The sequence below is a fragment of the Musa acuminata genome, chromosome BXJ2-6 (assembly GCF_036884655.1).
Source record: "Musa acuminata AAA Group cultivar baxijiao chromosome BXJ2-6, Cavendish_Baxijiao_AAA, whole genome shotgun sequence".
In the NCBI taxonomy this organism is placed as follows: domain Eukaryota; kingdom Viridiplantae; phylum Streptophyta; class Magnoliopsida; order Zingiberales; family Musaceae; genus Musa; species Musa acuminata.
In genome coordinates, this window is record NC_088343.1 from 2,443,966 (window position 1) to 2,550,000 (window position 106,035).

Below are 106,035 nucleotides of genomic sequence, written 5' to 3' on the forward strand. Positions count from 1 at the left end.
TACATGGACACAAATAAAGAGATTGACAGTGAACATAACATACTGTATGAGCTTCCATGCCTCTCATGTAAGTGCACATATATGAACATGACTCTTGAGGTGAAGTGGATCTCCACTGAGTGCTCATCCTTTATTTTAATATGAACTTGGATTAGAGAAAACCAATCCACATGTATGCACATATCAAATCCAAAATGGCTTGCAACACCATATGCACAATTTGATGTTTGGTTGGCCAGTGATAGATTGGATCTCAGGGTGTACTTGATCAGCACTAGGAAAAGGTTTCTTCACAAAGGAAGAGACAAGAGGAGGCAAACAAGACTGCAGAGAATAATTCTTCCTTTATCCTTTTGGAAACACAGCAATGGTCTTAAATAAGGTCCACCCACACCCCCCCCTCCCACACCCATCTCAAAAGGACTGGATTCTTGTGTTCTTTTGGGGGTTTTATATGTTGTCTTCCCAAGATTTCTACTGACAGAAGCTCTTCTTTTATGCCATGGAGTAGGCTAATTCCAGGATCTAAGCATACACCAGTCAGTGATATGGCAGTATGATGGCAGACATTACAGACACAACAAACAATTTTGTGAGTAGGTATTGAACCTTTTTTTGAGAAAATTCACTTCTCCTTTTCTCTAACTTTCTATTCTTTTTCTTCTTCTTTTCCTTTTGTCTGGGTGGTCACTTTTGATCCTTAAAGGAACTTGTTTCCTGGTTTCTGCACTTTATTCTCTCCAGCAGCATCTTTCTCCAAAGAGATTGTCCATCTCCCCTCGTTTCTCTCTTAGAATTTTCATGATTTAGAAGATGGTGGCTGCTCCATCACATCTATTGCAAGAGCAACTGATTGCTTGCTTGTATTTATTCCTTTTTCTCAGGTCATTTTTTGGTTTTTTGGAAGAACTCCACAACACACAAAAAATCCTCCTTGACCAAACCAAAATGGTTGCTTGAGAGAAAGCCTAAACCTCACTGGGAGAAAGGAGCACACACAAGAACTCCTTCATGGCAATGTCATCTGCTTACTTTCCTCTTCTTGCAAGCTGGAGAGGTCTGAAGACTTGCATCATCACTCTTGTAGCTCAGGCAAGCAACATCCAACACCCCTAGTGGGCTTTGTGGCACAGAGGACACTGATGAGCTGACATCTTCAATTGACTGCTGCCTAATTAAAACTTTGTTTTGAAGCACTTCATGACATCCTAAGACATCGTCCTGCAACCACCAAAGTTATGACAAAATGAAAAACCATCAAATCATGAAAACCACCTCAAAGGTAAATCTCAAGTGAAGCACACACTTGGCAATAGTCTTCTTCAACTTGGAGATGATTACCAATTGGTGGTAATCATGCAGAAAAAATTTGATACAATGAAGAACTAGCAGTGCCAGAACCATTTTTACCTTCATTACATGAGTGCAACAAGACAACTTCTTTTCAACATCCACCATTTGGGTTTCTCTCAAAACCAACAATGCAATGGCTGCAGCAATTACAGACGGTCTGAATGCTAGGAAATCAGTATCTGCATCCAATTGCATCATTCTTAGTCACACAACTCGATTGTCCTGATATGCATGAAATTATTGCTTTCATGGAGAAATCTACCTTTAACCGTGCTCGAGATGAGTTCTGCAGATCGAGAGACCGATAGCTTGGTTGGTGAATTGCCATCACCGAACTTGTGAAGGAAGAAATCTATGTAAGAGAAAGGAGTCACAGCTTGCATCTTCCATCTGAGGGTGCTCAGCACCAGAAGCTCCATCGTCTGAATAGTCTTAGCTTCAAAGACATACTTTGCCTCACCAACCTATCCAAAACAATTCAGAGAGAATCTCAATAGAAATATTTGTGAAGATCATGTCAGATAACTGCGCATTCTTCATGTCTGCTCACCTGTAAATCCATGGACAGAGGAACATCAGTTTCCTCCATCTTGGCCGCCAAAGAGAGACAGGCCACAGCCAGTAGCTGCGTCATCCAAGTCTTGCCTTGCTACAATTATAGATGATAGTAAAGATTTGAATCAGTGAATTATATTAAGTCGACATGACATTACAGGAATGAGCTTGTAAAATAAGATTATGATCGACAGAAACGAATATGAGCAGTGTATGTTCTTACTGGAAGCTCATAGGCAGAGAGGAACCGATCCAAGTAATTGACAGATACATAGGCAGTTAATGGTCCAAAATTGTAATGGGCATGAACCTGTTCAGTGAACCACAAATGTCATCAATCCACGACTCAGGAGAGAAGAAAAGCTGGAAGCAAAGGCAGGAGTAAAATAAGAAATCATTTCCATTATCATAAATTGAAGCCTAATACACAAAGATTATCAAGCCAAATAAATAAGAACACTGTGATTTTGTCAATATGAACACAAATTCATAGAAGCAAACTCATAAAATTAATCGCAAACACAGAAGAAGAAGAAGAAGACATTAAATGACACATAAATGTGGTTAGCAACAGCAGCAGTCTTATAACTATCGACACGTTTCGAGAAAATGAACATAAACTCAAAAGATACTATTCAGCAAATCCAGCAAAAGAGACTAAGAACAACAAAAGGAAAAATAATATGAAAAACCCGCCTGCCACATCCAATCAATGGCGTCCCGCCTGAAGGACAGGTCTAAATCCCCCGAACGCAGCCTCTCGCCATAGTCCTCCCTCGGCAGATGCTTCTGTTCTCTCTCGACCAACAAACTCAAGCAGTCATCCGACTGCAGGGGGAAATCCACATAAAAATCACACCTTTCTGGTTCAGAAACACGACTAGGCCTATCCCCACGCTGCTGCTCCTCATCACCGAAGCCCAGAATGCTGTCGTTGTCCTCGGCGCAGAGGAGGCCGGAGGAAGCACAGTCATAGCTTGGACTCATTGCTCACTAAGAGAGAGAGAGAGAGAGAGAGAGAGAGAGAGGAGAAAGAGATGCAGATAAGGGAACTGTGAGAGCTTTATTCTATAGAAAGGGTCCCTGTTCTTCCTCGCCTCCTCTCCTCCTTCAAAGATGACTCCTTCTCATACCGAAAGTGAGTTTTATGTTGATACAATTCCAATGCGAGATCAGAGACAGCGGAGAGGAAGAGGAGGAAGGCTCACTGTTGTATAGAGAACAAGGCGAAGATTTTGTAGCGGGAGGAAGAGAATCTGAAAGGGAAAGATAGGCGGAAATAATTAAAAGCTCCTTTGAGGGTGTGGGATTTGTGGTGGGTTTTAAGGTGACGAAGACGACGACGATGATGATGATGATGATGTGATAATTGATTGCTTGGTGACAGGATTGGCATGATATGGTCTAACAAAATCTCTGAAGACAAGGATTAAAGAGGAGGTTTCATGGGACTGTAAAAGCTTGGAGATGCACTCCTATGAAATTAGTATATACTAAATTTATGTTAGATGAATTGTTATTTTTTCTATATATTCTCTCTATAAAATGCCATTCTGTGTGAATTAGTTTACCTAAGTAGTAGGAACAAAAAGTAAAGCTCCACTTACCAAATGGCAATTGCTAAAATGGCACTTATAAGATTAATATTCTCCTCACCCTTGTTGAGTTATTCATGTACTTAATATAAAGAACTTAGAAATGGCATGAATCCAAAAGTTGAAAGCATTGTTAAGTAAGTTCCTAAAAAATGTGCAGCATAAACAAGTAACAAAGTATAAAAGAATCTCTCTCTCTCTCTCTCTCTCATACCTCACAGCTTCTACCACTCTCCATGACAGTGCTCCCATTTCAAGATCCTTCAGAATTCTCACTGTCCTTTGTTTCCTCTGGCCTTTTCTCCCACCTGACAATGGAAATTTAATTCCAAAATAAATTAATATAATAATATCAGAGATAACTTCATAAACTACAAATCCATACTGTCTGTGTTCTGTTTCATTACAACAACAAAAGGTTAAGGACACTTTGTACCATGACAGAATCTACTATATATTGATCAACTGACTCCAAACTTCAGCTTGATATATCAAATATTGATATTGATTAGAGTGGTGGTTGTCCTGCATAAAGACTAGCACATAATTATCATTTCTTTCAGAGAGAATTTATAAGATGAAATCCTAACATATATGCCATGAGAGTGAAAAGGTGTGGCTAGAGAAAATGAATGTAGGCAATTGAAGAACCACATCACCAAAAGGAATATGGCAGAAGTTAAAACAGTACATCAGCTTGATCTTCTCTTTTGGAATCTGTGGACTTTACTATTCGGATGTCATGCAGAAACAACATGGAAGGTACTCAAAGCTTTACTAAGATGCTTGCAAGCACTACTTTTTTTAGAGTTCCAAAAAAATGAGTTTCTCTGCTTCACCACTTTGAGATGCTCTTTTGTTTCACACATTCCCTACTAAATCTCTCTCTGTTTCCGTGACTCTTTCCATGCTGGGTCAAATGAAGAAGCTTTAACCATACTGTGAGCAATCCATCCTTTCTTTCGGCTGCAGTCCTGGCCTTTGATGTCCTGGCCTTAGATCAACTTGAGATATTTTTCTCATTGACCAAGAGGAATGTTATTTAACCACATACAAACTTTCTAAAGCATCAATAAGAAGACTTACTCTAGATTATAATCTGAAAAATGAGCAACTATAAGGAAATTGCAGAGGAGAAAAATATTGTTTCACTATAAATAAAAATGCTGAAATCTACATATCTGATACCCCACAGAAGAAAGATATTGCTATAAGATCTTTAGAGATTTTATGGCAATTGATAAGAGCTTGGGACATGTTTGAACAAGTGCAGTGCAACTTCTAACAACAAGACAACATTGAAGGAATTTGTTTTCTTTGAACAACCCATGAACAGGAAGTGAAAGCAATCAGTGGCAAGGACACTTTAGGAAGCTGCTTGGCAGGAGACTGGCAACCTGCAGATAGATACAAACTTAATTGAGCCATCAATTAACAGCTCATGTGTTTTGCAACCTGCAGATACAAACTTAAAAAAAGAAGTAATCTTCTAAATTTGAGGTCAGAAACAGATATTTTAATTTACTCTCAAGTGCTTCATGTCAGGTTTCATTTTTAGTTGCTGATCAATTATACAACCTTCAAAGTGTCTCTAATCAAATATTTACCATCTCCAGATGCGATATACATCTCCATTGGCTAGTAAAGTTTATATAAACAGATCAAATGGCATATGGAGTTGCAAGTTGTCCATACTACTGATTCTTAGACTGTCATCCAAGTCATGCAAAACAAGTTGTTCCTCGTTTTAAGGTTGATCTGCTGAGCAACTTCTGATAGAAAGATTTTGGTATCCATTTGTATGTTCATCTGCAACTGGCACTGTGAACATTTAGATCTCTCATGAAAATCTCTTAATTATGAGAATCTAATACATAGAAAAAAAGAATTTATTGCATGGAAAAGACTTATTATGTATATCTCCAGGTCAACGTCACTTAGCAAACATACCAACTTGATTTGAGAGTGCTTGTTCAGCAGTGACCCACCCCTTGGGGCTCTCCTTACCTTGTCGATACCTGAAACCTATTAAGTAATGGCCTGAAATGTACAGGTGCAACATTTGTGCAAGGACAGAGAAGGCATGCTATGGCATTTGAAGAGCATAGGTTAGATCACTATCCTAATAGAAATAGTCTAAACATATAATACACCTGGAAAATTCTTTACAAAAGCTTTTAGGTGCCCAGTACAATGCGCTACTCTTCAATGCATCCTGCTTTGTCATCAATAATTCCCCTATTGCTCAATCCTTCCAAAAAAAAATGAATGAAAAAAGAAATGACATAGAGGTGAACCCATATTTGACATGTCATTGCAGAACACCAATATCAAATCAGAATCAGGCTGATCTCACATGAACAAACTTTTTCTTCCTTCTTAATCATCTGCATATATTAGCCCGTCAGCTGGCAATCATCCTACTGAACTAAATAATCCCTCCTTATCTACATATCGTATACACTACTTTATAAGCAACTGGTCTGTTGAGTAATTATCAAAAGGTAAACAAGTGACAGACCTCACAAAAGCTGCATAAGGTGGGGCTCTTCTACTTTTGAGTAGAGATCCTATGCATGAGGTAGTAAACCTTTTAAATTAGATATCTGATGCTGGTTTTAAATTTATGAATTAATGAACACAAATGTGGAAAAGTCATAACCACATAATGATTCTCATTTCTCATCTTATCATTTTCATCAAAATAGACCTGAATTCATTAAAATAACTTAGTATGGCTCTGAACTGTTGACAGACTCAAAATTGCAAGTCAAGGACAGATTTCCATTCACCTATAATCTCCTTTTGTATCCACAGCATCAAATACTTATTTAAAGCACAATTAAGGCCCTAACATGTTATTTTACAGAAAGATGTAGCAGATAATAAGATACTAAAACTCTTCCTAAAGCACAAGCTCATTTCATCAATGTGATGACTTGTAAAGCAAACTTATTTTGCACCATATATGTTGAATTGTCCCCCATCAATCTACTTATTTAGATTATCCTAGCCTCAGTGGAATAGCATACATCACCCAGAGCTCCAATGAGGCAGAAGTAACTGGGTGGTCAAAATGGAGGCTAACAAAGTCTTTAAATAATAGGACCATAGGAGCTCCTGCAGAGGAATCCTTGGTGCTCATGTGCTTTTATGGTGCTCAGGAGCAGGGTAAAGGAGTAGTTTAGTTGCAGCACATATCAAGGACTTCTGAGAGGTTGCTTTCATGGTTTCTCTTCAGTAGCTGTATGCAGCTTTCTGCATCAGCACACTGGAAGGCAAAGCTACTCAGTTCATGGCATTGCAGATGCCCATACTTCCATGAGAGGCAGAAATTTTATATTTCCAGTCATGTGGGATCAAGGAGTGCAGTCCAAGTGTAGTTTCTGGGAATGTACTAAAAAAATTGACAAGCTGGAGATTGATTGTTTCTAATTGGGTGAGCTGAATCTAGTAATGGTTTCAGGGTATGCTTTGGTTGTTTTCTTGTAGGTAACTTGGTGAAATAGCAAGCCTATGGATTCTCTTTAAGCACACCAAACCAGGGGTTAACATGTGCAAGGTTGTCATTGCAGTATAACTCAATGACAATGCCCTGAATAATTTCATATTGTATGCAGGCTATGGCTTTGATCACTACAACATACAATTTCACAAAAAATGAGGTATATATGGGTAATCACAGGACCAATTCTAGACCTTGATTGAGCAAGAAAACCAATAAGAGCTTTTTGCAAGAAACAAAATGCCCTGAGGACATTCCCATGTCAACAGTTATGAGAATCTGTATTGTGAATCATATGGAAACTGCCATGCTTACAATCTTCTCGCCCTTTCTTATTTAGCATTTGTATCATTTCCTTCAGTTATTAGTTGTTGCAGTTCTAAGGTGGTTGATTGTGGAGGTATCCTCTAGTCACTTGTTACAAGCATTTGACCCATGTTTTCTAAACACTTAATTGCATAGGGTTTGGCAAGTTGATTGTATCATGGTGTTCTAAATTGATGTCTGTTTAACTACAACTTGTATGATGAAGAGCAAAACAAATGGGGTCATGTTTGACATTTGGCTAAGCAGCTCACTCTTTTACACACATGCAACCACATAATGCTGAATTCCAACAAAATGAATCAAAGGAAAGACACTGAACTAAATAACTTCTAGTATAATTAATAGCAAATGATACACAAATGTTCATCAAATATGCCCTTTACATGAAGATCCTTAGAATACCAAACAGAAATTTCGTCCCATAACAACAACACAATCCTGTGAAACACACTGAAGGGAGACAAATTCCAGTCTTTCAGAAAGAGACCCCACAAATTTTAGTACCATGGAAGCAAACAAAGGAACCATCAAACGGAATAAGATACAACAAACAAGCACACACAGGGAAATATATTCACTTCAGGATGAACCTTTTATTACAACAACTGGGCAGTTGGCATGGTTGATGCAGTAGTTGCTTACACTTCCCAAGAACATCCTGCAATAAAAGGTTATGATAAATTGATGCAAGTCGGACTCAAAAGAGAAACTAATTTTTAGTTGTAGCTCATGGCAGTATAATCACATAGGCAAATATGCATCAACTGAAGATAAACATCATGTACCATCCCCCATACAAAAGAATTGCATAATAAGAATCACCGCATGCTAATTTGAAGCAAGCAAATAAACAAACAAAAGAACATGGTCTACGTGTATTCAAATTGCTAAGAAAAACTCTCTTTAAATGATAACTTACAAGTGGAACTTGATTTGGGTTTTATTTATCAATATTATTAATTTATTGTATTATCACGGTTTTAAGCACCGGCAGCACACAGGGTTTAGCATAGTATGCGCCAGTGGCATGCAACTGTGAACTGCAGTGTGAACAAGGTGATGTCTTGTGCCAACAGCGGCAAAAGGAAATAAGAAAACTGATAATAGCCAAAATACTTTCCTCGTCTGGCCTTGACTCCAAATTCTCTTACATCCCTTCCTCTTCCCTGACCTCCTTGTTGATGATCTATAGTGAGAAGCGGCAGCGAAGCCGCAACCCTTTATATCTCTTATCTCAAAACTGTTGCACCCAATTTATAATAATCATTCCAGTCTGGTTCACTATCAGATAATTAATTTGATCCATTAGGTTCAACAATCTCAAGATATCCAGTTTGAGGGCGAGCCTTGGTACGATGATGAGACGAGGTGATCCCTTGCAACTGAGATCAGGAGACAAATTTTGGAAATAGTCTTTCTAAAATTAAAGTAGGACTATGTACATTGACCCTCTGCAGACCCACATTCCGCATTAGCTGGAGCCTCATGCACTCAGTTTACCCTTTAATCTCAAGACCCCCAGTTCAAGTCTCAGTACCACATCAGCATTTGACCTTTTGAATAACAGTTGAAAAATTGCAATACCTCAAATTTGTTGGTAAGTCATACTATTAGAGACTTTAGGATGCAGAATTCAAGGTAGAAAAGCAACAAAATAACTGTCACTTTCCAGATCATCATCCTTGAGACGTTAGAACTCCCACTAGATTAAACTGCCTATGTGACTTGTGCCTATGTATAAAAAGAAGTTTAAACAAGATTCAGATTTGGCAGAAACTTCATGATGCTTGAACGACAAATTATTGTGGAGAGACCACTACAACAGAAGGCAGACCTTTATCCTTTGCTAGAACTACTAGCACCTATGTTTATATGTAGGACACTGGAACTGGTATATCACCCAACCGTGAAGCAACAATAAAGGAACTCAAAAAAATTACAGTAATCCGACACACCACCCCTCATACCAGAGTTCATAGACGTGTCTGACAGGCCTAACTCTAGATCTTGGTTGAGACTCATATATGGTATATAGTTTGCAATAAGTATATTCCATATCGATCATTATTTATCTTCTAGTTATTTATAAAAAAAAGGAAACTAAGTTAACCTAGAGATTTCAGAATATTCGAGGACATCCTCAACATATTGAAATTATACCTCAAAATTTGTCTGTAACAAAACAGTGTTAGTATTTTTTTTTTTCCTGCACCACCTTCGAGAGCATCCTTGCCTCCCAAGAACATCTTTCAATAATCTCATGGATGTTTCCTCAGATTTCTGTTTCAGTTAATTTCAACAAGAATATCAAATAGCTTTTAAGAATCTACAAATACATATATAGAGCCTTCACAACATCCTAACACAGTTATACGTATCAAACTCCTTTTAAAGTTGTATGTATCAAGAATATGAAACTCCTTTCCAAGAGGGACAAGAAATGTTTTCTAACAGCTTCCTTCTTCCACCACCTCAAAAAAAAGACACAAACCCCTTAGGTTTCCATAAGACTTCTCTTGGCCTTCAAGAAAATAAAGCAAGAAGACAGCTTATCAAACACAAGCAAATATTTCCGAAACCATTCCCCAAGTCCAGATGCTAAGGAAGCTTGAATCCAATATGATCATTCTTTTTATGTGAATCCATTGCAACATGGGACCACAACAACACAATTGACTCAACCTGTGTGTATGGTGCCAAAAGAAGAATTCCAAAGCTTATCCCAATTAAAAACTTTGTGAACTATTCCCAGCATGAGTTAAGAGATATAACCACTTTTCTGGGCGGAACTAAGTAACCTACCAAAGCAAAGAAACTCTCTACAGATGCTACAAATTGATATCATCCGCAATTAGACAATATATAACAGACAAATAATGGTAACATCAAATTCAGAACATCATCTTGCAACAAATGTTGGGACCGTCGACCTCAATTTCCCTTTAAAAGTTTCAGATGCCCTGTTGTTTGGCTCACTGGCATGTTACTTTTTTCAGTCATTTAAGAACTCACTGCTGTTTGACCAGAACTGATACCGATGTTTGATGGTCATACAATAATTTACTATATGGTTTATCTGTTTCCTCTTCTTGCAGTAATCATGCTATAACTGAAGTTTAATGCTGAAAAAAGTTAAGCTCTTGACTTTTTTCTTTTTTTGCAGGGATCAAAGTTTGTAAAGCTGGAAAGGAATAATATAATAAAGCAACTTAAGATCTGCAAGTTTTACGGTACTAAACAAACAGTCATTCCCATACTGAAGGGGGAAAAAAATGTAAAGAGAGAATTACCTCTTGATGGGCCCGAAAGCACGGCAACCCATCACAAGTAGATCCGCGTGCAAGTTGGTGACCACCTCACATATCATCTCCTTCGGATCACCCACCACCACTTGCGTCTTGACATTCACCTTCATATTTGCAGCAGCATTTTCCAATCAAATTGACGGCAATCCTCAAGAAAACTGCCCTGAGCAGCAAACAAGATCATGCGGGACAGTAAAAACAAAGCGATCTCACATCTTTCCCAGCGCAAATCTGGAGGGCGTGCGTCATGATCGCCTCCGTGATCCGCCTCTGGTGCGCCTCGATTGCCGCCGTGAAGGCTGGCACCTCGATGTAATCTGAAGATGGAAACTCCAATCAGGGAACAAGAATCGGAGGACACGAGTGGAAGGTTCGGGATCGAAGAGGATGAGGAGGAGTCAGGCTTTGGCAACAGACCGGGGCCGCCGAAGGGGACGGATCCGGGGTTCAGGCCGGCGGCGATGGAGGGCGGAGACTGGACGTGGAGGACGACGAGCGCACCGGCCTCCTCCGCGGCTCCGTCGGCGCCCTCGCCGGCGGGACGGAGGCGGAGGTTATCGATGGCCCAGCGGAGGCCATTCATACTCTCCTCGCTGCCGTCGACCGCCACCACCACGCAGCCGAGGTTGCCGGTCGCCATCTGCGACGCGAAAGAGCGGATGGAGAGAAGAGAGAAGAGCCGTGACGGCGATCACATTGTATCTTCTTTTAAGGCATTAATAATGCGAATTGTTCTGGACGTCCATTCCACCTCAAGAGGCGTGCAGACACTTGATCCGAAGCTTTGAGTGCTGTGCCAGAACCCATGCTACCCATATGATCAAGGTTTATAACTTCCTTCTAAAATTCTTCTCACATAAAATTAAGATTAATCAATAATTATCATTAAAATCAACTAATAGTTTGAAATTTTTAAATGAAAAAAATAAAATATAAAATATATAAAACATCCATTATGGATCTGAAAATAATAAGGCGATTTAGTTTGTAAATACTCATATTTTGAGTATTTTCCAAAAGTATCATTTTTTTTTCAAATAATACTCTCTAATGTGAAAATATTTAAAATATCCTTTATTTTTTTAAAAAAAATTATTCTTTTTTAAAATCTATTTTCAGCTGTTACATATTTTCATTTAGCTCATTGTTTTTCAATAGCATTTATAATATTTTTATGTATTAAAAATACTATAAATATTATTGAAAAGAACTATAAGTGATATCATATCATGTAATTTTGATTATCATCATTTATAGATTATTATAATATTATATTTTTACACTTCTAATTAATTTGGTTAAGGCTAGAAATCTATTTAGATTATTTACGATATTTTTAAATATATTTTATAGTATTTTTATTGTAGTAGTAAAAATACTATAATAGATTAAAAAAATACCGTAATAAGCGATAAAATTTTTAAAGAGTAATTTGGATTTTTTTTTAAATTAAGGGTATAATTGGAGAAAAAAATAAAATAAAGAATATCGATTGAAAAATACCTGAAAACATGAGTATTTTTTTTTTAAGTATCCAAAAGAGTACGATAGGATATTATTATTTATAAGGGCTTACACCAAGTCATTAAAATAATATGTCTAAAAAAATATAAAATTTTAAATTAAATAATAAGCACTTTCTGAGATTGATTTTCAATGAACGAATATTTTACAAAATCGATAATTTTTGTTACTGCACTAATTCACCCCCCCTCCTAGTGTCGTTCTTGATCTTAATAATATGGAAAGAGTTTAATCCCATGAACTTTCAGTTTACACACTAGAAACTAATTCTTAATACAAATGTGTTGTTGATATCATATTATTAAGATAAGGGGAATGTGCCACGTACAAATAGGCATTGATTATTAATACATTTGGGTTGGACCTGTGTTTATTTGACATTGGATTTGGGCTTGAACCCTCAATTAGAGTTTAGATCCATTAGAATTTGGGTAGGGAGGTTGGAAAATTGTATTTGGGTTTTGGAATTTGCTTCCACTAGGATGAATCTAAATAAGCTTTCTTTAGATTATCAAAATGGTTCAAGATTCAACAAGTTGACTATATTATATTTATTTGATCTGCTTAAATGTAGAGGGTAAGTTTACTATAACTTTCTCTTTTTTTTTGTCACTAAGAATATAAAAATAGGATTATATAAGTCGATCTTTTCTAAATCTTATATCGGTAGTAGTTTGGGACATTAGATTTATCTTTTTGATATGCTTAAATTAGATTATGATTCTAATAATATCAAATTTTGATCATTAATTTGATTTGATAAAATTGATTCGTTCTTTTCCATGTTTTGAATATTTTTTCGAGGATATAACTTGTGTGTTATGTCTCTTGTTATATTTCAATTTGAAAGCGAAAGATGTAGTTATTCGCTTTTCCAAATAATATAAAAAAATATGTCTTTTATATGCTGATGTATATTGCCTAATAATTTTTTTATAATCTTTGATAATTATTGTGACATACTCGATAAAAAATAATGATCAGATATCATGAAATTTTCTTTGTAATCTTTGAATCAGTTGGGGCATGATGAAATTTACATGTCCTCCTTCTGATCTTCCTAAGCTTTAGAATTGTTTCAAATATATTCAAACAACATCATCAGAAGACCCACACAAAGAAAATTGTGTCACAGAAAACCCACTCATTGAGTTGCAATCCTCAAGAGGGCCTTAGTCTTCAGGATCATGCCAGCGCACCCACCACACCAACTCACTTTGATCATGTCAATTGTCCTTTCAGAAATGTAATGTGGTTGAGCTAAAAAACAACAACAAAAAAAAACAAAAACCACATGAACTTGTTTGTTCTAATTGGAAGTGTAGTTTGTTGCTAAGAGAAATCTTGGCAAGGTAGTCTTGATGATTGATTAATTCAAAACACTATTTTGTATTGTTTTTTGTGGTTCTCAGTGTCATCAATTTTAATCTAGTTTGTCATAAATTTTGCTTCTTTTTTTCTGTGTGGAGATACAACATGATTCATAAGCTTATTCCTTCACAGATATTTCAGAGATTGTCTATGTTTTAGCTTATAGTAGTACCATATAAAATTCTGAAATTCCTAATGAAATTTTCAATTCACTATGAACATGATGATCATAAGCAAGTTGTCTTTTTCAAATTGGAAATTATAAGGCATCAAGGATGAAAAGAATATCTTGTCATCTTTATTCTGTCATGCATCAACCATTGAATGATTGATTGTGAACCAAACCAACAAATCTCAATCATTTGACAGTATTTTACCTCAGGAAATATGCTTTTTGATGCATAAGTCTGACCACTAAATTCCTGACACTGAATTGGCATGGAAAGGATCAGACTGGTTCTCTTTCTTCAAAGGGTGGAAAAAAAAAAAACACAAATATATGTCTCATTTTATATCTCAGATTTGTCTATGATGATACCATGATATCAAATCTAACCTAATATTGATTATGATGAATGATCCGAGTAAAAAAAAGATTCCTCTCATAAGATTAGAGATAAGGTTAAGATTTTAAAATTATTATTGGGTTGAACTTCATGTGCATCATATTAGAACTTAATTTAAATGCTCTAATTTAGAAATGAAACAATGATCGAATGTATTTAAAAAGGGAATCATAATATTTTATTTATGTTTCTATGGTTGCTGTCACAAAGATAATGGTGTTGGATGATAACCAAACACCTATAAGAACTTATCCTATTTCATGGTGGTACAAATGGGGCATGTGCATTTGCCTGCCTTTGATGTCAACAAAAATGAGAGTAAAGATAAGTAGTACATCACTGGTGTTGCAATAATGGGCTGTCTAATTCACAGATCGATAGTGGCCATTACCAACCATCAATGAAGACCTTGTCCTTATGTGAACATGTAGAACTCATGCCTCAGCTGTTAGCTATTATAGCAGATATATATCTGCTATAATAATATTTTTCTGCTTTGCAAGAATAAATACCCTCTTAGGAGTAAGATTTGTGAGGTCACATGTCCTTGTAGCTTATTCCTTGCTAGTTATCATGTATCATCTGTTATAAGATGAGATATTTAATTATTTAAGATCATCTACATCAATAAATATATATTATTATTATTATTGGTCTAAGTAAAGTGGATAAGATTCCAAGCTAAATTTTTCTTCCTTAATTTTTTATATCAAATAATTATTGTCTATAATATGATGATAGAATACGAAAGAAGAAAAAGAATGTAAAATAAAACACTCCTAATGAAACACAAAAGAGAATACATTCACAATAGTTAAGGGAGAATGAGGCCTAATAATGTGGTTTCGATGTAGATAGAATTAATCGCGACGAGGCGGAGAAGAGGAGAAAAAAGAAAGAAAAAAAATTATGTGCATACGAGAAAGAAAATTGTAGGAAAATAAGGGAAAAACCCCCAAAAAATAATCTATCTATTATTTAGTTAATATATTTTTTGAAAATACAATTCAATATATGAATTAAAGCTCGACACTGATTAGTTCGATCCTAATAAACATAAAAATCTTTTCTTATATATTTAATTATAATTATAATCAGCTAAATCAACAGAGGGTATCAGAAAAGCAAAAAAACAAATATATATATTGTCATCTAAAGAAATCCATTCTTGAATTCGATTAACTCGAAGCATATACAGCAGTAGGGGAAGTCAATTCCAACACAACCTTTTGCACTTGCGGATCCCTATCACTACTGATCACCTAAATGGGCCCCACACCAACTTTTGATCACATAATTCGAGTTCATGCGATAATGCATCGTTGTCTCACTGAGAGTATATGACAGATAGATATTTGGGCGAGTAATGGGATGGGATTTGAGTTTGGTCATTTTGTCATATCACCACTGCCTTTGCCTTCTTCTGTGCGTGCTGGAAAGAGCTTAATTCGCACGTTCTTTTTTGTCTGAGGGCAACGAGGCATGAAGTCAATTCAGCACTTACACCACAGTCGTTGCAAATGTCACCTCCATGCTCATCTTCTTACTGCCTTTTCTCGATAAATGGTACATATTTTTCACTATATATATCTAGAGAGAGAGAGAGAGAGAGAGAGAGAGATGAAGCATTAACAAAGTCAGTTTACATGCACGCAGGAAACGAGGCTATATATACAGAGATATATATTAGAGAGTTTGATAAAGAACATTAACAAAGTCAAATTACATGCGTTTTCCACATGCAAAAGGAAAAGGAGAGGAAATGGTATTGTCCTTGGACACATTCCAAGAACTTTCTTCTCCTCTTCGATTCATCCGACCCAAACTTATCATCTTTACTTTTGGATTCTTTTGTGTAAAGAACTGAACAGCTACATTATTTTGCGGCTGACGCACGTGTTTTTGCTGTTTTGCATGCATGCATTCATTACTGTTGGGCTGCCAGTCTTCTTCTTCTTTTCTTCCTCCTCCTCCTCCTCCTCCTCCTCCTCTATTTAATGACACCCATGCGAGAGAACTGATGAATGTGTAGGGTAACAAACACAGCCTTTCTTCGATCCGGTTCTTTGTTCTCAGCTCCCTGCTTGCCCGCTCCTCTTTCTTCTCCCACACCTTTCAGAGATCCAAACACCAATGGCCGAGACCCAAACAAGCGGCCGCCATCATCACAGGCACAACGCGCATCACCTGCACAGGCCGCCGCCCTGCAAGGGGAAGCTGATCACGGTGCTGAGCATAGATGGAGGAGGTGTGAGAGGCATCATCCCGGGAACCATCATCAACTTTCTCGAGACGAAGCTCCAGGTGGGAAACCAATCCATCGTAGCCTTAGGGATGAACCAGTCAGGTGTGGTCAACGACGAACTGTTCTGTGAGTGCAGGAACTCGACGGACCGGATGCCAGGGTGGCAGATTACTTCGACGTGGTTACAGGGACGAGCACAGGAGGACTGCTCACGGCCATGATCACCGCTCCTGATGAGAAGCAGCGCCCGCTCTTCTCAGCCAAGGACATCATTGACTTCTACCTCCAGAATTGCCCGAAGATCTTTCCTCAAGGGTCGGTCCACGGCTCATGCGTGCCCTTGTTCTGACGCACAGTTCCGATTCTACCTCCGCTAACATATCAAACTCTCTATCTCCTTGCAGATCTGGATTTCTCAGCTCGGTAAGGAAGTTGGCAGGTGCAATTATGGGGCCTAAATACGACGGCAAGTACCTGCACTCCAAAGTCAAGGACCTGCTCAAAGACATCAAGCTCAGTCAGACCTTAACGAACGTCATAATCCCAGCCTTTGACATCAAGCTTCTCCAGCCCATCATCTTTTCATCCTTTGAGGTGCCTCTGAGTAGTCTTAATCTTCAACAATGGAGATCTGATGTCTGTAGATCTGGTCATATTCATGCCTTGTTACTCTCAGGCGAGATTGGAGCCTCTGAAGGACGCGCATGTAGCTGACATTTGCATCAGTACATCGGCGGCGCCGACCTTCCTTCCGGCGCACTACTTCGAGACCCAAGATTCCAATGGAAACACTCGTAGCTACAATCTCATCGATGGAGGTGTTGCAGCGAACAATCCAGTAAGCAAGAATCTATGAGTAGCTTCCGATTGCTTCCTTCTTTCGCTTGATCTGCTTGCCGGTGACTGACTTGCCACCGTTTCTTGCGATCCAGACCTTGGTGGCGATGAGCCAGATCAAGAAGGAGATGTTCCTGATGAACCAGGATTTCCACTCCTACAAGCCGATCGACTACCACAACTTCATAATCATCTCCATCGGCACCGGCGCCGCCAAGGTGGAGAAGAAGTTTAGTGCACATCTCGCGTCCAAGTGGGGCATTCTTCAGTGGCTGTACCATGGTGGTTCCACCCCTCTGATCGATAGCTTCAGCCATGCTAGCGCCGACATAGTCGACGTCCACATGTCCTCTGTTTTCCAGTCACTGCACTGTGAGCAGAATTATCTGCGCATACAGGTAAAGTCATGCTGAGGTTCCTCAGATCCATCTTGTTCTAAGTTCTTGGATGATCGAAGGACTGATCCAACCGGATTGCAGGATGAGACCTTGATGGGCCAAGCATCATCTGTTGATGTCTCGACAAAGGAGAACCTGCTTGAGCTGGTGAAGATCGGTGAAAGTCTTCTGAAGAAACCAGTCTCCAGGGTCAACCTTGAGACAGGAGACTTCGAGGAGGTCAAGGGAGAAGGAACCAACGCCGAAGCACTCACTCGCTTGGCTAAGATACTCTCCGAGGAAAGGCACCGTCGGAAAGGCGTAATGGCCTTAAACTGAGCGAATAATGGCTGGAATACTTCCGTCTCTCTTTCTCTACATCGATCTCTATCTCTACTGTTCGAGTGTGTTATTATGAGTCTAAACGGGCTTCTGTTGTACCCTCTCCTCAATAAAAGCTTCTCTTTTGGTCTTTAATACCTCCATGGATCAATCACTTGCAAGTTCTGAGACAAAATCCTCACTCTAAATCTACAAGAAAATCTTCAACCACCATTGTCATTGATACAATGGAATTCCATAGAACTGGAAGCACTCTTAAGATTAGCAAATTGTTCACCAAACATCTCATACAGAAATAACATCATAAGATGTTGAAGCCATTCCTGCAAAGGGTAAGACATACAGATTCAATTCAATTTAGTGATGATAATTAAAGATGATTATATATTTTTGTGTAAACATCAAAGTTTTATCCCAATCAAAGTTTGCCTGTGATCAAACATTACACAAAAAATCAAGGAAAAGTCTCTCAAATCAACAGAGGAGGGCCAGTCCAGCAATAATGGAGAAGAATCAGTGACCACTTGATGTTGACATGCTTATAATAAATACTATATACCCTTGGCTTAATTATTTAGGTTCTTCTGTCGACATATGAGATTTGATCTCCCTATGCAAATTTTCTATATTCCCTGATATGTACCAGCATTTGTTTTCTTATATTAATTCATGATGCATGACCACATCAAGGTCCTTTCACTACAGCCAATAAAGATTAGAATGATAGAAACCATTATGATTGTTGCGTTGCAATTAGAGAGAACATAACGTGAAGAGAGAGAGAGAGAGAGAGAGAGAGCTTATAATACTATTTCTTCCCATGCACGAGGAAGGCGAGGCTCTTTGTTTTCTTCTCAAAGCGCAAGAGTGTCGAATGGATAAGCTCAAGGCTGAAGTCAATCGATGAGCCATTGAATGAGATTGATGGCTACGTGAAGCGTGTTGTGGGTTGCCTCACATTGATTTGGATTGGCATCTGGCAGCGTAAATGATAGCCCCAAATGTTGAGAAAGAGAGTATCCGCTATCGCTAAATACCAGTGTTTCCTACCTCATCTGCAATGCAAATGAGAGATACCCCTCAACGAGGACGAAGAAAGACACCTCAAGAAGGTAGAAATGCCCAATTGTTTGGCTAAAATTATTTGATTCAGAACAAATAAAAGATAAAAAGTAAAAAAAAAAAAGAAGAAGCTTTTGTTCATCAGTTGCATTCAGAAAAGAATAAATGCATTCAAAGAGTCCCAATTACACTACGCAACAGTGATCCTGAAAACAGCCCTCATGCTATGCAGGTTCCTTCGTTCACCAGCTACTGCTAAAAGCATACACACATGAGCTCATGTGGCTCTTCACATGGAGAGGAACCTATGCATGTCCAAAGAACATTAAACTCTGCATGTGTCTTCGCCATTGAATTCGATCACTGTGTTGATCTGTCAACCAGGGCAATGGTGGGACTGCAGGTCGACAGACTCTTCTGCTACTCACAGTGCGTTGTGTCGTCCACATGGGCAGCTGAAGGCGTCGGTGGTTGTGGTCTTCTGTCTTGATTGGAGTAGGACGAAGCTGTCGCCATCGGGATTCCAAAGGACAGCAAGCTTATCATAGAGTAGTAATAATAATAATAATAATAATGTATACTACTACAGTTGATATCTCTTATTTTTCTGTAATTTAAATTTAAGCAGCCTTCAATCTCTCATGGCTTGGAGTGTATGTGTCTATCCGTTGACTGAACCACAGCTGGTCCAGAAGCGGTCGCCAGCAGCCCACTCGAGTGAACCGGTCTTCGTCCGGCCCATTGACGAGAGGATTATAATGGACCGGGTCGGAAAGTATTGGGTCCTATGGCCTGCTATTAAACGGGCCGATTGCCATGGTCTTCGTCTCCAAAGTCGTGCTAGAGCGGGCTGCACACGGAAGCGGCCATTCGCTCATTCTTCATTCTCGCGCGAGGTCGCAGGTTGCTCTCCCTCGCTGCCGCGCGTTGCCCTCTTACCTCTTCGTTCATGTGCAAACTACTCCTCACCCACCTCAAGAAACCGCCCCGAACCCCCTCGGGACGCTGTTCCCCCCACCCCTGGGTCCGCAAGCTCGCCGACTCCGTCGTCCGGGTTCTGCTCACCCGCAAGGCCGACCCCCGATGGGAGCAAACCCTCGAAGAGATGTTGTCCAGCCACGCCGAGGAGGAATACATGGCCCCGATCATCGCTCGCATCCGCGACCCCGACGCCGCCCTCGACTTCTTCGACTGGGCTCGCCGCCGCCGCCCCAGCTGGGCCGACCCCCCAGACTCCCTCTCTTACTCGGAGCTCCTGCGCCTCCTCGCATGGCCCGGTCGCCTTCCCGAGGCCGGTCTCGTGCTCGACGCGATGAGGAGCGACGGGCGCACACCGACCCGCGAAGCCTCCAGCGCTCTCCTCGTCGCTTATGCCGATTCCGGCGCAGAGGAGAAGGCTTTGGATGTCTACGCGAGTATGAGGGATCAAGACGGATGTTTTCCTGATGTTTCTGGTTGCAACAGTTTGTTGGAGTTGCTCGTGAGACAGCGGCATTATGGATTGGCTCGTAAAGTGTACGACGAAATGGTTGAAAGAGAGGGCGGGGCTGATAACTACAGCACTGGTATAGTGGTGAGGGGTTTGTGCTCGGAAGGGAGGATGAATGAGGCCAAGAGGTTGATTGAGGATAGATGGGGTGCAGGGTGCATTCCGAATGTTGTATTCTACAACATGCTTGTTGATGGATATTGCAGGAAAGGCGACATCAGGAGAGGATATGCACTATTTGAAGAGATGAAGTTGAGAGGATTCTTGCCCACAGTAGTGTCATACGGCATTGTTATTCATGGATTATGCATGAAAGGGAACATTGCTGAGATAAATAGGTTGATTTCGGAAATGAAAGCCCGTGGATTGCAACCAAATGTGCAAATTTACAATGATGTGATTGATTCTCGGTGTAAGCATGGTTCTATTGTTGAAGCAAAAGCGGCGCTGAGGCAAATGATTGGAAGTGGATGTGAACCTGATATCATTACATATAACATTTTGATAGCTGGTTTTTGTCGAGATGGGAAAGTGCCAGGAGCTCAGCAGCTACTGAGGGAGGCTATTAGCAGGCGGTTGAGTCCAAATAAATTTAGCTACACGCCCATCATACATGGATATTGCCAAATAGGAGATGTTGTTACTGCATCAAATTTGCTTGTCGAGATGATAGAGAGAGGTCATAGTCCTGACTTGGTAACTTATGGAGCTCTGATTCATGGGCTTGTTGTCTTGGGCGAGGTAAATGATGCCTTAGAAATTAGAAAGAAAATGATGGAGAAGGGAGTGCTCCCAGATGCAGCAATATATAATGTCCTAATCAGTGGCCTTTGCAAGAAAGGGATGCTTCCCTCTGCAAAGAAGCTAGTTGCTGAGATGCTTGATCAAAATGTCATCCTGGATGAATTTGTTTATGCCACGCTTGTTGATGGATTTATCAGAAATGAGGATCTCAATGAGGCAAAGAAGGTTTTTGAATTCATGGATCAGAAAGGCATTAAACGTGGGATTGTTGGTTATAATGCCATGATCAAAGGTTACTGCAAATTTGGTATGATTCATGATGCAATTTTATGCATCAGTAGAATGAGGAAGGATGGTTACCCCCCTGATGAATTCACATACACAACAGTTATTAATGGTTATGCGAGACAAGGTGACTTAGATGGGGCTATGAGAGTATTCATTGATATGATGAAGCATAGATGCAAGCCCAATGTTGTCACGTATTCTGCTCTAATCAATGGATATTGTCAGATCGGAGACACAGATACAGCAGAGGTCCTTTTCAAATATATGCAGCGTAATGAGATCACCCCTAATGTTGTTACATATAGCATTCTTATAGGAGGCTGTTGTAAAAGTCATAGAATGGCTAGAGCTATTATATACTTTGAAGAAATGCTGCAATATAAGTGCCTACCTAATGACTTCACATACCGTTACTTAATTAAAGGGCTAACAGATAGTATTTCCAATTGCGAGATAATTAATAGCAATGATCTTCAACATCGACACGAGTATGCAACTTTAAATATCTACAAAATTATGGTTCTTGAAGGTTGGGATCACAAGACTGCAGCATATAATGCTATCATATTTTGCCTTTGCAAACATCGAATGCTTAAAAGTGCATTGGAGCTGAGAGATAAAATGATTGAAAAAGGTTGTTTGCCTGATCATATCACAGTTGTTTTCCTTCTCCATGGAGCCTGTGCAGAAGGGAAGCTAGAAGATTTGAAGAGCACTCTTTCTTGTCATTTTCAGCAGAATGAATTTGAGGTGGCTCTTAAGTATGCAAGACTTGTAGACGAGTACTTGTATCAAGGAGAAAGATCTGAAGCCTCCTTGATCTTGGAGACATTACTTGAAGACGGGGCACAATCACCTGAATTGGGCCACCGTGTGGCTCTTTCATATCAGTGAGTAGTTACTACTGAGATCTACCAGTGCTTATGAGGTGATAATTGAAGTGGAGTTGTTGCCAATTAAAGACTTATTGGATATTGTGCAGAAGATATCCTTGACCTTGGTCAAATAGGGTGGTCACAGTGAACTTTTTGCCATTAAGAGTTTCGAGGTATATTTCAAATGATGAAAAGAATGTGAACGAAAAAGGGTAATTGTTATTGAAAATCATCTCAAAGTAGAAAAAAAAAGACTACCATGGCTTTACACTACTTACCAAGGTCACTAGTCAACCAGTTGGAGATGAGGTAACATAGTTTTGCTTCAGTGCATAATACATGTTACTTTTGGTGCCAAGCTTATGTTGATATTCTATGGCTAATTTCTGATTTTCAGGTTGGATTTCTGCCTTGTATAGAAGAGAGAGATATCAGTTTGCTGATCCAAAGAAAAAGAAGCTGCATGTGAATGGCCGGAATCTGGATACCACTAGGTTCCTTAGTGGAATTTGGTGGAAGTTCGTTTCATGGTAAAGAACTTATTTATTGTCAACATTGTTGTCACTATATTGGAGTCTGCTGTTACACAAAGATGCTATTTATCATGTGAATTCACTTAGCTTTTTATTCTTTCAGTCGGTTGGTATTCAGCTTTTAGGTGGAAAATGTATGCATAGTCCATTTTTGAATAGTGGTGGCTACCAGTTCATCTTCTTGTGTGTGTGTGTATTAAGAATCCAGTCTGGTATATCTAGTATGAGAATCTTAATTTGGAACTCTATATGCTTTATATTGTGTTAGTGTGCATTGAGAGTTTCAAGGAAGATGACTTTGTGGTAACATTAATCAACAGTATGAAAGTCAAATACAATTATCTAATTTTAGTGCTCAAAATTTTCTTTCGACTGTAAATAAATTACATTAACTCCTTGATCAGAGTATTGTTTCCATATGTCATATATCTGAGCATAGGAAGGTGCAAAAAAATTTTCACTGCTATTGACGGAAAAAGTTAGTTGTGGAACTCACTCCTACAGATTCATTGTTTGGAATTTAGGGCCTGTTTGGCAACAAACACATACTAGGAAGTTAAGTTACTGCTGTACTCAGGTGTTGCTTCTTAAGAATCTCACATACTATTACTTCTATTATTATTGTTATTTGCTTTTGTTGCTTAGGTGATTTATAGTACTTCAGTGAAAAGAGGGAAAAACAGTCCCTTCTTAAGAGTTAAGACCATATATTGCTATACCTGACGTTGCCAACTAACATCATTCATTCAATCTTTTACTATATCCCAATTGTACGGATTGTTGTGATCTTCAGATGAGTCCCTTTCTGTCGCCCATTTCGCCATAAAATGGATAGGAAAAATCAAAATACTGCTGCTTCATTAACAATTTCTGCTGACAAATGCGTAAGGAGGGAAACCCTGTTTATGACCATATATTGCTACACTTTACATTTCCAACCAACATATTCCCTTCAGTAATATTTATCTATATCCCAATTATTCTGAGTGCTATAATATTCACAACAATCCTTCCTCTTCTGTTTCACCATAGATTGGATGAGCAAAATCATGTCTGGTTTTTCAATAATTACCGCTGCTATAATATTCACAACAATCCTTCCTCTTCTGTTTCACCATAGATTGGATGAGCAAAATCATGTCTGCTTTATCAATAATTACCGCTGACAGTTGCTTCTAGAAGTATCAAAGACAAAAGTAAGGTTACTGCCATTTGCTTTTGAACCACAATCAGAGTATCAGTAACAAGATTGCTTGAGGTTCCATTAGGGGTTCATTCTTTATTCCTTGTCATTTGGAGCTGAGTTCAATCTGACAAAGATTAGGTGATGACTGGAGCACTTTTTTCCTGTAAACTATACCACTTTTATACCTCTCCTTCCACCTTTTCCCTTCTCCAAATGAACTATTACTCAGAAATGGTTCCTTCACTATGGTTCAGAGACTGTCTAGGACACTGGACATTTTGTGTGATTACCCAGTTATTCATGCATGGTTTATGAGATGTTTTATGGATATTACAAATCCTCGAAAAGAACCTTTTTGGTACTCTTGCTGGGGCAAGACCCATATGGTTCTTCTGAACCTGGGTTACAAAAGTAGTCTGAAGTGGCCAAATAATAAGAGGAACACATTTTAAATTGCTTGTTACTGTAGGTGTTTAGCATTATCTTGCAAGTAGAAGATAAGTGAGTTAGGGGTCTGAGGTATTCCCATCAAATGAAACACTTGTTAAACCTATGCTTTTCTCATTTTCTTTTTCTTTTTATTTGGTGTATATGTTTGATTCAGGAACCCATGACCAAAGAGCTGTTGTTTCCTTGATCACACAGTCTAATAGTTGCAACTCATGACCTGTATACTCTGAAGCTCCCCTCCTGACTATTAAACGGATTCTTGGGATAATCACATGGCAGCTTCATTCAAGTCATTTACCAAACTGTAAAACTTCAAATTCATTTATGGTGATTGAAAGGGGGTTCTAACATCCTAAGTCTCAGTTAAATCACCAAGAGTTGCTGATGACTACAGGAAAGTTTGATCAGTACATCAGTACACAATAGTTATGCTTTTATCTAGCAATTGATACGAAATAGCATGTGTAACTTGATAATTTACAAAGATACAAAGGAAAGGAAAAAAAATGCAAGTCTTTTGGCATTGATAATTCTGGCACACTGTATTACAGGAACATTCTATTACATTCTCTCCAAGCCATGACCAAGTTGCTAAGTGTGTTGTGTTGGATTGAGCCGACAAGGTGAGCCTGCGATTTTTCTAAAGAAGTGGAATTACTCGATGCTCTAGTTGATTATATTGGAGGCCTTCAAGCATTCTGAAAGGTACTTCCTAGACATTAGCAACGTATCTTTATATTTGTATTTAGTTGAATTTTGTATCTTCGATCATGGATGCATGTTCCGTTTGGTGCAATAGATGTGACTTTGCTCAAGTAATAGCTATAGCCATTTTTTATGCTTTAATATTCATAATTTTATGATGACCCATGCCAATGGCTTCTACAACAATGATTTCTCACTACTCTGCAAATCCTGTGTCAAACAGGGTGAAAACCATGGATTAGTCTAAAGTCACTACGATAACTCTGATTAGTTGAATTCTCACCTCTTTCCCAAATTCTCTCTCTCAAGTAGAACACCTTTTGTCATTCCTCCTCCCAAATATATGCCACCATCAATCCGGATCTGCCACATCTGTCTATCTTGATGTCCACTGCTGATCTTGCTCTCAACCACATAAGCAATGTCATCTCCACCTTCTCTGTCTGCACTAACTGGCATCTTGGAATTCTTGTAGCGTAGCTTTATTTTTTCTTATAGTACCAACAAATAGATGATGATGTTGATTGATTTGCATCTATCTATAACATCGATAAGGCCATGATAATTTGATTACTTGTTTGGTTTGAGCTTAGATTTATTGACATGGTGTGTGGAGTCTCAGATTTGATGTTGAAGACTCTAAACCCCCTCAAGTTCCTATGATCCCAGTGGCGATGCAAGAGAACCCTCCCTTCTCATGAAGTATATAAAAAAAAAAGGTATCATTTCTTTTGTGATTAACAAAATATCAATTTAAACAATCTCCTCCTCATCTTTTATATTTATTTTATTTTCCCTTTAATCTGTGCGGGATTTCTGTACTGATGAACATAAACTTCCACCTGTGAGTACGATCTAAGCAATAATGAAGCTGACCCAGACATGCATGCATGCAGTAGCTTCTGCTCAGTAGACCCACCTGTTTAAAAGACTAGCATATGACAGTAAAACCCGTTCAGCCATTCAATGATCAGTGATGCTGCAGGGATTCAGACAACCAACCAAAGTAGCAAAAACAATGTTGGTGAGTGGGACTGCACAAGAGATGCCAGAAGGTGATTCTGAAAACAAAAGCAATGCCTCAACATATGCAAGACATTATATTCATAGTGAACAGGTAAATAACTCTCTCTCTCTCTCTCTCTCTCTACATTAAACATGCTAGAGAGCAGGATTTATTTTCAGCACTGGTAATATATCAACTGATGCAGACACACCATCACTCCATATAACCACATATACACGCATGGAAGAAGCAAGAAAGCACAGAGCTCTCTCTCACTCACTCTTTCTCTCTTAGGGGCACTTGGGCCTCCTCCTCTTGCCGACCCCTGTGTACTTGTCCCTATAACAAGGGCACTCATCCTTGTTCCCGTAGGTGCCGGACGGCACACATCGGCACGTCTCACAGCACAAGCCACAAAACTTCAAGCACCGGTCCTGTAAGCTAGCCTTGGAGCACCTCACCTTGCACTTGGAGTCACAGAACGCTGAAACCAACCGAAGATATTACTGCTAACACGTCATTGCAGGCATGTATTTTGCCAAGTTCTGAGTGTTTACCTGACCTTGCCATGGCGAGTTGGGCACAGGAGGAGGTGAAGAGGATGAGTAGAATTACTAACGAGGGATGTAGGAGCTTCATCGTGACACACTACTCAGTCCGGGTGATGAGTGAGTGTCGGGTGTGTTGATATTTATAGCAAAGTAGTGGTGGGGTGGGAGATGGTTGGTGAGAGCTCCAGGAGCTGTGAGCTGGATTCCAGTCGATGGCCGCATGCTTGCACTTGTACGGCCTTCATCATGCCATCCATGTATGATGAGGTTGTCCTGTAGCGTTCATCCTCCTTGTCACGTGGGCCTACGCAGTCATGTTGATGCATCATAATACCTTCGCAAAGGTGCAAGACCCACCGGGAGATCCTAACCGTTGATCGTATCCTCTGGGGCGAGATCTACGGATTGATGGTTAGGATCAGACGCAGGCTTTGTGCTCACGGCACCTCAATATTGCGTCAAAGGATGTGGACGTTAAATGGACCACTTCGGGGTTTTCCAGCTGTGAGTGGGGTCACGTTACCTTGCATGGCTGTGTCGTCGATCGGTATTCAGTGTCTTTGCACCTCGAGGTGGAATCTCCATGATGCCTTGTTGCTTCTCTCTCTCTCTCTCCTATTGCAAACTCCCACGCCTTTTGCTGGTGGCTGATGTCCTCGTCAAATGGCGTTGGGATCGAAGTACGTCTTGTGAATGGGTCGGGTCAGATGTCAAGATGTGTCGGTGATGGATCCAACTTGACCCGATCCGTTTCCGGCTGGAAAAATAACTTTCGTTACCCCGCTGGAACTTACCTTACCCTCACTCTCTCTCGGTCTCTCGGTTAGAGGTTGCGGTGGCCTCGGGAGGTGGGCCGCACGGCCGACCCGGTTGAGTACTCTTGTGATGCAGCAAAACCATGAATAGTGTTTGGTCTTGTGCTTTTTTTAGACGGGCATCAAATGAGGGTTTATATGAATTCTGTTGTTTATTTTGCTGGTTTTAGAATAATAAAATAGAAGTAAATGAGGATTTTTTTTTCCCTTCCGGAGATGAACATTCCTTCTCTCTTTTTAGCATTAATCAAGTTGCATAACATTTTATTTATTCTTGATGCACAGATTAAAATATTAATTTGGCTATAAGGGTTTGATGATTAATATTAACTTTCAGTTTAAGTATTTTAAGTCAATGGTTCATGCTCAACAAAATTAGCAGATAAATTATCTTATCATGTCATATCGTGACAGCCCAAGTCCCATTCAATGAATATTTTGTGTTTCACTGATTATAATGGCAACAACTTTGTTAGTCTGAAGCCCATAAGAAGAAATAAAAAAAACCAGTAGTGCTTCTGTGAATCCACCAACAATTCCTCATAGTTTTTAGAACTTTAATTGCTTTATTATGCATGAGTTAAAGTTTTTTATCTCAATGTGATTGATATAACTGAGTTGCTCATATAACGTGCTGGTTTAATCCCATGTCAAAAGTATATCAAATCTAAGATTGACTTATAAGGATATGATGGATGTACTATTGTTAATTTCAGTTTAAACATTTTGAACCAATCAGGTTGGATCGTGATAACGAGTCTCATTCAATGAGCAAATATGTTCTGCTTCATCGATTAGAATAGCAACAAGTTGTTAGTCTCAAGCCCATAAGAAGACATAAAAAACCCTTAAAGTGCTTCCATGAATCTACCAACAATTCCTGCTAGTTTTTAGAACATTATTTGCACTATGCTCTTCTTAGCAATGAGTTAAAGTTTTTCATTAATTTATCACAAGCATCCTTGATATTTTTCTGTCAGTCATACCAAGCAATCAATCCATACGCTCTCTTGCCATTCATGAAGTGTGCTATAGATTCATCTCACTTTCTTGACTCTGTTCAAAGTTGGAATGATGTTGTTGCTGTGTCCTCCTCTGCAATTATTTGTCTTTGTTTTGAGTTGACCAGTTGTGGATCCAACTGTTTTCTCTGACTCTGGAGAAGGCTGTCAAAGAGATCAGCTGAGAGTCTCAATTGTTTTCTCTTCCTCAAAGACTCACTTGGGCACACTTATCTACTTCAATCGTCCTTCTTAAATCAATCTTCTTGTTCTTTAGTGTCTTCCATCATGCCCAACCACCCACTAATATGAAGCTGACATGTCCACCCACTGTAGAAAATGGTCAACAAAGTAGACTGTGGACAACATCAAGTGTTTATTTTCTCTTTCTTATTCCTTGTGAACCATTTAAGCTTAAATTTTTCCTTGAGCTATGTGTCTGACACCTCAAATGCAAGAGTTAAATAGATTTTTCATGCATATTCTCAGGTGATTGTGATGAAGATAAAGGAATCAAGACAGTGATGGGATCCATTGTGTTACAAAGAACTAGAGCTGTTCTTTCAGATGTCTCTTCCTGATACTTAACCATTAAACCATCATCAACCTCACTGCTACATGGAGTCAGTAGATAAAAGTAGTAGTAGCAGCAGTCAAAGCTCCTAATAGAAGGATGATCCTTGATGCAGTTCACTATGATCATGAAAGCCTGAGAAAGCTAATAAGCCTCTTTTTCCTAGGGAAGGGTCACAGAGTCAACTTTCTAAGTCAAACTTTAGACCAAAATGGCCCACACCAAGACTACTAAACAATACTGTGGTCCTTCAGTTCCCTAGTCTTTTGCCATCAACATCATAACATAACCTCATAGCACAGTCCCATTACATTGTTAGAGTTGTGAACACTACATGCCATTGCATCAGTCCCTGTTGAAGTCTTTATCAGCCAAGCTAACTGATATCTTCAATCAAAGAGATAGATGATGAGAAATATTTTTTTAAGTTTGTTATATCAATTTAACGTTTTTAGGGTTTAAGATGTAGATATATAAAGATGGCATTTCATAAGTTTCTACAATAACCATTGTTGGCAGCTATAAAAACATCAGTCTAACTTTTGCTGTCCAATTGCAGCTTCATAAGTTCCACTGTGCCACCTTGCTGTCTCTTTGGTTTGGCAATCTCTTCATGCAAACTATGAGGTCTGTTCCACTTTATTATCCGACTCTGAACCAAATTGGAGCAGAGTTGTTGTGACAATGGAATTTACTGATGATGTAAAGGAATGTTCACTGAGACTTTACAGTAGCACACAGTGCAGCAGACACAGAAGGCTTTCGCCTTCTTCAGCTCTTATGATCAGTGAGAGCTGACAGGGAAAACAACAGCCAAATATAAAGCATGGAAGCCAGAGATGATGTCAAACATGGCTATTCTTTCATTACAGAATGAAGCAAAAAGGAAAAGAAGTTGACCACAAAGCATACAGATTGAATGCAAGACGACAATGAAAACAATAACCAGAGTGGTTCTCGTCGCCGTCACCGGCGGCGGCCGAACGAGTGGCTACCGAATCCTTTGGAAATGCTGAGCACAGCCGGGTTGAAGCGCAGGCAGCCGAAGAGGCCCTGCCGATACGGCAGGGGTGTCTCGGTCGATCTGAAGCTCGAGTGCTTGGCGTCCTCGGCGACTACTTTCTTGCTCGATGTTGATGACAGCAAGGTGTACTTGCGGAGAGGGTCCTTGCTCCGGTTGCCGGTGGCGCGTCCTTCTGACGCGCTCCGGAACAGAAGCAAGTCCCGCAGCCGCCACTTCTTGCTTCCACCGCCGCCGCTCTTCAGGGTGGGGCTTGTGGAAGAAGAAACAGGGGGAGGCGTTGGTGTCCTCTCCCTCCGTCTATCCTTCGTCGCTTCCACCATCGCCGCGGTGAAGGGGTCGAACTCTTCTCCCCCGGCGCTCCTACCGCGATGGCGGGGAGACCACAGCCCCCTCGGCCTCGGCGAGGAGGCCACGCTGCTTCTGTCACCCGCAGCTGGATACTGCAGGCGAGGAGGTGGCTTAAGTGGCCGAATCTTCCCTTCTTCGAAGAGCTCGTCGGCGGTGGTGAGCATCGGTAGGCCTTCTTTGTCACCGAAGTCGAAGGCGAAGTCGAACACGTCGCCCTTCTCATCCTTGGCGGGGCTGCCGCGGGACTTGGGCGTGCCGGGCGTCTCCTCCCACTCGAAGGGGACGCCGCCAGCCGAGGGCGGGGGAGGGAGAGGATCCATGGCGTTGAAGTGGGAGTAGATGGCGGAGGCGCGCGAAGGACTGGTGGGCGCGCTGGTGTAGTGGTGGAAGAAGTCGAAGTGGTGGCCGACGCGCTTCGGGCTCGACGGTGCGCTCACGGAGGGGCTGGTGTATGTGCTGGCGAAGTGCAAGTCTCTCACCGGCGCCACCACCTCCATCGCTCTCCCTCTCTCTCTCTCTCTCTCTCCTCTTCCTTCCTTCCTCCTATGAGAACATATGAAACAGTGCGATGGAAGCCTTAAATGGAGATGGTTGCGGAGAAGGTGAGAGGAAAAGGACGGAGAGTGTCATCCTTTGACCGACCAAAGAGGGAAGACCAAAGCAAGAATCTAATAGTAGATTTAGAATACAGCCGCCTTTTATTACGTACACAGGTATGATTTAGACAACATTAATTGACATTGACATTTTGTGTCTTTTGTCCATTTTTTAAGGTCTTCCCACCCATATTTTCCCAACCATCCAAAACACACCTTTTTTTTCTTTTGTTTGAATCTCTGTCTTTTTATTTATTCATAGATAAAAATCTCACATATCAATATCAAAATTCTTATTTCAGTGATATAATTTTGTAATGCACCTATATATATATATATATATATATATATATATATATATATATATATATATATATATATATATATATATATATATATATATAGAGTGGAAAATGATGAGGCTTGGTGGGACAAGAATGGTCAAAGAACACTAAAAAAAATGAAGGATGCTTGTCGGTTTAGAATACAAGTTGCATGCGAGGGAATGGTCCAATGGAGGAGGGAGAATTGGTGGCTGATATTGGATTGAAAATGATATCAAAAACATTATTGAAGAATATTATACCAAGAAAATGATATCAACAACATTATCAAAGAATGCTTTGTCAAGTAAGGTTGGCGAGGGCTAAGGAGTCTACCCACCAAAGTTCTATTGAAAGACATCGTAATTAGAAGATGTGTGGAGAAATCAAGTGAAAATAAAATATTGTTTTTTTTTCTTATTGACAATCCTTTACTTAACACAATCATAAAAAATAATAATAATAATTTTACTAAATATAACCCCTTAATTATCAATAATATCTTTATTTCTCATAACTCTTTAATTGGCTCAAGATATTATATCTTATGTAAATTAATTTAGAAGATGACGTCGATATAATAAATATAAAAAACTATTTCTCATCTCATTCTTTTTTATTTTTGATAGTCTGATTTGATTATTTGCCTTTTTTTCCCATCGTTTTATGTCATCTTCTGATGATTAAGAGAAGAAAAATAAATTGTATGGAATGAATTGGAAGAGTCTGTTGAAATTAAATAAAGTTAAAATTATTTACGTTGAGAGGTATCTTAAGAATATTTTTTTAAAAATAAAAATAAAATTATAAATAGTAAAAATAAGGTTATAAAATAGAATTTTGATAAAAGAATGATACCAAGATTTTGATGGAGGATGATCACTCGCGGCTCCTCCGCGAACCCCATCGGCCACCAGCTTATGAACCCCCACGAGCTCTCAAGCTTCTCCCTAAGCCATGGCTCCGTCGCGTCCCCGCCCACTGCGTCCTGGCCCCAGAAGTACGGCTGGATGAACACCAGCGCCTCGACGCTCGCGCCGCTGGCTATGCCGTCCGCGCCCGCCTGCAACAGGATGTCGTGGGCGATGTTGGCCCCCGGGCTATCGCCCGCCAGGCAGATCCGCCTCCGGGTCCCCGCCGGCGTGCGCAGCCACCCATCTGAGGGCCGCCATGGAGTCGTCGTCGTCTGCGGGGAGCGGGTGCTCAGCCGCGAGGCGATAGTCCACCATCACGGCAAGCACGCCGGCGCGGGCCACGAGGGAGTGGACAAAGTCGTGGTAGGTGGAGAAGGGCGAGCCGATGACGAAGCCGCCGCCATGCATGTAGATGAATGAGGATGGGCAGCTTCTGCTTCTCCTTTTTCATGTACGTCCCAGCAAAGCTCGGGACGACGAGGCAGGTGGCGAGGTCGATGATGACGTCCTTGGAGGTGACGCCGAAGAAGCAGGCGTTTGACGCAGGCCACCCTTGCTGAGGTAGAGGAAAGGGGAGAAGCCGTTGCCCGTACCCATCGGAAAACGAGGGCGTGGCGTCGTCTCATACCTTCGGCCCTTATCAATGTGAGAGTGAGAGTGAGAGAGCACACAGTACATGATTTTATTAACAGATTCTAACTGACAACGATAATAATCCATTACTACAATGGAATTAAATCCTCATGAAAGCACATAATATCGTTGGATAACACATCTTACAGGAGAAATTAACATTGATATAACTCAAATATGACATATACATTGAAGGAAGGAGGGAAGGAACATGAGCCGGCTTAGGTGGGGAATACAGCTAGACCAAGCTCGGGTCTAGAAATCTAAATAAGATTCGCATATCAGAAGACCTACAGCTCCTCAATAAGGAGTGAATCAGCACATTGACCAGGGCAACATAACTATATTTATGGAGCCTATCAAGCAGGAAGATGCAATATAAATCAAGTTTAACCCATGCCAAGTTGTCAATATACAAATAATGAGCAGAGGATACGTCTAAGCATTTAAACTTGTCATCATCACATGCTAATTTCTAATGTTAATCAACCGATGTATGACGGCAACAGTGAATCCAAATGTTTTGCAACCTAAACTTGGAAAGGAATTTGATGCCTCTGACAATTTACAAGGGCATAAAGAATGCATGAAAGAAAACCTTACTGTCATATTGAAAAATTGCCGGCAACAGGATGAAACAACAGCCAGATAATATTAATGCCGTTGTAAATGGATGGAGGCAGGCAGTCTGTTTATCATGTGATGTGGCTCTGAACCCTTTTCTGGAAGTTCTGCCGAAGCATTTAGGAGAACGTAATGTTTATGCACCCACAACACCTGAAATCCATGGCACAACCACAGGGGCATTGGAATGATCGGTCCTGTATGACTCTGAATACTTGTCTTTAAAGTTCACCCGAGGTTCTACAGCCTGCATTTGACAAAATAAGTAGCTTGCTCATTAGGGGAAAAGTAAAAGGAAGGTGCAAATGTCAGCTGAAGGATCTTTCGCAAAACATGCATCATAAATAGGCATGTTAAATGAAAAAGCCAGACAAACTCAGATATTTGATTTCGTCTTATCCAGATCGATTGGTTTGATTAGGTTCAGAAAATTAGGAACCGAACAACTTCAAGTTCAGTTTGGTTCTTAGTTAAAATATATTATCCTAAACCAAATTAAAATGACAATTTAAAGAAAGTGAAAAGTGGGAGTCTTGGATCAGAGTTCAAGTTATGGAATAACAGCCTCTGTATTCACACTATAAGAATACAGACACCGGTCTCTCCCTAGAACACGTAGTGCAGGAGCCTATATATATAGAGCTCATAGAAAAATATATTTTATTCTCATAAATATATCACGATACCCTTTATTCTTATGAATCTTATGCACATATGATAGAATAGATGAACCTCACTCCTGACTTGACTCAACCCTTCCATTTTGTATTGATATTGTTCAACCATATTAAAGTACTTGACAAATTTAAACATTGTTCAATGATATCAATTTCAACATCCTAATCTCCATGATGCTAGCTTTTGCACATGTTTTCTAACTGTCCAATATTTGAAAATATGAAACAAGTTTGAAGTTCTAAACTATAACATAATAGTTAACAATATTTAAAACAGAAACAAACCAGTGAAATACGGTTGACTTTGAGTTGACTGCTTCGGTTTGGAAAATGCACCATGTACATTAATAAAAAATAGGTCAACTAAATAAGAACAATCTCAAATCTTCAATCAAATTGTAGGTTATTCTTACCTGCGGTGACCTGTACTACAAACTATGACACCTAAATTTTACCAGACTTAAACCAATCGTTTGTTTTGTGTTTGGAAAAGAGATTGGCCTCAAGCCTTCTCTTATTTCTTGCATGCTGATATTCAGAGCACAGAGTGTATCTATTCTCTATCCTTTTTCTTTTGGAAAAAAAAAAAAAATCATCCTTGACAGTATGGTTGGTTCAGCTTAAGTTGTTGTGAAGAGTCCAATATTAGTGAAAAGGCAGGTCTTCCAAAGCAAAACGAAAGATTTGATGTAAAACGTATGAGAAGTCTGGTTAAAAGATGAAAACTAGAATAAAAAGTGGCTCAAGTATTAATTTACTCAGTTGCACATTTACTGTATACTAAAGAAAAACAGAAGTAAAGAAGATTATGGTCTTGAGGTTTTTACAAAACCATATGATAGAAGACTTATCTCCACAAAGATAATATGCAAATTAGTAATAGTATGTATATTCTACTGAGAGAAAAAAAGTTGAAAGAAAATTTTTGTGATACCATTGACTCGTCTTGTGAGGGATATCAGTGATAATGTGTATAGTGTACAAGTCATTACCCATCCCACAAGAACTTGACAAATATGGTATTAAAACATTAAGAACCCCTCATGTATTGCCTACATTTGGGACCTAAAAAAATGACAGAGAACTCTGGATGGTGCAAGGAGTGCAGATCTGAAGGAGATTGTGATATAAACTAGTTAGTCACATGTCATGGAAATTTATTGGTTGGTTAGAAGTAGAAACCAATGTAGATTCTTAGATATCAAATCTTGACAAAGATATTAATCTTTGACTGGAGGGGATTATGACAATAGTCTCACGTCAAGAGGATAAGAATGATTAAAGTGGCAGAGAGTAAGCAATTGGCTTATTACAATATACTTGGACTAAGCATTTGAATACATGGTTAAACATAGTTATTTTATGGAAGTAACTAGAGTAGCAAGGACATTCAATGAATACTACTTGGCTCAATCATGTTTCATGTGACGTCCAGTGTAAGCGTAATAAGTAAATGACCATCAGTAACGTACTGCATATATAACATTCTAATATGAATTTACAGGTTATACAGGTGCATAAACTCTCCATGACATTAGGGGGTCTAAAGCATGGAAAAACACTAATCATCAATGAACAATAGGCATGGGTTGTTTTACAAAAGTTGCGTAAAAAAAATCCAATAAGCATGCAATAGTAAATAGCCAATGACATCTTACATCTCAGATATAGACAAAATTCCCAATTTTTTTATTTCCCAAACCTTAAAAAGCTTTGTAATGTTGAACTACATTCCTATCTGGTGTATACCATGGCATAACTTTGGTATTTATTTTATCTTATATCCTTAAGAAATGATTCCTCTTCGGATTCAACTGTTGAACTAACTCAAAACAGCAAGAAGTGAGACAAGTTTACATTTCAGTGGAGGAGGAAAAATATGAAGTTCTTCAACAAATTACAGTGGCTAATACAGTAGAAACTAATCATGCTTTACCTGCTTTAGCCAGCACTCTTGATGTTTGTGTTCGTATATATCAGGTGAATAGCACCCATACTCTGATGGACAGTAAACCCATATGTTGCACTTCATTTGCCCTGGCTTTGCACGATTGGCCTGGTCTAAGCAAGCCTGGCAACAATCAGCAGCACTTTCTTTATGGTGGGTAAGACCCCATCTAACAGCAGTCCCATCATAATCAGTATGAGGCTCAGCATGGCATTCCGGAGGCAGTGGTCGACCAGGGATAATCTCTTCTGCAGGAAGGAGCATCTCAAATTAGATGCACTTAAATGCAATATGAAACAATAGTCTATACAGCAAAACTTGAAAGCAGTGTATGACTACTATCAGCTCATCAAATTTTGCAGAATTTACTACAGAATAGCACAAGCAGATGACCAACAAAGCTGAAGATAACTGCAAAGGGAAACAAAATTACAAATGATTTTAGGAAGCAATCAATATTACCAGGATCCTGCTCATTTTCAGGTTTATCATTGTGTTCACTGTTGACAACATCAGCTGGCGTCCAGAGTCCAATCTCTTCCATTAATATTGGCCATTTAGACTCCAATGCTCGTTTCAACATCTCTACAAACAGCAATTCTATAATTTATAAACAATTATATGAAGTGCATTGGCATCCAAAAGAGACAACATACTTGCTTCTTGATAAGGGATACTTGAATTTGATCTTGTACGTGTTGCCCGTTTAACCTCTTCAAGTTTCTCAACACGCCATAATTCTGCTGCATCTGCTTATAGTGTCTGTGTTAAACTAAAATCATGTGTGAAACATAGACTAGCATTATTTAAAAGTCTCCGAGCTAAATTGTATATTCGGATATATCACTAGTGGTCATGCATAGTTCTTCAACAAGCTAGTCTAACCTAGGCAGTACAAGAAACTAACATTTAGGATAATCTTTGACATTCTTCCATTCTCAGGTCCTATGGTCGAATATGTTTCCTTTATAGAAAAGTTCATGTCTCATGTAGGAAGAAATTAAGAATATTTAGAAGATGCAAACAATCAGATTAAGTGTAGCACAGCCACAATTCCCCAATGATTAGTTGAATGAGGAGATGCCAGTGAGAGCACAATGAAGGAAAACAAGTGCATATTTGATTCTAATCAAATATGACTAGATCTGCATTATTATGCTACACAGACAAGAAAATCTCTCACAAAATTCAAATTTTTAGACCCATATCACTGTGTGTTTCTACACGAGCAATATCAGATTTAATTCTGGTAGTCTTCTAAGGGCAATCATGTGATTTCCATTCAAATAACACATCTTGTATTCATTTACAAACGGGTTAGGGATCTTGGGTTTATTATTCAAGGAAAGGGGAAAATAAAGGAGATGTAACTTAAACACCTAATGCACATCGAAAGGGCCATCCAGGCATTGTGTAAATTTTGTAACCTTTAAGATCAAAAGAAAAATCATAAAACACGGATATATGTCCAGCTATATATTATGTGACAATGCTAGATAGTAAAGAAACAACATACTCAAAAACGCAATATGTTACCAAGATAAGGATGTTAACATCGAGGTATAGAGTCACAAGGAAAACTTATAACAAAAACACATGATGTGCAATTACTGGTGGTGAAAGGGAAAATTAGTTCAGGCATCTACATGAGTTAACAATAGTTAGTGGTGCTAGGAAAGGTAAATGAAGACACAAGAAGATTATACTATAACAATTAGAAACAAATTTTATGGCCCCTCATTTTGAGCAGCAATGTATCCATCAGCAAGCTCAAAGGGATAAAATGATTCATATAATCAAATCCCAATTAGTTGCAATCTACAACTTGTTATTATAGTTGTAGTTTAAAGTCTAAACTTTTAAATACAGTGTGCATGTCCTGAGTATCCACAAGTGAACAAATAGAGAATAATGGAACCAAAGCCTGGTATCACCATTACCACAATATACAATGGAAACAATTAGCTATTCTAAACAAAATAGACATCTTGTAAGCAAACATTTAGAAAAACAAATAGATTCCTAGAGGTATATCGGAATGCATATATTCAACAAGACAAGTGTTGCATTTGCAAGCAAATAAAGCAGCCAATTAGATAAGGTACTTTTGATTAAGTCATCAATGCCTTCCCAAAACAAAACCTTCATTCCAGCATCCTCAGCATAAATAGAATGGAAAAGGGAACAACTGTCCCTTCGGTAAGGTCCAATGATTTTACTAGATTAAGAACTGTGATGTGGCACCTTACCATGTGATGTTAAACCCTAATCGAACTGAGGACTGGAACAAAATTCTGTCAGAAACTTAAGATACTTTAAGATGCAAAAACAATCAGTTTTTTTAAGCTCTTTATTTACTTTTCATTTTTTTCTTTTCATAGCTGACAGAACGATCAAGTAAGCTCTCTGTTCCAGTGAACAAGTGAATTAATCAACAATCATCAATCAAGAGTTGATCAACAACATTTAACAAACAAAAAGGATGACCACCTCGTTGTTCTGTCACGTTGGTATTATTAACACTTTGCAAGCTATGCAGAATCTCATAGACCAGCTTTTGCTTCAGCGATCGTGGCAACTTCAATCCCCTCTTCGCTTCTCTGGAGAACTCCTTCGTCAGTTTTCTCACCTATTCTTATCCAGAAAGAACAGAGACGTTTCATCCATCAAAGCCGTAATCCAAAACATATAGAAGACAACTTGAACTTACGAGCTTACCGCTTTAACGAGCTCCACAGGCTCCGCTTCTCTTCGAATCTGAATCGACTCTTCTATTCTCTTGGTCTGATCCACTAGAAATTCCAGAAAACAAAAATCCGCAATAAAACGAAAGGAACCCCCAAAAATAGGTCAGAATTTAGAATCTAAACGAGAAAGGGTCCATCTATGCACCAGAGAACGGATCACTGATGACCCTAGAGGAAGAAGCAAAGAAGAAAGAGCTGTAGAACGATCGAAGCACGAGGAGCGCTGCGACGATGTTGACGCAGCAAACCATGACGGTAATCCGCTTGAAGGAGCAAAAGCGTTTGCTGCCGCCCCTCCCCCACTCCACCGCGGCCCTGGCCATCCCTCCACCTTCGCCTCCTCCGCTTCCGCCGTCGCCGCCCTCATGACATCGTCGCTCCCCCCTCTTCGACAGGCTTCGGGGGTCAGGCGATTCGGTTCTTGCTTAGTGTTCACGCAAAGAGAGGGAGATGGAGATTGGCGATCGGTGGAGCGGCAATGGGGGCGGGACCGAAGTGGGTACTAATCCGTCCCCGCCGAAGAATCTCGCCGTCCAGCGACGGGATCGCGCCTTGCTTCCAGTGGTGCGAAGAGAAAAAGCGAGAACGGTGAATGGAACCCCAAATAAGAAAAGCTGCGACGAGAGCCAGAGACGAATTAATTAGGCAGGTATAAGATAAAATAAACAAAAAGAAAGTGTTTTTTTTAGAATAAGCAAAAAAGAAAGTGTTTCGGAATTAAATAGGCAGGTAATAAAATAAAATAAACAAAAAGAAAGTGTTTTATGGAATAAGCAACCGAGAAAGTGTTTCGGAATTAGATCTTATTCTTCCTGACGAGGTGGGATAATGTAATAAATAAAAGCGAAGGTATCTGCGTGGTCATATGTACGGTCGTACACAGGGTTCACCATTTCTACGGGGAAGAACAAGAGCAAGTGGAACAGGGAGTGTTTTCTTCCTCGTGTCTCCATAGGAGAGGTGTTCTCTGTAGAAGATGTACAGGAAATCATCACCCATGTGAGCCGTATTCTCACCCCAGAGTTCCACGATCGGCGGGACCCGCAGCTACCTGGGCCCCGTGATCTCAATCCCAAGCCCAATCGCGGTGCAGGAAACTAGGCGGGGTCGGGAGAGCGTGTACTTGATGGGTATAAAAAGGTGTGTGGCGGTTCAGGAGAGGGTTCGTGGTCGTCGACATGTGCGACGCGGAACAAGTTACGAACATGTCTTAACTAAGTAGTGAAAGCTTTTGCGTTCCATGAGACACGAGTCGGGCGCCGAAAGTGGATCATTCAAAAGGGCCGTTCTACAGCGTTACCCAAACAATTACTTGCCTCGTAATTGGAGCCGAGATGGCCTCACGTGTTAGGCCATGTGGGCCCTTTCACTGCCTGCAGTCACATGGCAAAAGAACCTTTACGACTGTCTCTCATTACTCCGCTTTACCTACCTGCCTCGTAGTTGGAGGCACTGCCAGTCCCACATGTGGGGCCCTTCTCTGTAGATGGAAGCCCTCTCTTTCTTGGATGATTTTTGTTTTTATCGATCTAAACAATCCAAAGGAAATTATGTGAAATAACAATAATTCGATCTATATAATTATCACAATGTTTCTACGGCTTCATCATATTTTATTTCACATATGCTGGATATGTTATCATTTCTTTTGTTCCCACTTGGGGTTGCTTCATGAATCAATTTCCTAAAGAGTAATTGCAGTGTCATCGTCACATCGACAGCCACGTTTTAGCTTAAACACCAACTCTCTCTTTACTTTTACGAGCAGATGACGAGGCCTTCCTTAGTTGCAGTAATCTATTCGAGTCTTGTTTCTAAAGAAATATAGAAGCAACACCAAAACTTACTCATGCTTTCGAACTTCCATGTATTCCAACTACTGCTTAGTTGTTGTTCCTTTGTATAATATGAAGAGCTCAGAGCTGTTTCCAAAGCGCACCTTCTTCCACACCAAGCTGTACCTCCTTATTCAAAGGGATTTAGATCTCCGAGATCGAAAAAAGAAGAACAGGAAAGCCATTTCAAACTGGGTCGAACTTCCACAGGAAGTTTCATGTAGAGGTTGGCCAGTAATGAGCTGTTTGTATTCTGATTCCAGAATAAATGTTTACCCGTCAATGAAAGCTTGGAAAGAAGTGCACAGAATAGGTGATGGGTACCGGAAACCAATAAGGTAATGGGGTTTGAGCGCTTCCATCAGAGCGCCCATGTGCTTGCTTCTGGGTGCAAGAGTACTTAGAAGCTGTTCCCAGCTCTCTCAGCCTCTCCAAGATCGAGCTACGAGATGTATCCCTCGCACTCCCCTCATCTCCATGACAAATATGGCATGACGATCCCCGTGCCGGTGCCACCGGAAAGCCACAGCTCCCCTTACACCCCTGCAGCCATGCCCGGCCGAGCCCGCGGCAGCATCACTCCATGGTCGACCGGTCTCTGCCACTGCATGGATGATCCAGGCAACTGTAAGAATACATATCCATCTTGTATCTGTTTGCTTCGGGTTCCATCTTTCGAGTTCCTCACTGCGGTCTCTTTCTTCTGTGTCTTCTCCAGGTCTGGTCACATGCTTATGCCCTTGCATCACTTTCGGACAGATAGCTGATATTGTTGATGAAGGCACTTGCTGTAAGATCTCATTCTTTCTACACTACTCCCTCTAGTTTGAGCCTCTAAACGAAGAAGAAACGAGAGAGAATGAAAACGTTGATGCTGCTCTGCTCTCTGCCTGCACAGCTTGTGTAGCGAGTGGGGCGGTGTACGGGCTGCTCTGCCTCACCGGCATGGCGTGCTTGTACTCCTGCTTCTACCGTTCCAGAATGAGAGGACAACACGACCTGGAGGAGGGTCCTGTTCCCGACTGCCTCATCCATTGCTGCTGTGAGCCCTGTGCTCTGTGCCAGGAGTACCGCGAGCTCAGGAACAGGGGCTTCGACATGGGTATCGGTGAGTGTTGCCTGCCCCTTCGCACCGCAGTCTTCTCTGCAGCATCGTCGATCGACTAACTCGTGTGTTTGTGTGCTGTGTGTGAAGGATGGAGAGCGAACATGGAGAGGCAGAGGCGTGGAGTCATGCTTGCTCCTGTCATGGGAGCTCCTGCAATTGGTGGCATGAGAAGATGAATGCAAACGTCAACGTTTTGAGTTTATTGCTATGTATCTCTTTTTCTTATGATATGTATGAGGTTTACGAAGCAATAAGTACGCGGAACATTGGCGAATATGGTGATGGATGTTCTTCTCTGATCATACAACAACATAAATCAATCGACGTAGTAGCAGAATATAACATCAGATGAAATATACACACATAATTATTTCCTAACGCAGATAGGGTTATCGAACATGTAAAGGATGATGCTGCACTCTATACGTAATATGAATTATTGGGGATTGAATGTGGTTTGTATGTCACTTATCACAACATAGCCAAAAATAGAGATCGTCAATCGACATGGTTGGCATGTGTGAACGATACATAAAAATAGTAACTAATCCGATCCGAAAATGTTCGAGTTCGATCCGATTTCCCCCAATTCTTACCCGACCCGACGTGGATTGGACTAAGGGGAACATTTCTTGATCGGACCACGTCGGACGAAACATCACCGCTCCTGTTGCTTGTGTGACTTAACGAACGATTGAGATGCGGGAGCGGAGTGACTATTTCTAAGTACCTTTGGAGAGGATCCTTCAGTACAATAGACTTCGAGTCCAAACCCGCTCGAGCCCTCTTTTGTACTACTATTACTCTGCTCCGATGGCTAAGCCCATTGTTGCGTGAGTCGAAATCCACAAGCGAGAGCAAGGAGGAGGAGGAGGAGGAAGAGGAGGAGAATGGCTCCTCTCGCACCCAAGACCGGGGACGCAGTCTTTGCCAGCGTCGATCGCGTGGTAAGGTCGATTCAACCCTCAAGAAATTGCGGTCAAATTGAAAACCCTAATCGGCGATTATTGTTGCCCTAATTCTTCTGTGCCTGTTCCGTTGATGTGGTGTCGACGATGATCTTGGCAGAATGCGGAGCTGTTCACCCTGACGTACGGGGCGATGGTGCGGCAGCTCCTCACGGATCTGGAGGAGGTCGATGAGGTCAACAAGCAGCTCGATCAGATGTATGAGAATGTCTTCCCCTTCCTTCCACCCTCGTCTTGATCTTGTTTGCTTTGCCTTCCGTCTTCATGAGGGAAATCTGCGAATGAACTTGGCGATCTTGTGAACTTTAATCTTCGATCACAAGATCTACCTTTGGTTGTTATAGGTATTCGTTGGTAGGTGGAAAGCTCGACTCAAGAATCGATGTCTCGTGCGTCGGTTGTTGATTCTTGTTCGCTGCATTAACGTGCAGTGTAGCTTGGTGGGTCAATTTTTCTGTCGGTTCCTCCCTCTTCTTCGTTCGTCTCTCTACTGTCCTCCACCATCGTCATCTCTCTTCAATCGTTATTCTTCTCCCTCTTCTGTTAATGCAGTGGCCTTATCTGAAACCAATAGCTTTAGGGCATATAAGTGGTATGAAATAATTTTAATTGGAAGCTGCAATAGTCGCTTAGAGGTCATCGATCTTGATGATCTATGATCATTTGTAGCAAAACTAAAATTTAATATGTTACACAAACACAAGTTATGACCCGAAAAGAGCATCTAATTAAGATACCAAAGACGAGGAGGGGAAAAATTGAATAGAATTTGGGAAATGATGTTTGAGCCTATGAGGTACAAGGAATTAACCTATTAGAAGAGGTAGAGAGAACCAAAATTTGCTGTGTACTAAGACCAAACTTTGTCGTGTAATTTGTTTCTTTTTTAGAAGATAGCTCATGTACACAACCGTTCTTGCGTCATACTGCCCCATTAGTGGGCAGACCAACTGATTTGCTTAACAGATATGATCTATAATCTGTCAGTGATTGTCCAGCCTGATATTCTCTGACTCCCAAATGAATTTATGCTAGTTCTGGTTCTAAACTAAATCCTCTTTAAATTTTTCTTTATTGGAATCAAGTCATATTTATCTTAACCTCCTATTTGTTAATATTGTATTTGATGCATTTCTCATGTCTCAAATTATTGCATGTTGTGCAGGGGATACAACATTGGAGTCCGGTTGATTGATGAATTCCTAGCCAAGTCCAATGTATCTAGATGTGTTGACTTCAAGGAGACAGCTGATGTAATTGCAAAGGTGCTTCTTTTAGTTTTATTCTTACTTTTTGTACATGCTTCAATATTTAAATGACAGCTATAACCCATAGATCAATCAATGATGCAGATTATGTCAGCTCTTAAAATTCTGATTTTTTTTGTTAATGATCAATAGATATTCAATATCTAATGTACCCGAGCTTCAACTTGATGCAACCACAGTTGATTGCTGAAGTAATATATCAGTCTTTCGACAATTCCACTCTAGAGTTTTGCCACCCCTGGCTGCTTCAGAATATATTTATCACCAATTCTTTTGACAAGGGTAAATCATTCTTGCACAAAGTCATTTTAGATGTACATTAAATGCTTACATGACCTAAGTTGTCAAGTTATTAAAAGATCAGTCCAAGGCACACACTGTTAACATTCTCAAAGGATATTTACTTACTTCCTTTCTCCTTCTGTATTTTCATCTTTCCCAGCACTGTCAATGGATTTTTATATCAATTTTCTGTCTTCAAGTCAGTACCCTTTTGAAATATCTGATATCTGTCTAACTATTCCAAAAATTATTTGGATTAGATGACCTGTCGTGATGATTTCATACTAAAAAGTAGTAATCTGTCCATGCATGTATGCATCCACATAAGCCCATGAATGTGTATATATTCCGTATGTACATGTTAACATATATAAACAGGAGTGAGTAATAGATGTTGGTCTGTATGCATAGCCAAGCATGGGTATCTTGTTTCTCTTGTGTGAAAGTTATGCTTATAGGGCCTTTCATGAATCTGCATTTACTTCTTGTCCCTTTAGCTGAAAATGTAGTTCTTATTGGTCTATAGGATGTTATTACAACTTCTCTTATTGTTGCAGATGAAGAAAATCAACAATTTCTTAGATTTTGTTTTGTTGAAGTTTTGATCATTTGCCTAACAATTTCTTGGATTTGGAACAAAATAATGTTTAGTGACACCTTTTTCGACACCCAACTTGACACAATCACTGAAACCGTAGAGAAACACATAAGAAATGAGTTATAGGTTACTATGTCCCTCTAAACCATGAAAATTGAAAATTAGCAAATATGTCCACACAATTGGCTCTGTTAGTACACATCTTGTCAAATCATGGTTAAATAGACTTGAATTAAGCTCAAATGGGATAATTAAAAATGGTAAAATAAAGTTGCCCTTGGACGTATGACAGTGTATCTAAAAAGGTAACAAACTTCCACATGGAGGGAACAACGCCAACGACAGCTAACTGGTTTTCAGGAGCATTTGTGAAAGATCCATACCACCCAATTGGAGGAGAGATCTCAAACAAACCAGGAAAATTTTTGAAATGATTTTGACCATTTTGATCACATACTTCCCCATCACTGATTGATCATTTCTGTTACATGTAATTGAATCTAAAACCAAGTTGAGAGAGCACTACGATTTGCAATCATACATAAAGAAAAACCATCAGATGTTGGGTAAAGATTCGTACATACTCTCGTAAAAGAATTTATTAGCTACTTAAAGTGCTTATATGTAGCATCTCTCTCAAAAACCTCTAATCTATCATAAATACCTCTTTTAGGGGCATTGTGAAAATATATGTTTGTTTCTTCAGATATATTGCTGAAATTTGTTTTTAGTTTATCTTTTGTTGGGTTCCATATGTATGTAATGAATATGGCACTGGGTTCCAAAAGAAATGAACTTATTTTGTTTCATGAAGAAATGTCATTGAGCTATTAGTTACATCAAGAATGAGAGTACTTAGTAATCAACTTTAGATGAAACTGTATGCCATCCATTGTACTCGGTGCTATTTTACTAAATAGTTAATAAATAATAACTTGGCTTACCTAACAAGCAACCTAGAGTGACTGAGCTTGAGTCCCAATGTGGTTAACACACATATGCAGATAAAACATAATGACTATGTTAAAAGATTTACTTAGTTATTTGTAAGTATTTGCATTTTTGCAGTCCTAAGGTGCATTTTTGTTTGTGTAAAGTTCATCTTTTGCCACAAGCAAAACTATTGTCAACAATTCATTGTTTCCGAGTACTTGAGTCGGCTACATGGATTCTTCTCCACCTTTATTTCTGATAGAAGTAATATCATTCTTTGATTCGAGAGTTATCAAATCCTTTTTCTTGTTTCTTACAAAAACTTCTTTAACTGTGCTCCTGTTGGCCCCACTTTTTTTTTTTTATCGGGTTAGCTTGCTTTGTGAGCACATTTTTTGAGAGGTTATATTTTGCCACGTTGCATAGTCACTTCTTTGTTTAGTTGTTTGTTCCTTTTCCAGCATATCCACCTTTACTAATATGATCTGCAACATTTCATGAGTTATCTGATTTAGATTTAAATTTTCCTGAACCAGGTTGGTTTCAAAATGTTCTTAGGGATCACTGCATCAGTTACCAGTTGGGATGCTGAAGGAACAAGTTTCAGCCTTGTTCTGGAGGATAATCCCTTGGTAGACTTTGTTGAGCTTCCGGATACTTGCCAAGGTCTTCATTACTGCAATATCTTGAGTGGAGTTTTACGAGGAGCACTGGAGATGGTTGGTTGTCCCTTTCTTATTCACTTCTCTTGTTGCAACTCCTTTTAATTAGATATTACTTGATCGTGACCCACAGGAAACTTCCTTATTAGCATGATCCTAGATATTCTTTCGTAGGGACGTACACAAAACTGATTTTGCATCCCCACAAAATATCTTTCTACTAGATACATCATGCTACATAAATAGTTTTCCACCATCAAGTATTGGCCACAAGTAATTTTGCTATGTGGTAAGATGAGTTTTATCATCCTGTTCCTTCTTATTTACTTCTCTTGTTTTAAACTTCTTTTAATTAGATATTATATGATCATGACCCACATGCAACTTCCTCATTAACATGATCCTCGAAATTCTTTCACAGGGCTGCACGCATAAAACTGATTTTGCATTTGGCATAAAGTATCTTTGACTCCTAAGTAGTATTCCGCCATCAGCTATCAACTGCAAACAATTTGCTATATGGTAAAAGTGAGTTTTTGCTTGTTTCAGGTGTCGATGAAGACTGAAGTCACTTGGGTTCGGGATATGCTGCATGGGGACGATGCATATGAGCTCAGGGTGAAACTTTTGAAACAAGTGCCTGAGGAGTACCCTTATAAAGATGACGAGTAAAATGGATATGCTACGGCAATGATTGGAGTAAAGACCTTCTGTTTTGTTTTGCTCTCGTGAGATTATCTTGCTTTACTGAAAGAGCCATGTTACTCTATATACCAACATATTGCTTAGTCTCTTTGACTTATTTTAAGTTTCCTCCATCCTAAAAATTAACCGTCCATTTGGAAAGATGAACGGTTGACATATTTTGCAGGCTTTTGATCTGTTTATTGCCTCTCCAATAGAAATGCTATTTTAGGGATGTGCGAATGAGGTCGTCAAATAAAGTATCCGAACCGAATGGAACGTAATATAGTCACTTACTCTGTGTGTGTAATATATATATATATATATCACGTGTTGTATGTGTTGTATAGTTGTAAATGTGATAGGCGTATATAAGATGTAATATGTGTCTGGCGTATTAATTCCGTGAGAGATCGAATCATACCTATACAGCTGTGTAGAAACGAAGAGGTTTCTCATCCTTTGCTGCTGCCAGTATATGTTCGGCCCCGGCGGGTTTCATAGTGAGGTGGTACTCTTGTAAATAGCGAAGCAATTTTCCGTTGCCAGCTGGTGGGTCTCATGGAGTCGATCATCCATCCACTCCATCCGAGTGGATCTCTAAGATATGTGTACCAACTAATTGTTATTTAGAACGTATGAGTCTTATATTTTAAAAATTATATTGATATCTTTATAATTATAAAAATAAAATATCTAAGTTCATTTATCCTAACGATATTAGTTTTATCGATTGAAATACAAAAATAAATATTAAAAAAATAATTTTAACGTTTGGTGACAGACGACATCGCTAGCATCACTACCAATATAGTTGTCTAACCACATTTGATAATGATAAGATCCACTCTCATCACAATACCACACACCTCCACGAGGAGTGCGTTGTCGACCTCATTGACACTTGCCCCACATTGCTCTGCATTTGCATCAAAGTTGTTATAGTGGCAACTGCGTTGATGTTGATGCAAATGGTGGTGGTCGCTATGACATCTACAGTGAAGATGGTGATCACCTCGTCGCTAACCCCTTAGGTAGATTCCAGCCTCGACTCGTACATGAGGTTGTTGGAGCTCTTTTTGCTCCCCCACAGCTGCGTTAGTTCCGACATCACCTCTCGTTAAGCAACTCTCTCAACGCTCTGCATTTGCGTCGACATCAACACAGATGCAACATCGACACAGATGCAGAGCGATGTTGCTTTACATTTGTGTTGACGCTGATGTCGAGTGGCACTACTCTATATCTGCATCGACATTGATGCAAATACCAAGATGTTCTTTCACTGCTCGATAATTACATTAACACCAATGTAGATGCAAAGCGATAAAAGGGCAACTTGGTAAGTGGTGGTGCCGAAACTAACGTGACAACGAGGGGAGCAACAAGAGCTCTAGCAACCATAATATTGGGTCGAGGTTGGAATCCAGCAGCGAGGCAACTACCATCTTCACCATAGATGCCACGACGACCACCACCATATTTGTTGATGCCAACATAGTTATCGCTTAGTAACTGCATTAGCATCAACGCAGATACAAAGCGCGTGCAGGGGTAGGTGGCGATTAGGTCGGTGGTATGCTCCTCGTAAAGGCAAGTGGCGTCACGATAAGATCGAACCTTATCGTCATTAGAGGTGACCATACAACTACATCGACACTAGCGATGCTACCATCCTTCACCACCGATATCGTCTGTCATCGAATATTAAAATAATATTTTTACTTTCTATTTTCATATTTTCATCAATAAAATTAATATCATTAAAATAAATAAAACTAAATATTTCACTTTCATATAATGTCAATAGAAAGTATAGATACTAACTACAATAGTATCTAATTAGCCCTCGTCATCACCATCCATATATTAGTGACGCTTGGCGCCGCTCACTGACGCGGCCAAACTCCGAGTCAGACTCAACGCGAATGAAACTCACCCGCCATCCCCTTATCCGCCCTGCCTAAAACAATCCCACGATTCTATTACATGTAACGAAAAGACAAGAAATTGCTTCGAACAACAGAACAATATATTTGCACAGCTCATAACTAAAAACCAAAGCTGAGCTCCCCATCATCCTGTAGCTCGGCCCACAAATCCATCAACTCCTGCCCCAAATGTTGGTCCGTTTCGTCCTCTTCCCATTGCATTCCAAACTGCTGTTCCTGTAGGTGAATCGTGGAACACAGCGAGATGGGTTGGGTAGTCACCAGAGGTTGCTCCTCCTGGATGGGGAAATTGAGCTTCGCCCGCGGCCCGCGGAACTCGATGGCGGCCGCATCGTAGGCCCGCGCCGCCGCCTCCGCCGTGTCGAACGTCCCCAGCCACTTACGCACCGCCCGCCTCGGGTCCCGGATCTCCGCCGCCCACTTTCCCCACGGTCGCTGCCGCACGCCCCGGTACTTGTTCTCCTTCTTCTCCCCCCTCCTCTCCCTCCTCACCACCTTCCTCTTGCCATCGCCGCTGCCCTCCGACACCACCGGAGCCGGCGGACCCGCATCTCCATCCGCAGCGAAGACGAAGGAGTCGCAGCCCAGGCATCCGCCGATGCCGCAGATCCCACAGGCGGCTGCCTGCGGGAGCTCGGGTGGGTTGCCGCCAACGACGCGGAGCAATGCGGCGACCATCGTGTAATGCTCCTGCTCGCGGGAGACGGGGCAATAGGATGAAAGGAAGGACGGCTTACGTTCATTACGACTCCGCAGGTTTGCGACCATCGTAGTGCGTTGATGGAGATCGGGGTGCAGCTGCTATGGGAGTGTAATATGTAGTTGTTGAGGAGTTGCAGGAAGACGAGGCTTGGGTAGGCGCGATGTGGGCGATATATAAAGGATCTGTGGAACGTGGGGTGGCGCCAGCTGAGGATCACGCGGGGTCGATACGGTGGCGGGTATTGACGTGGGTAAATCGTTTGTTTGGCGGCATTCACCACGTGGAGGACGCGACTGAGACGCAGGTGCCAGCGTCAGAAAAATGGATGGATGACGTCATTAGGATGCGGGAAACACCCACGACCGAGTCGGAACTCGGGAGGCTTCACAGTTGGACTCGGTCAGACACAGCAAGGATGACACGGTTTCGGGTCGGACTTGGTTTTGATATCAAATCTATAACCCGTTATCTACGGATTTCGGACTCGTACAGATCTAAATAAGCCCCAAAATTCCAGATTGGGTTTCGGATTCGATACCTTTCCTTGGGACATGTACTACTTACTCTAAGAACACAAGCGGGACAATTGAATGCCACGATGACATGTTTACATTATAGATTTAGATAAATTAATTATCATTAAATTATAGTTTAATTATCACTAATTGTGTGATTTTTTATCGATGGGTACGAGATTGACCAATTAATAACGGCTGACATGGACTTTGACTGGTATACTACGGTTGACATGGCAGCCACGCGAGAATCCTGCGGTTTCCACGCTTTTCCGAGGACAAAAGTCGCCGCCTGTGTGAATACCCCACTAGAAGCGACCCGATTCGTCGTCGGCTACGAGTCAAAGCCGCAAATCTATTATTGCCAGCTCAGCTTTGAAAAGGGCAGATTGACCAACCAAATGGAATCTGGCCAGAATCATTCATGGATCCGATCCAGTCTTAAAAGCGAGCACCGATATCAGTCGATCTGATTCCCTATAAGTTGTGTTCTAACCTGCAAATCTAAGTAATAAATTGCAAGAAGCTTAAGTTCAATCCAGATGTTGGATGCCACATTTTCCATGTAGACAACCTCATGTTAACATTTCATACTGTCGGAAAAAGATGAACTACTCGAAATGTTGTCACTTTGCTGCAAAACTAAGTTGTAATCCATATTAGACAGCATTGTTTGAAGTCCATCCATATCTTGATAAGAATTGCAGAGTAAGAGTACACAAACATAACCTAGATAAGTTTCTTTTTCTGGAAGTAACTCTTCAGGTGCCACAACTGCAAGATAGAGACTACAATGCAAACCCCAAGGGACATGATACTAAACCATGCAACCCTTGCGTTGGTCCGCTCGCTCACCTCCCTCATCTCAGCTTCCCTGAAAGAAAGAAAGAAAAAGGAACAAAATCACAAATTATCTGAGCAGATTGTAATCCATAGTTTGCATGGAACCACAGCTTTTTTAAGTACCTGGACTTGAGATAAAGCAAATTCTCATGGATTGCCTGCACAGCTGCTTCTAATTTTGTCAGCTCTAGCTCGACACCCTAAATTTAGCAAATTTTTGTCACAAAGATAATGCATCTTGACTTGGAATTGAACATAATCGAATCAGGTGGATGAGGTAATTTATATTTACAAGTGCTCACCTCAATCTTTTCTTTTTTCGCAACAGAATCCCAGTCCTTTGCTGCAATTCCAACCTTCCAGTCAAGGCTAACACTCGTGTCTACTCCTTTGTCACCGCTATCTATCCAGAAACAAGCCAGGTAGTTGCCAGCCTCAGTAGTTGTGAACGCAAACTGACCTGCTGTAACATGTTCTTTGTGATGAAGCGTATTTCCATAAGGTGATGTGACCTGCACAAGAGCAACTCACTCAACAACGGTCCAAATATACGTCAGACTACCAGTATTACGGGTAATATATACAATTTCTGAGGCCTCCCTTGATCCCAACTTCTTGGTTGTGTTAATCAAGGACAAAATAAGGAGGGTTGATAAGCTCCGATCTACAAGGAATAGCAGCAAGTGGGATCATGTGAGAATAATATTGGTCCTTGGATATGAACTCCTTTTCCATTGTTTCAGTTTTGCTTGAATCTGAGAAGAAGACAGAAGTCAAAGGATTCTTGGAATGTGAATCCTTTTCAATGTGTTTCTATTGCTTGAATCTGAATAGAAGACAGAAGCCTACCTCCTAATTCTTAACATCCCATATTCCCATGTCATCCCCTCCCCATGACAATTAATGTGGGCCCCATGGTTTCACATAAAAAATTAATAGCTCCAAACATTCGAACAACCATTTCATCTACAATTCAGAGCTTTGAGTCTCAGACAGTGAAGTTAGCTTATCATGCCATGATGGTGGATACCATGAGATAGATCACCGAATAAGTGCATATTCATCAAAAGAGAATAGCAATGATGTATGGATACTTCAACTGCTTGCAGTGACTATATCTGCTGACGCAAGATACAAAACATGTGACTATATCATCTCAAATATGACGCAAGATACTTCTTGGGTACACAATGAATAATTCCTTGCTGCAACCAACTTCTATTAAATAACCATAGGGGAAAATGGGATAGTTCTACTAAGATTGGTATATCTCAGCCCCCCCAAATAAAAGACCATTATTCTGATCCATATATACCCTCTAGATATTTGAATGGTGACTGAACTAATCACAATCGCATCTATCCTTTGGGTACTTAGGTATTCTTAAGTAACTTTTCTGCATCTTTAAAGGATCTTTATTACAGAAAAGGATACGTAATGCAAACAAAGAATGGTAACAAATGTAAAGATACTGCTAACAGAAGATAACACTGCTCTAAGTTCAATATTCAACTTCAGTTGAAATTTACAGCTTGCCAACAATGATAAAAGGCAATAATATCTACAAATATACTGTCAACCAACAAGGATATTAAGTGCTCTAGGGAGATTATTTTCTGGCTAAAGAAAATATCTTCATGCAGGTGAGCATATCGACTCCAATGAGTCTAACCACATTAGCATAGCCTCAGTAATAGAATGAAGCTAGCTATTCATAATGCAAAAAAGAGGAACCTTAGGTTCAATGAAGTATATCTTAGCAAACTTCTTAAGGTTCAATCTATTTAACAAATGAAGAAACTCATTATTCTGTGTGCAACACATAATAGGAATGGAATTATAGGAGTGTTATAAGATGCAGTGTGTTAGAGATAGCTCCAATTGCATATGAGCGAAGCGAAGACCATCTGTGGGGCTGGGACATATGCCACAAAAACATTTTAGTCGCTAGTTCGAAAAGGTTAGTGGATGAGAGAAGGGAAGATCATCTATGGACCTAAGACATGCCACAGAAACCTTGTAGTCAACAAATAAGTAAAGGTAAGCAGATTAAACTTCAAGATTTCAGGGGGAAGAGGGAAGAGAGAGAGAGAGAGAGAGAGAGAGAGAGAGTACAACCCAAAAAACAAAGGTAGATATAATAAGCATGTAGGCCTTGATAAAGATAAACTAAGGGAAAGATCATGTAGCCAACTCAAGTAGTTGGAAACAAAATCTTTTGCCATAGTTGGAAGATATCTATGAAAAGATTCCTAACTAAACTCTAACCACTTTCTAAAACTATACATATCATTTATGGAGTTATATTTTTGTGCTTAAGCTTGGAAGGTGACAACACCAAAGTACTTCTGTAATGGATGATAACATCGAGTAGTATTATAGGTTAATCAACTAGGGGCGATGCATGAATGTTTGAATCAAGCAAAAAAGTCAGTTGCTGTGAGTGTTTAAGACTGCCTTCATCTAGTTCTCCCACCCTGTATGCACGATAAAGGCTACATATATATATCTAACCCTCCTTTTTTTTCTAAATGCAAAGTGAAAAGGTCACTCTCTGTATATATGAACAGCCCTAAGATATTCATTTTTGGGAACCTTGTCCATTGGGCTGTGCTCGGCTTCATCCATGCCCAGGTGCACCAAGTGCATATATCTTCTTCGAACCCTAACCACACATTCTTATATCTTCAAGCAAATTAAAAATGTAATTTTCCAAAAAGTAGACAAGAAATACTTTATGATTCATTATAAGTTAAATTCTACTAATTTGGCATACATGTTAGCCTATGAAATTTTCCTCAATGAAACATTTAATGAACCCAGCATGTGCACCAACATTGCTATCGAACAATTTACAGGTTGCAGCCATAATTTGATGTTTTATTCCAGTATTCCTGAGCCGAACCCAAAAGTTGATGCAAAGAAGGGCTCAGCATACTCCAGCTATTCTCCTTCACACATTACATGCTCACAGTTTCCACGACTGTAACAAGTTCAACCAAACCCTAGAAACTCAAAATCTAAACTTTAAGAGCTCAAAAGTCAAATCTTCTGGATCTGTTTCGAGAGATCTAAAAGCCATTTCCATCTCCTTCATTCTGGTATTCTAATAAGACCTCAATCATCTCATATATCATTCCTTATTGATGAGAAAGAAACTCCAATCTAACAGATCAAAAAGATCAACCTCGATAGAAACCTAAGTTTCAAGTCGAATCCCAAGCTCTTATTCCCAATCAAGAACCAAACAGAACAATAGATCTGAAGTATTAGAGGAGCGGACCTTGGCGGCGATGGTGGGGAGGCCACCCTCGGCGTGGCCCTCATGGACGACGGCGTAGTCGGCGAGCACCACCACGTTGGGTTGTATCTCCTCCGAGACGCACTTGGTGCCGGAAGCCGGCAGGTTCAGCCACACCCCGGCCGCCCCCGGCGCCACCGTCAGCAGTAGCAGCGGCAGCAGCACGGCGAGCCGCAGGAGCACCGCGCTGCGCCGCCTCATCTCGACCTCCCTTCTCCCCCAACTCAGCTTCTCCCCTTTCTTGTCTTAAAAGCAGAGTATTATTATATGACGACTCATTCAAGTGCTGTCGGACCAAAACACCAGTGTTCGAATCACTACATAAATATTGTAATAAATAAAAATGGCAAAAACTAAAGAAATTAACGCCCCAAAAAAGAGGAATTTGTTCGGATAAGAAATGTGATCAGGGCAAAAATTTATTTTCCCCTTCAACTTGGCATGCAGATAATTAAAAAAATATTTTTTTTAATTATTTCACAGGTAGAAAACCTCTGCTAGTATAATTTTTTTCTCTCTCTTTTATCTCGACTCTTATATTATGCTTGAATGAAGAGATCAATATCAAAACTTTGAGAGTTCAAAGATCTTAGTCGGTTGAAAGTTTTATTTCGATACATCAAGAGCTTTATTTTGACACCTTAAGAGCTTCACCTTGATACTTCAATGCTACTTCGATAATTTAGCTCCAATTCGACTTTTTGACACCATAAGTCGGATCAACATACTTCCCTTTCGGGCATAGACCTAATTGTGTCGCTCCTAACAACTAGTTTAACGACTAACTTTGGAGATGATAAATAAAAATTATTTTTATAAAATTTGATAAAATAATTTTATTTTATAGAATCTTATTTTAATTAATAAAAAAATAATATCTAGATCTGATTATTTTTCATATAAAATGTATGTAAGATTCAAATAGTATATAAATCAATATTCTCTTCGCTAATATATATAAAACCTTTATTTGATGGTAGTGTACCTGATTCACTTATTTTAGCTTAAAAAGTTGAATTTTAATTCTGCAAGTTAACACTTAAGCCACCAACTCACTCATCGAAAATTTAGAACTATAAATCAACAGTGACATCTTGCAAGTTGTAACCATTTAATTATTTTGTTTAAGTAGAAATGTTGAGCAAGAATGACTCATTCTGAGCCTCAATCTTTTAGGTGGTCATAATCCAAGAAAGAGTACACAACTGGATATCCTCCTGTAAGAAACAAAATTTATTGGCTGAACATTCCCTAGTAAGAACAACTTAAGGAAGAAACTATCAAACAAAGATATGTGAGATTCAACTCATATTACTATAGAAGACACTGTTGGCCTTCTAAATGTTATCCCTAATTATAGTTTTATGTCTCCAAGGAGAGGCTCCCAATCATTACATATACATTTATGTATGTATGTTGGAGGTTGCTTTGGCAACTCTTATTCTATACTTCTGCATGAGTTTGATGGTGGGAAGAGAATGGAGGTTGGCGGTCTTGTTGTTGACAGTTTCCAGGCTGATCTCGGAAGCTATATATTCTGTTATAAGTTTCATTCCAATGCCTCCTAAACAAAGATCAGCTATGTGTTCTTCAAGCTTGCAAGGCATTGACCACAGTTTAGGGTGTGTAACATCTGCAATATGTATTGAGCAAGTTGATACTTTCCATTACAAAGCCCTAACCATGCACGTAGAGACAGGTCATAGGTCTTGCACGGACCACGAGGAATACCCAAGTCAATGAAGAGGAATATGTTTTGGGTGATTGTTAAACCCCCAACTTGATGTTAACCATGCAACAGACCATTCATGTCTTGGTTGACCTGAAATGGAGCCATTAAACATTGCAACGATAAGAAGTTCTCATGTTGTGGTGAGTTAAAGCAACTAAGCGTGATGTATCCTTAGGAATACTCATGTTGTGGTGGTGACAAGGACAGCAGCCTCAGAATTCCATGGCGTTGACTGAGGATACTTGAGTCTTTGGCAGCTGGATGGATCGATGTTTGTCTCCTATAACTCCCCATTGGTTTTGTTTTGATAGATGGAAAATTAGGCTATGGTCATTGACTTCATTGTCTTGGTGGCATCAGAGAGACCGAAAGACAGGGAGGAATAGAGTCTGGGCATCGATTAGAAGAAGAGCATGTCAGTGAAGAGGAAGAGGGAGGAGAGGATGATGCAGATAGATCTGTCCCTGGAGGCAGCAGAAGATGAGGAAAGAGCAGTAGAAGAGGGTGAAGATGGTGGTCGTCTGGTGGAAGAAGAAGAAGAAGAAGACAAGGAGGAAGATAGCCATCGGGAGGAGAACCAGAAGCCCGTAGATATGATCAAACATGAGGTTATCTCTCTTGATTTGTGTTCTTCCCTTCTGTTACGTGTTATGATTTGGCTTTTGGAGTTGATGCAGCTGTGCATGTTACAATCTGAGTTGGATCGCGTCAAGGAAGAGAACAAGATGCTGCGAGAGGTGGTCGATCGCAGCCGGAAGAGCTATTACGAGCTACGGATGAGATTTAGAGACATCCTGCAACAGGAACAGCTAAAAGTAATCATTCCCTCCCCTTCACATTCCTCCAATATCCATAGTTCAACTCTCCTGTGAATTCCAGGTTTCTCTTTCGCTTGGAGCAGAGAGTTCTCAAGATCCGAAGATGGTGGGGGCCGATCGAGGCATTGACTCAGACGACGCTACGGAGTTGAGCTTGTCTTTGAGTCTGCAAACACATGCAGATCCACATGAAGGAGTGGATGCGAGGGCGGAGAAAGGTAAGGGTTCGAAAAGCTCGGCACCACTCCAAGATGCGGCCATGATCACGAGTCACAGCATCAATCCAACCACCAGAAGAACTAGGGTTTCAGTGAGAGCAAGATGCCAAGGGCCTACCGTAAGCTCCTTTTTTACATGCTACCCCAAGTTCATCTTATGGATCCGAGCTAATCCTCTTCCTCCGAGAGATCTTACAGATGAACGATGGATGCCAATGGAGAAAGTATGGGCAAAAGGTTGCGAAGGGGAATCCATGTCCGAGAGCCTACTATCGGTGCACGGTCACACCAGCATGCCCGGTCAGGAAGCAGGTTAGTAGAACTGTTCTTCACGAAGGAGTTCCAGAATTGGTGTGAATCAATCACACTATATGATCTTCCATCGAGCAGGTGCAGCGATGCCTGGAGGACATGTCGATACTGGTGACCACCTACGAAGGAACACACGACCATCCCCTCCCTGTTGCTGCAACTGCACTGGCTTCCACAGCAGCAGCAACAGCAGCAAATCATATGCCAATGAACTTGGCAGATTCCTCATCTTCCATTGTAGACAACATTCCTAACCGTGTGCCATCAGCTTCCTTCAGCTCTTACCTGGCGAACTCATCTCCACATCTACCAACCATGGACGGCTTGGCAACTTCTCCCAGCTATTCCTCCAGCATCTTCGGTGGAGGCATCAGCCATGGCTACCCACACTGGAGCAACTTTGGATCAAAAGAATGGGGGAAGTACCAGTAGAAGTAGCAACAAGGTCTGGGTTTAAGATAAGACATGTCATGACCATGTCAGTGTCATGCTACTTGATTCAAGTTCTTTGCTTTGTCATCATGTTTGGCATAGTTCATGAATATTCTGTAATTAGATCTGTCACTATAAAGAAGTTTCTGCAGATTGGAGTTTTGGATTTGAGAAGCACATAAAAAGGCCAGCAAAGTGTTGATAGTGAAGAACTGTAGGTGTTTAGATTAAGAAAATGATTGTAAATATTAGTTGATAAACACTTTTAAGCTTCTATTTGTCAGCTCAAAAGTTTGAGTCAGTTTTCTCCACTGAGTTCGAAATGAAAATACAGTATTAGCATGTTGGACAAAACCCTAAACATATATAAAATCATGTTTACAGGACAAGATTGTATAATCTAGTGGTTAATCAACTTAGTTTCCCTGTTCTAATGCAATTTGAAGTTTCATAATTAGTAGTCCCAACATCAAAATATTTTTAGGATTTATAAAGCAATGACCACAGTTTGATCCTATAAATCATATGACATCATGTATCATGTGTGATATAATAATTGCATTTTTTATTTGGAATGCATAATGGATCCCAATATGAAAGATTCATTACTCTCATACCAAATTATCATGTCATATATAAGATAAAAAATCACATACTAAACCCCCATTCACATCACAAGCCTTAGCCATTGACATAACTTCCTCATTTCCTTTGTATTCTTCTTACAATTAACTCCATCGTTGAAACATAAATATTAATATTTCATGTACGATCAACAAGAATGTTTTGAGCTTCATGTTAGGTCATGTCAACGAATCATGTCTATTGCATTGACCATCCAATTATGCTTCAATTATGTGTGACAACTGTTAAGGATGTGTCGTGAGTAACTTGGTTCTTGTGTTCATATTCATTCGAGCTATTAAGGTTTCCTTATGTCATGCATCTTTTTGACTTTGGGGGATATCCGTAGAAAATTAGTCATTGATTGATAATACAAACAAATAAGAAATGATGTTTTTGGTCAAAACATACTGTGTTTTGTTCTTATAAGGCTCGATTGACTTAGACCTAATGTTATGGTCGGTCTCGTGGACTCATCACATGGAGTTGGATGACTCTTTGAACTCTCCAAATTAGGGGTCCAAGTCTTCGTTATGTTGTTTCAAAGTAGGTATTGTGAAATCATCAAAAAATGCACCTAAGATTGTACATTTTATCCAAGAATTATGGAAAGAAAATTCTAAATGAAATCACAAGGATAGATTATGCGCCGACAGAAAATTTGAACAAGAAATGTGAAGATCCGAGTTGTGTATTTAAAATAGATTAATATCGATTTGTATAATCAAAAGGGCGAGAAGGTCAAAGGTAGACACTTAAAATGAATTAATATGTGTGAAAGATATGTAAGGATTAACATAGAAAATACTAGAGAGGTTAGTACATACATACCATAAGTTAACATAGAAAATAGTAAATTATGTAGTATAGTCTTGAACTATAATACTACCCAAGTGGATAAGGATAGATTAATTTTCGACGATATGATAGGTATATTCCTTTTCATTTGGGTTTAATTAAATTAAAAATTATTGGCTTTAGTCAATTTAATTCCATTACCACTTAGTTTTTTTGTCATATTTAATATTATGTTCGCTCTGATATCAATTTTTACAATATGATCTTCGCCCTCGGAAGCCTCCGATACCCATCGTCATAATTGAATCTCTTTTTCCTAGCTATGTTAGTTTTGATACCGATGATCATAATATGATTCGATATGATAGTTGATATAATAACTTGATTGATATACAGTGGCTCTCTTAATCGTATGTAATAATAAAAAATGCCGTATATGGTATCTGCACTTGTGTACATACACATATTTGATATACATGTTCATGCATCCTGTTGTAAATGATTGCATGATTGCCCCATCATTGATTTCCACTAATGAATTTAAATTAATCTTTGTATGGATGCATGTATAGCAGTCCATTGACAGTTTCCCTCAGAAGAAGAATCACACTTGCAATTGAGCTTAATTGAAACATATGATATGATCATCTGAAAGCATATGTAATACTTAAGGTTATGCCACTAATAACATCATATAATATGAAAATACATAGTATGCCTTTCGAAAAAAACACAGTATAAACTATTGTTTCCATCGAATAAGTAGAAAATAACTCTGCATCAAAATTATTTTTTGAGTGAGATCACAAGAGTTCTCAGCTTGATTTCTGCAATATACAAAACATGATCCATAGGGAACCTTTAGAAAAGAAGTGAAAAGAAGAAAATAACAATACTAAATCAAATCTACGAAGCTAAAATGTATCTGACCTATAGGTGACTGCTTCCATGGATATTATGCTGCAGGAAAGCAAACGAGAGATCTTCACACTGCGCACTGCCCATCTCTCTCTCTCTCTCTCTCTCTCTCGCTTCCATTATATCTTTGATCTGTCTACATGTTCTATGTAACATGACATGACGTTCCATCAAAACTGCACTACGAAATGTATAAAGAGAGCGGAATCTGTCTTATCTCTCACTTCCTTTCGTCTTCCTTCTCCCAGCATATGACATGTTTACGTGCTTCTTATGTAATCTGATATGGACGTTGGCCAGCATCTGGAATTCTTGGCCACACGATTGACTTCGTCAGCTTTCAGAAAGGAAAAATGCAAGTATAATCGTTTTTCGAATAGTAGGAAGTAAAAAAAATAAAATAAAATAATTTTTTGAAAAATATTTATAAGATTTTAAATTACTCTTGAAATTCATCCAACACTTCAACTTGGATGATTATATATATATATATATATATATATATATAATAATAATAATAATAATAATTAAAATCAAGAGAACTTTTTCTTTACAATTTTATCTGATCGACTTATTTAAAAGATAAGATAAAATATAATAATTTAAAATCTTTCAAAAAATATACTTTAAATTTTAATATTTTTCTTCAATATACTTTTGGATATAAATCCCAATTTGATTTGAAGATCTTCAAATGATTTTATGGTGAGAGATTTGGTTTGAAAATAGAAGTATATTTGGATGATTGTTTTATATGAATGTCCTTGTCAATTTTATCAAAGACATTCCTCACATCAAGTTGTTAAAGATTCACCATCCTAATAGATGTCACCCATATAACTAAAGATTTTCTCATAATCTTCTCTATATTTTTAAGGAAACCTTTGTGCAACAAGTCTTAGTCTTATCTTTTAACGATCTATACTTCTATTTTACTTACGTTTCACCTTATGACTCATTGTTTGAAGAAGACTTTGGTTGACTATTAGCATCATCCTTCTTCTCTTTAACTTTATCATTATTTTTTTTTATAAAAAAATATCTTCATCTCCCCGATGAATTAGATTCTCTCACCATTTAATGAGTTAAGGATTCATAACAAGTAAGAAGATATTTTAATCATACTAAGGATGATTGTTAACATCTCTAAATAGATATGACATAAATAATATATTCTTTTCTATCATCATAAATAATATAAAAAAATTTTCGTGCATCAAAAAATATATTTATTTGGATCTAAGAGTGGTATTTCTAAACATAAATTTTTAATCTTCAAAAAATGCTAAAAATTTGAGAGATCACCTAGATAGTATTTGTCAAATTATTCTCTAAATAGAGCTATATTCTTTTGTTGAGCAATGCAACAAGAGTGATTCAAATCTCTTAGGTTGATTTGTAATCAATAATATGTTAAAAGAGATAATAAAAAATATATATCTTTAATATAAATTTAGTTTTTATATTTAATATCTTCAATCTATTTATGACATCTGATGGTGTTGTTTTGAGTCCTATCTATTTATGACATCAAATCTTTTTAATAAAACATATATATCACGTCTATAGATATTCCTTTATTAGATAGGACTCAAAACAAATCTTTCAAATTTTATAGTTAGACTGATTAAAAAGTTTAATACGTCTGAAAAAATTATCTTCTTCACTAAGTAGATTTTAAAATACTTATTACTCTAATAATATATCAAGTAACAATAACAAAGTACTATTAACCAAGATGAAACCAAATAAAGGAAAAAAAAATGAAGACAACAATTTTAAAAATTATATATTAATTTTTTTTTAAAAAAAATTAAAAGATAAAAAAAATAATAATAATTTAGAATCTTCCAAAGATATTCTTTAAAATTCAACATCAGCTTCCTCATCCTTGTGTTTGAGAAACTCCATGGCACACTTGTCGATGCATTACATCCAACTATCTGCAGCAGCCACGTGAACGAATACGAACGAGTTAAAGTGAAGCTTGAGTGAGTCCTTTATATCACCGTCGAATTGTTGTAATGAGAACATGATAAGTTAATTAAAATCGTAGATATAAGATGGGGAAGAGATAAGAAGAAGATGCTTAGATAATGAATGAGTAGAGGACTCGACCATTGACACATCCATACAAGAATTTCCTCATCCTTTTAGCATATTCTATGGATCTTCTACATGCATCTCCTCCCATCGCATGCATCTCTCCCTTCCTCCTCCCCACCACCTTCTCCTTTTGTCCCCAAGCATTCTTTCTACGGATGTCAGATAGAGAAACAAGGCTTTTAAATGCAAGAGGAGATCGAATGGACTGCGTAAGAGAAGAGGTCCCGAGACTTGTTTCCGGTTGTGACGGAGCAAATTGACATGGAGGGGGAGTGCACGAGGAGAGGAGAGGGACAGGTGGAGACGTCGGAGGCGGTGCACAGGGTGGCCGAGCCGCCACCACAGAGCACGGTGGACAAGATGAAGGTGAGGATGAAGGAGACCTTCTTCCCCGACGACCCGTTCCGCCGGTTCAAAGGGCAGCCACTCAAGAGGAAGTGGGTGCTCGCGGCTCAGTACCTCTTTCCGGTCCTTGACTGGGCTCCAAGCTACAGCTTCTCCCTCTTCAAGTCCGACCTCGTCGCCGGGCTCACCATCGCTAGCTTAGCCATCCCACAGGCAACCATCTACCTTTTCCTTCTCTTTTGCTGTGTTCTTGATGGATCTTGCTGCGTTAGGAGGTGACGTGAGTTGCTGCGCGCTCTATAGGGAATCAGCTATGCCAAGCTCGCGAGTCTGCCTCCTGTAGTCGGCCTCTGTAAGTCTCTCGAGCAGTAGGGTTGGGGTTTTGTGCCATGCATGCATGCATGTATGTATGTTACACGTTGCGACGGTGGTGGTAGATACGAGCTTCGTGCCGCCGCTGGTGTACTCGGTGCTGGGGAGCTCGAGGGATCTCGCGGTCGGGCCGGTGTCCATCACGTCGCTCGTAATGGGGTCGATGCTGCGGCAGGTGGCGAACCCCATCACCGATCCCTACCTCTTCCTTCAGCTGGCCTTCACCGCCACCTTCTTCGCCGGCCTCTTCCAAGCGTCTGTCGGGATATTAAGGTCAGGGTTCGTTGCATGGCGAATTCTGTGGTCATAACAGAGAATGTTGGATTCATGTCTGTGGTGTCGGTAAGGTTGGGATTCATCATCGACTTCCTGTCCAAAGCTACGTTGGTCGGGTTCATGGCCGGATCTGCCATCATAGTCTCTCTCCAGCAGCTCAGAAACCTCCTGGGGATCGTCCATTTCACCAAGAAGATGGGCGTGGTTCCGGTGATGAGCTCTGTCTTCCACAACACCAATGAGGTCCATCTCTTGCTTCCATTAGCATCCCCCCCTCCTTCTCCTCCTCCTTAGATGTTGCTTTGTTTGGGTGCAGTGGTCATGGCAAACGGCAGCGATGGGGATCTGCTTCCTGGCCTTCCTGCTTCTGGCGAGACACGTGGTATGATCTCTCTAGATCTTGTCCTGCTTGCTTTTGGCTACACGTACATGTACAACATGTTCCGTACCTTATCATCTGAATCTCACTCATCCATGGCCATAAATCCATGGATGAAGTAATGATGATCACAGCGGGAGATATAGATATAGTCAACCTCCTTAACCAACGTGCAGTGGATGATCTGATGCAGGGCATGAGAAGGCCAAAGCTGTACTGGATCTCAGTTGGAGCTCCACTGGCTTCCGTCATCGTCTCCACACTCGTAGTCTTCCTGCTCAAAGCTCAGAATCATGGAATCAGCACTGTCAGTCCCATATCCCATGTCCCTTCTCTCTCATTGGTGAGCCCTGCTTCCAATCTTCCTTTCATTACTGTACAGATCGGGAAGCTGAGATGTGGCCTGAATCGTCCATCGTGGGACAAATTACTGTTCGACGGTACCCACTTGAGCGCCACCATGAAAACTGGGCTCGTTACAGGGATCATCTCCCTCGCTGTGAGTTCTTCTAGCCATCAAGAAAGAACATGTTGGAACAAGCATGCTGATCCATGTGCTGCCACAGGAAGGAATCGCGAGTGGAAGAACCTTTGCTTCGTTGAGGAGCTACAAGGTCGACGGGAACAAGGAGATGATGGCCATCGGACTGATGAACGTCGTGGGTTCTTGCACCTCCTGCTACGTCTCCACGGGTAATCGATCACGGCACTAGCATGCGGTCCGGTACGAGATCACCCAGAGGAGGCTGATCTACAAATGGATCTATCTCAGGCGCCTTCTCCCGCTCGGCTGTGAACCACAACGCAGGGTGCAAGACGGCCATGTCGAACGTGGTGATGGCGACGACGGTGATGGTGACGCTCCTCCTCCTCATGCCCCTGTTCGCCTACACCCCAAACGTCGTGCTCGCCGCCATCATAATCGCAGCAGTCGTCGGCCTGGTCGACGTCCCCGCCGCATGCAACATATGGAAGCTGGATAAGGTCGACTTCCTTGTCTGCTTGTCTTCGTTCCTCGGCGTCGTCTTCGTCTCGGTGCAACAGGGCCTTGCGATCGCGGTAATAATGGCATGTTAATTGCATCTCATCGTCCAACATTGTTGCCGATATTTCTCTTGAATCGTTGTGAGTGTAGATTGGTTTGTCGACATTTAGGATCCTTCTCCAGATCACAAGACCAAAGATGATTGCCGTAGGTAACATTCCAGGGACGAGTATCTACAGAGACATGCATCAGTACGAGGAAGCTAAAGGAGTCCCTGGGTTCCTCATTCTTGCCATTGAAGCCCCCATTAACTTCTCCAACACCACTTATCTGAACGAAAGGCATGTTGCAGTGACTCCTAATTCTGTGTGTCGAAGAACATAAAAGTTAGGCTTAAACTCGAATGTGAGTTGCTTGTTGTTTGCAGGATAACAAGGTGGATAGAGAATGAAACCAATGAAACCACCATGGAAGATAAAGAAGCTAGTCTTCGGTTTCTAATCCTAGATTTGTCAGGTATGATCCAATGTCAACATTCTAAATCTACTCTACCTTCTTTTCATCCACCACAAATTAGTGAAGCTGATGAATTTATTAGGTAATTTTATATATATGAAAAAAGTTAGTCTTGTTAAAAGTAAATGTAGCATGTATCCATAACACCTACCAATGCTACAGTGTTAATTTGCATATTTCCATCTCTAGAAAATATTAACAAAAGAACTTCTATTCTATGCATCATAATCTTAATCAAAGTAATGAAGTTGTGTTTTATGCATCATAATCTTATTCACAAAGTATTGGAGATAAAGAAAGAAAACTGTGTTTTATTTATACTTGGAAAAATGTAGCCTTAAAACAAAAAAAGTATTTATCAATGTTATATTAACATCTTAGGAATAAATTTCAGCTGTGCCAACAGTGGATACCAGTGGAATCACATTTCTAAATGAGTTAAAGAAGTCAACAGAGAAAGATGGCCTTGAGGTACTCACAAATGGAGCTATTTTGAGCTGGTTCTGCATCACATTCTTGAATCTTGACTCCTGAAGCCAGTATCATCTGATTGCAGGTTATCTTTGTGAATCCAATGGGAGAAGTCATGGAGAAACTTCAAAGAGCAAATAAAATACATGAGTTTCTTGGAGTGGGTTCCCTTTACCTGACAATACGGGAGGCAGTGATCTCACTTTCTCCATTCATCAAGGAGTCTGCTTAAGACAAACTGGAGCATGAAGTTTTATCCAACACTATGCATCCAAGAGCATTACAATTTGAGCTTCTTTGAGCTGATGAATTTGTGATGTTGACATATTTCATCAGTCAAATATTTCATAGAACTTGTCATTTCTTTATGTGGGTGGCCTTGATGTTTTCAGTAACGGAAGTCTCTGCTCTGCTTTTTTACAAGCATCCATAAGATGAAGCCATTTTGCTACAACACCAATTTGCTATTGGTATCCAAATTAGGTTTTTGGAGAGTGCAGTGCAAGTCTATCCCCAACATGTCATAAGCCATTAGTAGTCTGCTTGATGATTGCTGCAGTATTTGGCACACTGATTACATTGGTTAGTTGTGATGGGTGTAGTGGTTATCTGTATTTTATTCTTTTTGTATTAATCTAACACCTGCTTATTATTTTTCTTTTTGCTATTTATTTCTTAACATCTTATTTTGTATTTCATAGTATTGTTGGTCATTTAGATAATTTCTTACCTAGCAGTATATTGTCCTATATAGATATATGAAACAACAAGGAGTAATGTGATCTCACTTTCTCCATTCATCAAGGAGGAGTGCAACAGCCATTTAGATGTTAGCTCAAAATGTATGCACCAAAATATTTCTCACCACCAGCCATGCATTACCACCATCATCTTTTCACTGCAATCATTAATGTAAAAAGAGAAAAAAAAAAAATCGAAGTCCTCATAGGAGATAGTGAAGTATCTATCTGATATATTTTTATCAAAAATTGTTGAATCAAAACCTTCAATTACAAATACTTGATCTGGAGACAATGAATCCTTGAAAACAAGGAAAATAAGAAAAAACATTAACAAACATGAGCAAACCTATCACATTGACAAACCCTCTGATTCCACTGATGCCACACCAGAGCTAAAGAAAAAGTCAATGACAACATAACTTGTTACATACTGGTGATTTCCCTGATTAACAAAGGGATCTAGAAATGTTTAACACACACTCCCAACATAGGTTATGCAGCTACATCCTTGTTAAGCTATATAAGATTCAAAACCCCAGAGGATTTTCCAAAGATCCTTGCTCGCTTTGTGCACATTCCACATGCCCGGTTGATCATGGAACCAAAAAATCAGGTCTCCTTTACTTTAACTCCACTAGATGAACTATACACGCACAAAATTTACATGTCCAAAGCAGACAAACTAGGAAGCACTTCCACCTCAAACTTCTCCACCATCATCAAACACTTGGTTCATGTTCCGGATAAAAGGAATCCAGGATGCCTGATTGTCGGCGTTGGATGAGGCACTACTGAATCTGCCTATGATGCACAGGTCTAATGCAGAAACTTCCATTGATGAAGTTTCCGGAGGGAAGTGGTTAAGTTCCAATGGAACTTGAGGAAAGAGAGCAATCTCTCAGCTGCTGTAGTGCTACTTGCAATGTCCTCTGCAGTGCATCAGCAACCAACCGCAACCGCCCCTGACTGGCATCACCTGCCGAGTTCCCATTGGCATATTCTGCTGCTCTGGTCATCCTCTGCTTGCATTTCTCCCAGTCTTCATGTCGCGACCAGCATGCTCTTCCTCCATGGCTTCCTTCCATTGCAAGAAAAGAAACATGGGCATTCTCACCAAATGAATATCTTAGTCTTACAGACACACAGTATGGTAGCCAAGCAGCTCCACCAGCAACATTCATGTGAGGGATATGGGCAGGGTCAAGGACAAAGGTAAGAGCAAAATCTACTAGATTATGGACTCGATCATGATGTATATTACTTTTTGAACAAGACGTGGTCTCTGAGTTCTCTAAAACAGAGCCCGAGTGATTCTCTAAGCATAATTCAATACGGGACCTTTGAGCAGTTGCTATGTCTCCACCATGTGCCAGTGACAATCCTTTCTTCCAAGAGATCAGCTTCAGAAACTCTCGAAGGACTGAAATGGGTAGGGTAAGAAGTGTAATAAAGGATGCAACCCTAGAAGCATCATAGGGCTCAGATGCGACACGCCTGCTGAAGTAGTCACATATCTCATTAATTTCTCCAGGGGCTAGTTCTTCCTGAGTGGCACTTTGGTTTTGCTGCTGCTGCTGTTGTTGCTGATGGTGAAACCGTCTGAGACTCAAAACTTGCAGAAGAAGTTGAACTCTGTGAACGCTCACAGCAAACACGTAGCTTCTACAGAACAAAACAAAGCAAATACATTCAGTCAGTCATATCAACTGTAGGGAATCCCAACTGAGGTAGCAAAAGACGAAACAAAAATCAACGTAACTATGATGGTATGATTTCTTGTTCTTGTTGTATTTGTTGCCCCAAAAACTTATGCAATGGCTTTGAAAACTTGAATAGAAGTTGACTATAAAGTCTAATCAATGTAGCTAGTGTGAAAGACGAATAATTATAAAACAGAAGTTTCATCCCTTAGCATCACAAATGGTTGCAATATAAATACAATATAAATACATGGGCAATAAATCTCTCACCCGACAAAAAAGCGCAAGGCAGGTTGCTCCTGATCCAAATTCAGAAGTCCCCCTTCATTATCCCTTAAAATTCCTAGAATTTCTTTTATAAGATCAGGCAACTGTGCAAACAACCACAATACACCAAGATATTTGAGAATGCCACGCAACACCTTCTTGAGGGCTGCAAGGGGAACCCAACCACCACCATATCCTCCATCATCTCCAAGCCCAATAAAAGCTGTGTTAAGCTCTCCTTTCACATGAACTGGAAAACAAGTACCTGGAGATATACGTAATGGTAACCCAGAGATCCCAGAAGCCAACCCTGAAGAGGCTAGCATGGCACTGCCAGCTCGACCTATGGTACCACCCACCGGATTTCCAAGAACAGAATTTGATCTTGATGTTCCAGTACCAGTTGCAGCATTCACACGGTTGGTATTAGGTGCTAGCGGTTGAGAGACTGAATTCACATTGGCATTGCTTGAACCAAGCTGCACACCAGCATGTGATGCACCAGAAAAATTAGGCTCTAAAGCATTCAAGCCCTGAGCAACATGCTCCATAATAAATGGCCGAAATTGTGGACATGGCAACGATCCACCAGCTGCAGGTCCTCGTTTAGGAGGTGTTGCAGGCTGTAGCCAAACTTGATCACCAGCAAAGCAGCGCATATCCACGGCAAACTTCTTACGATATATTATGCGTATCCAGTATGGACCTCTCAGGACGACTGAGACATCAAAAGGTAATAAAGAGCTAGGAACAAGTCCTGGCCCACCTCTTCCAGTGGCCGATAAAACTGCGGCGGCTTGAAGACTGTTACTGCCAAGCTGGGTCATAAGTGTAGTAGTTGCAGCAGCACTAGATGAAACTTGGATTGCAGTTGCAGAAGGATTTGCCATTAATCCGTGAGATGACATGAAATTGTTCTGCTTTTGTACAAGAGAATGACCAGCAGAAACAGGAACAGGTATACGTGCAGGACGTATTGCGCCACAAAGAGCAAGTAAAGGACCAGCAGTAAGACGGATACAGTCCAAGAAAGATGCAACTTCACCTCCATTAATGAAATCTTCCAAAAACTGCACAGATAAATTAAAATGAAATTAAACTTTCAAAACAAACATCAAATGTCATGCAATAAACAATCAAATATATAACCATAACAAGTGTGATATGCAATCATCTAATTAACATGTAAAGGAAAAGTTCAACTGCAAACCAAATTTATCTCATGGCTGCCTAAAAATTCTGCATCAAGATCAGACTGATACATGAGCAATGCATCAAAATCAGTATAGGTTATGTGAATAAAACTGTCAACAAAGCAAACAGATTTAATATGAAACAGAATATTTTTGCATGACCACGAAAAAGGAGCACATCTGATGCTGGACACTTTTCAAGATATTGTTTATTTACTTGAATTCTGCACATTGCCTGTAATATAATGGAAGAACCTGAAAAAGGCTGCATCTAAATTTTACGGTAACAAAGGTCATCTCAGGTTAATAAAAATGCAGAAATGAAATCGTTTAATCATTAATGTATCGTGGTACCATCAACCACTTTCAACCTGCAAATTTAATATAAACCTAAAGAAAATTGAAGCAGTATTGTATACTTCAATAACTCCTATAATACATTCGTACTCTTGTGCCAGTCTGGAGTGAGATGTTATCAAAGAAAAAAAAATGCAGTAGTAATGTTTTTTAGAGGAAAAAGGATGTACCTTTGTATGTGGCCAAAGTTGATCAAGGGAAACATGCATCGTACAACAATCCTTATCAGCTTCCCATTCAACAACAAAATGAACTATCACGGGCATTGAGCCATAGCTAAACCACAAACTCATCAAACCAACTGCTTCAATTTTAAAGGCTTTTCTCATCTGTTCGGATAACTTATCTACCAAGTCACCAGTACCTTTAGTTTGTACCTTCAAGTCCAAGTTTGTTATATGATCACTACTATCATCAGTGCCCAAACCAATTAGTTTTCGCATCCCATGAGCAAATAATCGTGCATTTGAAAGCCTACGTAAATCTGATACAAGCCTCTGAATACTATCATCTTCAACACTCTTATAACTCAAGACAACACCTTCTGGGTCAAAACAGATGTGTGAATCAATCTCGGATGTATTGGCAATACGTACACCAGAGCCCCACAATGTAGTGGTACTTCCTTTATGAAGTTCCCATAATTCCCTGAAATAAGGGTCATTGATTTTTACATCCCAGCACATGGTTCCAGGTTTACCAAGGCGCAAGCAAATACGCTGCCAAGAATCATCCCTGGCAAATGGCAACTTCAACCACAAGTTTGAGGATGGAATTTGCAGACCAATTTCTTCAACATAAGAAATGTCTTGTGAATCCATTTGGCTGGTTAGCCGAGCATGCTTAATACAGAGTGAACAATGCCTGACAACATGTAGTAGGACAGAAACATACAAATTTGAAGGTGTAATGCCATGATTTGCTTCAGCAAGAAGATCCCCATATGTACATCCACCAGTTCTGCATGACACTATTGAAGGAAGGGATGGAGAAGCTGCAGAACTAGAGTCAGCTAATTTTAATATTTTTCGCCTTTTATGCTGTGTAAAACTTGCTTCTGATCCTTGAAATGAAGGAAGCAATTTAACAAAATCCAATAGAGACTGCTTCCTTCCTTTTCTTACATGCTTATGAGCAACATTATCATCTAAGGTGGGAGCTCCAATTTCTGGTGTTTGGCCTATAAAAAATGCATTAACAATGAAAAAAGGCTTTAAAACTAAAGAGAGCAAATACATCATGATCATCAAAGAACTTCGAACTTATAAGGCATTAAGTCTTACATGGTTTAGCCAAAGGCGATGAGTTAGATCTAGGAACATTCAATGATGAGCTTTCTATGATATTTGGTGTCATGCTAGGGGCAGAAACTGGTGAACAAGATGTCCGAAGTGGAGGCAATAGTTGACCTAGCCCACTCCCTTCAATCATATTAAACTCTTTCGGAGGTTCATCCACAGGAGGGCGTTGACCAACGTCAGCCGAATATGGAGGCTTAAGAGAGCTAATGTCTTGATCAGACCTCAAGGTTGACAATTTATGAATTGGTGATATCCTCACTGGGCTTGAAGAGGAAAGGGAACCAGTAGCACTATTCTGAATTAAGCCTTTTAAGTTGTTTGCTTCATCAAACAGAGATGAACTTGTAAGACTAGAAGAAACCTTTTTAACTTTATGAACTTGAGATTGTTGTAACTCCCCTTCAAAATTAGATGAGCTCACTCCAGCATTTAATCCTTGATAACCACTAGAAGGAGTACCTAAATGAGAAAAAGGAGGCATCCTATAAGATGAGGCAAGATGGTTTGTCGTGGGAAAAGGACCTTTTCCAAACTCAAACACTTCATCAACAACAGATGAGAAGGCTGATTGTGAAAATCCAGGACGCTGGAGAGCAGCATCTACTCCAATATTATGTTCTCCAACCTGGTTAAAAGTGCCGATGTTTGGTAAAGAATGTAGCTTCTCCCAATCAAAGAGGCTCACATTCAATTCATCATCAACTATTTTCATCTGACCAATATCAATTCTACTAAAACGTATGATTTGATTGGCATCACCAAATGAACTAGATTTTCCATCTTGGTCAGATTGTGATTCTAGCAAATTGAACACCAGTTTAAAATTCTTGTCGACCTGCATCAGTAAATAATAACAATTTGCACACTGAGGAAAACCCATTACAAGTAAATCAGAGACTTGCAATATGGAATTGGGGATCTTCAGACTAGTCAAAGACTGATCATAAACCTGCAGACGACAAAAAAACATCATTTAGAAGAAAATACTAGACATAAAAGTCAATAACATCTCTCTATAAACAAACCAACAACCTAAGTGTGTGCAGCTGCTGAAATCATAATGTTAGTTCATGAAAATCAAAAAATATTGACAGAACAGACTATACTATGCCTACAAGTCTAAAGAGAATCAGTAACATAGACTTTGAAGAGGATCTGGATCTACCCTTGTGGAGTTGCTAGTGAAAGGACAGGGTTCCAGATGAGTTTTCTAAAAGTTAGAGTCAGATGTTCTTGTTTCATGTATGCATGTCTCCTTAACTTTGTTAGTCGGGTTGGATTGCTTTGTCAATATCCATTAAGGTGCTTTAGCTCAATATTTGCTGCCATGAGCCAGACTCAATGTCCGAGTGTTTAGTCCATGACTCTGAAGTGCTATGATCTCATCCAACACAAACTTCGTTGAAGGAAATTATAGAGCTAAACTCCACAAGTACATATAAAAATTCTATATGTTTCACTTGGTTCAAGAAAATATGAACATGTTTATCTAGAAAGAGTAGGACATGGGGCATTATCCTAGACATCCTCATCTAAGAAATAGATTTTGTCTTCATTCTTCTCAAGGCAATCATGTACCAGCTTTCATCTATTTATCCTTCTTTTACCGAGCCTGTCCTTTATTTCATGCAAAATACTTTGAAAAATATATATATTCTAAAGTAACCAAACTGGCAAACAAAAAAAGGTTGAACTAGCCAACCAGTATGTTGGAGACCAGGTGACGATGCTGAATTACTTCAAACCCAAATGTCCTCTGTCTAAAATGACATAAAGCCAAAAAAAACTCAAAATTCCATATACAGCTATTTGCTGTAAAATCAGGGATAGCACATAAAAACCAAAACCACAACACAGAATCATCCTTATAGTTCAGAAATCAGGAAATGTTATAGTTTTAAAGGAGGCAACACTATAAATTTATTCCTACATCAGTTGCTAAATGATTATAAATGTAATCCCATAAATGGAAATTGCATAAGATGAGACCTAGGTACATCCTCCAACTTTTGCAATCCACTATGCACACTACCTTATTTCAGCTCTCCCCCAGACATGTTTCTGATGACTGAAACTTGACAGGTGAAACTGTCAAACAGGCTAGAACATGTCAATCCTTACGGTTATGCATACTGACAATCTAAAAGATAGCAGTAATATAATTCCTGAAAAGTCTCCTGACATCACTGTAGGAGATATTTACATAAATTAGATTTGATTATGCAGATGAACCACTAGGTCTAGGACAAGCCCAACAATAATTAATGAAGAGAAAGAAGCACAGATTTCAAGCACAGAGATGACTGTGATGTTCATTCAATTTTAAATTAGAACTTCAAATATTGATCTCTTGGATTATACTGCATTTTTTTTTATTTCCTTTCCCTAAGTGGACACGCCAGTATCCCAACAAACTTTAAAATCTCAAACTATCACATAAGCCATGTTGTCAGTCAATGCAATAAGAAAATGATTTTATGTGAAAACCCCTGGAAAAATTACCTCCAGGCCTAAAAATCTCCCAGTTGATGCAAATATATTGAGAATACTCTTGCTTCTTAAGCTTGTAAATACCTCCGTCGCACTAAAGCTTCCTTGGTTTAAAGCCTCTTCACAATCAACTAGGGTAGATGGTAAAAGGATATTCTTGGAAGATTGAAGGAGGAATCGTCCATTCCTGTGCTTTGAACAAATAATTTAACCAATTGAGGATACATAAGAAAACTGCAGAATTCTGTAAGAGTTGCTAGAGATCTAAATCAGAAGAATGAAGAAGCTTGGCCAAAATATTAGACATGATTTCTGGCTGAATGTAAAAAATCATTCAACAGCTTAAAGAATATACATTTCAAAAACACCATGAGTTCAAATCAAGATTTAATCTTTGCTGGGACATGATACAAAAAGAACAAGATGTCTGACACAAATCCATCATGGATCAAGCCAAAGATATACAAAGGATGAGTCGACATAACCTCATCATAGCATAGATCACCATTTCAATACCCCCTTAGCATGATAAACTACTGCTGAAATTCACTAAAACTCTTTAAAATACAAATCCTATTTGAAATATAATAACACCTAACCATATAATAACTTTTGGAAGCATATTTACTAAAGATATGATATTCCTGTCATTATATTCATAGCTTCCAATAGATCTCATACAGCATATTGTTTCCTTGATATAACTTCCGAATTGTTGATATTGACTGAAACCACATTCTTACTACAGATTATAACGATATCACTCCAGTATAAATTCACAGAAAGTGTGCTGCTTTGAAGGCAGCTTTTAATTTAGAAGCAAAAACGTCAAATCACAAATGCTAGGTTGGAGTTGTAACTAATAAGATAAGGTTCGTCAAGAGGCTTGAAAAGGAAAGGTGTAACATAAAATATTCTGAGATAAATTTGGAAAGGTTAATATTGTGACAGTTAGAGATTATGCCCATAAGGATGTGATCAAGCATAAACTTTCAGTTAATATATGTAAAATTAGTCTTCAGATTTCCAGTTCCTCAAACCTACCTGGTACCACTTCAGAAATAGAGTGCCAAAGCTCTTTCTAAACTTGCTAATTCCAGGAAAAAAATTATCTAACTCAACTTGGTAATTCCTGAAGGAATTTATCACAAAAAAATTTAGAAATCAATGGTCTTTTGACTGAGGTTGAAAGATTTACATGACTCAATTGAATGCATTAACTCTTCAGCTCCAAGCGAAAAATATTAAGAGGAAAGCATTTGCCATACTGATGTTCGCATTCCGGAAAAATGAATGTCAGTTATGGAAGGGGCATCATAAAGCATGGGAGACATGACCACAATAATTAAGCAGCTTAGTCCTTTAATAAGTCCTTCGTCTATGCACTTGTACCAGTACAATATTCAAAAGCTGAAGATTTCATGTCGAAGGCAATTAAATTGAAAACAAAGCATCATTTTGGCCTAAATCTCCCTTAATGTTAGATGCAAGAGAAAATTGAATCAAGGTTTGAGTGATAGATGAAGGCAACAGGTGCAAAGCAATAAAGGAAGTCGTCCCCTAAAAGTTTGAAGAAAGAAGGCTTGTGTCAGCAGCGGAGAAAAGTCAAAATATAAGGTAGAGAAAAAAATGAAAATGAAAGATATAGTGATAAACTAAAATACTTAATGTAGATTAAGAAAAAAATTGATTGAAGGTTTGAACAACAGGAACAACATTACAAAGCAATAAAGAAAGATTAGGTGCTCTGAAGATTTCTAAATCCAAAGAAAGAAGGCTTGTGCCAACAGCAGGAGAAAAATCAAGAAAGGAAGTTCACATAAGAGGCAGAGAGAAAAAATGAAATAGAAAGAAACAGCTGTTGACCATAGTCATAAGGTCAAATCATCATGATGTAATGAAGTCTTTGCTAGGTTCAACACTCAACTCAATATAAGAACATCTGGTTGGGAGGAGGGAGAGGAGGCAGAGGAGCAGGAAGAGATAAGAAGGGGTCTGAGGTGATGGAGTAGTCGTGGAAACAGAGACAAAAAGTGAGAGAGAGGGGAGTGGAAGAAGAAGAGTTAAAACAAAGAGATGTCAACATAAATAAAAAAGAAACAGCTACCCATACACATAAAAGAAACAAGTGAAAAGAAGAGAGAGAGAGAGAGAGAGAGAGAGAGAGAGAGAGAAGGATGCAAACAACTATCATGGGGTTTAAAACAAAGAGGGAAACAACAGTACCAGGTGGTAGTACAGTTCGGTACTGATTACTGTACTGAGCAGTATGCTCGGTATCAAATTGGACAGGATGAAACCATCTGGTCCACATACCATTGGCCATCAAACCTAAATATCGACCAGTACAGAACAACTGGCTTCAACCTTGCTTCTTATACTATATATCTGAACTTTCTTGGCATGCCTATGTCATAGAGTTAACATAGAATTGCCACTGTCCCCTTTCGTTTTATTGGGCATCGAAGTAGTTGTTTACACTGAAGTAATGGATTATGGAAAAGAACCATGGGCACCTGCACCATAAAAAAGAACAAGCCTGATGCATAAGGCTCTCCCAAATGCAGGGTCGAAGGGTCAAATGCACCCTCATTATACCATAATAGTTATATAAGTGCAAAGTATGATTTTGAGCACTTATGTACCACAATTGATTCCCTGTACATATGATACTTTTAGTAATTGTGCAACTTGCATGACAGTTCATGGACTATAAGATAACAGCATGTGGGGACTAGCACAAGACACCATAGTAAAGCAACATATCATGTTAACCTATTACATGCATGTCCCACTCCATGCAACTAATAAATCTTTTATTGAAGTACATAATGATTGTTTTAAATCTTCATATATTAAATATTTTACTTGATAAAAACAAAATCAATCTATGAGGATCTCTGATCCTAGATATCTGTAAACAATTTACTAAACATAGTTATCAAGAAGCATGCCGATGTGAAATTGTGCACTCAAGAAAGCACCTCAATTGTGGGATCTTCCTTTAAACTATGAAATTACCTACCTGCTTGTTACATACTGTGCTTTATATTAGGAACAACGCTAGATTTACAAGTGAGCTAAAACATAATATGTCAATCTTCTGTCCCAAGAAATTTACATACAACAATATTGAAGCCAACACGTTGTCAGAAGAAATTTAGGATCAATTATGATGCTAAGAATTTAAGGGAGTCATTTACCATATTTGGTTATTCTAGAACATATCTACTTTTGTAGAAGGTTGAAACCATGAAAACCGAATTTCCTATAACATCACATGATTCTTGTTGTGGTTGACACTAAGAAGCGATGCTCTAAAACTAAACACCACAAAAAATAAAGCAACATTTACTGATGTCACAAGTTAAAAAGATTAACTAACCGGATATTTATTCCAAGTGTAATAAATGACATCCCACAAGCTCGCACTTTTAGTACTTCATCCCCAAAATAATCCTCAATACTAGAGTTTTCATCCTTCTGCAAAATACTTAGAAAAGTTAAAAAGCTACTTAGAATATTCATGTTGTCATGAAAGAACAAGTATAGAACTATCAAGTCAAAAACAAGAAACTAAGAAAGAATGTTCAACGTCATTTGACTCAACTTTTAAAAATGCTAGGGTTCATCAAATCAAACAAACATCACCTAGATACTTATTATGGAATCTCAATCTAGCATATTATATATTGGTTAAAAGACAACTACCAAGAAATTTATGACATAATACTTCCAATTCACTGACTAATTTCTCAGAGATTTCAGCTTAATTAGCCTTTTGTGCTTATAAAAAAGATAGCTTGGTAAAACTTGAATCATCATTTACAAGCAAATATGATCACCAGTGGAACTGTCAAGTCAGCAATTAAAATTATTGTATGGAAAAACCCCTGGAAGATGCATAAGTTTAGAGACTAGTCTGCCTTTAAAAGTCACAAATAAAACTAAGCCATCTCTCACAAATTTGGACAGAAAACACGAAGCAAAACTATATAAATTATAATATCACACAAGGTTCGCCATACCGATGTGTACCGCCTGGTACGGGCGGTACGTACCGGTCCGAGAGGCGACCGGTACGCGGACCACCCTCTACCGGGCGGTACACCAAAAAAAGCCTATATCGGGCGGTAACGGTCGAAATTTTGACCGTTACCGCCCGATACCACTCGGTAACGATCGAAATCGACCGTTACCACACTGTAGCAGTGCTCCTATTTAAACTAATCTTCTCTCCCCTATTTCATTATACTCTCTTAAACTCTCTCTCAAACATTTCTTTTCTCTCATAAACTCTATAAAACAACGATTTGTGAATTCAATCGAGATAAATTTGGGAAGATTAAGAGGAAGAACTTTCTAATCAAGAGGTATGTATTCGTTGGAAAGAATCGAGTCGGGCGACAAGACACCTTCACAATCACATTCTCTTTCTCGTTCGGTCCAGAGACATGACAACAACACGGACAGCAGTGCCTCAACAGATGATGGCGGTGATACCGGGCAGTCGTTGGTCTCGTCTGCACAACTTGAGGGTGGTGAATGGACTGAGGAGCAATATTTTACACATACCACTCAAGATTCAGATCATGGAACTCGACAAGGTACTGGTCAAGTTTATGCGCGGAAGGGGAAGGAGAAGGGGAAGGGGAAGGGGAAGGCAGTGGATGAATATGAACAAATGCGACAGAGCATACATGATATAGACACAGAAAGAGACTCATCGTATTCACGGCCATCGTATTATGAAGAATCATATGGCAACAACAGTATGGTGATAGTTGGTCATCCTTCTCTGAGCAACAGTATGATACAGAACAACACCAATATATGCCTCAAGAGCTGCCTCGGACAAATATGATTTATGACGATCAATCTACGATCAGTACCACATTGATGCATCAATGGCATACGGTGTATCAATACACTATATCATGGGATCAATTTCATGATTGGGTCCAACAAACGTATCATATTGATATGTATCGGATCGAGGACCCCGATCCACCACCCGTGGAGGCCCGTCGTTCGTTTTGGTGATAGAATTAACAATCAGGTATATCTAGATATATGATTATTTAATTCATTTGAATTTTAGAGTTTATATTGTAACAAAATAGTCTAACAATTCAACTGATTTTTCTATAGATATTTCAATCTATAACGAGCTGAAATACGAACCTCGAACAAGACTACCTCAAAGCCCGAAAAAGATATGTGATGCTATTTTTACCTAATTTACATTGATTTTGCTAAACTTATACTATTACTATATTTATTTGTAACTTGAAAACTCTATCCTAACTTTTTTTTTAATTTTCAGGTATTTTCGAAGGGATAAATCGGTGAAATCAGGTGTACCGCTCGGTACACCTCGGTATACCGCTCGGTACGCCGTACCGTACCGTACCGAGCCAGCGTCGAAACGCCGGTACGGTACGGTTTGGCGAACCTATTCACAAACATGCAAAGAGAGGTAGTTGACCAGGATCCTATGTAAACCACTAAGATCTTTAAGGCAAAAAGGACACCTACCAAACTTCTTCAATATAACCTGTATCTAATCAGAAACCTTAGCCAGTAGGCAAGATAATCATAATATCCCAATAGAGAAGCTTCAATAAGTGGCATATAACTTTTCATTTATCGGTTGGAACAAAAACTAAAAATTACTTCAGATCACTACATTAATTTTGCCTTTCAACACAAAAAGAAGATTATCACTGAATCCAATATAGAATGGTTTTTCTCTTTCTTTGTTTTATTCTTAATCAACTAGTTTAAAGGAGCAGATATAAACTGACATGTGATTTTATGGTCAAGGCATTGAGTCAATCAACTAATGATTTTTTTCCACCAAAACCAATGAATATTTTCAACACCCTCCTCATGGGAATCCAAGGACTTGAAAGGAGTCCAAGTTGATGAAGCTAGTTGCTAACAGTATGCTACTCTGAACAAAAAGTTACATCCATGATAAAGTAGCTAGGCTTATACACAAGCAAATAAAGAATGATATTTATGATAGACGATCATTATAGCACTGAAAATCAAAATTAATGACCAAAAGAGACCATCTAATCTGGATCATTCAGGATGCACATATTAAGATAAAAAAAAGATGTCATTCATGCTAGATACATCAAAGAACTCACAGGCATCCAGTTCAAAATTGACAATATGAATAAAAAGCCAACCTTTATGTTCATGGGACTAAGGATTGAAATTTCGTACCGTACCGAATTTTGAGATTTGCTCGGTATGATACTGTGTACTGAGCGGCATATTTCGGTATATCGTTCGGTATATATATATATATATATAAGAGGTAAACCGCTCAGTATATCTCTCTTCTCCCCACACGGGGCCACATCGCCTCTCGAGCGACATCACAGAAAAAAAAAAAAAAAAAAAAAATTGCGACGTCGCCCGAAGAAAAAAAATTCTGCCTTCTCCCAATGCGGCGACGTCGCCTTTATATATATATATATATATATAATTTCGCTGAGGCGTTGTCTCTCTTCGCCCCACGACGCCGATGACTCTTCCCCCCGTGCGCGGATGAGAAGTCACCGACAAACGAGGAGAGCGGCACCGATTTGCAGGTTCTTTTCTTTTCTCATTTCTTTCTTCCTCTTCTCCCTCTTCTTTCTTCTCCCTCGATCACCGTCGACAATAACGACCTCAATCAACGATACCGCTTGGTAGCGGGCGGTCTGTGTACTGGTCTGCTGATGGACTGATATGTACCGCCCGTACCAGGTGGTATCATTCGGTATTGCAAACCTTGCATGGGACAACAAAGAGCATGAGATGACTGTATTAAATTAATTCAATGGCGCTAGACATAGTTAGACCTCTTCACAGAACAGGACAGTTTGAATTAACATCTTCCCACCTCGCGCCACCAAAATGCCTTAGATAAGCATGATCAACTCAAGTCTACATTAGCACTGATCTAATGTTGAAAACCCCTGGAACGCTGCCAAGGAGGCTTTTCTAATATTTTTCCCAAGCAAATACATGATGACCAGATCTAGCCACAGCCTGCAGCTCAAAAGTCTACCCACATGAACATTCCCCGCTTCAACTTAACTTCCTTACCCTCAGAATCCATTTTCTCCTATGGATCCATTCTACAATATTCTGTAAGCCAAAGAACATTTCCTTGCATCATGATTTGTGACGCTATGGGAGTATTTGCAAATATTAATTGCATTTCTTTATGGAATTAGAGTTTGTATGAATATTAATGAAATACAAATAGATGAGCTAATTGTTTTGGGTCAATCATGTGGGGACTTTGTAATTGAATTTGAATACAGATGAACAAAATGGAAGAAGTATAACCAAGAAAATCTAGCCAATATGAATGAAACCATGTAATCAACAGTGATATAGGCCAGCACCTTAAAAATCTTTTTACTAGAACCATTTAAACATTTATTGATCCTAAAGACCCCAATCATGAAATCTACACATGTATCTTAGAAACAGATAACTCATATGACAAATGAAGAATAAATTTATTCATTACTAACCTTTCTTAGATCTGCTACCATACTTCCATCATTCTTCAGTACAACATCACCTGTACCTCGACAAATGTTAACACTTTTACTCAACTCCCTCTGGATTTCAAGCAGACGGGTGTGTATATTGCATGCAATAGCTTTTAGCAGGAGTTTCTCAACATCAATGCAACTTTGATCGAGTGAAAAAATAGCTTCCTTGCCAGTAAGTGGGTCTAATACAAAGGAATTATGTAGACACTTAATCTGTGTATCTTGCCCTGGTTCAAGTTTGAGAAATGGACGTGAACTAAAATCAGATCCCCCGGCATTTTTGTCAGCATCTAACCAATAAATGATTTTCAAACCAGGAGTTTTTAGGCCAGTTGAATCGAGTTCACCGTCTTGGGCCAGTTGCAAAGCACTAGTATTTGCTCCTTGTGCTGCAGTGCCATCAGAGATAAGCTCAAAGCGTATTGCATCCTTCCACCTACATTGACGTAGTACCTGAACTTGCCTTAGTACAGTGTCCATAACAAGGGCAACACACAGTTCATGGAGAACTGTGTATAAAATTAAAAAAGGATTTTCTGTTGCAGCCATTCGGCGCTCGAGATCATCCCCAAGGGCATATCTTCGTGTCTCTTCAAGTTTAATAGTTCCACTCTTCTCCCCAACAAGCAACTCTATGTGAAGTATCCTCCACAATGACAGATGACCACGGTAACCCAAGGTAAGGAAAACCTTAAACTCCCCATCCACACGAAGAACAGCAATACCATCAGAAATAGTTACCTCACTAATTTCTTTAGGAAGTACAACCTCCAAAAGTTTGGATCGGAGGATTGTATCCAACTTCTTTAAAGTGGGCTTTTGTTCATCCTCAGATAGTGTACTCTGAATAACCAAATCTTCTATACATTTTGGCAGCCGTTTATATCCTCCTGAGAGGAGTATTTCAATAGCAGATGGAACATCAAATATAGGAGCACGTGCATGCTGCAGTCCTTCATGCATGTAAAATAATGAATCTGCTGTTTGGGTAAAACAAGTATCATGGCTGGAAAGTGTTGCTGCAAGTTGTTGGCAATACTGAATCAATGGTACCTGCACAAGTCAAAATGTAAGTTATGTATCACAAGAATGGGCCACCAATAGGCTGCTTAAGAGCTTAAATTCCAGAATTCCAAAGAGACAAAAATAGTCTATTTTTTGTAAAACTTTGAAACTCGAATATCAATGCAAATAATCTATTTAAACAACAAAACTTATTCATCATATTTCCCTCCAAACCAAAGTAAATAACTGAGCAAGTTGTGTTTAGTGTTTAGTATGTACTCATAGTCAGGCAACTAAATTTGACAAAAAGTGTTTCTAAAGAACATGTAGCAAAAAAGCCTCCAATAAAAGTTCATTTGTGTGTGCAATGGAAGGATGTTGTCTGTAGCAGCAGAGCATGTCACAACCTTTGTAGCACACGAAGCCTTTGCAATGAAAAAGAACCTAAGCCAACCTCCACATGTGAAGAGTTGCTTGAGTGTGACTCAGCCTAGCATGCATGGGAACCTTTATGGAAAGCAACACGTCAACACATGCCAACTAGTGCATCAATCGTAGGCTCCATTTGAGCAAATCGGACAATGTAAAAGGCAACCTCGGAATCGACCACTAAAAGTTGTAAACATGTGCATGATAAAGTTTTCAACACTAGACTAGATAACTATATCTTAATTGTCCTCCAAAACTTCTACCAAGAGAACTGCCATTATACTTTTACCCTTCACCTAAATTCTTAAAGATTTCCTGGAAGATCATCTTCAAGGTTAAGCTATCTCTAAATTAGGCTATGTCACACAGTCAAATTGGGAGATTGCAAAAAGATGAGATCGACAAATACATTAGAATCTTTTATGTAAATTCTTTCCCAGCCCTCCATCTCCATGTTATTAAAATTTTGAAGTTCTCTCCATGAAGGAGCCCAATTTGAGTATATCGACAATCATGTGCATAAGTTGCCATTTCAGTAATATGAGAATGGAAACTAGGACACAGACCAAACTATAATTAGGAACACTATCTTGTATCAGACAAAACAAATGACATTCATAAAGCTCATGAGTTGTAATGACTGTTACAGAACAATCATTTTGCTAATTCAAGACTCTTTATGCTTTCACTTGAATGTTTGTCCAGGCTTAAGATTATAGTTCTCTGGCAAGGTGTTATAAATGCCATACGTGAACTTCACCTAAACCATGCCAGTTCAAGATCAAATCAGTCATCTAATGTGATACACAACGTGAGCCAACAATTTAATTATATAATAAGGCATCTCAAAAGTTTACAAGACTACTTTGACATTGATCATCAAACAAATGAATAAATGCACAGACCACCATCTTCAAGTCAGATTCTGAGCTTAATTTAAAGAAAATGCTGGATGTAAAACAAGTGACAAAGTGAATAAAAAAGACTCCAAAAAATCAAGAAGCATAATGTCACAAAGGATTTTATAATAAGGTTACCAGTGAAGACTCCAAAAAAAATCATTCAAACATAAAAAGTGTGCAACCTTTCTGGAAAGTTGTACATTTAGATAATGACAATTAAAAGCACAACATGCTTTGTCAATCAACATTTACAAATTGAATGCAGTGGCTTACTTCTTTTTCTGACATAAATACCTTGAGAATCAATTTGATTCCACCTCGAATTAGGTACATGTTTATCATGCTAATTCAGAAATTAAATTGGGTTCATCATGCGGTGAGGGTGTTCACCTTTGGTCAAAAAACGTTTTACCTCTAATAAACTCAAACTGCCCAACTTACAGCCTTAATCTGTGCTTTATGGAATATTTCTCCTAACATGTCTAGACAACAAAGATTTAATATGTTGTGAATCATGATAAATATTTTCTGCACCATATAAAAACGACTCACTTGGTTCCTAAAGTTGTAGAGCATCTAACTAACTTAGGATACAATCAGTCTCAAATAAAAAATTGTCAAAGATTGAGAATAGTATATAGAACACCAATGAGAAAATTCTCAAAATAATGGTTCCAATAAATTTATCTAATTTTACAATTCACCTTCAAGGATTTAGCTACATCTTAAATTGCATCAAAACATAATCTGCTATTTTTTAACTATTAATACATACAAATAGACTAAGGATTTAATGATGTTTTAGCATTTGGGGTTAGTAGAAAAAAATTGTTAGAGCACAAAGCGTGTTGTACTGCATCACAAACTAATAAATTTCATATTGTTGCTAAAATGCATTAAAAGGGAGGGGGGAAAAACACTCCAGAAAACTGAAATAAGCTGCACTTATTGTAACCTAAAGCATATCCAAAACGCCAAATTCACCAAGACTGACTACCAGTTTGGAACTAGGTTTCCAGGATCATCCCCAGATAAACTACTAATCCAGACACTAGAATAAATCCGTACCATGGATTAAGAAATGAAGCGGCTTTCCATCTACCGGAGCCTAGAGGCACTCAAGAAGGAACACATTCAGAAACCCTAGGCAAAAAACCAGTTCACAGCGAGCAATAAAGAAGCCAAAAAAAAAAAAAAGACGACGACGAGAATCACCTGTTGGCACCACTTGGCGAGCACATGGAGGCGGAGCATCCGCTGCCGAGTCTTGGCGATGAACTTGAGGAGGTCTATCTTCTTCTCGGAGTCGGATCGCTGGTCCTCCGGCGCCCGGGACCGCTCCACCAGCTCTTTGAGGGCGAGGTAGGAATCCTCCGCGGCTCGTCGCACAAGGGCGGAGAACTCCACCGTCTGCTGCCCCAGTTCCGCCGCCATCGCCCTCCGCTCCGGCGCCCAAAGTGTGGGGGGGGGGGGGGGGGGGGGGGCGCGCTAGGGTTTCGACGTCCCGGCTCGAATCCGGGCGCCGCGGGTGCAAAGCGAAGGAAGGCGAGATCGAATTAGCAGCGCCAATTGATGTTTTCTGGCGTTCGAGGGCGGAGGAAGCGACCAAATACAGTGTGCAAAGACCGGAGAGAGAGAGAGAGAGAGGATCCGCGACCCGCACAGAGAGAAAGGCAGGCTCTTTGGAGCGTGCGGGTTTGGGCTTAAGACAAACAGGAATGGGGGAAAGGGTTGGTTGGTCCACATGTGATCTATGTGGCCGCCACTTCATCATAAAAATCTTTTTCTTACATCTGATTAGCTACTCGCAAAACATACCTGCTATGTAATTGGAGGAAATCGGTGGGCCCGTAAGAAGCTCAGTATAACCTCCAACGATAACGAGGGCAGACTTCTTGTCTCAAACTAACCGGTGGGGAAATCATTTCTTTTATTTTGCCTCCAGATAAATATTTCTTGTCTAATACACGTCGCACTACGTGACTCACCCTCGCACCCATCTCTCCCATGGGCTCCACGTCTCATCTCCAGTTATGTTCGGCCAAGCGTGGCTCCGAAAAAGTTGGGTGCGTGAAATATTTTGACTCGACTGATCGGGCATGAGGTGATATTTTGTAGAGTACGTTTCACCCTGAAACATTTGAGGCGTAATTTATCGATTTGGAAATGAATACAAAAATATCCATTTTCAATATAAAATTTCTAAAAGAAAAGAAAAGAATGTGTCGCATGGTAAAAATAAATTTATAAAATTTGATTTTACTTAATTTGAAATTTATCATCTAAGATGAAAAATATATATATTTAATAAAAATATATAGAAAGTTGGCTCAACATAACATGTATGTGATCAAGAGAAAGTTGTTAGAGATTTTATATTGACATGGTTGATGGTTCGAATAACAATATCCGATAGCTTGACATAAACTATTGATATGATAATTATATGACTATTATTACTCATATCAATACTAATATAATAATATTTGATTTAAGAAAAAATAGGAAGGTTAATCAAGTGATAGGTTTTCACTTATTTTAACAACTACATAGTTAATTTGAGATTTTACATAGTTTCATACATAAAATAAAGATTTGTAAGGGCTATATTATTTGTTTTCCACTCTTTGATTGATATGTAAGTAAAAGCATTTGTTGGAGCATATTTTAGTTATTTGATACATGGTCGTGAAGCAAATCACAGTTTGATTTTAAGTCTATTGTACGTATGATGAAATAGATAAAAGCGGATTTAGCATGAGTTAGTACAAAACTAAGGGGGTGCATGAATGTTTTAAGCTAGTAAGTCTAGAGAATAGTAATGTAGAGTTCAGTAGCTTCATGAAACCGTCAATGAGCTAATGTACTTAAAAGAGTTCTACAACCCTTAATTGATGTGAGTAGTTTCATATATTATTAGACATTAATTACTCTAATACAACGGGTTGTCCAAACCGTCCAATGTGATTGTATCGTTGTGTATCATATTAGCCACATGTTATTAAATCCTTTAATTTAAGTATAATTATGTATTTTTGTTAATAAAATTTTTAACATTTCATGTTGAATGATATTACTTTTATCAATACATTAAATAAAACAAAAGTTAAATAAATAAAATATTATTGAGTTCATCTCGTTTGTTTCTCAAAAAGTAAAGCCTAATAGTAGTAGGAACAAAGAGCTATATCCTGGTTCCATATTTTTTGAAGAAAAAAAAATATATATATATATATATATATGTAAACTATATATATACATCTCATCTTCTTTTTCAATTAAGATGGAATGATCCGTGAATGAAAAAATAATTAAACGGTAAATCATACCAATCAAATTACTTCTTTCTAATATTTAATATTAAAATAATATTAATCAAAATTAAAATAAAAAATATTAGTCAAAATCAAAATAAAAAATATTAGTCAAAATCAAAATAAAAAAATATTAATCAAAATCAAAACATTAAAGATTCCGTTAAAATAGAATTTTAAAACATAAATAGGATAACCACGACACATGTTCCTTGTCCAGGTTCGATCAACTTTCTTACTTCACAGCAGCCCTCGACCTCAAGAAAAAAGTTGATATTCTCTCGAGCCTAAACGTAAAAAATATTATTCCTAATAACCTCAAGTATCAATCAAAGCTTATCTTTCAATTCCTCGTAAAAAAAATAATGTATAAACCAACAATCCAGTGCAACACAAAATAGGGGAAGCAACAGTTGTCTCAGGTTTATATCTACATCAACAAATTAGGAAACCAAATTATCAAATGTAATGATCCATTATTGACATCCAGAACAATTGAAATCATGTATCAATTTGGTGTAAGTTCATCCCACTAAATAGCATCGTTACAACTTCATTATCTCCAAGCATTACTATGTGAAGGTCTTATTGTCGTTATGAGATGATAGAAAGTTGTAATTGATACAACCTAAGAACATGAAAATGTTGAAATGCTTATTATGTCTAATAATTTCATTAGCTTTTTAACTGATAATTAATTAAACTTCATCTATCATGGCATCATTGATAACAAAACAAAGGCCAAATTTACAAATGCATTAGTCGTTGATGTTACATACAAGTAGGAAACTCCACACATGTCTCGAGTAACAATAGCATGGAGACCTTTCACTGAACCAGCCATACCCATATGGAGAACAAGAGGCATGGAAAGTGTGCTGATTCGATTATATCATGTCAAGTATATATCCAGTAACCATTGAGTTTGTCAATAACTATCAAAGCTCCTCTTCTCATGGAGTAGCTGACTATCAAAGCTTCTCTTCTCATGGAGTAGCTCCCGTAGGAGTTCCATCTTTGATGATTCATAGTTAAATAAATAATTATGCATCTGTTTTATAAATAAATAATTAAACCCACCTATGGCATGCTTATCAGTAATGTTTACGCGATCTTGTGATGATTATATATAGAAAAGGAGAAGCCCTCCGACGTGCCCAAAAGCCTAACTCACCAAAGCATGACACCTCTTGTCCTTCCTTTCTTGTTGATTTTCTCCACCACTATTGCGTTCAATTATGATTATTTCCACTTGGTTCTTTAGCTAAGTCTAATTTTTTTCTATCTTATTCTTCTTTATATTGATCGCTCTGATTTAAAACATCTAGTGGCCGGGATCATATTACAACGTCAACCTTTGCTGTCCTATGAGTACAGGGTATTCGGAAATTTTTTTTACCATCCATGGCCTTTGGCCCGCTTTCAACAATGTAACATTTCCATCTTGTGACAAGAATATGTCGTCAGCTTCTAACTACAACCGAAGTCATACGTGTTCGGCTTTAACACAGATTACTCTATCGTAAAGGTACTTTGCGAAATGAGAGTGTGAGTCATTCATCATATTTTTATCTTGGTATTTGATTGCATATGAAAGGCGAGATAATTCAATACTGGCACAGTTTTCGTTTTCTGAGCAGTGATGGCCACTCGTTCTGGCAACATTAATGAGATAAACACGACATGTGTTCCTTGTCTAGGTTCGATCAACTTCCTTACTTTACAACAGCTCTCGACTTTAAGAAAAAAACTGATATTCACTCAAGCAACAACACAAAATGTATTATTCCTAATAATCGCAAGTATCAATTGAAGTTTATCTTCGAATTCCTTACAAAAGAAATAGCGTATAAACTAGTAATCCAGTATAACTATAGATAAATTTTAAAAACACTATATATGATCTTTTATCATATGAATTTATAAATTATGAGGATAGTCACAACTCATACATATTAAAACTTGAATCGTTTTATGTATTGCTAAATATGAATATTGATGATTACCAAAAAAATAATATTTTATTGATACCCATAAAAATCTAGATAGAAAATATTTGAATTATAGAATTCTTCATTTTTACCTTGGAAACAATAGTGATATTATGGACTAATATATATACCAATATCAAAATGAATAAAAACAATAAGACTTATCAAAAAAAAATTTTGATTGCATGGAATCAAAATTATACTATCATATCAAATCTAGAACCTTCATTCTTCCTAAAATTTGTATTACATTTTGATGCATATAAGATTAAACAGTGGATCACACTAATAAAATTACTTTTTTTTTCTAATATTTAATATGGAAATAATTAGTAAAAATAAAAATAAAAATAATATTAGTCAAAATCAAAATAAAAAATATTAGTCAAAATCAAAAATCAAAGATTTCGTTAAAATAGAATTTTAAAATTCCAACCAAGAAAAAGTGGTTAATCAAATCTTGTGTTAGATATACAAAAACAAAACTAAAAGGGATATCTTGAAGATGATTACATTGGATCAAACATTAAAAAAAAAAGCAAAAAAAATTAATCCAAGAAAAATATGGAAAGAAAACTAGATTTATTTCTTAAAAAATATTTTCTTTTTCAACTAAGATGGGATGACCCCTCGAATGAAAAAAATGATTAAATCATGGATCATACCAATCAAATTACTTCTTTCTAATATTTAATATTAAACTAATATTATTCAAAATTAAAATAAAAATAATATTAGTCAAAATCAAAATAAAAACAATATTAGTCAAAATGAAAATAAAAAATATTAGTCAAAATCAAAATATAAATATTAGTCAAAATCAAAATAAAGAAATATTAATCAAAATCAAAACATCAAAGATTATGTTAAAATAGAATTTTAAAATTCTAATAAAAAAGGGTTAATCAAATCTTATGTGAGATCTACAAAAACAAAACTAAAAGAGATATCTTGAAGATGATTGCATCAGATCAAACATTAAAAAAAGTAAAAAATAATAATCCAAGAAAAATAAGAAAATAAAACTAGATTTGTTCGTGAAAAAATATCTTCTTTTTAAATTAAGATTGGATGACTCATTGAATGAAAAAATGATTAAAATGCCAATCAAATTACTTCTTTCTAATATTTCATATGAAAATAATATTAGTCAAAATTAAAATAAAAATAATATTAGTCAAAATCAAAATAAAAACAATATTAGTCAAAATAAAAATAAAAACAATATTAATCAAAATTAAAATAAAAATATTAGTGAAAATTAAAATAAAAAATATTAGTCAAAATAAAAATAAAAAATATTAATTAAAATCAAAATAAAAATTAGTAAACAAAATCAAAATAAAAAAATATTAATCAAAATCAAAAAATAAAGATTCCGTTAAAATAGAATTTTAAAATTCCAACAAAAAAAAACATGGTTAATCAAATCTTGTGTCAAATCTGCAAAAACAAAACTAAAAGGGATATCTTAAAAATGATTGCATCGGATCAAACATTAAAAAATGTAAAAAAAATAATCCAAGAAAAATAAGGAAAGAAAACTAGATTTGTTTCTCAAAAAACATCTTCTTTTTCAATTAAGATTGGATGATCCCTTAAATGAAAAAAATGATTAAACCGTATATCATACCAATCAATTTACTTCTTTCTAATATTTAATATAAAAATAATATTAGTCAAAATAAAAATAAAAATAATATTAGTCAAAATAAAAATAAAAACAATATTAGTCAAAATCAAAATAAAAATAATATTAGTCAAAATTAAAATAAAAATATTAGTAAAAATTAAAATAAAAAATATTAGTTAAAATCAAAATAAAAAATATAAATCAAAATCAAAACATAAAGATTTCGTTAAAATAGAATTTTAAAATTCTAAAAAAAAAGAGGGTTAATTAAATCTTTTGTCAGATCTACAAAAACAAAACTAAAAAAGATATCATTGCATCATATCAAACATAAAAAAAAGTAAAAAAAATAAATCAAGAAAAATAAGGGAAGAAAACTAGATTTGTTCCAGAAAAAACATCTTCTTTTTCAATTAAGATGGGATGACCCATTTGAAAAAAATGATTAAACCGTGGATCATACCAATCAAATTACTTCTTTCTAATATTTAATATGAAAATAATATTAGTCAAAATTAAAATAAAAATAATATTAATCAAAATCAAATTAAAAATAATATTAGTCAAAATAAAAATAAAAAAAAATTAGTCAAAATCAAAATAAAAAATATTAACCAGAATCGAAACATCAAATATTTCGTTAAAATAGAATTTTAAAATATGAATGGTTTAACCATGACACGTGTTATTTGTTCAGGTTCGATCAAATTTTTTACTTCACAACAGTAGCTCTCGACCTAAAGAAAAAAGTTATATTCTCTCGAGCCTAAACACTAAAAGTATAGTTATATCAGCACGGCGACGGAGTACCTCCGATGGAAGTGACAACGTCTTCTTCCCCTCTCTCTCCTCTACTCTTCCTCCTTCACCTCCTCGGCCCCATTCCTGAAATCCCTCACCCTACTCGTCCTTCCCATCCTCCGCCTCCTCTCCGACTCCCTCCACCGCGCCCTTACTTTTCCTCCTCCACTCCCCTCAACCTTTGCTGCCCCTCTGCCTCCTCTCTCTCCCCTCCCTTTCTTCCTCCGCCTCTCCGACTCTCTCCCCTTTGACCTCTCGCCCTTCTCCCTCTCCCCTCCTCTTCCTCCTTCACTCCCTCCCCCCTCACCTCCTCAGCTACATCCCCAAAACAACCCCATCGCGCTCACACCCCCAACCCCCCACCCCCAATCTAGGCATAGTTTACATGCAAAATCAATAAAAATATTTTAGAAACTTTAAAACAAAAATAATGATCATCTATATATTTTAAATATATTTTTGAAGATTTTTAACTACTTAAAAATTATATAGATTATTTTTTATTTTTATAATATATGAATATTACCAGTATATTATTTGTTATTTCTAATTATGATTTATATTTTTTAATTATGAATAGAAACCCGATCTATGGGGTTGGACGGGCGACTTTCTCGGCCCAAGCGCTGGGTAGGCCGGAAAACCCCTCGGTTCTAACTCAGATCTGATGGTTCACTGAAAAAGAGGAGTCTATTATTTAGATGACATTGAAAACACTAATCAAGAATCAAAATTTACAAGAAAATCTGATAAACCAAACTCGAGAAAGAATGAAAAGAATTCAATTGATAGGAAAACTACAAAGAGGAGGAGAAGAGAGAGATCGACGTACCTCTAAAGGGTAGAAGATTGCACAAGGAGGAGAAGAGAGAGATCGGCGTTCCTCCACGGTTGCTATTAGAATGGATGAGGTAATTGTTATAGAGCTCGTATATAAGGTTTGATTGCAGAAAGGTTACCACCCATTATTGTCTTATTATTATATAACCAGAACAAATAACTATTAAACAAGCAACGTTCTCAAAGGGAAAAGGGCTTGAAACCATTATTTCTCATCGTTTAAGGGACAGTTCACTCTTATTATGGAAAATTATTCCCCATTAAGCTCTAGAAAGTGTCTTTAAATGAATTTTAGCCTAATAACATATACCTTACCGGTAGTCTAATTGTTTATTAAGTTATAAGGCCATGGTGAAAGGAGTTACCAGGTATTCAATGATAGAATAGACATTAGCTCCGCTTCACCTATGTTCAACGACTCGTTAATCACTCATACGTAAGTGCTAAATAACTTGCTAAGCACAGCACCCGCTCTCCATTCCATACTAAAATTTCTACTTTAGACGAGACTTTCCACTGCTTGACTTGTAGCTGCAAGAATTGGATAGACAACTAATATGTCATCTCGTAATCGAACCTTATTTCTTACTCACTTATGCAATGGAATCGTAATATCCTAACATATACCTTCGCAAACACACAAATATTGCCACACGTGTTATGGTAGCATGGAACATGGCAACCAGCCACACCCAGATGGAGAACAAGAGGCATGGAAAGTGTGCTGATTCGATTATATCATGTCAAGTATATATCCAGTAACCATTGAGTTTGTCGATGACTATCAAACCTCCTCTTCGCATGGAGTAGCTCCCGTAGGAGTTCCATCTTTGATGATTCATAGCTAAATAAATAATTATGCATCTGTTTTATAAATAATTAATTAAACACACCTATGGCATGCTTATCAGTAATGTTTACGCGATCTTGTGATGATTATATATAGAAAAGGAGAAGCCCTCCGACGTGCCCAAAAGCCTAACTCACCAAAGCATGACACCTCTTGTCCTTCCTTTCTTGTTGATTTTCTCCACCACTATTGCGTTCAATTATGATTATTTCCACTTGGTTCTTTAGCTAAGTCTAATTTTTTTCTATCTTATTCTTCTTTATATTGATCGCTCTGATTTAAAACATCTAGTGGCCAGGATCATATTACAACGTCAACCGTTGCTGTCCTATGAGTACAGGGTATTCGGAAATTTTTTTTACCATCCATGGCCTTTGGCCCGCTTTCAACAATGGAACGTTTCCATCTTGTGACAAGAATATGTCGTCAGCTTCTAACTACAACCGAAGTCATACGTGTTCGGCTCTAACACAGACTACTCTATCGTAAAGGTACTTTGCAAAATGAGAGTGTGAGTCATTCATCATGTTTTTATCTTGGTATTGGATTGCATATGAAAGGCGAGATAATTCAATACTGGCACAGTTTTCGTTGTCTCAGTAGTGATGGCCACTCGTTCTGGCAACATGAATGAGATAAGCACGACATGTGTTCCTTGTCTAGGTTTGATCAACTTCCTTACTTTACAACAGCTCTCGACTTTAAGAAAAAAACTGCTATTCACTCAAGCCTCAACACAAAATGTATTATTCCTAATAATCGCAAGTATCAATCGAAGTTTATCTTCGAATTCCTTACAAAAGAAATAGCGTATAAACTAGTAATCTAGTATAACTATAGATAAATTTTAAAAACACTATATATGATCTTTTATCATATGAATTTATAAATTATGAGGATAGTCACAACTCATACATATTAAAACTTGAATCGTTTTATGTATTGCTAAATATGAATATTGATGATTACCAAAAAAATAATATTTTATTGATACCCATAAAAATCTAGATAGAAAATATTTGAATTATAGAATTCTGCATTTTTACCTTAAAAACAATAGTGATATTAAGGACTGGACTAATATATATACCAATATCAAAATGAATAAAAACACTAAGACTTATCAAATTTTTTTTTTTTGATTACATGGGAATGAATCAAAATTATACTATCATATCAAATCTAGAACCTTCGTTCTTCCTAGAATTTGTATTACATTTTGATGTATATAAGATTAAACATTGGATCACACTAATAAAATTACTTTTTTTTTCTAATATTTAATATGGAAATAATTAGTAAAAAAAAAATATTAGTCAAAATCAAAATAAAAAATATTAGTCAAAATAAAAAAAAAATATTAGTCAAAATAAAAAATCAAAGATTTCGTTAAAGTAGAATTTTAAAATTCCAACCAAGAAAAAGTGGTTAATCAAATCTTGTGTTAGATATACAAAAAGAAAACTAAAAGGGATATCTTGAAGATGATTACATTGGATCAAACATTAAAAAAAAGGAAAAAAATTAATCCAAGAAAAATAAGGAAAGTAAACTAGATTTATTCCTTAAAAAATATTTTCTTTTCCAATTAAGATGTGATGACCCCTTGAATGAAAAAAATGATTAAATCATGGATCGTACCAATCAAATTACTTCTTTCTAATATTTAATATTAAACTAATATTAGTCAAAATGAAAATAAAAAATATTAGTCAAAATCAAAATAAAAATATTAGTCAAAATAAAAATAAAGAAATATTAATCAAAATCAAAACATCAAAGATTATGTTAAAATCGAATTTTAAAATTCCAAGAAAAAAAAGGTTAATCAAATCTTATGTCAGATCTACAAAAACAAAACTAAAAGGGATATCTTGAATATGAATGAATCAGATCAAACATTAAAAAAAGTAAAAAATAATAATCCAAGAAAAATAAGAAAATAAAACTAGATTTGTTCGTGAAAAAATATCTTCTTTTTCAATTAAGATGGGATGACTCATTGAATGAAAAAATGATTAAAATACCAATCAAATTACTTCTTTCTAATATTTCATATGAAAATAATATTAATCAAAATTAAAATTAAAATAATATTAGTCAAAATAAAAATAAAAACAATATTAGTTAAAATAAAAATAAAAACAATATTAGTAAAAAAAAAATATTAGTCGAAATTAAAATAAAAAAATATTAGTCAAAATAAAAAAAAATATTAATCAAAATCAAAATAAAAATTAGTAATCAAAATCAAAATAAAAAATATTAATCAAAATCAAAACATAAAGATTCCGTTAAAATAGAATTTTAAAATTCTAACAAAAAAAAAGATGGATAATCAAATCTTGTGTCAGATCTGCAAAAACAAAACTAAAAGGGATATCTTGAAAATGATTGCAGCGGATCAAACATTAAAAAATATAAAAAAAATAATACAAGAAAAATAAGGAAAGAAAACTAGATTTGTTTCTCAAAAAACATCTTCGTTTTCAATTAAGATTGGATGATCTCTTAAATGAAAAAATGATTAAACCGTATATCATACCAATCAATTTACTTATGTCTAATATTTAATATGAAAATAATATTAGTCAAAATTAAAATAAAATAATATTAGTCAAAATAAAAATAAAAACAATATTAGTCAAAATCAAAATAAAATAATATTAGTCAAAATTAAAATAAAATTATTAGTCAAAATTAAAATAAAAAATATTAGTCAAAATCTAAATAAAAAATATAAATCAAAATCAAAACATAAAGATTTCGTTAAAATAGAATTTTAAAATTCTAAAAAAAAAGAGGGTTAATTAAATCTTGTGTCAGATCTATAAAAACAAAACTAAAAAGGATATCTTGAAATGATTGCACCATATCAAACATAAAAAAGTAAAAAAAAATAAATCAAGAAAAATAAGGAAACAAAACTAGATTTGTTCCAGAAAAAACATCTTCTTTTTCAATTAAGATGGGATGACCCCTTGAATGAAAAAATGATTAAACCGTGGATCATACCAATCAAATTACTTCTTTCTAATATTTAATACGAAATTAATATTAGTCAAAATTAAAATTAAAATAATATTAATCAAAATCAAATTAAAAATAATATTAGTCAAAATAAAAATAAAAAATATTAGTCAAAATCAAAATAAAAAATATTAACCAGAATCAAAACATCAAATATTTCGTTAAAATAGAATTTTAAAATATGAATGGTTTAACCATGACACGTGTTCCTTGTTCAGGTTCGATCAACTTTTTTACTTCACAACAGCAGCTCTCGACCTAAAGAAAAAAGTTGATATTCTCTCGAGCCTAATAAAAGTATAATTTCTAATAACCACAAGTATCAACAATCCAATTCAAAAATCCCTCTTTGCCACTGCGTTTTCGCACGGCGACGGAGTACCTCCGATGGAAGTGACGACGTCTTCTTCCCCTCTCTCTCCTCTACTCTTCCTCCTTCACTTCTTCGGCCCCATTCCCGAAATCCCTCACCCTACTCGTCCTTCCCATCCTCCGCCTCTCCGACTCCCTCCACCGCGCCCTTACTTTTCCTCCTCCACTCCCCTCAACGTTTGCTGCCCCTCTGCCTCCTCTCCCTCCCCTCCCTTTCTTCCTCCGCCTCTCCGACTCTCTCCCCTTTGACCTCTCGCCCTTCTCCCACTCCCCTCCTCTTCCTCCTTCACTCCCTCCCCTCTCACCTCCTCAGCTACATCCCCAAAACAACCCCACCGCGCACACACCCCCAACCCCCCACCCCCAATCTAGGCATAGTTTACATGCAAAATCAATAAAAATATTTTAGAAACTTTAAAACAAAGATAATGATCATCTATATATTTTAAATATATTTTTGAAGATTTTTAATTACTTAAAAATTATATATATTATTTTTTATTTTTATAATATATGAATATTACCAGTATATTATTTGTTATTTCTAATTATGATTTATATTTTTTAATTATGAATAGAAACCCGATCTATGGGGTTGGACGGGCGACTTTCTCGGCCCAAGCGCTGGGTAGGCCAGAAACCCCCTCGGTTCTAACTCAGATCTGATGGTTCACTGAAGAAGAGGAGTCTATTATTTAGATGACATTGAAAACACTAATCAAGAATCAAAATTTACAAGCAAATCTGATAAACCAAACTCGAGAAAGAATGAAAAGAATTCAATTGACAGGGAAACTACAAAGAGGAGGAGAAGAGAGAGATCGACGTACCTCTAAAGGGTAGAAGATTGCACAAGGAGGAAAAGAGAGAGATCGGCGTTCCTCCATGGTTGCTATCATAATGGATGAGGTAATTGTTATAGAGCTCGTATATAAGGCTTGATTGCAGAAAGGTTACCACCCATTATTGTCTTATTATTATATAACCAGAACAAATAACTATTAAACAAGCAATGTTCTCAAAGGGAAAAGGGCTTGAAACCATTATTTCTCATCGTTTAAGGTAGGGTTCACTCTTATTATGGAAAATTATTCCCTATTAAGCTTTGGAAAGTGTCTTTAAATGAATTTTAGCCTAATAACATATACCTTACCGGTAGTCTAATTGTTTATTAATTTATAAGGCCATGGTGAAAGGAGTTACTGGGTATTCAATGATATAATAGACATTAGCTCTGCTTCACCTATGTTCAACGACTCGTTAATCACTCATACGTAAGTGCTAAATAACTTGCTAAGCACAGCATCCGCTCTCCATTCCATACTAAAATTTCTACTTTAGACGAGACTTTCCACTGCTTGACTTGTAGCTGCAAGAATTGGATAGACAACTAATATGTCATATCGTAATCGAACCTTATTGCTTACTCACTTATGGAATGGAATCGTAACCTCCTAACATATACCTTAGCAGACACACCAATATTGCCACACGTGTTATGGTAGCATGGAACGTGGCAACCAGAGATAAAATTTGTATATATCCAGTAACCACTGAGTTTGTCAATGGCTATCAAAGCTCCTCTTCTCATGGAAAAGCTCCTGCAGGAGTTCCATCTTTGATGATTCGGAGCTAAATGTCCTCTCTATTTGTAGGAGAGATGACCATTTTCTCTCTATAAAAGAATATCTCTATGCATAGAAAGAAAATGGTGCTTCAGAGCTATCATCTTCTCTCTGCACCACATGCATCTGACCTATAGATAATTATAAATAATTAAACCAAACCTGAGTTATTTTCTTTCTTCTTTCTCCTTCAATTATGCATGTCTTATAAATAATTAATTAAACCCACCTCAGGCATGCTAACCATTAATGTTTACGTGATCTTGTGATGGTCATATATAGAAGAGGAGAAGCCCTCCGACGTGCCCAGAAGCCTAACTCGCCAAAGCATGACACCTCTCGTCCTCCATTTCTTGTTGGTTTTCTCCACCACTGTTGCGTCCAATTATGATTATTTCCACTTGGTTCTTTAGGTAAGTCTAATTTTTTTTCTATCTTGTTCTTTTCAATATTGATCGTTCTGATTTAAAACATCTAGTGGCCCGGATCATATTGTAACGTCAACCATTGCTATCCTATGAGTACGGGGAATCCGGAAATTTTTTTTACCATCTATGGCCTTTGGCCTGCTTTCAGCAATGTAACATTTCCATCTTGCGATAAGAATATGTCGTCAGCTTCTAACTATAACCGAAGTCATGTGTGTTCGGTTCTAACGCAAACTACTATATTCTAAAGGTAATTTGCAAAATGAGAGTGTGAGTCATTCATTATATTTTTATCTTAGCCTTGGATTGCATATGAAACCCCTGATAGCTGAGATAATTCAATACTGGCATAGTTTTCGTTGTCCCAGTGGTGATGGCCACTCGTTTTGACAACATGAAGGAGATAAGCATGACACGTGTTCCTTATATAGGTTCGATCAACTTTCTTACTTCACAACAATTCTTGATCTTAAGAAAAAAGTTGATATTCTCTTGAGCCTAAACACAAAATGTATTATTCCTAAAAACCGCAAGTATCAATCGAAGCTTATCTTCTAATTCCTCAGAAGAGAAATAACGTATAAACCTGTAATCCAGTGCAACTATAGATAAATTTTAAAAATACTATATATGATCTTTTATCATATGTATATATAAATTATGGGGATAGTCAGGACTCATACACATTAAAACTTGAATCGTTTTATATATTGCTAAATATGAATATTGATAATTACCAAAAAATGATATTTTATTGATACCCATACAAATCTGGATAGAAAATATTTGAATTATAGAATTCTTCATTTTTCCCTTAGAAACAATAGTGATATTGAGGATTGGACTAATATGTATACCGATATCGAAATTAATAAAAACACTAAGACTTATCAATTTTTTTTTTTGATTGGATGGGAATGAATCAAAATTATTCTATCATATCAAATCTAGAACCTTCGTTCTTTCTAGAATCTATGTTACCTTTTGATGCATATAAGATTAAACAATTAATCACACTAATAAAATTACTTCTTTCTAATATTTAATATGAAAATAATATTAGTCAAAATAAAAATAAAAATAATATTAGTCAAAATAAAAATAAAAATAATATTAGTCAAAATAAAAATTAAAAATATTATTAAAAATTAAAAAAAAAATTAGTCAACATCAAAACATCAAATATTTTGTTAAAATAGAATTTTAAAATTCCAACAAAGAAAAAGAGGGATAATCAAAATCTTGTGTCAGATTTACAAAAACAAAACTAAAAGGGATATCTTGAAGACGATTACATTGGATCAAACATTAAAAAAGTAAAAAAAAATAATCTAAGAAAAATAAGGAAAGAAAACTAGATTTATTCTTGAAAAAATATCTTATTTTTCAATTAAGATGGGATGACCCTTTGAATGAAAAAATGATTAAACCATGGATTATACCAATCAAATTACTTCTTTCTAATATTTAATATGAAAATAATATTAGTTAAAATTAAAATTAAAATAATATTAGTCAAAATTAAAATAAAAACAATATTAATCAAAACTAAATTAAAAAATATTAGTCAAAATCAAAATAAAAATAAAAAATATTAGTCAAAATAAAAAAAAAATTAATCAAAATCAAAACATCAAATATTCTATTAAAATATAATTTTAAAACATGAATAGGATAACCATGACCTCAAGAAAAAAGTTGATATTCTCTCGAGCCTAAACGCAAAAGGTATAATTCCTAATGACCGCAAGTATCAATCGAAGCTTATCTTCCAATTCCTCGTAAGAGAAATAGCGTATAAATCAACAAACCAATACAACACAAAATCAGGGAAGCAGTAGTTGTATCAGGTTCATATCTACGTCAACAAATTAGGAAACCAAGTTATCAACTATAATGTTTATATTAAAAGAAAATGTACTTCCTCTTCCATTATATTCCCTACCTTCTGAAATTTCTGATATGCCAAATATCTATGGTTTACATCCAAAACAATTGAAATCCGGTGTCAATTTGGTGTAAGTTCATCCCACTGGAAATAGCATCATTACAACTTCACTATCTCCAAACATTACTATGTAAAGGTCTTATTATCGTTATGAGATGATAGAAAATTATAATTGATACAACCTAAGAACATTAAAATGTTAAAATGCTTATTGATGTCTAATAATTTCATTAGCTTTTTAACTGATAATTAATTAAACTTCATCTATCATGACATTATGAGAATTACTCTTAAGATTTCTGATTTATTAAGCATCATTGACAACAAAACAAAGGCCAAAATGACAAATGCATTAGTCGTTGATGTTACATACAAGTAGGGAACTCCCCACATGTCTCGAGTAACAATAGCAATGTGGAGACCTTTCACTGCACTAGCCACACCCAGATGGAGAACAAGAGGCATGGAAAGTATGTTGATTCGATTATATCATGTCAAGTATATATCCAGTAACCACTGAATTTGTCAATGACAATCAAAGCTCCTCTTCTCATGGAATAGCTCCTACAGGAGTTCAATCTTTGATGATTCATAGCTAAATAAATAATTATGCATCTGTTTTATAATTAATTAATTAAACCCACCTCAGGCATGCTAACCAGTAATGTTTACGCGATCTTGTGATGATCATATATAGAAGAGGAGAAGCCCTCCGACGTGCCCAAAAGCCTAACTCGCCAAAGCATGACACCTCTCGTCCTCCCTTTCTTGTTGATTTTCTCCACCACTATTGCGTCCAATTATGATTATTTCCACTTAGTTCTTTAGGTAAGTCTAATTTTTTTTTTTCTATCTTGTTCTTCTTTATATCAATCACTCTGATTTAAAACATCTAGTGGCTGGGATCATATTACAACATCAACCGTTGATGTCCTATGAGTACAGGGTATCCGAAATTTTTTTTTACCATCCATGGCCTTTGGCTCGCTTTCAGCAATGGAACGTTTCCATCTTGTGACAAGAATATGTCGTCAGCTTCTAACTACAACCGAAGCCATGCGTGTTCGGCTTTAATACAGACTACTCTATCGTAAAGGTATTTTGCGAAATGAGAGTGTGATTCATTCATCATATTTTTATCTTGGTCTTGGACTCATTCATGAAAATATTAATTTTCATTGTCCCAGCAGTGATGGCCACTCGTTCTAGCAACATGAATAAGATAAGCACGACATGTGTTCCTTGTCTAGGTTCGATCAACTTCCTTACTTTACAACAACTCTCGACTTTAAGAAAAAAACTGATATTCACTCAAGCTTAAACACAAAATGTATTATTCCTAATAACCGCAAGTGTCAATCGAAGTTTATCTTCGAATTCCTTAGAAGAGAAATAGCGTATAAACTAGTAATCTAGTACAACTATAGATAAATTTTAAAAACACTATATATGATCTTTTATCATATAAATTTATAAATTATGGGGATAGTCAGGACTTATACACATTAAAACTTGAATCGTTTTATGTATCGCTAAATATGAATATTGATGATTATAAAAAAAAAAAAAATTTATTGATACCCATAAAAATCTAGATAGAAAATATTTGAATTATAGAATTCTTCATTTTTGCCTTAGAAACAATAGTGATATTGAGGACTCGACTAATATATATACCAATATCAAAATTAATAAAAACACTAAGACTTATCAAAAATTTATTTATTTTTGATTGTATGGGAATGAATTAAAATTATACTATAATATCAAATCTAGAACCTTCGTTCTTCCTAGAATTTGTTTTACATTTTGATGCATATAAGATTAAACAATGGATCACACTAATAAAATTACATCTTTTTCTTCTAATATTTAATATGAAAATAATTAGTAAAAATAAAAATAAAAATAATATTAGTCAAAATCAAAATAAAAAATATTAGTCAAAATAAAAATAAAAAATATTAGTCAAAATCAAAAATAAAAGATTTCGTTAAAATAGAATTTTAAAATTCCAACCAAGAAAAAGAGGTTAATCAAATCTTATGTACAAAAACAAAACTAAAAGGGATATCTTGAAGATGATTAGATCAAACATTAAAAAAAGATAAAAATATTAATCCAAGAAAAATAAGGAAAGAAAACTAGATTTATTCCTTAAAAAATATCTTCTTTTTAAATTAAGATGGGATGACCCCTTGAATGAAAAAATGATTAAATTGTGGATCATACCAATCAAATTACTTCTTTCTAATATTTAATATGAAAATAATATTAGTCAAAATTAAAATAAAAATAATATTAGTCAAAATCAAAATAAAAACAATATTAGTCAAAATGAAAATAAAAAAAATATTAGTCAAAATCAAAATAAAAAATATTAGTCAAAATCAAAATATAAATATTAGTCAAAATCAAAATAAAAAATATTAATCAAAATAAAAACATCAAAGATTTTAAAATTTTAATATAAAAAGGGTTAATCAAATCTTATGTAAGATCTACAAAAACAAAACTAAAAGGGATATCTTGAAGATGATTGCATCAGATCAAACATTAAAAAAAGTAACAAATAATAATCCAAGAAAAATAAGAAAATAAAACTAGATTTGTTCGTGAAAAAATATCTTCTTTTTCAATTAAGATGGGATGACTCCTTGAATGAAAAAATGATTAAACTGTGGATGATACCAATCAAATTACTTCTTTCTAATATTTAATATTAAAATAATATTAGTCAAAATTAAAATAAAATAATATTAGTCAAAATAAAAATAAAAATAATATTAGTCAAAATCAAAATAAAAATAATATTAGTCAAAATCAAAATAAAAATAATATTAGTCAAAATCAAAATAAAAATAATATTAGTCAAAATTAAAATAAAAAAAATATTAGTTAAAATTAAAATTAAAATAAAAGATAATTCAATACTGGCATAGTTTTTAAGTAGTGATGGCCACTCTTTTTTACAACATGAAGGAGATAAGTATCACATGTGTTCGTTGTCTAGGTTCGATCAATTTTCTTACTTCACAATAGTCCTCGACCTTAAGAAAAAAGTTGATATTCTCTCGAGCCTAAACGCAGAAGGTATTATTCCTAATAACCGCAAGTATCAATCGAAGCTTATCTTCCAATTCCTCAGAAGAAAAATAGCATATAAATCAGTAATCTAGGGCAACTATAGATAAATTTTAAAAATCATATATATGATCTTTTATCAAATGAATATATAAATTAGGGGATAGTAAGAACTCATACACATTAAAACTTGAATCGTTTTATATATTGTTAAATATGAATATTGATGATTACAAAAAAAAATAATATTTTATTAATACTCATAAAAATCTAGATATAAAATATTTAAATTATAGAATTCTTCATTTTTACTATGGAAACAATAGTGATATTGTGAACTGGACTGATATGTATATCGATATCGAAATTAATAAAAACACTAAGACTCATCAAAAAAAAAATTTTAGTTGAATGGGAATGAATCAAAATTATTCTATCATATTAAATTTAAAACCTTCATTCTTCCTAGAATTTGTGTTATCTTTTGATGCGTAAAAGATTAAACAATGGATTACACTAATAAAATTATTTCATTCTAATATTTAATATTAAAATAATATTAGTCAAAATTAAAAAAAATTATTAGTCAAAAATATTAGTCAAAATTAAAATAAAAAAATATTAGTTAAAATCAAAATATTAAAGATTCTGTTAAAATAGAATTTTAAAATTTCAACCAAGAAAAAGAGGATTAATCAAATATTGTGTTAGATCTATAAAAACAAAACTAAAAGGGGTATCTTGAAGATGATTATATCGGATCAAATATTAAAAAAAGTAAAAAATTAATCTAAGAAAAATAAGGAAAGAAAACTAGATTTGTTCCTGAAAAAATATCTTCTTTTTCAATTAAGATAAGATGACCTCTTGAATGAAAAAAAATGATTAAACCATGGATCATACCAATCAAATTACTTCTTTCTAATATTTAATATTAATATAATACTAGTCAAAATAAAAATAAAAATAATATTAGTCAAAATTAAAATAAAAATAATATTACTCAAAATTAAAATAAAAATAGTAGTCAAAATCAAAATAAAAAATATTAGTCAAAATCAAAATAAAAAATATTAATCAAAATTAAAATATTAAAGATTCTGTTAAAATATAATTCTAAAACATGAATGGGATAACCATGACACGTGTTCCTTATCCAGGTTTGATTAACTTTCTTACTTCACAACAGCCCTCGATCTCAAGAAAAAAGTCGATATTCTCTCGAGCCTAAACACAAAAAATATTATTACAAATAATCATAAATATCAATCGAAGCATCTTCCAATTTCTCAGAATAAAAATAATGTATAAACCAACCATTCTTGAAGAGAAATGTTGAATCAGTGATAGATGAACGCAAAGGTGCAAAGCAATAAAGTAAGCCGTCCCTAAATGTTTGAAGAAAGAAGCAGTAAGAGAAAAGTCAAAATATAAGGCAGAGAAAAAAATGAAAATGAAAGATGTAGTGATAAACCAAAATACTTAATGTAGATTAAGAAAATAATTGATTGAAGGTTTGAACAACGGGAACAACATTGCAAAGCAATAAATAAAGGTTAGGTGCTCTGAAGATTTCTAAATCCAAAGGAAGTAGCTTGTTGCAATAGTAAAAGAAAAATCAAGAAAAGAAGTTCATATAAGAGGTAGAGAAAAAAAAAGAAAAAGAAAGAAACAGTTGTTAACCATAGTCATAAGGTCAAATCATCATGATGTAATGAAGTATAGGTGCAACACTCAACTCAATATAAGAACATCTGGTTGGGAGGAGGAGAGAGTGGAGGCATAAGAGTAGGAAGATATCAGAAGGGGGCTAAGGTGATGGAGTAGTCATGGAGACAAAAGATAAAAAGTAAGAGAGAGGGGAGTGGAATAAAATGAGTTAAAACAAAGAGAAATCAACATAAATAAAAAAGAAACAGCTATCCATACACATAAAAGAAACTAAGTGAAAAGAAGAGAGAAAGAGAGAGAGATAAAAACAACTATCATGAGTTTAAAACAAAAGGAGAGAAACAACACTACCAGGTAGTAGTACAGTTCAGTATTGATTACTGTATCGAGCAATATGCTCTGTATCAAATTAGACATGATGAAACCATATGATCCACGTACCATTGGCCATCAAATCTAAATACTGGTCGATACAAACTTCAACCTTGCTTCTTATGTTATACATCTAAACTTTCTTGGCATTG

At 37.4% G+C, this 106,035-nt stretch overlaps 14 protein-coding genes across 21 annotated transcripts in view; 6 read left to right on the forward strand and 8 right to left on the reverse strand.

Annotated features, from left to right (window-relative positions):
- Positions 1 to 3,417, reverse strand: part of LOC135614238 (cyclin-D4-1-like) — a 3,450-nt gene extending 33 nt beyond the window's left edge. Inside the window, exons 1-6 of the mRNA XM_065111379.1 lie at positions 2,605 to 3,417; positions 2,132 to 2,218; positions 1,904 to 2,002; positions 1,616 to 1,817; positions 1,411 to 1,532; positions 1 to 1,221 (exon numbers count right to left, since the gene is read on the reverse strand). The exon at positions 1 to 1,221 is cut by the window's left edge and continues 33 nt beyond it. Coding sequence (XP_064967451.1) covers positions 1,021 to 1,221; positions 1,411 to 1,532; positions 1,616 to 1,817; positions 1,904 to 2,002; positions 2,132 to 2,218; positions 2,605 to 2,895 — 1,002 coding nt within the window. The 5' untranslated portion in view covers positions 2,896 to 3,417 and the 3' untranslated portion in view covers positions 1 to 1,020. The remainder of the gene's footprint in view (positions 1,222 to 1,410; positions 1,533 to 1,615; positions 1,818 to 1,903; positions 2,003 to 2,131; positions 2,219 to 2,604) is intronic.
- Positions 3,418 to 7,649: 4,232 nt separating this feature from the next.
- On the reverse strand, positions 7,650 to 11,427 carry LOC135614237 (universal stress protein PHOS34-like). The gene is made up of 4 exons (XM_065111378.1): positions 11,058 to 11,427; positions 10,854 to 10,957; positions 10,626 to 10,744; positions 7,650 to 7,993 (listed from the first exon to the last, which is right to left on the reverse strand). The coding sequence occupies exons 1-4, from the start codon at positions 11,278 to 11,280 to the stop codon at positions 7,915 to 7,917; spliced, it is 525 nt and encodes a 174-aa protein (XP_064967450.1). The 5' UTR covers positions 11,281 to 11,427; the 3' UTR covers positions 7,650 to 7,914.
- Positions 11,428 to 16,092: 4,665 nt separating this feature from the next.
- On the forward strand, positions 16,093 to 18,037 carry LOC135614239 (patatin-like protein 2). The gene is made up of 6 exons (XM_065111380.1): positions 16,093 to 16,405; positions 16,483 to 16,661; positions 16,751 to 16,940; positions 17,023 to 17,184; positions 17,279 to 17,581; positions 17,663 to 18,037. The coding sequence occupies exons 1-6, from the start codon at positions 16,235 to 16,237 to the stop codon at positions 17,897 to 17,899; spliced, it is 1,242 nt and encodes a 413-aa protein (XP_064967452.1). The 5' UTR covers positions 16,093 to 16,234; the 3' UTR covers positions 17,900 to 18,037.
- Positions 18,038 to 19,808: 1,771 nt separating this feature from the next.
- On the forward strand, positions 19,809 to 29,902 carry LOC135614240 (pentatricopeptide repeat-containing protein At1g52620-like). Of its 5 annotated transcripts, none has more exons than XM_065111385.1 (6): positions 19,809 to 22,669; positions 22,758 to 22,890; positions 25,081 to 25,234; positions 25,857 to 25,953; positions 26,131 to 26,351; positions 29,741 to 29,902. In XM_065111385.1, exon 1 carries the CDS (start codon positions 19,914 to 19,916, stop codon positions 22,377 to 22,379), a length of 2,466 nt encoding a protein of 821 aa, XP_064967457.1. In that variant the 5' UTR covers positions 19,809 to 19,913; the 3' UTR covers positions 22,380 to 22,669; positions 22,758 to 22,890; positions 25,081 to 25,234; positions 25,857 to 25,953; positions 26,131 to 26,351; positions 29,741 to 29,902. The 5 variants fall into 5 exon arrangements, with proteins under 5 accessions (XP_064967457.1, XP_064967456.1, XP_064967455.1 ...); XM_065111384.1 differs by lacking the exon at positions 29,741 to 29,902 and adding an exon at positions 29,097 to 29,725; XM_065111383.1 differs by lacking the exon at positions 29,741 to 29,902 and having other exon boundaries at positions 25,828 to 25,953; positions 26,220 to 26,351.
- LOC103986721 (peamaclein) lies at positions 26,305 to 26,939 on the reverse strand. The gene is made up of 2 exons (XM_009404812.3): positions 26,798 to 26,939; positions 26,305 to 26,724 (listed from the first exon to the last, which is right to left on the reverse strand). Exons 1-2 carry the CDS (start codon positions 26,877 to 26,879, stop codon positions 26,531 to 26,533), a joined length of 276 nt encoding a protein of 91 aa, XP_009403087.1. The 5' UTR covers positions 26,880 to 26,939; the 3' UTR covers positions 26,305 to 26,530.
- Positions 29,903 to 30,021: 119 nt separating the features above from the next.
- Positions 30,022 to 33,759, reverse strand: LOC135614243 (uncharacterized). Its single transcript, XM_065111389.1, has 3 exons — positions 33,623 to 33,759; positions 32,331 to 33,022; positions 30,022 to 31,096 (listed from the first exon to the last, which is right to left on the reverse strand). The coding sequence occupies exon 3, from the start codon at positions 31,048 to 31,050 to the stop codon at positions 30,148 to 30,150; it is 903 nt and encodes a 300-aa protein (XP_064967461.1). The 5' UTR covers positions 31,051 to 31,096; positions 32,331 to 33,022; positions 33,623 to 33,759; the 3' UTR covers positions 30,022 to 30,147.
- On the reverse strand, positions 33,392 to 39,651 carry LOC135614242 (uncharacterized). 2 transcript variants are annotated; one of them, XM_065111387.1, is made up of 7 exons: positions 39,161 to 39,651; positions 38,987 to 39,060; positions 38,759 to 38,897; positions 36,925 to 37,017; positions 36,731 to 36,868; positions 36,257 to 36,516; positions 33,392 to 33,890 (listed from the first exon to the last, which is right to left on the reverse strand). In XM_065111387.1, the coding sequence occupies exons 1-7, from the start codon at positions 39,336 to 39,338 to the stop codon at positions 33,780 to 33,782; spliced, it is 993 nt and encodes a 330-aa protein (XP_064967459.1). In that variant the 5' UTR covers positions 39,339 to 39,651; the 3' UTR covers positions 33,392 to 33,779. The 2 variants fall into 2 exon arrangements, with proteins under 2 accessions (XP_064967459.1, XP_064967460.1); XM_065111388.1 differs by having other exon boundaries at positions 36,731 to 36,853; positions 39,161 to 39,650.
- A 1,333-nt stretch (positions 39,652 to 40,984) lies between these two features.
- On the forward strand, positions 40,985 to 42,232 carry LOC135613407 (cell number regulator 1-like). The gene is made up of 4 exons (XM_065110436.1): positions 40,985 to 41,477; positions 41,569 to 41,640; positions 41,749 to 41,958; positions 42,046 to 42,232. The coding sequence occupies exons 1-4, from the start codon at positions 41,300 to 41,302 to the stop codon at positions 42,132 to 42,134; spliced, it is 549 nt and encodes a 182-aa protein (XP_064966508.1). The 5' UTR covers positions 40,985 to 41,299; the 3' UTR covers positions 42,135 to 42,232.
- A 514-nt stretch (positions 42,233 to 42,746) lies between these two features.
- Positions 42,747 to 47,532, forward strand: LOC135614244 (uncharacterized). 2 transcript variants are annotated; one of them, XM_065111390.1, is made up of 5 exons: positions 42,747 to 42,905; positions 43,027 to 43,124; positions 44,092 to 44,191; positions 46,544 to 46,726; positions 47,219 to 47,532. In XM_065111390.1, exons 1-5 carry the CDS (start codon positions 42,849 to 42,851, stop codon positions 47,339 to 47,341), a joined length of 561 nt encoding a protein of 186 aa, XP_064967462.1. In that variant the 5' UTR covers positions 42,747 to 42,848; the 3' UTR covers positions 47,342 to 47,532. The 2 variants fall into 2 exon arrangements, with proteins under 2 accessions (XP_064967462.1, XP_064967463.1); XM_065111391.1 differs by having other exon boundaries at positions 42,778 to 42,910.
- A 1,594-nt stretch (positions 47,533 to 49,126) lies between these two features.
- On the reverse strand, positions 49,127 to 50,170 carry LOC103986727 (ethylene-responsive transcription factor ERF109-like). The gene has a single exon (XM_009404822.3). It carries the CDS (start codon positions 50,071 to 50,073, stop codon positions 49,405 to 49,407), a length of 669 nt encoding a protein of 222 aa, XP_009403097.2. The 5' UTR covers positions 50,074 to 50,170; the 3' UTR covers positions 49,127 to 49,404.
- Positions 50,171 to 51,135: 965 nt separating this feature from the next.
- LOC103986728 (transmembrane emp24 domain-containing protein p24delta4) lies at positions 51,136 to 54,923 on the reverse strand. The gene is made up of 4 exons (XM_009404823.3): positions 54,650 to 54,923; positions 51,669 to 51,878; positions 51,490 to 51,566; positions 51,136 to 51,397 (listed from the first exon to the last, which is right to left on the reverse strand). The coding sequence occupies exons 1-4, from the start codon at positions 54,866 to 54,868 to the stop codon at positions 51,253 to 51,255; spliced, it is 651 nt and encodes a 216-aa protein (XP_009403098.2). The 5' UTR covers positions 54,869 to 54,923; the 3' UTR covers positions 51,136 to 51,252.
- Positions 54,924 to 56,758: 1,835 nt separating this feature from the next.
- On the forward strand, positions 56,759 to 58,214 carry LOC135614245 (probable WRKY transcription factor 9). The gene is made up of 3 exons (XM_065111392.1): positions 56,759 to 57,554; positions 57,634 to 57,747; positions 57,826 to 58,214. The coding sequence occupies exons 1-3, from the start codon at positions 57,321 to 57,323 to the stop codon at positions 58,177 to 58,179; spliced, it is 702 nt and encodes a 233-aa protein (XP_064967464.1). The 5' UTR covers positions 56,759 to 57,320; the 3' UTR covers positions 58,180 to 58,214.
- A 4,672-nt stretch (positions 58,215 to 62,886) lies between these two features.
- LOC103986772 (probable sulfate transporter 3.3) lies at positions 62,887 to 66,201 on the forward strand. Its single transcript, XM_009404866.2, has 13 exons — positions 62,887 to 63,183; positions 63,274 to 63,322; positions 63,408 to 63,615; positions 63,690 to 63,861; positions 63,935 to 64,000; positions 64,191 to 64,304; positions 64,380 to 64,496; positions 64,564 to 64,690; positions 64,770 to 65,056; positions 65,133 to 65,323; positions 65,410 to 65,498; positions 65,893 to 65,969; positions 66,055 to 66,201. Exons 1-13 carry the CDS (start codon positions 62,887 to 62,889, stop codon positions 66,199 to 66,201), a joined length of 1,941 nt encoding a protein of 646 aa, XP_009403141.2.
- Positions 66,202 to 66,922: 721 nt separating this feature from the next.
- On the reverse strand, positions 66,923 to 85,582 carry LOC135614246 (mediator of RNA polymerase II transcription subunit 14-like). Of its 2 annotated transcripts, none has more exons than XM_065111395.1 (8): positions 85,140 to 85,582; positions 82,330 to 82,641; positions 77,406 to 77,503; positions 74,033 to 74,207; positions 71,513 to 72,479; positions 70,400 to 71,409; positions 68,683 to 69,749; positions 66,923 to 68,374 (listed from the first exon to the last, which is right to left on the reverse strand). In XM_065111395.1, exons 1-8 carry the CDS (start codon positions 85,356 to 85,358, stop codon positions 67,573 to 67,575), a joined length of 4,650 nt encoding a protein of 1,549 aa, XP_064967467.1. In that variant the 5' UTR covers positions 85,359 to 85,582; the 3' UTR covers positions 66,923 to 67,572. The 2 variants fall into 2 exon arrangements, with proteins under 2 accessions (XP_064967467.1, XP_064967466.1); XM_065111394.1 differs by having other exon boundaries at positions 81,565 to 82,641.
- Between the last annotated feature and the right edge of the window lie 20,453 nt (positions 85,583 to 106,035).

Coding starts and splice junctions, on each gene's coding strand:
- LOC135614237 (XM_065111378.1), bottom strand. CDS start 11,280: ATGGCGACCGGCAACCTCGGCTGCGTGGTGGTGGCGGTCGACGGCAGC. Junction 10,958..11,057: donor CGTCCCCTTCGGCGGCCCCG/GTCTGTTGCCAA, acceptor TTCCATCTTCAG/ATTACATCGAGGTGCCAGCC. Junction 7,994..10,625: donor GCTTTCGGGCCCATCAAGAG/GTAATTCTCTCT, acceptor CTTTTATTGCAG/GATGTTCTTGGGAAGTGTAA.
- LOC135614239 (XM_065111380.1), top strand. CDS start 16,235: ATGGCCGAGACCCAAACAAGCGGCCGCCATCATCACAGGCACAACGCG. Junction 17,185..17,278: donor GTGTTGCAGCGAACAATCCA/GTAAGCAAGAAT, acceptor CTTGCGATCCAG/ACCTTGGTGGCGATGAGCCA. Junction 17,582..17,662: donor AGAATTATCTGCGCATACAG/GTAAAGTCATGC, acceptor ACCGGATTGCAG/GATGAGACCTTGATGGGCCA.
- LOC135614240 (XM_065111385.1), top strand. CDS start 19,914: ATGTGCAAACTACTCCTCACCCACCTCAAGAAACCGCCCCGAACCCCC.
- LOC103986721 (XM_009404812.3), bottom strand. CDS start 26,879: ATGAAGCTCCTACATCCCTCGTTAGTAATTCTACTCATCCTCTTCACC. Junction 26,725..26,797: donor ACTCGCCATGGCAAGGTCAG/GTAAACACTCAG, acceptor GGTTGGTTTCAG/CGTTCTGTGACTCCAAGTGC.
- LOC135614243 (XM_065111389.1), bottom strand. CDS start 31,050: ATGGAGGTGGTGGCGCCGGTGAGAGACTTGCACTTCGCCAGCACATAC.
- LOC135614242 (XM_065111387.1), bottom strand. CDS start 39,338: ATGGCCAGGGCCGCGGTGGAGTGGGGGAGGGGCGGCAGCAAACGCTTT. Junction 38,898..38,986: donor CTGTGGAGCTCGTTAAAGCG/GTAAGCTCGTAA, acceptor GGATAAGAATAG/GTGAGAAAACTGACGAAGGA. Junction 36,517..36,730: donor TGAAAATGAGCAGGATCCTG/GTAATATTGATT, acceptor TCCTTCCTGCAG/AAGAGATTATCCCTGGTCGA.
- LOC135613407 (XM_065110436.1), top strand. CDS start 41,300: ATGTATCCCTCGCACTCCCCTCATCTCCATGACAAATATGGCATGACG. Junction 41,478..41,568: donor CATGGATGATCCAGGCAACT/GTAAGAATACAT, acceptor TGTCTTCTCCAG/GTCTGGTCACATGCTTATGC. Junction 41,641..41,748: donor TGTTGATGAAGGCACTTGCT/GTAAGATCTCAT, acceptor CTGCCTGCACAG/CTTGTGTAGCGAGTGGGGCG.
- LOC135614244 (XM_065111390.1), top strand. CDS start 42,849: ATGGCTCCTCTCGCACCCAAGACCGGGGACGCAGTCTTTGCCAGCGTC. Junction 44,192..46,543: donor CAGCTGATGTAATTGCAAAG/GTGCTTCTTTTA, acceptor TTCCTGAACCAG/GTTGGTTTCAAAATGTTCTT. Junction 46,727..47,218: donor TACGAGGAGCACTGGAGATG/GTTGGTTGTCCC, acceptor TGCTTGTTTCAG/GTGTCGATGAAGACTGAAGT.
- LOC103986727 (XM_009404822.3), bottom strand. CDS start 50,073: ATGGTCGCAAACCTGCGGAGTCGTAATGAACGTAAGCCGTCCTTCCTT.
- LOC103986728 (XM_009404823.3), bottom strand. CDS start 54,868: ATGAGGCGGCGCAGCGCGGTGCTCCTGCGGCTCGCCGTGCTGCTGCCG. Junction 51,879..54,649: donor TCCCCACCATCGCCGCCAAG/GTCCGCTCCTCT, acceptor GCTCTTGTGCAG/GTCACATCACCTTATGGAAA. Junction 51,567..51,668: donor CGAAAAAAGAAAAGATTGAG/GTGAGCACTTGT, acceptor TGCTAAATTTAG/GGTGTCGAGCTAGAGCTGAC.
- LOC135614245 (XM_065111392.1), top strand. CDS start 57,321: ATGGTGGGGGCCGATCGAGGCATTGACTCAGACGACGCTACGGAGTTG. Junction 57,555..57,633: donor CAAGATGCCAAGGGCCTACC/GTAAGCTCCTTT, acceptor GAGATCTTACAG/ATGAACGATGGATGCCAATG. Junction 57,748..57,825: donor CATGCCCGGTCAGGAAGCAG/GTTAGTAGAACT, acceptor TCCATCGAGCAG/GTGCAGCGATGCCTGGAGGA.
- LOC103986772 (XM_009404866.2), top strand. CDS start 62,887: ATGGAGGGGGAGTGCACGAGGAGAGGAGAGGGACAGGTGGAGACGTCG. Junction 64,497..64,563: donor CAGGGATCATCTCCCTCGCT/GTGAGTTCTTCT, acceptor GTGCTGCCACAG/GAAGGAATCGCGAGTGGAAG. Junction 65,057..65,132: donor AACAGGGCCTTGCGATCGCG/GTAATAATGGCA, acceptor TTGTGAGTGTAG/ATTGGTTTGTCGACATTTAG.
- LOC135614246 (XM_065111394.1), bottom strand. CDS start 85,358: ATGGCGGCGGAACTGGGGCAGCAGACGGTGGAGTTCTCCGCCCTTGTG. Junction 82,642..85,139: donor TCGCCAAGTGGTGCCAACAG/GTGATTCTCGTC, acceptor TGACTTGTGCAG/GTACCATTGATTCAGTATTG. Junction 69,750..70,399: donor AACTTTGGCCACATACAAAG/GTACATCCTTTT, acceptor TTATCTGTGCAG/TTTTTGGAAGATTTCATTAA.